The 137,805-nt window shown below is 42.1% G+C and overlaps 1 protein-coding gene, 1 long non-coding RNA gene and 2 pseudogenes across 3 annotated transcripts; all 4 read right to left on the reverse strand.

Moving 5' to 3' along the window:
* Positions 1-5,498: 5,498 nt before the first annotated feature.
* LOC145546372 (uncharacterized) lies at positions 5,499-13,114 on the reverse strand. Its single transcript, XR_014082801.1, has 2 exons — positions 13,029-13,114; positions 5,499-11,381 (listed from the first exon to the last, which is right to left on the reverse strand). It is a non-coding gene; the product is annotated as an uncharacterized LOC145546372 (long non-coding RNA).
* Positions 13,115-23,910: 10,796 nt separating this feature from the next.
* On the reverse strand, positions 23,911-96,024 carry EVA1A (eva-1 homolog A, regulator of programmed cell death; the record flags this gene model as incomplete). Its single annotated transcript, XM_081590472.1, has 4 exons — positions 23,911-25,190; positions 28,232-28,362; positions 48,844-49,015; positions 95,964-96,024. Coding segments are annotated over 4 exons (735 nt in total), but the record flags the coding sequence as incomplete, so codon positions are not given.
* A 6,268-nt stretch (positions 96,025-102,292) lies between these two features.
* Positions 102,293-103,584, reverse strand: LOC145546371 (glyceraldehyde-3-phosphate dehydrogenase pseudogene; annotated as a pseudogene). The gene has a single exon (XR_014082800.1). The product of XR_014082800.1 is annotated as a glyceraldehyde-3-phosphate dehydrogenase pseudogene (transcript).
* A 30,394-nt stretch (positions 103,585-133,978) lies between these two features.
* LOC145545614 (large ribosomal subunit protein uL29 pseudogene) lies at positions 133,979-134,383 on the reverse strand (annotated as a pseudogene).
* Positions 134,384-137,805: the final 3,422 nt, after the last annotated feature.

Genomic DNA, 137,805 nt, shown 5'->3' on the forward strand with positions numbered 1-137,805 from the left:
CTTAACGAAACAGTAAGTTTGTGGAGCAAAAAGACGGAGGAAAAGATTTAAGCTTCTAGGGGTGGTGGGTTGTGAGACAGGGATCAGGAAATACCTGGGAACCCATCGGGGTGAAGGGTGATTTAGGAGTCTCATTTGTACAGCTTGTTTCGGTGTGGACTCCTGGTTGCTGGTGATAAGGATATTTCTTCCTAGTATAAGGAGGTTGTCCTTCTCATGGGAAGTTTTGTGACTGTTTTTATCTCAAAAGGGGTCAGAGAGACTTTCCCACACTTGCTGTTTCTCAAGTGCCTTCAGTTCCAAAAAGTCATTATGTCAAAGTGGTGTTAGTGGGGCATCAGGTCTTTACCCTTCAGTACATTCACCAGAAGACAGGTACAAGACGGCATAGTAATAACCAATTAGGAACAATCTGGGTGCCCCTTGACAGTGGAGTAGGGACTTCCCTGGTGGTCCAGTGGTTAAGACTTCACCTTCCAATGCGGCGGGTGGGGCGAGGTGGGTGGGTGGGTTCAATCCCTGGTTGAGGAGCTAAGATCCCACTTGCCTCCCGGCTACAAAATCAAAAGGCATAAATCAGAAGCAATGTTGTAACAAATTCAATAAAGACTTTAAAAGTGGTCTCCACCAGAAAAAAATCTTTAAAAGAGGGGGACAAAGTCAAGGACTGTGACAATTTTGAAAGATGAAGCACAGAAACTCTGGGATTCATAGAGGCTGACCTGGATAGTCGCAGCCAGGGCAGCTGAGTGACCGCACGGACCCCAATGTCCTCCGTCATGGCCTCAGGGAGGCTGGAACAGCCGTGGTCTGCTTCACTAGGGAGGCATCATCGTTCGCTTTGCTATCACAGGTTCACGAGCTCTTACTCTTCCACACTCTTTCCATCCACTTCAGCCCAGTGTGTCCCAGACCTACCTGTTCTGTGTCTCAGGATCTCTGAGATGCTGGCCAAAAACAAGCTCCCAAGGCTGTCTCCTGGAGACGGTGACTGGTTGGTCTGGAGGGTCCAGGATTCTAGGCTCATCTTTGAATCAGACGAGTTTTGGAAACAGTTCTGGTACAAAGAACATTCTTTGGAAAAGAATGAACACATTACTGTGAATAGTGAGATGATGTTTTGAAAGTAGTCCAAAGTACTGTAATAACTTTACAGTTTCCTGTAGGGGAGAAGGGGGATTCTGACAACATGTCCAGCAGTCAGGTTGTTGCATAAAGTACAGGCTGCCCAGTTAAAGCTGGGTTTCAGATAAGCAGTGAACAATATTTTAGTATGGTGTGCCTGAGATGCTCTTAGACTGTCTGCTTTGTACTGTTACTTGGCAGATCTGACTGCCCTCCAGGGGAGGTTGAGGACCCCAAAGGGGTTTCCTGGGGTCGACAGAGGGAACAGGTGGGTCGGTGGGGTCAGTGGCTCATGTGATGACAGGAAATTGATGGACTGTTATAAGGGTCACACTGTTGCAAGCCCTTCATGTAATGTAGTGGATTGCCCCTTCCCCTGACCTGGGATGTCCGGTTTATCCCCCTTCACAGATCGGAAACTGGCAGATGGCTGTAACTTGTCCCCAGTCTCAGCAGTGAGGACCCAGAAAAGCAGGGTTGCTCCTAGGCAGAGTGGTCCCTGCCCTTTGCCCGCCTGGCCACAACCACTCACCGCGGAGAGGCCAGCATTCTGGGAAAGGGGCTCTTCACTGTGGTGGTCCCTGCCCCCAGCCCTTTCTTGTATTGCACTAGCACTGACTATGTGCCTGCTGTGTGCTGGCCCAGGACATGTGGAGTGGGTGGCCCAGGGCCTGCTTTGTGGCACTTATAAGTGGTGGGGAGAAGAGACTGTTTCTAGAGCCTCATCAGAGATTGGAGATGAGCCCTAAATTCTCCTCGGCCTGGATCTTTCTCAGACCTTTGGCGGCCTTTCCCAGGGCCGGCCGCCTTCTGCAGAGCTCCCACTGTATTGTGTTGATTTCTGTCTCACCACTTGTGCTCAGAGCAGTACTTGGTCCAGGAAGAAAGAATCATCGGCCAGCCCCACCACCCCCTGTCCTCCTCCCCAGGCAGTCTGAGGACTGAGAAGGGTCCCTGGAACCCACTGAAGACCTCACAGTGGGCATCAGTTCAGGACTGAGACTGGAGGGGGAACTGGGTCTCTCTGGGCAGACCTGGTGCCCAGTAGGAGACTGCCCACCCTGGGTAGATTTCCCACCTTTTCTGGCAACACAAGCATCATCCTGGTGGTGGTCTTCCCAGCTCCATCCATAGGACGCCGGAGTGTCAGACCACGGTGGGCAGCCTGCAGTGGGCCTCTCTGCCTTTATAGGAACTGGTCTTCTTTACCCTCCCCTGGCCCCCACCCAGGCAGCAAATGGAGGCTGCTGTGCTTATTGTCTACACAACAATTAAAACATTACTCTTACCAGGATCGTGATGGAGGAAACACAAGTCACAGCTGTGAGATGATTTTTCATGTGTCAGCTCAACAGACACCTCAGAGGATGCTGACCTGCTGTTGGTGGAAGTGTGGGAGACAGGGTTTCTCATATGCTCTTGGGAGAGTAATGTGGGACACATTTCTGGAGGGCATTTTGGTAAGATTTATGAAAATTAAACTATGTACAGCCAGGCTGTAGAGAGAAGGGAACCCTCTTGTGCTCTTGGTGGGAATGTAAATTGGCACAGCTACTGTGGAGAACTGTGGAGTCCCTTGGACAGCAAGGAGATCCAACCAGTCCATCCTAGAGGAAATCAGTCCTGAACATTCATTAGAAGACTGATGCTGAAGCTGAAACTCCAAAATTTGGCTACCTGATGCTAAGAACTGATTCATTTGAAAAGACCCTGATACTGGGAATGATTGAAGGTGGGAGGAGAAAGGGATGACAGAGTATGAGATGGTTGGATGGCATCACCGACTCAGTGGACATGAGTCTGAGTAAGCTCCGGAAGTTGGTGATGGACAGGGAGGCCTGGTGTGCAGCAGTCCGTGGGGTTGCAAAAAGTCAGACACGACTGAGCAACTGAAGTGAGTGAGTGGCTGTGGAGAACAGGATGGAGCTTCCTTAAAAAGCTAAAAACAGAGCTACCATATGAGCCAACAATCCCACTCCTGGGTATGTGTCTGGAGAAACACATGGTTTGAAAGGATCTATGCACCCCAGTGTTCACTGCAGCCAGGACATGGAAGCAACCTAAACAGCCATCACAAAGGAATGAATAAAGAAGGTGTGGTATATATATATATATATTGTGTACACACACACACACACACGATGGAAAATGACTCATGAAAAGAACCCAAGTGCGTGTGACAAGTCCAGAGAGCTGACTCCCGGAAGGGAGGTGAGGAGCCCACACTGTGTAAACTTGTCCATGTGAGGATGGACAGGAGCCAGGGACAGGCTGACGAGGTGAGCACAGAGCGGGTGACGCCAACACGTCAGGGTGTTACAGCAGCCGTGGAACCGCCTCACCTTTGACTTGTTGTTAGAGGACAGAGAACATTTCTTTCTGTTTAAACTGGGATTTCCTGTTTCTCTCAGCCCAGAGCATCCTAACCTGACACAGCTAATTACTACCAGGCAGTGGTTCTCAGTTACAGCAGCTGAAAGTTACACCCACTTGGTAGCTGTGAAGAAAACAGAAGAAAACAAAATCCCACGATTTCTGAGTCCCACATCCAGAGATCCTGATTTCGTTGGTCTGGAGGGAATTTGAGAGTGGGGATGGGGTTGAGAGATTGTGCTAACGTCGGGAAACTGATATGAATGGGGATCCAGAGCCGCCTCACAGCCTTTCAAGCCAAAAGCTGAGCAAAGATGGGGAAAACAGAAGGTGGACTGTGCCTCTTGTCCTGGGCTACTGTCAGGGCTGAGCAAAGCCCGTTTATGTCCCTGTGGGGGCAGTCCACAGAGTGCTGCCACAGAGCGGCCTGGGGCAGCTGTGGACCCAGAATCTGGATAAGATGACCTCATTTCCTCATCAGAAGAGCTGGTATGTGTGTTCCACGTGTGCACGTGTGTGTGTGATACACATGTGCATGTGTGTGTGTATTGTGCATGTGTGCATGGGGGGATGGGGAGATGGTGTTTGTACTTCATTGGGAACTGGAGAAGCACAGACTTTCAGGAAGAAAAACCAGAGGGGACTGAAGGCCTGACCGTGGTGTGAGCTTCACCAAGCCTGACCCCGTGTGGCTGGTGTGGGTTGTGTGTACATGGGGGGAGCACTGGGCTCTCCCCTCTTGGGAGAGGGGTGGGCTTGTCTCCTAGACCTGAGACCCCCTGAAGACTGAAATGGGTATGTGATGCCTGCACACACAGGGGGAGAGCGACACATAAAGGAATCCCAGAGACAGGAAAAACCAGCATCCCAGAAACAGCTCTGGTCGAGGGACCCATGCCTCGACCAGAGGTGGGGGTACTGGTCGCCGTCAGGCTGAGGATGGTCATTACCATCCTCGGGGTGTTGACCTGCAGGTCAGGGGCTGGTCCTCGTCGGAAGAGCCTGGGCCATCTCGTTCCCTCGGCTGACTCTCCTCTAAGGATGGTGACAAGGACAGACCAGCTTCTCCTCTGTTTTCCTAGTTCAGTAAGAAGGAAACAGCTCTTTCTCTTTAAATATCCCTGTAAGTGTGGCCCAGGGAATGGCCTTGGGGAGGACCAAGCCTGACTGCTGGAAGGAGGAGATTAAGTCATTCAATTGATTAAGTCATTCAATTGATTAAGTCATTCAATTGTTTGTTGTAAAGGTCCTAAGTGGGAGTCTGGAAGGTGCTGGACAGGACGCTGCCATGGAGTGATGTAGTCCCCACCCTCCGGAGATAGAGGACTGACCATGGGGAGATTGCAGGAGTGGTTACAGGTCAAGATGTGTGACCCTCAGAATAGAGCCCTGAGCTGGGGGAGCTGGGCGGGAGGGCATCTTGCTGAGGAGGCAGGACGGGGGGTGGGTGACAGGTGCAGGGCCTGGGCTGGGAGAGGGGTGGCGGGAGGGCAGTGGGCAGACAGCCTGCATGGCCACAGGCAGCACTGGGGTTGGGGGTGGCCCAGAACCAGGCCCACAGGGAGGGTCAGACTGTGACTCAGGAGCCGGTGGCCCAGGCGGCCCCTCCCTCGGCTTTGTCATGACTGGGAGTGGCCCAGCCTGACCTGACAAGTCAACATCACTCCCCGGCCTGCTCACCTCTCTGTCCTTGAGCCCTCCAGTCAGTGACCATTCTCCAAAAATGCTGGCAGATTAAGCAATAAATGCACGGCTTCTGGGGCAGAACTTGGGGCTGGGGTCCCCCTGAGGTGGCCAGGCCACCCCCAGGGCCCTCTGGCTCCTGTCCACTTCTTGATCCCTGGAGGACCTGCCGGGGGCCACATTGACCGTTTCCCTCTGAGAGGAGACCACCTCATGTTCTTCTCCGTGACTCTTAGGGAACAAGTACAAGGCCCATGGGGGCTGAATTCAGTAACCCTTTCACGTCCCCCAAGTTTATAGAGACAAAACTATACATACTTGAAATATTATTTTATTTTGGGGGAATCAGTAACTATACATTCGAACAAAATTGTAAAGTTAAAATTCTGTGAAGAAAGGGAAAAGCGAGTTTTCCTCTGTCTTTGGCCTTTCTTTCTATCTGATTACCTCAGGCAACCACTGCCAGGCTTCTTGGGAATCCTGTGAGAAACAGTCTATGTTTACAGGCTTCTGTGAACATATGTTTTCACACAGGTGGCACTGTGCTGCGTTCAAGGCTATTGTCACCTGCCAGACGTCCGGCAACCTTTTATGTACCAGTGTACCAGCCCTGCCGCTTTCTTGTTAACATCTGAGTATTATTCCACATGCAGAGGGCGTGTGATTTATTCCACCAGGTAACCACTGATATGCCCAGCAGTAAAGAATCTGCAGTGCAGGAGACACAATAGATGTGGGTTTGATCTCTGGGTCGGGAAGATCCCCTGGAGGAGGAAATGGCAACCCACTCCAGTATTCTTGCCTGGGAAACCCCATAGACAGAGGAGCCTGGCGGGCTACAGTCCACGGGGTCACAGAGTTGGACACGACTGAGCGACAGAGGACGAACAATCTCCCGAATCAATGATCAGCCTGTAAGGGCACATGATGTTACAATGAACAGGTTTTTAACGCCAAGTATGGTACTTGCACCAGTAAAACTCTAGGATAATCACTGATGAGAACTCCTGGGTCTTAGGATGTGTGTATTTCAAACTTTGGCAGTTATTGCTGAATTGCCATTGTAGAGGTCACACCAACTTACGTGCAGTCTGTGTCCCACACCCTCAGAAACCGGGCATGATTTTTAATCTCACCAAGCCCTCATTCTGTGCATAGTGCTCTGCTCAGGCTGTGAGTGGGGGCTGCTGAAAGCCCATGGGCAGCTGTGACGGGCTGGCCAGTGGCAGGAGGACAGCCCCCAAGAAGGAGATCAGCCACCACGTGATGAGTCTCGCAGGCTTGTTGGGCTGGGGCCTGGGTGCTGGGTTCTGGGGTGTTTGGAACGGCCATCTGTTCGTGGGAAGGGTCACATCAGGGTCACAAAACAGGGGGAAGGGTTTCCGGGGTCAGGAAGGGCCAGTGCTGCAGGAAGGAGGGAGAAGAGGGGAGGAGCATGGGGACGCTGGAGAGCAGGTCAAGTTTTGGAGGAAAAGCCTAAACTATGAGGGATGATTTTGCGTTTTAAAATTTCTGAAAAAATATCACAGAAGAGTAATTTTTCAGAGGGGTTCATGGTTAATTTTGAGAGTTTTGGCACTTCCTTATCTCCCAGCCTCTGGTCTTCACATCTCAGTACTTTGTGTAGACAGTTTCACCAGTTGTGCTCAGTCCCGTGGTAACTGGGTGTCTGTGTCGGGGCCTGTGTGGTGTTAGGGGGTCAGCCTGTGAGAAGGGTTTGGGGGCCTGGACTTTCACTACAGCAAGTACAGGCCCTGCCCCTCTGACCCCGGATGATTGCGGGGAGGAGGCTGACGGCTCTGCTTCACTGCTAATCTTGAGCCTGTTGGTGTGAACAGGAAAGGGCTTGTATGTGAAATCCGCCCTGTAAGTCACATTGCTCATAGGCGCCCCGTGTTTGACAGCAGACAGCCTTTAACCACAGCCTCTGCTCCTCCAGGTACATGCAGCCTGGGTGCAGCTCAGCCCCGACCCTAATGAGGCTCAGCGCATGCAATGAAGTCACCTGTTTGCAGTGGTGTGGACTCTAGAATGCTGATTTTATTGGGGTTTCAATCCAGAATTATCATTGTTTATTTTGCTGTGCACATTGCCCCGGCAAGGATTCCTTCAGGTCAATGAGTCCAGCTGACTTCTGAGTGCTTCTTACCTTTTGGCCCCAGAAGCTGTTTAGGGTCTTCTGGTCACTCCTTCCCCTTGTTCCTGGAATCTGTCCCTTCTCCAAGGCGCTCTGGTTCCATTTCTTGGAGAATGGTGCCTGTGTCACTAATATTTCTTTTCAGATTCCTTTCAGTTCAGTTCAGTCACTCAGTCATGTCCGACTCTTTGCGACCCCATGAATCGCAGCATGCAAGTCCTCCCTGTCCATCACCAACTCCCGGAGTTTACCCAAACCCATGTCCATCGAGTCAGTGATGCCATCCAACCATCTCATCCTCTGTCGTCCCCTTCTCCTCCTGCCCCCAATCCTTCCCAGCATTAGGGTCTTTTCCAGTGAGTCAACTCTTCGCATCAGGTGGCCAAAGGACTGGAGTTTCAGCTTCAACATCAGTCCTTCCAATGAACACCCAGGACTGATCTCCTTTAGGATGGACTGGTTGGATCTCCTTGCAGTCCAAGGGACTCTCAAGAGTCTTCTCCAACACCACACTTCAAAAGCATCAATTCTGCGGCGCTCAGCTTTCTTCACCGTCCAAATCTCACATCCATACATGACCACTGGAAAAACCGTAGCCTTGACTAGATGGACCTTTGTTGGCAAAGTAATGTCTCTGCTTTTAAATATGCTATCTAGGTTGGTCATAACCTTCCTTCCAAGGAGTAAGCGTCTTTTAATTTCATGGCTGCAATCACCATCAGCAGTGATTTTGGAGCCCAAAAAAATAAAGTCTGACACTGTTTCCACTGTTTCCCCATCTATTTCCCATGAAGTGATGGGACCAGATGCCATGATCTTAGTTTTCTGAACGTTGAGCTTTAAGCCAACTTTTTCACTCTCCTCTTTCACTTTCATCAATAGACTCTTTAGTTCTTCTTCACTTTCTGCCATAAGGGTGGTGTCATCTGCATATTGGAGGTTATTGATATTTAAGGTGTTGACTAAAAAGCATAGTCACAGCCTGGAAGTAGAGAGTTATTTTATTTGGTGGGAATGTTTAGAGGACTCTGAGCCAGGAGACAGTATCTCAGTAACTCTGAGAAAACTTCTCCAAGGAGGTGGGAGGGGGAGTCAGGTTATATACAGGTTTGCAACAAAGGGAGCATGTAGTCTGAACATCAAAGTTGTTGTTCAGTCGCTCAGTGTGTCTGACTCTTTGCGACCCCATGGACTGCAGAACACCAGGTTTCCCTGTCCTTCACCAACTTCCAGAGCTTGCTCAAACTCAAGTCCATTGAGTTGGTGATGCCATCCAACCATCTCATCCTCTGTCGTCCCCTTCTCCTCCTGCCTTCAATCTTTCCCAGCATCAGGGAAAGATTTTCCAATGATTTTCCAATGAATCAGCTCTTCACATCAGGTGGCCAAAGTATGGGAACTTCAGCTTCAGCATCATTCTTTCTAATGAATATTCAGGATTGATTTCCTTTAGGATTGAGTGGTTTGATTTCCTTGCAGTCCAAGGGACTTTCAAGAATCTTCTCCAACACCACAGTTCAAAAGCATGAATTCTCCGACACTCAGCCTCCTTTATGGTCCAACTCTCACCTCCATACAGGACTACTGGAAAAACCATAGCTTTGACTGGATGGATCTTTGTTGGCAAAGTAATGTCTCTGCTTTTTAACATGCTGTCTAGGTTGGTCATTGCTTTTCTCCCAAGGAGGAAGCGTCTTTTAATTTCATGGCTGCAGTCACCATCTGCAGTGATTTTGGAGCCCAGGAAAATAAAATATGTCACTGTTTCCATTGTTTCCTCATCTATTTGCCATGAAGTGATGGGACTGGATATTATGATCTTAGTTTTCTGAATGTTGAGTTTTAAGCCAGCTTTTTCACTCTCCTCTTTCACTTTCATCAAGAGACGTTTTAGTTCTCCTTCGCTTTCTGCCATAAGGGTGGTGTCATCTGCATGTCTGAGGTTATTTCTCCCTGAAATCTTGATACTAGCTTGTGCTTCATCCAGCCCGGCATTTCCCATGATGTACTCTGCATATAAGTTAAACAAGCAGGGTGACAATTTACAGCCTTGACATACTCCTTTCTCAATTTGGAACCAGTCTGTTGCTCCATGTCTAGTTCTAACTGTTGCTTCTTGACCCGCATACAGATTTCTCAAGAGGCAGGTCAGGTGGTCTGTTAGTCCCATCTCTTTCAGAATTTTCCACAGTTTGTTGTGATCCACACAGTCAAAGGCTTTGGTGTAGTCAATGAAGCAGAAGTTTTTCTGGAATTCTCTTGCTTTTTCTATGATCCAGTGGATGTTTGCAATTTAATCTCTGGTTCCTCTGCCTTTTCTAAATCCAGCTTGAACATCTGGAAGTTCTCGGTTCACAAACTGTTGAAGCCTAGCTTGAGAATTTTGAGCATGACTTTGCTAGTGTGTGAAATGAGTACAGTTGTGCAGTAGTTCTTTGGCATTGCCTTTCTTTGGGACTGGAATGAAAACTGACCTTTTCCAGTCCTGTGGCCACTGATGAGTTTTCCAAATTTGCTGGCATATACAGTGCAGCACTGTCACAGCATCATCATTTTGGATTTGAAATAGCTCAGCTGGAATTCCATCACCTCCACTAGCTTTGTTCGTAGTGATGCTTCCTAAGGCCCACTTGACTTCACACTCCAGAAGGCATCAAATTAAGGGATTTAGCATTCTACGTATGGCAAGATGCAAGTCTCTGGGCTCACTGAATTCATTCTTTTCATGTGCTCCTCAGTTATCTGGGGCCAATCCTGTATCCTTGCTCACCTTGCTACTTGCATTCCCCCCAGTTCCTCAGCAATCAGCATGGGGGTGGCAGCATCTGTATGATGACAGTTTCGGGAGCCCTCACTCACATTTGGAAGCCAGAAATCACTGATGGCTGTGATGTTTCTTGTTGATTAATATGGCAGTAGATATTTTTATTTCACATAGGATGAAACAGCAGTAGAACCTGAACTGAAGCTGTTCATCTTGCAGTGCTAGCGCTGGGGTCAGCAGGCATGAGGGAGGGGCAAAGTCAGCAGAAAATCACACGTGGAGAGAGTTTTAACAGCTGCAGTGTGTTTCAGTACCCACTTCTCCATACAGGAACAGAATCTAGCCACTCTGGACTGCACACCATCGCCTCTTCCCTCTCATGCCCTGGGTTGGGTAAGCTCTAATATTCCTCCCTTCTGAAAGCCCTCTCCCCTCCCCCATCTCTGCTGTGTTTGTAAAAGAACGTTCTTGGACTCACAGGGAAATTTGATCCATATGGGCTGGACAGTCTACACGTCTCTCATAAAACTGCTCTTTTGTAAGAGTTCTTCTACAGCCAAGTATCTCTGAACAACACAAAAATGTTTTTCCAGGAAAAAGCGATAGCCAAACTCCCAAAATTAGTATCGGCACCCCCTCTCCCTTACCTATCATTTCATTCATTGTAACCAGAATTTATAAAATTTCCTGGTCTGTGGCAGGTACATATTGGGGTGCAGAGATAAAGGCGATCTGGTCCCCAGCCTCCAGTAGTTAATCTAATGAGGAATGTGCTTATGATGGAAGTCTTCTGGGCCTGAGGAGTTTCTGGCACAGGTGACAGAACCTCGGAGTCAGTTGAGGCTGGTGACAGCTCAGGGTCCTACAGTGAGTGGGCCCCTCCGAGGCCCAGCCCCCTCCTGTCGATCTGCTGCTCTCCATCTGTAGAGTACATGGTGACCACGCCTTGGGACACCCCCTGGCTGGGGGGACTTTGCAAACCCCACCTGGCTCTCCTCCTTTCTCATACCTTCCTTCTTCCTGCACACGCAGCAACCTCAGGCTCCGAACAGTGCTTTCGTGACAGTTCCTCCCCAGCCCAGCCTTGGCTTCCATTTCTGCCTAACTGCACTGCTTGGGTGGAGCAGGTTCCTCCCCATGACAGGCCGCATCTGGTTCTGCAGGTTTCACCATGTTCTGAGCAGTCAGCCCTGTCTTGCCGTGAGGCAGGTTCTTTACAAACAACTGGCTGAGGCCTGGGGTCTGTCCCAGAAGAACTGCAGTGTTTACAGCAGCTCTGCCAGCAGCTCAGCAAATGTGCTGGAAGAAAAACAGACCTACTTACCAGCCACAGTCGATGACTGGGAGAAACTTCCCTTATATAATATCTAACAATGGTGGTTTCTGCCTAAACCTGGGAACTGGGGAGAGCCACTCCGGGGCGTGTCCTGTGATCTACTGAGGGCAGAGGGCTCAGCTGAGGTGCTCCCTCCGGGGTCGGTTTCCAGGTCTGCTCAGAGCTGGGCCAAAGCAGGAGGGCTCTGTTGATCTCGCACTTGGCAAGGGCCTCGGGCAGTGGCCAGTTCAGGTCTGGAGCAGGCCTTGTGCAGCACTCTGCAAGTGCTGCCAGCCCCAGAGGTGGGACCCAGAGCTTCTTCAGCAATCTCGATCTTGGGTCCAGGCTCCAGCTCCTCCCGTTCCTTCCCCTGCCACTGAGGGGTAGGGAGAGGATGGAGGTGGGAACCACAGCAGCCAGCCAGAAAGCCTGTACATTGAAACTAAGCCTTTGTGAGGGCCCTGGGGAATGCAGCCTTGCTTCTGAAACTGAGTCCCCCTAAAACCGATCTTCCTCACTACATCTATGATTAACCTCTCTGTCCATAACTTTATTCCCTTTCTTGTCCCCTCTGACCTCCATCCTGTGCCCACTGAACGCTAATCAACCAGGGTCAGGTGACTAAGATTGCTGTTATTGTTAAGATTGTACATAACAGTCACACTAATGAAAACCGCTACCAGTGTTAAGGTCACACACGCAGGTCATTTCTCCAGTGCAAGGTGAGCTCACAGACCCCTGAGCCATGAGCTGCCAGAGACATCCTGACTCCTGAAGCCGTGGTGAAGAAATGTCACAGGATTATGATTAATCTCAGTCCCTTTGTTCCTCTCCCTTAAAACACTCCCAACTCAAAGACCAAGCTGGAGGGGATCTGAGGCTCGTCTCCCCTCCCATGCTCCATGCCAGCAAGTAAATCCTCACTGCAGACTCCTGGCATCCCAGGAGCCCTTGACTACTTAGAAATCCATCACAGCCTCAAGCATCCTGGAGAGTTCCTGATCAGTGTTCAGTTTCTGCCTCTCACCACCCAGGGAGAGTGGCCACAGAAAGAAGATAGCACAATGGCAGAGTACTGCTGCCTCTCCGCGAGCATTCAGAACAGCAAACTTATAGGGATGGGGAGAGATTCTGGGTGCCTAGGGCTGGTGTTCCAGTGAAGGGGTGTGCAATGTCTTCCTGGGCAATAAAAATGTCCTAAAATTGATGGTGGGGGGTGTGGATGCACAGCTCTGGGCAGTGAACTGCACACTTTAGAAGGGAGAGTGTTATGACTTGTGAAACACATCTCAGCAGGAAAACAAACATGACAGAAGAACTAAGAGAGATACAATAGAAGCCTAGGGACGGGGGAGCCTGGTGGGCCACCGTCTATGGGGTTGCACAGAGTCGGACATGACTGAAGCGACTTAGCAGCAGTAGCAGCAGAGCCTCATGCCGCTCTTTTCATGGGAAATCCCTGAGTTTGGCGCTCGTTTTTGGCTCAGCTGGAGGCTATTGGCCACGTGGGAGAAAAACCTACAACTGTGGAGGGGGTCCCCCATCTATACTGGCTCTTTGCCTCTTCTTCTTCCCTAAGTCAGAACTTGGTTTCCTCGGGAGCTGCAGAGGGGCTGCCTGAATTAACTCACCCTCAAAGCTGTAGCACAGGGGTTCTGCGTGTAGTTCAGGAGACTTGTTGTCTTGGGGCCTCTGTGCGCCACACCCTGCTCTAGGCCTGGGGATGCACCCACCGTCGTCAAAGAGGACAGAAACACAGTGAACAATGAAAAAGTAAATCATGTGATGTATTAGAAAGTGTCAGTGCAAGAAAAGAAAAAAGCAGAGCAGGGCAGGCGGTTGGGAGCACAGAGTCGGGATGCAAGTTTAAACTATTGGGTGAGCAGGGAAGACCCCACTGAGAAGGTGTCATCTGAGCAAAGACCACAAGAAGTCAGGAGAGAGCCCCGCAGGGATCGGGGAAGGAGTGGTCCTGCCCAGGCGCGCGGTGGGGCCACCACTCAACGGAGGCGCCAGGGTATGAAGCGTGTTTTCTTACCATGTCAGCTAATCCCCAGGGGCAGCAAATAGGCAAATCACCCAATCCACAGCTCACCCCAGTCCTTTCTCCAGAGGCTCTCACAGTCCAGGCCCCTGCTCCCCTGGCCTGCTCACCCTGGGGCCAGGAACCAGAAAGCCAGGGACAGTTTATTTTGTTATTCAACCCCTGGTGCCTACACTGTGGAAACCACAGTAAAGGCTCTTGGCAGCATTTCCCCACGGAGTGAACACCCGGACTGGCCCTTGGGCTCCCCTACGTGGCCAAGTGTGTGTGCTTCCTGTCTCTCAGTTCAGTCGCTCATTCGTGCCCGACTCTTTGTGACCACATGGACTGCAGCACGCCAGGCCTCCCTGTCCATCACCAACTCCCGGAGTTTACACAAACTCATGTCCATCGAGTCGGTGATGCCATCCGGCCATCTCATCCTCTGTCGTCCCCTTCTCCTCCTGCCCCCAATCCTTCCCAGCATCAGGGTCTTTTCCAATGAGTCAACTCTTTGCATGAGGTGGCCAAAGTATTGGAGTTTCAGCTTCAACATCAGTCCTTCCAATGAACACCCAGGACTGATCTCCTTTAGGATGGAGGGATGTGTCAATATAGACTCTCCCTTCGTGACAGCCATTCCCATGTCTCCGAGTCTTACCATGCCTGATTAAAATGAATCCTGGATCCCCCAAAAAGATGGGGTCTTTGGCCACCCTCCTGAGAGTGATGCCCGCTCCCCTCGCCCGGGTGGTCCAGAGCAGAGGAGGATGTGACAGCCACGCTGGTTGCTTAGCTGAGAAGGGATCCAAGGCTGCATGGTCCTGCTGAGTTCAGTGGTACTGGGACCAGGGCGAGGCTGTAGAGGTGGTGAGAAATACAGTCAAGATCTTGCCAATCAGATGTAAGATGTGGAAGGAAAAGAAGTCCAGGCAACTCCAAGTTTTGCCCTGAGCAAACAAAGGGCAGTGATGGCCTTGCCTGAGATGAAGCCAGTTTCTGGAGGAGGGCTTGGTAGGAGTTCAGCTCTGGGGTGCCACCTTGGGGCTGTCTGTCAGCTTTCCAAGCAGAGAGGTCAGGTAAGCTGCTAGATACACAAGTTTGGAGCTGGGAGGAAAAACTGAGCTGGACGCACTTGGGAGTGGCCAACAGGTGGGTGGTATTTCAGGCCAGGAGATCTGAGGAGACTGGCAGGGGTGGGCGCAGGAAGACCCTGGAGGCCACTGGAGGGAGGTGCATCACAAAGCCGGGTGTGACCACCCGTGTCACCTGTTTCTGAGAGGTGAGCTGACCATGAAATTTGGAAATAGGCAGGCTATTGTTTCTGGTACGTCTCTGGAAGAGAGGACTGGTAGGAAATGAGAGGACCGGGTGTGGGAGGACTCACCCTCATGTGCACTGAAAACCAGAGCAGGTGTGGCCTCCGAGAGACACGTAACCTGGGGAGACAGCGAACCTCTCTGGGACCGGGTGATATCGGCAGAGTCTGAACCTTGGAGATTGAAGTGGGGGACCAGGGAGGAGGGGTGATGGTCTGGAGTGAAGAGCCAACCAGAAAAATCCAACCAGAAAAACCCACTTGATGTCACTGCCGCGGCTGCTGCGGGGAGTTGGTGGGGCTGTGACTCAGCGGCTGGTTCCGGGAACAGACAGAGGAGTGGTTCTGCCCCCAGGCTCACTTCTTCCAGAAGAAAATGAATGGCTGTAGCGGGTTGAGGCCAAGGAGGGAAAATCTGACAGTTTCATCAAAGACATTCCTTCCTGATGTGTGATTGTTCTGGATAGAAAGTGGGATAATCGATAAGTCACACTCAGTCAATTCCAGGAACGTAGAAGCAGATAAAGAAACCAAGGACAGCCTCTGTCCTTGGGGTGCCTGGCCCATTGCTGGTGAGCATGAGGCCCAGGAGCAGAGAGAGAGAATTTCCCCCAGCCTGGCTGCGGCCTCACTCTCCTGGTGGCCCTTCTGCAGGCTCAGCTCTTCCCAGGTATTTGAAACCAAAAGACAGCAAAGCACTTTGTGGAGAACAGGGAGGATCATCCCATCCCATGTGAAGTCCTTGCCGGGAGGAGCTCTGGCAGCCTGAGAGCCGCCCTCCCCTCCCACATCAGTGTGGTCCTTCTTTCCACCCTGCTTCTGTCCCCTTCTCCTGCTCTTGGCTCCTGTGTTTCCCTTCCTCCTTGACCCTCCGTCTAGCGTGCTCACCACCAAGAAACATGTACTTTCTGAGTGAGTGTTCGGATCATAATTCAAAACCCCAAATTGTTATTTTCCTTCAAAAAGTTCACAGTGGTTTTCAGGCTAATATCAGGACTGTCTACAAGAGGCAGAAAGGAATGCAGATAAAGCATCCATCCAACCTGAGATTTCAGTAAGGAATTACAATTGGATTGAGGAACAATGGGGAAGGGATGACTGTAGGTGGAGGGAGGAGATCCAACATTTCATGAGCATCTCAGGAGCTTCTGAGACCAAGTCCTATGTACAGCACACTTACTCAAACTGCTTAGATTCCTTGAATCTCCTCATGAAGGAAGGACTGGGAAGGTGATTACGGTCACTTCACGAATGAAGAATTGTAATCCAAACCCAGGGGTCTTACCCTCAGACTCTGTCTGTCAGTGGCAGAGACAGGACGACCCAGGAGACCCCCGCCCTCCAGATCCTTCCTCTCAGTCTAAATACCGCTCTCCCTCCCACCCCTAGATAAAGACGGCCTCCCCTCTCCTTCCTTCTGAAGGAGCAGCATGAAGATTCATTTATTATAGCACCAAATGGCTTTATGACCCTTGCATGAAGATGCTACTGAAAGAAAAGATAAAGCAGAGTCAGAGAACTGCCCTGGTGGTTCAGTGGTTAAGAATCCGCCTTCCAATGCAGAGGACTCAGATTCGATTCCTGATCTGGGAACTAAGATTCCACATGCCATGGGGCAACTGTGCCCATGAGCTGCAACTACTAAAGTCCAAGCGCTCAAGAGCCAATGGTCTGCAACAAGAGAAGCATGCACATTGCCACTAGAGAAAGCCCATGTGCTGCAGCAAAGACCTAGTTCAACCAAAATAATCATTTGAAAAGAAAAAGAGTGAGAAGTATTATTTAGTGTCCTTAGCAGGCACTTCGCTGCATACAGGTGACCCTACAGCTACTGCTAGTGTCTGTGGAAGCCTCTGAATTGAGTGACAATAAGAAAGTCATGGAACTCATTATTATTATAGAGTTCATAACACAAAATATTAACTGGTGAAGTTCTACAAATTAACTGGTGAAGGTCTACAGAATTCCTCATATCTTTTTCATTGATACATAATGGACATGTGCCACTGTGTTAGTTTCAAGTATATAGCATAATGACTCACTATTTGTACATATTGCAAAATGGTCATCACAGTAAGCCCTGCCTGCATGGGGTCTGTTTTCTCTCTGTCACTCAGATTGGATAAATTCTTCTGAAATGTCAACCTTGAAGTGTTACTGTAAATTCTTCTGCAAGTCAGCTTCTGTGACCCTATCCTCTCATCAACCCTGTGCTACTGAGTTCATCCAGTGAATTTTAGAATTTCACCTATTACGTTTTTTTTTCAATTCTATAATTTCCATTTGGTTCTGTTTTAAAAATTTACTTATTTGGCTGTGCCAGGTCTTGGTTGCAGCATGTGGGATCTTCGATCTTTGTTGTGGCATGTGGGATCTAGTTTCCTGACCAGGGATTGAATCCAGGCCCCCTGCATTGGGAGCATAGAGTCTTAGCCACTGGACCACCAGGGAAGTTCCCTCCATTTGGTTCTTTTAAAAAATATGTACTTCTATTTCTTTGTAGAGATTTTCTGTTTGTTTTTTTTTTCATCTAGAGTGTGTGTTCTCAGTCATGTCCGACTCTGCAACCGCATGGACGGTAGCCAGGTTCCTCTGTCCATGGGATTTCCCAGGCAAGAATATTGGAGTGAGTTGCCATTTCCTACTCCAAGGGATCTTCCTAACCCAGGGATCCAATCTGCATCTCCTGCATTAGCAGGTGGAACCATGGTATCACCTGGGAAGAAGCCCCACAGGGCTTATGAATGTTAAGAGCACATCAGCACCGGTTTTTAAATTGTTGTTATAAGCAGCAACCACAAGGTGTCAGCATTATTTCATGCCCATCTAGTTCCCAAGGTAAGCAGTTCAGTTCAGTTCAGTTCAGTCGTTCAGTCATGTCCGACTCGTTGCAACCCCATGGACTGCAGCACACCAGGCCTCCTTGTCCATCACCAACTCTCGGAGCCTACCCAAACTCATGTCCATTGAGTCAGTGATGTCATCAAACCTTCTCATCCTCTGCCATCCCCTTTTCCTCTCGCCTTCAATCTTTCCCAGCATTAGGGTCTTTTCAAATGAGTCAGCTCTTCGCATCAGGTGGCCAAAGTATTGGAGTTTCAGCTTCAATCTCAGTCCTTCCAATGAACACTCAGGACTGATCTCCTTTAGGACGGACTGGTTGAATCTCCTTGCAGTCCAAGGAACTCTCAACAGTCTTCTGCAACACCACAGTTCAAAAGCATCAATTCTTTGGCTCTCAGCTTTCTTTATAGTCCAACACTCACATCCATACATGACTACTGGAAAAATCAAGGCCTTGACTAGATGGACCTTTGTTGGCAAAGTAATGTCTCTGCTTTTTAATATGCTGCCTAGGTTAGTAATAGCTTTCCTTCCAAGGAGTGAACGTCTTTAAATTTCATGGCTGCAATCATCATCTGCAGTGATTTTGGAGCTGAAAAAAATAAAGTCAGCCACTGTTTCCACTGTTTGCCCATCTATTTGACATGAAGTGATGAGACCAGATGCCATGATCTTAGTTTTCTGAACGTTCAGCTTTAAGCCAACTTTTTCACTCTTCTCTTTCACTTTCATCAAGAGGCTCTTTAGTTCTTCTTCACTTTCTGCCATAAGGGTGGTGTCATCCGCATATCTGAGGTTATTGATATTTCTCCTGGCAATCTTGATTCCAACTTGTGCTTCATCCAGCCAGTGTCTCTCATGATGTACTCTGCATATAAGTTAAATAAGCATGGTGACAATATAGAGCCTTGACATACTCCTTTTCCTATTTGGAACCAGTCTGTTGTTCCATGTCCAGTTCTAACTGTTGCTTCCTGACCCGCATGCATATTTCTCAAGAGGCAGGCCATCTGGTCTGGTATTCCCATCTCTTGAAGAATTTTCCACAGTTTATTGTGATCCACACAGTCAAAGGCTTTGGCATAGTCAATAAAGTAGAAATAGATGTTTTTCTAGAACTCTCTTGCTTTTTCGATGATCCAGCAGATGTTGGCAATTTGATCTCTGGTTCCTCTGCCTTTTCTAAAACCAGCTTGAACATCTGGAAGTTCACGGTTCACGTATTGTTGAAGCCTGGCTTGGAGAATTTTGAGCATTACTTTACTAGTGTGTGAGATGAGTGCAATTGTGCGGTAGTTTGAGCGTTCTTTGGCATTGCCTTTCTTTGGGATTGGAATGAAAACTGACCTTTTCCAGTCCTGTGGCCACTGCTGAGTTTCCCAAATTTGCTGGCATATCGAGTGCAGCACTTTCACAGCATCACCTTTGAGGATTTGAAATAACTCAACTGGAATTCCATCACCTCCACTAGCTTTGTTCGTAGTGATGCTTTCTAACACCCACTTGACTTCACATTCCAGGATGTCTGGCTCTAGGTGAGTGATCACACCATCGTGATTATCTGGGTCATGAAGATCTTTTTTGTACAGTTCTTCTGTGTATTCTTGCCACCTCTTCTTAATATCTTCTGCTTCTGTTAGGTCCATACAATTTCTGTCCTTTATCGAGCCTATCTTTGCATGAAATGTTCCCTTGGTATCTCTAGTTTTCTTGAAGAGATCTCTAGTCTTTCCCATTCTGTTGTTTTCTTCTCTTTCTTTGCGTTGATCACTGAGGAAGCCTTTCTTATCTCTCCTTGCTATTCTTTGGAACTTTGCATTCAGATGGGAATATCTTTCCTTTTCTCCTTTGCTTTTTACTTCTCTTCTTTTCGCAGCCATTTGTAAGGCCTCCTCAGACAGCCATTTTGCTTTTTTACATTTCTTTTCCACGGGGATGGTCTTGATCCCTGTCTCCTGTACAATGTCATGAACCTCTGTCCATAGATCATCAGGCACTCTATCAGATCTAGTCCCTTAAATCTATTTCTCACTTCCACTGTATAATCATAAGGGATTTGATTTAGGTCATACCTGAATGGTCTAGCAACTATATGCCAATAAAATGGACAACCTAGAAGAAATGGAAGGATTTTTAGAAAAATATAGCCTACAGATACTGATCTAGGAAGAAATAGAAAATATGAACAGACCAATAACAAGTAGTGAAATTGAAACTCTTACTAAAAAACTCTTCCAACAAACAAAAGCCCAGGGCCAAATGGCTTCATATGTGAAATTCTTTCCAACATTTAGAGAACACCTAATACCTGTCCTTCTCAAATGCTTCAAAAAAATTGCACAGAAGGGAATATTCCAAAGCTCATTATACAAGGCCACCATCACCCTGACACCCAAACCAGACAAAGATATCACAAAATAAGAAAATTATAGACCAATATTACTGATGAACATAGACACAGAAATAATCAACAAAATACTAGCCTACAGAATTCTACAACACATTAAAAGGATCATACACAATGACCAAATAGGCTTTATCCCAGAAATGCAAGGATTCTTCAATATATACAGATCAATCAATGTGATATATCATATTTAAAAATTGAAGAATAAAAACCATAAGATCATCTCAGTAGAGGCAGAGAAATCTTTTGACAAAGTTCAACACCCATATATAAAAACTCTCCAGAAAGTAAGCGTAGAGGAAACCTACTTCAACGTAATAAAGGCCATATATGACAAACCTACAGCTAATATCACAGGTGAAAAGCTGAAAAACAATCCCTTTAAAATCAGAAACAGGACAAGGGATGTTCACTCTTGCCATTTTTATTCAACATAGCTTTAAAGTCCTAGAATGGCAATCAGATAAGAAAAAATGAAAGGAATTCAAATTGGAAACAAAGAACTAAAATTGTCACTATTTGCAGATGACATACTATACATGTTGTTGTTTAGTCGCTAAGTCATGTCCATCTCTTTTGTGACCTCTTGGACTGTCCAGGCTCCCCTGTCCATGGGAATTCCCAGGCAAGAATACAGGAGTAGTTTGCTGTTTCCTTTGCCAGGAGATCTCCCTGACCAAGGAGTCAAGTCTGTGACTTCTGCTTGGCAGTGAGTTTCTTTCTTTGCCTTTTAAGTTATATTTAATTTAATTTAATTTTTAAATTAATTTATTTTAATTGGAGAATAATTACTTTATAATATTTTGATGATTTTTCCATAAATCAACATGAATCAGCCTTGGTACACATGTGTCCCCCATCATGAACCAGCCTCCCACATCCCTTCCCACCCCATCCCTTTGGCTTGTCCCATATCACCAGCTTTGAATGCCCTGCTCATGCATCAGACTTACTCTGGTCATCTGTTTTACATATGGTAATATACATGTTTCAATGCTAATCTCTCAAATCATCCCACCCTCACCTTCTCCCACAGAATCCAAATTCTTTACCGCTGATCCACCAGGGAAGCCCAGTGCTATACATAGAAAATCCTTAAGATGCTATCAGAAAACTACTAGGGCTCCTCAATAAATTTGATAAAGTTGTAGGCTATAAAATTAACATATAGAAGTCTCTTGCACTCCTATACACTAACAATGAAAGATCAGAAAGAGAGATTAAGGAAACAATCTTATTTACCATTGCAACAAAAAGAATAAAAAACCTAAGAATAAACCTACCTTAGGAGGCAAAAGACCCGTGATCAGAAAACTATAGGATACTAATGAAAGAAATCAAAGAAGACACAAACAGATGGAGAGAGGTACCATATTCTTGAAGTGGAAGAATCAATATTGTCAAAATGACTATACTACCCAAAGTAATCTACAGATTCAATGTAGTTTTTATCAAATTACCAATGGCAATATTCACAGAATTAGAACAAAAATTTTTACAAATAGTATGGAAACACGAAAGATTCTGAATAGTCAAAGCAATCTTGAGAAAGATAAATGGAGTTTGAAGAATCAGGCTTCCTGAATTTAGGCTATGTGACAAAGCTACAGTCCATCAAAACAGTATGGTACTGTACAAAAATAGAAATATAACTCAATGGAACAAGATTGAAAGGCCAGAAAGGAACCTATGCACCTATGATCCATTAATGTATAACACAGGAGTCAAGACTATACAGTAGAGGAAAGACAGTCTCGTCAATAAATGATGCTGGGAAAACTGGGCAGCTACATGTTAAAAAATGAAATTAGAACACTCTTTAACACCACACACAAAAATAAACTCAAAACAAATTGAAGACCTAAATGTTAGACCAGATACTACAAAGCTCTTAGAGGAATACAGACAGAACTCTCTCTAACGTTAAGTGATAATGGGATCTTTTCTGATCCACCACCTACAGTAATGAAAATAAAATAAAAACAAAAATAAGCAAATGGGACCTAATTAAACTTAAAAGCTTTTGCACAGCAAAGAAAATCATAAACAAGATGATAACCCTCAGAATGGGAGAAAATATTTGCAAATGATACTGCCATCTAGGGATTAATCTCTAAAACATACAAACAGCTCATTCAGCTCAATATCAAACAACAAACCACTCAATCAAAAAGTGGTCACAGGACCTACATGGACAAGACCAAAATATTTCTCCAAAGAAAAAAATACAGATGGCCAACAAACACATGAAAACAGACTCAACACCACTAAATAACTGGATAATGCAAATCAAAACTGCAATGAGGTATCACCTCACACCAGCTAGAATGGCCATCATCAAAAATTCTACAAACAATAAATGCTGGAAAGGGTATGGAGGAAAGGGAACCATCCCACAACTGTTGATGGAAATGTAAATTGACACAGCCACTGTGAGAACAGTATGGAGGTTTCTTAAAAAATAAAACATAGAGCTACCACATGATCTAGCAATCCCATTTCTAGGCATATATCCAAAGAAAACCATAATTCAAAAGGATGCACATGCATCCTGATGTTCATTGCAGAATGACTTACAATAACCAGGACATGGAAGCAACCTCAATGTCCACTGAAAGAGGAATGGAGAAAGAAGACATGGTACAAATATACAATGGAATATTATTCATAAAAAGGAAAAAAAATAATACCATTTGTGGAGATGTGGATCAACCTAGAGACTGTCATACAGAGTGAAATCAGAAAGAGACAAACAAATATTGTATAGTATCATTTACGTATGAAATCTAGAAAATGGTAGAGATGAACTTATTTGCAAAGTAGAAATAGAGTCACAAATGTAGAGAACAAACTTATGGTTACCAAGAGGGGAAGGGATGGGGTGGGATAAATTGGGAGATTGGGACTGAAATATACACATTACTAATTAGAACCTACTGTATAGCACAGGGAACTCTTAATCAATGTTCTGTGGTGACCTAAATGGGAAGGAAATTGAAAAAGAGTAGATATATGTGTGACTGATTCATGTTTCTGTACAGCCAGATACTAACACAACATTGTAAAGCAACTCTACCCCAATAAAAATTAATTTATAAAATAAATTTAAAAATTAAAAAAGAGGCAGAGACCAATATAGATGATATTAATATAATGCTCAGGGGAAATGATATGATTCCTGTACTTGTTGGCAAGGGACTGAAACCAGATTCACAGATGCTTGATTTAACAAGATTTGGGGCAGTTGCCAATGAAGTCACTCAAAAAGGTATAATCAAGCCAGCCACTAAGGGTTTTAAGCAAACATTTGCTCCCTTGGGAAACATGTATTTGTAACTTCTCAGTTCTTAAGGCAGACTTCCAAGCCCCTATCACAGAGAGTGTGTTGCCAAAGTATTACTAATAAAGAGTCCAGCAGAGAAAGTCTCCCAACCAGCCTCTCAGGTATGATGACAAAGCCAATGAACAGGAGAAATCTAGTAGGAAGGGTCTGGAGTATCCAGACAGACTAAAGAACTACTGCATGGCAAGAAAAGGGATCTGACAGTCACACAGAACTAACATTATTCCTGTGTATCAGGTTGGAGGATGCTGCATCCTCCTCTGTAACCCATTTCTAAATGTGGTTCAGCCTTGCCTCCCTTCCTTACCAACTTCCTCTCTCCATATGAGGCTACCCTATTATTTCTAGCTTTTGGTAAGTCTTCTACTCCTATATCAACTTGCCACTTAACTATACCGTAATCATAATAGAAACATACATAAAATAACAAGCCCTTGGGTGTCATTTCTCCATTCTCTGGTTTTTCTGTTTCTCACAATTCTCCTTATTTGAAGGATCTGGCAAAAGACCACATCCACCTATAAAAGGGCTGCTGTTTAAAGTAAGTGTAACCACAGAAATAAAACATGAAACAAAAAAGATTTTATGTAACTTTTATTTTTTATCCCAACCTAATTTTGGCTTTATTCCTCACCTCCATTCCCATTCTCTTACTATAAATCCAAACATGGCTTTTATTTTTTTAACAAAATGTTTAAAGTCAAGATTATCTAGAGTCATAAAATTTTCTTTTCTCCAAAAGGGGGGAGACACAGCTTTTGTTCTGCTGCTGCATTTTCAAATGCATACAGCATTAAATGCACATTAATATATTCCTTAGAAGCTATTTAAAATAAAACCCTTCATCCTTTGAGGTTATTGACATTTTTCTAGTTCATTGACACATCTCCTATAATACATTATTCATTTTCATGAGTGAAGTGGTAACTGTAATAAAAAACAGGATTTTAATCCCTGAGGTGCCAGTTAAAATGGAAGAGGTTGCAATTACAATACAAGATTTGAAAATAGGCCTTAAATAATAAGCATGGATCATGCTACCTGGATCAAAATCACCTCCATGGCAAGCAGTCATTTAAGTTGCATTAAGAGCATTTACGGCTCTTCCTAGCCCTCTTGCTATAATAATATTTCCTTTTCTATAGAAATAAAACATAGCAATGAAGTCTGCAGAAACTTCTGAGATCCTCAGAAATCAAGAGAAACCACAAGTCCCATTCCTCTAGTCTCCATCCACATTGCTGGAGAGGGTTTTCAGCACTATTTCAAGATCTAGAAAGGTTGATGAAATGACTTGGTTTTTCTACTTCTCCATATAGCCAAAAGGGACAAATCTGTCATACTGTTTCAAAAATGACAGCGTCCTGCTTATCTCTGCCACCATAACATTAGCAGAACTGTATTCAACTCTTAGTGCCCACTGTCTCTGTGGGGTCCTTTCTCTCCCAGGCAGCTAAACAGTGGAGTATGTGTTCCTGCTCCTGCCCCTAGTAGTAGCGGTTCAGGCTCCTGGTGCCGGGAACCTCAGGCTGGCCATTCATCCAAATCTCCCTGATGATACGTTCCCGCTCCTCCAGCCGCTGGGCTCGCTCCAGCTCCTCCACTGAGGTGAAGACATTCTTGTTCAAAGTCCTCTCAAAGCGCCGATGTCTCCTGACTGAGATTTCAGATGCTGCATCCAAGCTGCCATCCTCACTGTCGCTGCTGTTGCTGCTGCTTTCTTGGTCCTTCAGAAACTTCTGGGAATGCTGACAGCAGTCTGTGTGGCAAGAGATCCTCATCACCAAGGCAGCTAGGGTGAGGACCAGTCCAATACACACACCAGAGACAAAGTACAGAGCTGCTCCCTCAGGATTTTCTGTTGGAGAAGGAGGAAGAAGAGAACATTTGAAAGATGACAACTATATACTCAGAGAACAAATATGACTTCAGCACAGGATGGACCCCTCTCACCAGGCCCCAAAGCTTTGATGGCTACAAATAATGCCTTCTCATGTGACAAATTGCATAATGTATTCAAATATAATTTTCAACAAGTAGTGTGGATAAAGACTGCATGGGATTCTTTCACTATTCTTGCAACTTTAACTTTGAAAATTATTTCAAAATGAAAAGTTAAAAAATGAAAAAAATATTGTTTAGCATCTACTATAAGCAAGTAACTGTGCTTAGATGCCATTTGCTTATATTACACAAATCTTTGCTTCTGACTTTTCTGCTGAAACTCCCTGAATTATCTTTTAACCGTAGTTGTAGGCAACTTCAGAGATGATCCTTACCTCTTGGTAGTCATACTCTTACATAAGACCTTCCCCCCAAGGGCTGGACCTAGTGACTTACTTCTAACAAAAGTGATGGATGACTTGAGATTAGGTAACCTAAGACTGATTTCCAACTTACTCACGCTCTTCTCTTTCTCACCCATTTGCTCTGAAGCAGTCAGTTCCCATGCTGTGAGCTGTACTACAGAGGCCCCCATAGTGAGGAACTAAGGGTGGCCTCTGACTAACCACCTTCAAAGAACTGGACTGCACCAACAGTCATGTAAGTGAGCTTGGATGTGTATGAATATGTGTATATGTCTTCTAAATTTTCTTTTGCTTAGCTGTAATTTTTAAGTATTCTATACTTATTGATATCACATTTGTAATAAGTAATGTTATTTTACTGGAACATAAAATTTTAAAGTGAATCATCTGGTGGATCCTTGAGGTGGTCACAACCCTGGTCTTGCAGCAATCTTGTGGAACCCCTTGAATAGAGAACCCAGCTACGCAAAGCCCAGATTCCTGTCTTACAGAAACTGAGAGAAATAAATACTTGTTGTTTTGAGATACAGTTCAGTCGCTCAGTCGTGTCCGACTCTTTGCAACCCCATGAATTGCAGCACACCAGGCCTCTCTGTCCATCACCAACTCCCAGAGTCTATCCAAACCCATGTCCATCAAGTTGGTGATGCCATCCAACCATCTCATCCTCTGTCGTCCCTTTCTCCTCCCGCCCCCAATCCTACCCAGCATTAGGGTCTTTTCCAATGAGTCAACCCTTCGCATGAGGTGGCCAAAGTATTGGAGTTTCAGCTTCAACATCAGACCTTCCAATGAACACCCAGGATTGATCTCTTTTAGGATGGATTGATTGGATCTCCTTGCAGTCCAAGGGACTCTCAAGAGTCTTCTCCAACACCACAGTTCAAAAGCATCAATTCTGCGGCACTCAGCTTTCTTCATCGTCCAACTCTCACATCCATACATGACCACTGGAAAAACCATAGCCTTGACTAGACGGACTTTTGTTGGCAAAGTAATGTCTCTGCTTTTAAATATGCCATCTAGGTTGGCCATAACCTTCCTTCCAAGAAGTAAGCGTCTTTTAATTTCATGGCTGCAGTCACCATCAGCAGTGATTCTGGAGCCCAAAAAAATAAAGTCTGACACTGTTTACACTGTTTCCGCATCTATTTCCCATGGAGTGATGGGACCAGATGCCATGATCTTAGTTTTCTGAATGTTGAGCTTTAAGCCAACCTTTTCATTCTCCTCCTTCACCTTCATCAAGAGGCTCTTTAGTTCTTCTTCACTTTCTGCCATAAGGGTGGTGTCATCCGCATATCTGAGGTTATTGATATTTCTCCCGGCAATCTTGATTCCAACTTGTGTTTCTTCCAGCCCAGCGTTTCTCATGATGTACTCTGCATACAAGTTAAATAAGTAGGGTGACAATATACAGCCTTGACGGACTCCTTTTCCTATTTGGAACCAGTCTGTTGTTCCATGTCCAGTTCTAACTGTTGCTTCCTGACCTGCATACAGGTTTCTCAAGAGACAGGTCAGATGGTCTGGTATTCCCATCTCTTGAAGAATTTTCCACAGTTTATTGTGATCCACACAGTCAAAGGCTTTGGCATAGTCAATAAAGCAGAAATAGATGTTTTTCTGGAACTCTCTTGCTTTTTTGATGATCCAGCGGATATTGGCAATTTGATCTCTGGTTCCTCTGCCTTTTCTAAAACCAGCTTGAACATCTGGAAGTTCACGGTTCACGTATTGTTGAAGCCTGGCTTGGAGAATTTTGAGCATTACTTTACTAGCATGTGAGATGAGTGCAATTGTGTGGTAGTTTGAGCATTCTTTGGCATTGCCTTTCTTTGGGACTGGAACGAAAACTGACCTTTTCCAGTCCTGTGGCCACTGCTGAGTTTCCCAAATTTGCTGGCATATCGAGTGCAGCACTTTCACAGCATCACCTTTGAGGATTTGAAATAGCTCAACTGGAATTCCATCACCTCCACTAGCTTTGTTCGTAGTGATGCTTTCTAACACGCACTTGACTTCACATTCCAGGATGTCTGGCTCTAGGTGAGTGATCACACCATCGTGATTATCTGGGTCGTGATGATCTTTTTTGTACAGTTCTTCTGTGTATTCTTGCCACCTCTTCTTAATATCTTCTGCTTCTGTTAGGTCCATACAATTTCTGTCCTTTATCGAGCCTATCTTTGCATGAAATGTTCGTTTGGTATCTCTAATTTTCTTGAAGAGATCTCTAGTCTTTCCCAATCTGTTGTTTTCCTCTATTTCTTCGCACTGATCGCTGAGGAAGCCTTTCTTATCTCTCCTTGCTATTCTTTGGAACTCTGCATTCAGATGAGAATATCTTTCCTTTTCTCCTTTGCTTTTCGCTTCTCTTCTCTTCCCAGCTATCTGTAAGGCCTCCTCAGACAGCCATTTTGCTTTTTTGCATTTCTTTTCCATGGGGATTTTCTTGATCCCTGTCTCCTGTACAATGTCACAAACCTCTGTCCATAGTTCATCAGGCACTCTGTCTATCAGGTCTAGTCCCTTAAATCTATTTGTCACTTCCACTGTATACTCATAAGGGATTTGATCTAGGTCATACCTGAATGGACTAGTGGTTTTCCTACTTTCTTCAATTTAAGTCTGAATTTGGCAATAAGCAGTTCATGATCTGAGCCACAGTCTGCTCCTGGTCTTGTTTTTGCTGACTGTATAGAGCTTCTCCATCTTTGGCTGCAAAGAATATAATCAATTTGATTTCGGTGTTGACCATTTGGTTGAGATACAGAGTGTCCCTGAATTACAATGGCTGGACTTATAATTTTTTAACTTCACAATGGAGTGAAAGCAATATGCATTTAAGTGGCAACTGTACTTCTAATTTTGAATTTTAATCTTTCCTTCTGCAAGCAATGTACAGTATAATACTCTCTCCTAATGCAGGGGAGTAGCAGCAAGCTGTGCTCACAGTCAGCCACGTGATCAGTTACAGCCATTCTGAAGCTAGACAACCATTTGGTATTCTGCTTTCAATACAGTAGTCAATAAATTACATGAGATTCTAATTATAAAATAGGCTTTGTGTTAGATGATTTTGCCCAACTACAGATTAATGTAAGTGTTATAAACATATTTGAGGTAGGCTAGGCTATACTATGATGTTCCAAGGGCTAGGTGTATTAAATGCCTTTTTTTTTTCAATATAAAAGAAAACAACAAATGAGCAGAAGACCTAAACAGACATTTTTCCAAAGAAAACATACAGATGGCCAAAAGGCACATGAAAAGATGCTCAACACCACTAATTATTAGAGAAATGCAAGTCAAAACTGCAATGAGATATCACCTCACACCAGTCAGAATGTTGTTGTTGTTCAGTTGCCAAGTTGTGTCCAATTCTTTATGACCCCATGGACTACAGCATGCCAGGCTCCTCTGTCCTTCACTATCTCCTAAAGTTTGCTCAAACTCATGTTCACTGAATCAATGATGCTATCTAACCATCTCATTCTCTGCCACCTCCCTCTCCTTTTGCCTTCAATCTTTCCCAACATCAGGGTCTTTTACAATCAGTTGGCTCCTCCCATTAGGCGGCCGAAGCTCTGGAGCTTCAGCTTCAGCACCAATCCTTCCAATGAATATTCAGGGTTGATTTCCTTTAGGATTGATTGGTTTTATCTCCTTGCAGTCCAAGAGACTCTCAAGAGTCTTCTCTAGCACCACAATTGGAAAGCATCAATTCTGATGGCAAGAGTGAACATCGACATTTTAGGAATGAGTGAACTAAAATGGACGAATGGGAGAATTTAATTCAGATGACCATTATATTTACTACTGTAGGAAAGAATCCCTTAGAAGAAGTGGAGTAGCCCTCATAGTCAACAAGAGTCCGAAATGCAGTACTTGGGTGAAATCTCAAAAACGACAGAAGGATCTCAGTTCGTTTCCAAGGCAAACCATTCAGCATCATAGTAATTCAAGTTATGCCCCAACCACTGATGCTGAAGAAGCTGAAGTTGAATGGTTCTATGAAGACCTACAAGACTTTCTAGAACTAACACCAAAATAAGATGTGCTTTTTATCATAGGGGATTGGAATGCAAAAGTAGGAAGTCAAGAGATATCTGGAGTTGTTACTTCAAGACAAATTTGGCCTTGGTATACAAAATCAAGCAGGGCAAAGATTAACAGAATTTTGCCAAGAGAATGTACTGGTCACAGCAGACACCCTCTTCCAATAACACAACAGATGACTCTGGACATGAACATCACTAGATGGTCAATACCAAATTCACATTGATTATATTCTTTACAGCAGAAGATGGAGAAGCTCTATACAGTCAGCAAAAACACGATCAGGAGCTGACTGTGGCTCAGATCATGAACTCCTTATTGCTAAATTCAGGCTTAAATTGAAGACAGCAGGGAAAACGAATAGGCCATCCAAGTATACCTAAATCAAACCCCCTATGATTATACAGTGGAAGTGATAAATAGATTAAAGGAATTGGATCTGATAGACAGAGGGCCTGAAGAACTATGGACGGAGGTTCACAACATTGTACAGGAGGCAGTGACCAAAACCATCCCAAAGAAAAAGAAATGCAAGAAGGCAAAGTGTTTGTCTGAGAAAAGAAGAGAAGTGAAAAGCAAAGAAAGGGAACGATATACCCATCTGAGCGAAGTTCCAAGTAATAGCAAGGAGAGATGAGAGCCTTCTTAAGTAAACAATGCACAAAAAATAGAGGAAAACAATAGAATGGGAAAGACTAGAGATCTCTTCAAGAAGATTAGAGATACCAAGAGAACATTTCATGCAAAGATGGGACAGAAATAGTAATGACCTAGCAGAAGAAATTAAGAAGTGGCAAGAATATATAGAAGAACTATACAAGAAAGATCTTAATAACATAGATAACCGTGATGGTGTGGTCACTCACCTAGGGCCAGACATCCTGGAATGTGAAGTCAAGTGGACCTTAGGAAGCATTACTACAAACAAAGCTAGTGGAGGTGATGGAATTCCAGCTGAGGTTTTTCAAATCCAGAAAGATGATGCTGTGAAAGTGCTGCACTCAATAAGCCAGCAAATTTGGAAAACTCAGCAGTGACTATAGGACTGGAAAAGGTGAGTTTTCATCCCAATCCCAAAAAAGGGCACAACTGTGCTCATTTCACATGCTAGCAAGGTAATCCTCAAAATCCTTCCTGCTAGGCTTCAACAGTACTTGAACTGAGAACTTCCAGATGTACAAGCTGGATTTAGAAAAGGCAGAGAAACCAGAGATCAAATTGCCAACATCCATTGCATCATAAAAAAGGCAAGAGAATTCCAGAAAACACCTACCTTTGCTTCATTGACTATGCTTAAAGCCTTTGGCTGTGTGGATCACAATAAACTGTGGAAAATTCTGAAAGAGATGGGAATACCAGACCACCTTACCTGCCTCCTGAGAAATATGTATGCAGGTCAAGAAGCAACAGTTAGAACTGGATATGGAACAATGGACTGGTTCCAAATTGGGAAAGGAGTATGTCAAGGCTGTATATCACCCTACTTATTTAACTTATGTGCAGAGTACATCATGTGACAAGCTGGGCTTGATAAATCACAGGCTTGGAATTGACATTGCCAGGAGCAATATCAATAACCTCAGATATGCAGATGACACCACACTAATGGCAGAAAGGGAAGAACTAAATAGCCTCTTAATGAAGGTGAACAAGGAGAGTGAAAAAGCTGGCTTAAAACTCAACATTCAGAAAATGAAGATCATGGCATCCGGTCCCATCACTTCATGGCAAATAGATGGGGAAACAATAGAAACAGTGAGAGACTTTTATTTTCTTGGGCTCCAAAATCACTGTGGATGGTGACTGCATCCATGAAATTAAGACACTTGCTCCTTGGAAGAAAAGCTCTGACAAATCTAGACAGCATATTAAAAAGTAGACATCACTTTGCCGACAAAGGTCCGAATAGTCAAAGCTATGGTTTTCCAGTAGTCATGTACAGATGTGATATGTACAGTAGTCATGTACGTCATAAAGATGACTGAGTGCTGAAGAATTGATGGTTTTGAATTGCAGTGTTGGAGAAGACTTTTGAGAGTCCCTTGGACAGCAAGGTGATCAAACCAGTCAATCCTAAAGGATATCAACCCGGAATATTCATTGGAAGGACTGATGCCAAAGCTGAAGCTGAAGCTCCCATACTTTGGCCACCTGATATGAAGCACTGTCTCACTGGAAATGACCCTGATCCTGGGAAAGATTGAGGGTAAGAGAAGGAGGTGACAGAGGATGACATGGTTGGATGGCATCATTGACATTATGATTGCATCATAATGGACCCATTATGACTCAATGGACGTAAGTCTGAGCAAGTTCCAGGAGATGGTGAAGGACAGGGAAGCCTAGTGTCGTGCTGCAGTCCATGGGTTTGTAAACAGTCAGACATGACTGAGCGACTGAACAACAACAGCCTTCTTTATGGTCCAACTCTCACATCCGTACATGACTACTGGAAAAATCCTAGCTTTGACTACTGGCCATCATAAAGTCTATAAACAATAATTGGTGGAGAGGGTGTGGAAAAAAGGGAAACCTCTCACACTGTTGGTGGTACTGTAAATTGGTACCGCTACTATAGAGAACAGTATGGATGTTCTTTTAAAAACCAAAACAGAGCTACCATACGAACTAGCTATCCCACTCCTGAGCATATATCTGGAGAAAATCATGGCTTGAAAGGATATATGCAACCCAATGTTCATTGCAGCACTGTTTACAATAGCCAAAACATAGAAGCAACTTAATCTCCATTGACAGATGAATGGATATACATACACACACACACACACACACACTGGAATATTATTCAATCATTAAAAAGAATGAAATGTCATTTGCAACAACATGGATGCACCTGGAGATGATCATACTAAGTGAAGTAAGTCATACAGAGACAGGCAAGTATCATATGATATTGTTTATATACAGAACCACAAAAAAAATTATACAAATGAGCCTATTTGTATTAGCAGATACAGGGAGAATTGAAGAGGACCCTCCCCTGTGGGGCCTCAGTTCTTCTTAAGGACACTAAGAAGAATCTGAGGTCTTATAAGAACACCTCAAGGGAGAGGTGGGCCAAGCCAAGAGAGGCACTGGTGCCAGAATGAGGAGGTACAGGGATTTTCAAGAGAGGGCTTTTACATACTCATTTAGGCACGCATGGACTGACAGTTTTTATTCGAGATTTCTCTTGTTTCTTGAGGTAAAATTGTATTGCTATAAACTTCCCCTTTAGAACTGCTTTCTGCTGAATTCCATAAGTTTTGGACCATTGTGTTTTCATTTGTCTCTAAGTAGTTTTTTATTTCCTCTTTGATGTCTTCAGTGAGTCAATGGTTATTGAGTAGTATATTATTTAGCTGCCACGTGTTTGAGTTTTTTAGAGGTTTTGTCTTATAGTTTATCTCTAATCACATAATGTTGTAATCAGAAAAGATGCTTGATATAATTTCGATTTTCTTAAATTTACCATGGCTTGTCTTGCAGCACAGCATGTAGTCAATCCTGGACAATGTTCTGTGTACACTTGAGTAGCCTGCTGCTTTAGGGTTGAATGCTCTATAAATATCAATAAAGTCCAACTTGTCTAAAGTATCATTTAAGGTCTGTGTTTCCTTATTAATTTTTTGTTCAGATGATCTGTCCATTGATGAAAATAGGGTACTAAAGTCCCACACTATTATTGTGTTACTGTTAATTTCTCCCTTTATGTTTATTAGTATTTGCCTTACATATTGAGGTACTTCTATGTTGGGTGCATATATAATTGTTATATCTTCTTCTTGGATTAAACCCTTGATCATTATGTAGTGTCCTTCTTTGTCTTTTATGATAGTCTTTGTTTTAAAGTCTATTTTGTGTGATATGAGTATTGCTACTTCAGCTTTCTTATGAATTCCATTTGCATGGAATACCTTCTCCCACCCCCTTACTTTCAGTCTGTAGATGTCCCTAGGTCTGAGGTGGGCTCTTCTGGATGACATATATATGGGTCTTGTTTCTGGATCCACCTCAGCAAGTCTGTGTCTTTTGGTTGGTGCATTTAATCCATTTACATTTAAGGTAATTATTAATATGTATGATCCTATTCCTATTTTCTTAATTGCTTTGGATTTATTTTCTGTAGGTAGGTCTTTTCCTTCTCTTGTGTTTCCTGCCTAGAGAAGTTCTTTTAACATTTGTTGTAAAACTGGTTTAGTGGTTCTGAATTCTCTTATCTCTTGCTTGTCTGTAAAGCAACTGGGGTGGGGTTTAGATATCAGCTTGAATCTTTTTCAGCTAGGCCACCCCTCAGTTGCTCATGCCTAACTTCCTACCTAAAAATTTACCAAACAGAAACTGACTCACAGACTTAGAAAAAACTTATGGTTATCAAAGGGGAAAGGTAGAGGAGAGGGATAAACTGGGACTGTGGGACTGAGATACACAAAATACTGTATTTTAAATAGATAACCAACAAGGACCTACTGTATAGCATAGGGAAATCTGGTCAATATTCTGTAATAACCTAAATGGGAAAAGAATTTCAAAAAGAACAGATATATGTATATTTTCAGCTGAATCACTTTGCTGTACACCTGGAAATAACACAAAATTGTAAATATAGTACAATATAAAATAATTTTTTAAAAAAGTAAATGCATCTTGACTTATGATATTTTCAACTTACAATGGGTAAGTTAAGGAAGATCTGTGATTTACTGTGCAGCAATAGATAACTTATACAATCATAGATTGAAAGCCAGTGGGGGCGTTTTTGAATGACATCATCAGGTTAATTTGTGGGGAAGTAATTTAAGCCCTTCCTTGGTGAGAGAAAAAAATAAACATTCTGCTGATGAGCAATATACTTAGTGGGCCCAGTGATGATCCCTGTATGATGTGCTCAAAACCCTGTATTTGTGTGCTTTTAAAGAATATAAGTGGGATTATATATTATTTATATTTGCTTTTTAAACTTAAAAATATTTATTAGAGAGGTTTCAACATATGCCAATAGTATTCTTTTTTACTGTTGCATATTTTTCTGTAGTATAGACATCCAAGTTTATTTAACCTTTTCCTTGTTGATAGCATATAAACTGTTTCTAGTTTTTCATTGTTACGATCAATGCTATACTCATATCTTTGTGTCCTTGTACACATCTCTTTATGTACATGTAGAATTATTTCTACAGGTTAATTAATCTAGAAACAGAACTTTGCATCAAAGGGCTTAGGCATTCTGAGGTTTTATACATTTCAAATTCTACCTTAAAAAGGTTTTATCAGTTTGAACATAGCATATTGAACCCACGTGTTTATGATCCCTCCTTCTCTCTGAAATCCCCATTGAAATGACAGTGACATGTATAAAATAGATACAAATTATAGGTATTTTTACGAAGAAAAGAATAGAGAAGAAAACAGAAAACATGAAGAGTCAATATAAGAGTAGCCAACAAGCAGTGTAATATAATGAAAAAGGAGTGACATCAACATCATGGTGGTGTAAGTCTACTTTTTGTTCCTTCTTTTCAAACAAACACAAACAAGAGTGCCTCTGTGGGCACAATGTGATCTATCAACATAAATCAAGGGACCAGGGAGAAGTCTTGCCTTCCTGTTCATCTGGTAATAGATAAATCCTTGGTTTGGTTTGCAGAATCAGCAGAGTGAGCAAACCTGCCCCAACAACTCCCAGCCATAACTAGGGAAAACCTGGAGATTTCGGACTTGGGCAAATACCCACAGATGAGGGAGAATTTGTAAAATTCCAACCCTATGGAGGTGATCAGAGCACGCCACTGGAGGGAACACACACACACACACACACACATGCATGCGCGCACACACACACACACATACGAGTCTGAATGTAGCAGAGAGGGAAAGAGGAACTTGATCAGCTCTGCCCCTCCCCACAAGCTGATACAATAAGAGACTGAACTATCTCATGATGACTTCTCCACAGGTGAAAAGGAGATGTAGTGAGTGCACAGCTACCCCAGCTGTACTAGATGCTGCACACAAGAAATCCACTTTTCTCCAGCAACAGTAAGAGTACTGGAAGCAGGAACCTCCATTACTGGGGGGGAGAGATCAGGAAAGGCTAAATAAGAACATCAAAAGGCACTAAAGGGTCATGGGTCCTGCTGTCTGTGCTCAGAGTTTCAGCAGGAAGTCCACTTAAGAGCCCCAGCCAAGGATCTCAGCCAATGAGGCTCAGCCAAGGATCTCCCCACCAGCAGGTGGTCACCCTCAATGTCCCAAGAACTAAAAGCATACCTCCCCTCACTCTAGGGTGGCTTCTGTGAGCAGAGACTGGTAGCAGGAGTGAGTATAGTAAAAGGAGTGCTATGACAAAAACAGACCAGGATCTGTTGGCAAAAGAGAAAACACAAACTTGAGCTATAGCTCTACTTTCTGGAAAACAGGAGAGGTTTCTAGCAGCCAGCCATGTGAGTTGTAAGAACCACAGAAGACATAAAAGCTTATGAATTCTGCCACATGAGGGAGCAAGAAGTGCAAAGCAGGCGTATAAATACAAGGTCAGAGAGAACCCCAGATAGAACAGGATTAACAAACGGTATACCCTATCTGAAGGCACCTAGCGAAGATTTGAGGAAGTGTCTGATACAAGAAAGGAAGAATCAAGAAAACACATCACCGAAAGATAATAATCCATCAATAACTGAGCTCAAAAGCAGAAAAAAAATTATAATTGAGCCAATAAGGAATTAAAAATAGCTGTTTTGAGGAAACTATAGACTACAAGAAACACAGGAGACAATTCAATGAAACCAGGGGGAAAATGTATGCACAAAATGAGAAATTCAGCAAAAAGTTAAATAAAAAAGACCCCAACAGAAAATCCAGAACTGAAGAATTTGATGATTAAAATAAAAATGCAATAGAGGGAATCTGCAGCAGGACAGATCAAAGACTAGCAACCAGGAAGACAGTGATTTTGAAATAACCCAATCAGAAGTGAACAGAGAAAAAAGAATGAAAAAGTGGGAAGAAAGTGTGCATAATCTATGGGATTCAATCAGACGTACAAATATCTAGCATAATTGGAGTTCCAAAAGGAGAAATGAGGGGCAGAAAGTTTATTTAAAGAAACACTAGCTAAGTACTTCACAAACCTAAGGAGAGACATAGATAATCCAAGTTTACGAAACTAATAAGTCATCCTACTATCTCAGTGAAAAAGACTACCAAGAACCCATTATAATGAAAGTGTCAAAAATCAAAGAAAAAGAGAGAATCCTTAAAAAGCTAGAGGAAAAAAGATAGTAAACTTGCAAACGAACCCTCATTAGGCTATCAGAAGACTCATTAGCAGAAATGCTATATAGGTCAGGAAAGCATAGAATGATATATTCAAATTGTTGAAAGAAAGAAAGCCAGCCAAGAATATTTTATCTGGCTAAGTTATCCTTCAGATATCAAGGAGAAAATATGCTAATTGGTGATGAGCTGTGCTGTGCTTTGTCACTCAGTTGTGTCTGACTCTTTTGTGACCCCATGGACTGCACCCCGCCAGGCTTCTCTGTCCATGGGGATTCTCCAGGCAACAATACTGGAGTGGGCTGCCATGCCCTCCTCCAGGGGATCTTCCCAACCCAGGCATCAAACCCAGATCTCCCACACGGCAGGTGGATTCTTTACCATCTGAGCCACGAGGGAAGCCATTGGTGACATGAAAATATATTAAAGTATAAAACACACCGGTAAAGGTAAATATACTGTAAATACAGTTTCAGATTTTGAAAACTCTAATTCTGTAATAGCATGGTGTGTTAACCACTTAACTGCAGTTTAAAGGTTAAAGGAAAAGAGTATTAATAACTTTAACACTATAATCTGTTAAAAAGTACGCAATATTAAAAAGAGGTAAACTGTGACATCAAAATGTAAAGAGGGGAGTAAAATGGTGGAGGTTTCATATGTGAACAAAAAGCTCTCGGTCTTTCACCAATTAGTATGTTAGCTTTGGGCCTGTCATATACTGGCTTTATTATACTGAGATGCATGCATGCTAAGTCGCTTCAGTCATGTCTGACTTTTTGTGAACCTATGGACTGTAGCCTGCCAGGTTCCTCTGTCCATGGGATTCTTCAGGCAAGAATACTGGAAAGAGTTGCCGTGACCTCCTCCAGGTGATCTTCCTGACCCAGGGATCAAACCCTTGTCTCAGGCATCGCCTGCACTGGCAGCCAGGTTCTTTTATACTAGAGCCACCTGGGAAGCCCATCCTGAGATATATTCCTTTTATACTCAATTTATTTATGGTTTATCATTAAGGAAAGTTGTGTTTTGTAAAATGCTTTTTCTGCATCTATTGAGATAATCAAGGAAACAGAAGGAGATGAAATCATCATCTTACAGAGATACCTGCATGCCCATGTTTATGGCAGCATTATTCACAATAACCAACGTATGGCAACAACCTATCAACAGACCAATAGATAAAAAAAATGTGATATATATTACAATATTATTCAGCCATTAAAAAAAAGGAGATTCTGCCATTTATAACATGGATGGACTTCAAAGGCATTATGCTAAATTAAATAAATCAGACAGAGAAAGACAAATAATGTATGATATCAGTAACATGTGGAATCTTAAAAAGTTGAACTCATAAAAGCATAGTAGAATGCTGGTTACCAGGGGCTGAGGGGTGGGAGAACTGTGGATATGTTGTTTAAATGTACCCATTAGCAACTAGTAGATAAATTAGTCCTGGAGACCTAATGTACAGCATAGTCATTATACACAATAATATTTATTATAGACTTCAAAATTTCTAAGAGACACGATCTTAATTGTTCTCATCACAAAAAGAAAGACAGTAATTATATGACGTGAAATAGGTGTTAGCTAATGCTGCAAGAGTGATCATGCAGCAATACAGAAATGTATAACTTTATACACTTATAAACCTTAAATCTATACAATGTTATATGTCAAATTATACCTCAATTAAAGAAATAAAGGAAGGAAGGAACTAAAGGAGGGTAGAAGGAAGGGAAGGATGGAAGGGAGGGAGGGAGGAAGAAAAGAAAGAAAGGAAAGAAGAGAGAAGGAGGCTGAAATATTAACAGAGTATTGTTCAGTTGCTAAGTCGCTAAGACTCTTTGCAACCCCATGGACTGCAACCGCATGGAGGCACCTCTGTCCTCCACTATCTCCCAGAGTTTGCTCAAATCATGTCCACTGAGTCAGTGATAATCTCTAACCATGTCATCCTCTGCCACCCACTTTTCCTTTTGCCCTCAATTTTTCCCAGCATCAGAGTCTTTTCCAATGAGACAGCTCTTCACATCAGGTGGCCTAAGAATTGCAGCTTCAGTTTCAGCATCAGTCTTTCCAATGAATATTCAGGGTTAATTTCCTTTAGAATTGAGTAGTTTGATCTCCTTGCAGTCCAAGGGACTCTCAAGAGTCTTCTCCACCACAGTTCAGCACTCAGTCTTCTTTATGGTCCAACTCTCATATCCGTACATGACTAGTGGAAAAACCATAGCTTTGACTATATGGACTTTGTCGGCAAAATGATGTCTCTGTTTTTTTAATACACTGTCTAGGTTTGTCATAGTTTTCTTCCAAGGAGCAAGTGTCTTAATTTCATGGCTGCAGCACCATCCACAGTGATTTCGGAGCCCAGGAAAATAAAATTGTCACTGCTTCCACTTTTCTCCTTCTATTTGCCATGAAGTGATGGCAGCAGAAAAAAATCTATCAAATCATCATAATCTCACAACCTGAATATAACTACACACTATGAAGTACAGTGAAGTGAATTTTCTCCCTTCTTTCTCCTATATATATTTACTTGGTTATTGTCAGTTTATATACAATTTATATATTTTTCTCTGGATATACTTTTTGGTTGCTTTTACAACGACTTTTTTTAGAGTAGTTTTACATTCACAGGAAAATTAAGAGGAAGGTACAGAGATATCCCATATACCTCCCAACCTTACACATGCCATCGCTTCTCTCATTATCAACATGTCCCAGCAGAGTGGTACATTTGTTACATTTGGTACAATTACTACATTTATTACATGAAATTACATAGACACATAATAACCCAAAGGCCAGTGGTTATACCAGGGCTTGCTCTTGGTGGTGTACTTTCTATCAGTTTCAAAAAACATATAATGACACGTATCCATTGAACAGAGCATTTTTACTATCTTAAAAATCCTGTGCTCCACCTATTCACCCTTCTCTCCAAGGAGATACAGTTCATATAATGTAAATGTCTTTCTGTATTGCTCCATAGTCTTCCAGTCAATCATACCTAATAATGGCTACATAGTATTCTACCCAGTGAATTCACCACACATGACAAAAACAGTTTCCTACCTTTGAATACTTAGGTTGTTGCCAATTTCTTCTTATGTTAAAAATGATGGAAGGAGCATTTTTGTGCTTAACACTCCTTTTTTGCTTGTTTCACTTACAAGCTTTTATAATGGATTCTCAGAATAGAAATCTTCATGTCAAAAGGGTATATAATTTTATACCTCTTAAAATACATTGCAAAGTGAATGTTCAAAAATGGTACATTAATTTGTCTTGCCAACAGTTATGTATGAAATTACCACTTTCATCAAACTATCCAAGAAGATTTATTCCAATTGTTGAAAAAATTTTTAAACTTTTTGTCAGTAAACGGTTACTTTATTTCACAAAAATTTATTGTGAGTCTACAATGCCTTTGACCTAGAGACATAAAGGTTCTTAGCCCTCACCAGATTTCCATATAAAGGGGAATATTAGAAAACAGAAATTACAATACTTTCTTAAATCCCCAAATTTATGACTATCAATTGAGCAATGGTGGGCTACACTCCCTCATCACTGAGATCATCTCCCTAAGGCCAATCTCATAGGAACAGTGATTCAAATTCTGGTTAAATATTACATGGCCTGTACAGCTATACTGGCAGTTAAACATCCAAAGAATACTGGTTAAATAGAAAAATAATTCCCCAAACTTATTCATTGAAAAAATTACCATAAGCAAAGTTAAATGACAAATACTAAACTGGGAAAAATATTTGAAATATGTAACAGAGATGAAGAGCTAATATATAAAGAGTACCTAGAAAAAGCATTAAGAAAAAGACAATCAATAAAGGAAATGAACAAAAAATATTAAGAGCTCACAGAAAAGTAAATACAAATGGTTCTTTGAAACATATGAAAAGATGCTCACTGAAAGCAGGGGGTTGGCACACTATGGTTCACAAGCCAAATCTGGCTAGCTAGCTGTTTTGTTACTTGCACATAGCTATGCCCATTCATTTACGTTTTGCCTATGTCTGCTTGCATGCTACAACAGACTTTAGAGTTAGAATAGAGAGTGCATATGGCCTACAAACCTAAAAATATTTACTATCTGGTTTTTTAAAGAAAAAATTTACTGACCTGTGACCTGGAGAAAAAAAATTAAATGACATTTAGGTACTATTTTTTATCTATCAGACTGTCAAAAATCCAACAGCTTGCAAACAGGGTCTTCTCACACATCTTATGAGCAGTAAATTTGTGAAACCCTGTAAATGGCAATTTGGTAATACTTATCTTAAGCAATAATTTATTTAGACTTGATCAAGCCATTTTACTTTTGAGAATTTATTCTATAAATTGCACTTGAACATGTATGTATGTCATGGTTATTTACTGTAGGTTTGTTTTCCTATTCAAAAAGATTTGAATCAGTCCCACTGGGGGACTGGTTAAACAGACTCATCTATATAATGGAACAGTATGTGGCTGTCTGAAAGAATGAGGAAGCTCTCCATATATTGATATTAAATACTTTTATAATATATGTTCAGTGAAAAAAAGTTAAGTACAATACAGTACACAGGATATGCTACCTGTCTATAAAAGTGGGGAGGATGAGACTGTTGGGCTCAGAGTTTCTTACATCTGCACAGCGAGCACTGGAAAGGTGCAGAGAAGACTGGTAATACATCAAACTTTGGGCCTGGAAGGAGGGGGCAGCTCTGGAGTAAGACCTCTTACTATATGTCCTTTTATATTATTTGATCATTGAACAATATTCATTCACTAACTTGTTGAATACCTAATAGGTGCCAGGCCCTATTCTTGTGCTAAAGATACAGCAGTCAATAAAAGAAACACAAATCTCTGTGCTCCTGGGAGCTTACATTCTAGTAAGCTAGTAAGGAGACAGATAATAAACAAGATAAATAAAACAGGTGGTATGTTAGATGGTGATAAGGAGAAAAGAGAAAAAATAGGAAAGAAGATACGATGTATTGAATGTATGCTGGAGGCAAGGAGGTTAGCAGAGTGACCAGAATCTCACTAAGAAGGTGATTTTTAAGGGAAAAAATCTAAAAATGGAAGAGTGAGGCTGGAGAATGTACTATCAATTAAAAACATTGAATTAAAAAAGAGCAACCATTCAGTTTAATTTTTCAAACAATTCACTTAGAAGTTATTAATATTACTTATTAATAAGGTTATTATTGATGAGATTATATCCTTATTTTAATTTACTGTATTATGATCTCAAGGGGTTGCTTTCAAGTCATTAAAACAAGAAGTGTTTACTGCTCCAATTCAAGTGCTGAGATATAGGAAACTAAATGTGTAGGGAGAACACATGGATGATTCTTAGGTGGACAGGCACCTAGGTCAGAATGGGGAGTGAGGGGAGAAGATGGCTGAGTGAGTTCTAAAGACTAGGAAGGAGTTAGCCAATCCAAGACTGAGTGAAAGAATTCTTGGAAACGACTGTGCAAAAGCAAAGAGATGAGCAAAGGCCAGGCAGGTGGTTCAGAATAACCAAAGTGAGGTCTTGGTCAGGGAGGACTATAACTAAATAAGAGTATGGAGATGTCAAGGTAAGCATTAAAAGCCCTGGTAAGGCATATAAAAAACTGCAGATTGGAGTACCTCAAACTATCCATAAATCCCTTCTCCCTTGCTTGTCTCTCTTCTAGCATGTTTTCTAAATCTCACCATGACTGACATCTTGGAATGGTTAACTCTTTGTCATTGGGGCTGTATTATGCATTGCAGTATGTTTCTCTACCCACTAGATGCCAGTGACAGTCCCCCTTACCTGTTATTACAACCAAAAATATCTCCAGACATTGTCAGAAATCCCCTTATAGGGCAAAATCACCCCTGATTATGAACCACTGGTCTGGAAGTTGAAAAAGCTAGAATTCTCACTTTCCAGCCTCCCTTGCAGATAGAAATCACTACGTGACACAGGTCTAGCCAATGAAACATGAGAGGCTGTCTACTTGAACTTCCTTTTTCATCCTTTCAATCCTTACTTGAAAGGCAAAAGCAACAGCAGCACTTTTGCAGCCATGAGATGATAAGCATAAAAGAAAGACCATGAGAATCAGAGAAGCTGGCCCCTACATTTGTGAGCTAATGCTAGCAATCACCTACCTCCAGACTTCTCTCATAGGAGTGGGTTTGATAACTCCTATGCATTTAGGCCACCAAATTGAAGGTTTCTATTATTTGCAGCTGAAAACAATCCTGTTAAAGCATACAAAAGTGTTTGGATTTTATCCTAGATTCTAAAAAGTAAAAAGAATTACATCATCATATCTACACTTTAGAAAGATCATTTCACTACAAAACACAGGCAATAGAGATTGGTAGACCATGGAAAATACCATTATGGCAAATCAGGCAAAAACATGAATGAGCTTAAGTCAACTCAGTGATAGTGGGAATAAAGTAGAAAGGATGCATTTCAGGGGCATTGAAAGGTGAAAAGGATCTTATAAATGAAATTGCAAGTAATTGGATACAGGCAGTGAAGAAGATACATCAAAGGCTAAAAATCATACTTCTGGTTGTAGGTGATGTCCTAGATGGAACACAAAATATAAGGAGCATATTTAATTTGTAAATGATGCTACTAACAAGAGATTAATTTCCAAAATATACAAACAGCTCACAAAGCTTAATATTAAAAAAAATCAAAAAATGGGCAGAAGACCTAAATAAACATTTTTCCAAAGAAGACCTACAGATGGCCAACAAATACATGAAAAGTGCTCCACACTATTAATTATTAGAGAAAGGCAAATCAAAACTCTAATCAAAACCAGTCAGAATGGCCATCATTAAAAAGCCTGCAAATAATTAATGCTGGAGAGGGTGTGGAGAAAAAGGAACCATCTTAACACTGCTGATGAGAATGTTACCTGGTGCAGCCACTATGGGAACAGTATAGAGGTTCTTTAAAAAACTAAAAATAGAGTTACCATATGATCCTGCAATCCCACTCTTGGGTATATATCTGGAGAAAACCCTAATTTGAAAAGACACACGAACCCCAATGTTCCAAGCAGCACTATTTACAACAGCCAAGACATGAAAGCAACCTAAATGTCCATCAACAGGTGAATGGATAAAAATATGGTGTGTATACACACACACACCACAATGGACTGTTACTTAGCCATAAAAAAAAAACGAAATGATGCTATTTACAGCAACATAGATAGATCTAGAGATTATCACACTAAGTGAGGCAAATTAGAGAAAGATAAATATCTTATTACATCACTTATATGTGCAATCTAAAAAATGATACAAATGAACTTAATTACAAAACAGAAATAGACTCACAGACACAGAAAACAAACTTAGAGGGACCTCTCTGGTGTTCCAGTGGCTAAGACTCCATGTTCTCAATGCCGGGGGCCCAGGTTTGATCCCTGGTCAGGGGATTAGATTCCACATGCCACAACTAAAGATCTCACATGGCACAATAAAAATCAAAGAGCCCACATGCCACAACTAAGGCCTGGCACGACCAAATAAATAAATAAAAATGGATATTTTAAAAAACGAACATGGTTACCAAAAAGGAGAGGCAAGAGAAGGATAAAATAGAAGTTTTGAATTAACATATACATACTAATACTACTATATATAAAATAGATAAACAACAAGGTCCCACTGTATAGCACAGGAAACTATACTCAATATCTGGTGATAATCTATAATGGAAAAGGATCCGAAGAAGATTATATATATATTACATATACATATTTAAAGAGGATAATATTCCATTCCAGGCCAAGTTGAATTTGAAATGCTTATGGCACATCTAAGTGGTAATGTTCATGATATTTAGATACTTAGCTAGAGAAGTCAGAAAAAGAGTAAAGCAGTGGCGCATATATATATATATATATATATGTCAAATTTTAAAATTCCAATAAAATAACATTACTTACTACAAAAGTAATATAAATGAAGCATAGAATACTTAATAACACAGCTAAACAAAATAAAATTAAAAATACAGACATATTCATACAATCCCAGCATCCAGATACAGTTTGTAGTAAAAAAAATACATATGTATACAATTCATATACATACGAATATATGCACTTAACAGGATTATACTGCATATGCTGTGTGGTGACAGGCTTTGTTTACTTAATAGCACATCATAAACATCTTTCTATTTAAATTAATATTCACCTACTTTTATGAATTTTTTTTTACTATTATAAATAGTTCTGAGACAAACTGTCTTCACAGTAAAATTTTGACCCATAACCTTAATTATTTCACTAGGATAAATTCCTACTTGTGGAATTGCTGGCTAAATGTTGTTTTAAGGCTTTTGACAGGTGTTCCCAAATCATTTTCTGGAGAGGCTGTGGCAATTCATAACCTCATCAGCATATGTGCAAATACTCATCTCCCTACACTTTCTCTAAAACTGAAATTATAAACATAATCACTCAAATATTTGACAATTTTATTAACATAAAAATGTTAACATGTTGTTTTCATTTTGCATTTAATTTCTAAAACCTGAGCTGCTTATGTTTATCAGCAACTTGTATTTTTTTCTTTGGCAAACTGCTGATTCTTATCCTTTGCCCCTTTTCTTTTAAAATGTTTATTGATTTGTAAGAGCTCTTTACATATTAACTTTAACCTTTCTTCATTAATGCTACATTTTATTCTTAGTTGCATTTGCCAACTAAGGGTACATTTTGATAAACAGATATTTTAAATTACTGGAATGGTCAAGGTTTGAAATAGTGAAGAATGGGAAGAATGTGAAGAATGGGAACAAGATGTATCCAAAAGCAAATAGAAAGAATGATGCAATATTAGGCTCAGCAAAGGCTGGATTCCATGAATTTCTAATTGTTTCAATCTTCAAAGTTTTAACAGTGTTTGGTTTCTTGAGTGCAGAGAAAGAAAGGGGAGAAAGAAGGATTCACTCAAGAGTTGGAATTTTGCCTGTTGGTTTAGTCAGAAACGAGACACAGGAATAAGGGAATTATGTGTATTAGCAAGGGTGTTGCTGAAATGATGGATCACATGGATGAGGTAATTGATAAGCTGGGAGAAACTAGAAGAGGTTAGGGGATATTATATTCACCTTTGAGAAATGAAATATTTCCTGTCATAAAGCACTAAATTCTTTAACTTGGAGTATCTAGTTTTCTTTAATTAACAATCATCTTCTGATGTTAAGACTACCTGCCCCTTGTTGCAAAACTTCTATATAACTTGGCTCCTCCCTCGACTCCTGGGAGCAGTTCTCTCAGGGTCACTTGAAATGCCGTCTTCCATGCTTGAAATCCCCCAAATTTCCACTGAATAAAATATTACTCTCAATTTTTATTAATAGGTTGTGAATATTTTTTAAGTCAACACTTTAATATTTTAAATGTTTTAATTCATTTCCTTTATAGTCAGGCAGTGTTCTAAATCACACTTGGAATGAGTCTTTAGCCTTACTAGTTCTAATGCATTTTATTTTAGCTACTCTACTTTCCATTTCCTTGCATTCTCTTTTTATCTCAGCCCATACTTAAAAGAAAAATTATTTTCCTGTATCCTAAGCAATATTTAATTCCAGAATATGGCGTGGGAAGGAAAAAGTTTGAAGAAGGAAGAAAAACAGGGCCACGTACCCTTTCACCTTAAGATCATAAGACAAATGGTAAACACCAGGGCATTCAATGAGTTACCACATTCAGTGATCACAACTCAGGGTTATGCTGGCCAAAATGGAAATCTGCCAGGTACTTCCTGTGCTGAGAACAGTTTCAAAGTCCAATAGCCTGTTTGTCCTCACCAGAGATATTTTCTTACAACAGCTTATTTGCAAATGTCACCTGAGACCTTGGAAACTTCAGACCCTTCCTGCCATACCCTACTTCATTTTGAGGTGTCTTCACTATAAAGTTGAGGAGATTATCATTCAATTGCTTGTGAAAATATGATACCATAGTTTCAAACATCTCTTTTCCAGCTCCAGTGTCCTTTCTCCCCAGAATAGGCTAGAAGAAAGAGCAGAACTGAGATTCCTTTGATGTGTGGGTACCTGGGTAAGGAGGCTCCTGGCACTAGAACTTCCTTTTGATACTGAGCAGGGTCCTGTGGGTCTCCTGGGCACAAAGCCTTTCTATGTCCCCCATTTCTTTGATTACAGAAAATAGCCTTCATTCACCCTCCATGACCATTGCTAAGTTCCAGTGGGTAGATTCTAGCAGTTGTTAATTAGGGAAGGGAGAGAATGCAAGACTGGGGAGAAACAGTCAAGAGAAACAAGTTATTGAGCCTTGGAGCACGGTCCTGGTTCCCCATCAACAGATATACAATATCTTTGAGCTGTTCTTCAGATACTGAAACCCCCCTCCAAGTGGGAGAAATTAACAGTTAATGATGGTATGCTGACCACAAGTATGTAGGCCCAGATCAGTTGGAACCTGAAAGTTTATGATGCTGACTCCTACTTACCATTAACCTATCAGAAGAATGCCCATGAGCTGATCACACCCTCTTTGAACAATTACTATAAACTTTCTATCTTCTCCAAGTGCGGACACATAGTTTTTTGAGGCAGGAATCCACTGTGTCCCCCTTAGCCTGGCAAAGTAATAAAGCTATCCATTTCTACTTCACCTAAAACTGTCTCTGAGATTCGATTTGGCACCAGTTTATAGAGAAGCTGAGCTTTTGGCATCACTTTGGGAGGTGAGGAGCTGACTGATAACCTGAGCCTTTGCTGATCTGAGAAGGGAGAACCCTGGACTCGATACATGTGAAGATGACATGCTGCATCTTGCCAACCACTAAGGAGCCAGCCAAGGTCCTGAGAAGTCTTCCATTCTAAAATCAGGTTGCATGTCATCCAAGATGCTCTCTCAGCAAGAAGCCATGAACTTCCTTTATCCTCAATCCTGGCTCAGATTTGACATTGTAAATAGAAAAGTCAGGTTTTGTATCTGAACTCTGAGGTCATCACATGTCAACCCTGATTAGAGAACTAGAAAGTAAAACCAGGCTCTCAAAGGAAATCTATTCAGAACCTCAGTCCCTTCCTTTTTTATACAATAGAGACATAAGATAAAGCTTAAAAACTACCAAAGCTTAAAAACACACTCAAGCAGCAGAAAATCAGTTTGGTCACTCAAACCATTGAGCATTTTCATGTATTTTTAAAAATTTTCAGCTTTATTGAGGTATGTTTTCATGTATTTTTAAATGACTCTTTTTATATTTACAGCATCTGTTCTCAAGAAATGATCTTGAGAAAGTCAGCCATCTTCCTAAAAGAAAACAACCTGGAATCAAGGAAGAGGCAAATATTAGACTCTCCCAGACTCACATACTTTTTGTTTCCATGTCTCCCAGAGAGTTATCAAACTTCTCCACATAGCCCCCCAAACACAGACCACACACACACACACACACACACACACACACACCCTAAATAGGGTTGAGAACCACTGCTTAGAAAAAAATCAGGCTGAGGATACTCCATTCTGTCCTTTCATATCAGAGTTAAATGCTTAATGACAGAAGCCAACAGCAGCCCCAGGCTATTTCATTCACTCACTTGAGCCCAAAAGGAAACCAAACATTATATAAAGCTCTTAGAACTCCTCCCATTTGCCAAATTAGAGAAAACTTAACTTTCAAACCAGAAGATTTTCCATTCAAAACTCAGTAACACAGAGCCCCTCTGTTAAGTCTGCATACCATTTTTCTCCTGAGTAAAAGGCCAGAGATGGCCACTCAGGAAATGACTCTGCCCAGCCCAAGGCCTCAGACCTGGCCCAGCTGAGACTGGACAACTACCTGAGACAAAGGAATAGGCCGCTAGGATATTGCTGAGCAAAGCCATGTCCATGCGCTTGGGGATCACCAGTTCCGTGTTGTGGCAGAAGGGCAGCCTCGATGTGACATCCAGAGAAGGCCTCCTGGAGATGCTTTAGCTGGATCAAGGTGGCCACCCTCCCTCTCTTCTCTTCTGTTTGGGAACACAAAGTGAGTGATGAGAACACGTTCTTATTTCCTGAAGCTGTGTTCCAGGTAGCCTGGGCTCAAGAACAAAAGTCAATCCAATTTCCCAGCCAGGGCGCTGCAAAGACCTGAGGTCTTATTCCCTTTGCTATAACAACTTCTTGGCTTTCAAAGAAGCAGTAATTAACTCCTTAAGTCGTTTTTATCCTGGCCTTTCTCCTTTCTCTTCCCTGCATGCATGCGTGCTAAATCGCTTCAGTCATGTCCGACTCTGCAACCCTATGGACTATAGCCTACCAGGCTCCTCTATTCATGGGATCCTCCAGGCAAGAGTACTGGAGTGGATTGCCATGCCCTCCTCCAGGGGATCTTCCCGACCCAGGGATCGAACCCATGTCTCCTGCATTGGCAGGTGGGTTCTTTTCTGCTAGCACCACCTGAGAAGCCCTTCTCTTCCCCATCTCTTTCCAATTTCCCATTTTAACATTTCTCCCTCATCTTTCTGTGATATGTTTCATTTCATTCTCGCTGGTTTGTCTATGAGGTGCAGTCCATCGTCATTTTAGTCACTGCATTTTAACCCCAAGCCACAGCCTGCTCTTCACTTGGCTCTGCTTTCCCCTTTACTGATGGCACTTGGGTACTTTGATCAGTTTGCTTCATCCCACATATCACCAGAGGTGGATTCTTGGAAATGGGTGAGAGCTGGCTATTTTAGAACTGCTAAAGTGGTTCCAGTTCTAAAATGCCCCCAAGAAGTCGGGAGCTCAAGCATGCTCCCTGCACCTAGCTCCATGACTCCACTGTGATGGTGGGCCAACCAAACACATATGCAGTGCTATGAACTACCCATCAAAGGAACTGTATCACTGGGGTTCCAAACAGAAACTTGGGATCTCAGTATTCAATGGCTCAGCCTCTGGCTGGGGGAACACATTCTTTCCCCAGCTGCTGCCATTGCTCAGGCCCAGCATTATCATTACCCAGTTGATTCAATGAAGCCCTGGCAGACAGCTGAGGATTTCAAGTGGCAAAGATTTTAATGATTCCTATTCAATGCCAGTCTCCAGCTGAAAACAGGAAACTGAGTCACAGGGTATGGAGAGATGTCAGGTTGGGGAAAGTAGTGAAATGAAGTGAAAGTCACTCAGTTGTGTCTGACTCTTTAAGACTCCATAGACTATACAGTCCACGGAATTCTCCAGGCCAGAATACTGGAGTGGGTAACTTTTCCCTTCTCCAGGGGATCTTCCCAACCCAGGGATTGAACACAGGTCTCCTGCATTGCAGGAAAATTCTTTACCACCTGAGCCACAAGGGAAGCCCTGGGGAAAGTAAGAGAAGCAGAAAGCTCCAGTCCTCGCAGAAGAAACAGGTTCTCAGATGGGTCATAGACATTGGTAACATGGATCACATTTAGAGGGCTTGGGGAACCACAGTTTCATAGGTGGGTGGAATGAGTCACAACAGATAAGGCAACTCTCACTTTGATGAATTCTAATGGGCTTATGGAAGACTAAGGCAAGGAAAGAGACCAACCCACAGGTAAGATAGAAACCAACGTAAGGTCCTTGGAGCATCCAGAGGCCTAGAGAGAAGCAGGATGACAAGTGGGAGCTAGGGGGCTCTGAGAGGGGGCTAGATACTGCTTAGAGACCCCTGTATCTCTGAGCCCTCAATGCCATTTGAGTTCCTAAATGGTGACAACTAGATGATACAGGTGAAGATGTGGAACCACCATACTGAGTTCAGAGACTGAACTCTGAACTGAAGGTCTGAGGATTTCAGGACCTAGGAAGAAAGTGAAGTCAATGAAAAATGGAGTATGTAGTGGGACAAAGCTGTTTCAGGTCCATTCCCTCATTTCTATCCCCATCAAGATTTACTATAGTGCAAATCTCATTTCATTTCTGTGAGTTTTCTAATAGTCTCCTAACTGATGCTTCTGCCAATAACTCTTCCTGTTCAACCTAGCACCCACTCTCACCAACAAGATTATCTTTATACAGTACAAATATGATCACTTCACTCCATAGTCCAACCCTTCAACTAATCCTCATTAAACTTAACAACATATATCTACTTTCACAATATATGACCTCTATTTTAGCTCCTAATTCACCTCCTAATCAAGTCTACACTTTTACACATATACATAGAGATAGAAATATGTTTAATACTTCAAAAATACCAAATTACTTTCAGTTCCCCAAATATACTAAGCTCTTTTATCCTTTCATGCTTTTTGTTATACCCTTCCTTTTGCCTAAAAGCCCCTCCTCCTTTTATCTGTCTATCTAATGTTTCCTTTAAGAAATAATTCAAAAGTTTTATGATAGTCTCAAAATCTCAAAGACTTCCATTTTTAAGAAATAGAAAAATCCATACGAAAACTCATATGGAATATCAAGCAATCCAAATAACCAAAGCAGTCTTAAACAAACAAACAAACAAAAGCTGGAAGTCTCACCCTTCCTGATTTTAAAACATATTACAAAGCTACAGTAACCCAAACAATATAGTACTTGCATGAAAACAGACATATAGATAAATGGAATAAAATAGAGAGCCAAGAAATAAAACGTTATATATATGGTTAGATTATTTTCAACAAAGGAGCCAAGACCATACGACTTGGAAAGAATAGTCTTGTTGAGAAAACTGGATATCCACCTGTGAAAGAATGAAATTGAACCTTTACCTTACACCATACTAAAAGAATTTAACTAAAAATGGATAAAAGACCTAAATGGAAGAGCTAAAATTATAAAGCTCCTAGAAGAAAACATAGAGGAAAAGTTCCATGACACAGGATTCAGCAATGATTTCTTGAACTTTATATCAAAAGCACAGGCAACAAAATAAAAGATAAGCTGGACTACAACAAAACTTAAAACTTCTGTGCATCAAAGGATACAATCAACAGAGTGAAAGGCAATCCATGGAATGGGAGAAAATATTGCAAATCATATATCTGATGAGGGGTTAATATCTAGATAATATACAGAACTCCTACAACTCAACAACAACAAAAAACAATCTGATTTTAAAACGTGCTAAGAACTTGAATACCCCTTTCTCTAAAGAAGATTTATGAATGACCAATAAGCACATGAAAAGATGCTCAGCATTACTAAGAAAATGCAAATCAAAACACAGTGAGATACATCCCCACATCCATTAGGATGGCTACTATTAAAAAAAAAAAAGAACAGAAAGGATCAAGTATTTGAGAGGATTTGAGAGGAACACTTATACTCTTGATGGGAAGGTAAAATTGTGGAGGCACTATGGAAAATGGACTCAGATATTTATCAATTATGAAGTACTATTGCAGCAGCCTAAAGATAAATCAATCAAAGTATCTATCCTCAGACAAATGGATAAGCAAAATGTGGTATATGCATACAAAGAAATATTACTCACAGTCTTCAAAAGGAATGAAATTCTGATACATGCAACAACATGGATGAATCTTGAGGACGTTGTGTTAAATGAAATAATCCAGTCACAAAAGAACAAATATGGTATGATTCCACTTATATGAAGTATATAGAGTAGTCGAATTCATAGAGACAGAAGGAAGAATGGTGACTGTTGGGGTGGGGAGAAGGCAGGAATGGGAAATTACTGTTTAATGGGTACAAAGATTCAGTTTTGCAAGATGAAAAGTGTTCTGGACGTGGATAGTGATAATGGTTGCACAACAAAGTAAATGTACTTGATGCCATTGAGTTGTGCATTTAAAAATGACTAAAATAGGAAATTTTCACAACTTTTAAATTAATAATAATATAAGCTGTTGATAAGGTATACAATAAATTTTAAAGGTTAAAATTTAAAGATTCTTTAGAGAATCCTGTAATCAAATATTGATTTTCAGTTAACAGGAATGGTAATAGAATTATAGTGATATTAAAATTGAAGTCAAAATACTACATGACATAACTTATATGTGGAATCTAAAAAAATACAACAAACTAGTGAGTATAACAAAAAAGAAGCAGGCTCACAGATATAGAGAACTAGTGTTTACCAGTGAGGAGAGGAAAGGGGGAAGGAGCAATATAGAGTAGGGGATTCAGAAGTACAAAGTATTATGTATAAAATAAGCTGCAAAGATAAACTATACAACACAGAGAATACAGCCAATATTTTATAATAACTAAAAATGCAGTATAATGTTTAAAAATTGTGAATCACTATATTGTACACTTGTAATTTATAGAATATTACATATAAACTACACTTTGATATAAAAAGTTGAAGTCAATACAATTCTAATCTGTACTGAATTATGAATATGGCTTAACTTCAAGTAAAAGCTTTTATTATCTCACTTATAAAAAATTTAATGTAAATTACTGTATTCTATCACATTTATAGATTAAGAGGAAAAACATGTCACTGAATGTAAAAATGTGTTTGTGTAAAAATTAATAAAATTCATGATTCTTTTTAAAAAAGAAAAGTCTAATGAAGCAAAGCTTCAAATGCTCCACTCTTTTCTTCTCTATCAAAGTATTCAAATATTTTTCTAATATTGCTCCTATGCTATTGTAATTGGAATTATTGGTTTACTGAAGAGGCATCTTACAAATCCTTATTATCCTGGTACCTAGCATGCTACCTGATGAAAGAAGGTTCTCAATAAATTCTAGCTGGTTGAAAAACAAAAAGAGCAATTAGGCATGAGCTTTGTATGCATAAGGGCTTCCCTGGTGGCTCAGACAGTAAAGAATCTACCTGCAATGCAGAAGACTTGGGTTTGCTATTGGGTTGGGAAGATCCCCTGGAGAAGGGAATGATTAGCCAATCCAGTATTCTTGCCTGGAAAATTCCATGGACAGAAGAGTATGGTGGGCTACAGTCCATGGGGTCGCAAAGAGTTGGAAACAACTGAGTGACTAACAACATTCTGCATGCATGAGTAAGTCTGAGAGAGTATTTCTGAACAGATTTTAGAGTGAGCCACTTTGGAGACTAAAAGGACACCAGGGCTGACTGGTTCTGAGTCGGGTGGCAAGCAGCGTACTTCCTCAGGACTATGAGAGGACCACATACAAGATGGAAGCTTGAGACAAGAGGTCCAACAGGGACAGGAGAAAAGTCTTGCAGTCTTCCAAGGTAGTAGAGCCTATAAGCAGGTACATGAACACGGATACCTCCTTCCCTGAGGTACAGGCCCTTTTTTTATGCATTTCATATCCCAGTCTGCCTCAGAAACAAAATTCAGAAAACAACTGCTGGTCTTCAGACACTGATGAATGATTTGTTCCAATTGGCTTATTTGGTTTTCAATAATAGGGATATGGCCAGAAAGTCTTAACATACCCAGAGAAATATGTTAAATATGGTGCAACCTTTTCAGTCTTAACCCAAAGTATTGGAAACCTAAGCAACCATAAAGAGTATGTAATGGGGGTGTCAGGGAAAAGGAAGCGGCACACTTTCCTAGAAACCTCTTTTGTGCAAAATCAAGGGCCAGCTGTTTTTACATTCCTTTCTGTTTGTGCCTGATTGTCCCGTCCCTTTAATGGGAAGAGATTTATTAACCAAGTTAGGGGCTTCTCTGTTTCTTGAGGGGCTAGGTAACCACCCTCATCACTAAGTGGTTCTAACAGAAAGTAGAAAGTAACAGATAAAAGTTGAAACTAAAACAGAAGACTTAGTGGACCCTATAACGTGGAATATCAAGGTTCTGGGATTGGCTGAAGATATCCAGCCAATGATTATTAAGTAAAAAGGGTTTAAGAGTGTCTAAATGTAAGGTACAAATTCCTTAGGCCTAAGGAAGATCCTCGAAAGTGTTTGTAAATAGACTACCAAAATGGGAGGCCACTACACTAATCATGGACTTCCCTAGTGGCTCAGATGGTAAAGAGTCTGCCTGAAATGCAGGAGACTGAGGTTCAATTCCTGACTGGGGAAGATCCCCTGGAGAAGGAAATGGCAACCCATTCCAGTATTCTTGCCTGGAGAATTCCATGAACAGAGGAGCCGGGTGGGCTACAGTCCATGGGGTCACAAAGAGTCAGACATGACTGAGTGACTAACACTTTCACTTTCACACTAACCATAGCTAACATTTGGAGGCTGATAGGAATTTCAGGCGAAGGCCTTCTCCCTTAAGCTAAATGAGTAAAACTAAAACATTCAGCACAGGTAAATGGGTTGTTAGTCCTTCCATATCACTGGGGTAGCCACCCAAACTTTGAAAAACAAAAGAGAGGGAGAGACAAATAAAAACAAAACCATCCTTGTTTTACAAATTTAGTCTTTACAGGACCAGAAGTGTGGTTCCAAAAGTTATCCGAAGCCCACCAATCCTTTTTACCACTACCCAAACCTTATTTTTCTCAAAAGGCTTGTAAGTATTAAACAGAGGGGAAACAAAGTCATCCTAGGAGAAATCTGCCTATATCTTCGAAATGCAAATGTTCTTATCTGGTATTCAGGGGAACCTCTTATCTCTGCCATCTTTTTAAAATGTAAATTCTGACAACAAGGGTAAAGATATTGAGAACTACAGTTGTCAAGGATAAGTTAAAATCCTAAGTGTCATTTCCGTAAATATTGGCCCTCTAGCCAAGTGAGCCTGATTTGTTTCATCTGCTAGAAGTTTCAAAGAATAGCAAGGAGAGAGAAGAAAGCCTTCCTCAGTGATCAGTGCAAAGAAATAGAGGAAAAGAATAGAATGGGAGAGACTGGAGATCTCTTCAAGAAAACTAGAGATATCAAGGGAACATTTCATGCAAAGATGGGCTCAATAACGGACAGAAATGGTATGGACCTAACAGAAGCAGAAGCTATTAAGAAGAGGTGTCAAGAATACACAGAAGAACTATACAAAACAGATCTTCACGATCCAGACAATCACAATGGTGTGATTACTCACCTAGAGCCAGACATCCTGGAATGTGAAGTCAAGTGGGCCTTAAGAAGCATCACTATGGACAAAGCTAGTGGAAGTGATGGAATTCCAGTTGAGCTATTTCAAATCCTAAAAGATGATGCTGTGAAAGTGTTGCACTCAATATGCCAGCAAATTTGGAAAACTCAGCAGTGGCCACAGGACTGGAAAAGGTCAATTTTCATTCCAATCCCAAAGAAAGGCAATGCCAAAAAATGCTCAAACTACTGCACAATTGCACTCATCTCACATGCTAGCAACATAATGCTCAAAATTCTTCAATCCAGGCATCAACAGTATATGAACTATGAACTTCCAGAAATTCAAGCTGGATTTAGAAAAGGCAGAGGAACCAGAGATCAAGTTGCCAACATCCACTGGATCACCGAAAAAGTGAGAGAGTTCCAGAAAAACATCTACTTTTGCTTTATTGACTATGCTAAAGCCTTTGACTGTGTGGATCACCACAAACTGTGGAAAATTCTTCAAGAGATGGGAATACCAAACCACCTGGCCTGCCTCTTGAGAAATCTGTATGCAGGTCAGGAAGTAACAGTTAGAACCAGACATGGAACAACATACTGATTCCAAATTGGGAAAGGAGTACGTCAAGGCTGTATATTGTCACCCTGCTTATTTAACTTATATGCTGAATACATCATGAGAAATGCTGGGCTGGATGAAGCACAAGCTGGAATCAAAATTGCTGGGAGAAATATCAATAACCTCAAATATGCAGATAATACCACCCTTATGGCAGAAAGTGAAGAACTAAAGAGCCTCTTGATGAAAGTGAAAGAGGAGAGTGAAAAAGTTAGCTTAAAACTCAACATTCAGAAAACTAAGATCATGCCATCTGGTCTCATCACTTCATGGCAAATAGATGGGGAAACAGTGGAAACAGTGACAGATTTTATTTTGGGGGGCTCCAAAATCACTGCAGATGGTGACTGTAGCCATGAAATCAAAACACACTTGCTCCACAGTTCAAAAGCATCAATTCTTTGGGGCTCAGCTTTCTTTAGAGTCCAACTCTCACATCCATACATGACTACTGGAAAAACCATACCCTTGACTAAACGGATCCTTGTTGGTAAAGTAATGTGTCTGCTTTTCAATGTGCTGTCTAGGTTGGTCGTAACTTTCCTTCCAAGGAGTAATGCAGTCACCATCTGCAGTGATTTTGGAGCCCCCAAAAATCAAGTCTGCCACTGTTTCCACTGTTTCCCCATCTATTTGCCATGAAGTGATGGGACTGGGTGCCATGATCTTAGTTTTCTGAATGTTGATCTTTTAGGACCTATTTCAAATCCTAAAAGATGATGCATGATCAACCTAGACAGCATGTTAAAAAGCAGAGATATTACTTTGCTAACAAAGGTCTGTATAGTGAAAGCTATGGTTTTTCCAGTAGTCATGTATGGATGTGAGAGTTGGACTATAAAGAAAGCTGAGCGCCGAAAAACTGATGCTTTTGAACTGCGGTGTCGGAGAAGACTCTTTAGAGTCCCTTGGACTGCAAGGAGATCCAACCAGTCCATCCTAAAGGAAATCAGTCCTGAATATTCATTGGAAGGACTGATGCTGAAGCTTAAACTCCAATACTTTGGCTACCTGATGCAAAGAACTGACTCACTGGAAAAGACCCTGATGCTGGGAAAGATTGAAGGTGGTAGGAGAAGGGGACAACAGAGGATGAGATTGTTGGATGGCATCACTGACTCAATGGACATGAGTTTGAGTAAACTCCTGGAGTTGGTGATGGACAGGGAAGCCTGGTGTGCTGCAGTCCATGGGGTCACAAAGAGTCATATACAACTAAGCGACTGTACTGAACTGATCTGTCCTTAGCTACAGATTAGATACAAAGTAGAAATAAGAAACAGAACTGTCTCTATTTGCAGATGAGATGACAGTCTACATAGACCATACCAAGGAATCTAAAAACACAAAACAAAAAAGCCAACACCAACCACAACAAACCCTTAAAACTAACAAGTGAGTTCAGCAATATCACAGGGAAGATAAACAGATAAAACATACAAAAATCAAGTTAATTTCTAAATGCTAGTAATGAGCATGTGGACACTGAAATTAAAAACACAATACCAGTTACAATTGCTCAAAAAATGAAACACTTAGATATAAGTGTAACATAACATGTACAGAACTCTGATGTTGAAAACTACACAATGCTGTGGAGAGAAATCAAAAATCTAAAAAATGAAAGGAAATCACAGTTGTGGACTGAAAGATTCAATATAGTAAAGATACTAATTCTCCCCAAAGTGATATACAAGTATTTTGTTGTTGTTGTTGTTATTGTTGTTATTCAGTCGCCCTGTCAGTTCAGTTCAGTCACTCAGTTGTGTCTGATTTTTTGTGACCCCATGGACTGCAGCATGCCAGGCCTCTCTGTCCTTCACCATCTCCCGAAGTCTGCCCAAGTTCATGTTCATTGTATCGGTGATGCTGTCCAGCCCTCTCATTGTCTGACACCCTCTTCTCCTTCTGCCCTCAATCTTTCCCAGCATCAGGGGCTTGTCCAATGTCATCTCTCAAAGAGCTTTCCACAGTTTGTCATGATCCATGCAGTCAAAGATGTTTTTCTGAAATTCCCTTGCTTTCTCTATAATCCAGTGAATATTGGCAATTTGATCTCTAGTTCCTCTTCCTCTTCTAAACCCAGCTTGGACATATGGAATATCTTGGTTCGCATAATGCTGAAGCCTAGCATGCAAGATTTTAAGCATGACCTTACTAGCATGGGAGATGAGTGCAACTGTCCAATGGTTAGCACATTCTTTGGTACTACCCTCCTTGGAACTGGCATGAGGATCGACCTTTTCCAGTCTTGTGGCCACTGCTGGGTCTTCCAGATCTGGTGACATAATGAATGCAAAACCTTGATGGCATCATCCTTTAGGGATTTGAATAGTTCTGCTGGAATTTCATCGCATCCACTAGCTTTATTAACAGCAGTGCTTCTTAAGGCCCACTTGACTTTGCACTCCAGAATGTCTGGCTCTGGGTGACTAACTACACCATCGTAGTAATCCAGTTCATTAAGATCTTTTCTATACAGTTCTTCTGTGTATACAGTCCCCTTCAAGGATCACTGCCTTGTCATGGTGAAGGGGCTTGTGTAACTCAATGAAGATATGAGCCATGCCGTGCAGGGCCACCCAAGACAGACAGGTCATAGCAGAGAGTTCTGACAAAACGTGATCCACTGGAGGAGGGAATGGCAAACCACCCCAGTATACTTGCTGTGAGAGCTGTATAAAAGGCCAAAAAGATATAAATATAATGAATTCTTATTAAAACCCCAGACAACAAACAAACAAACAAGAAAACCAGCAAGACTTTTGAGAGATATAAATAAGATTTTGTTGAAATTTATATAAAAATGCAATGGAACTAGAACGGTTAAAACAAGTTTGAAAAAGAATTAAGTGAGAGGAATAAGTCTACCTATATCAAAACTTACTAGTATACAGCTACCTTAGTCAAGACTGTGTGTTACTTCTGAAAGCCAGAAACATAGAGCAATGGAGCAGAATAAATAACCCAGAAATAGACCCACGTAAATATGCCCAACTGATTTTTGACAAAGGTGTTTTGCAGTTCAATGGAGGAAAGAGCTTTTACAACAAATGGTGCTGGAGAAACTGGACAGCCCAAGGCAAAAAAGTGAACCTTGACCTAAGCCTCGTATATTACATAAAAGTTTACTCAGAGTGAATCACAGACCAAATACAAACCATAAAACTCCAACACTTTTAGAAAAAAAATAGAAAATCTTTGGGATCTAGCATCAGGTAAAGAATTCTCAGACTTGACACCAAAATCACGATGCATAACAGGGAAAATTGATAATCTGGATTTCATCAAAATTAAAAACACTCTCTGTTAAGAGGATGAAGAGACAGCTAGAGAGTAGGGGTAAGTGTGCAAGTCATATATCTGTCAAAGGGACTACTGTCTAGAATATATAAAGAACCTTCAAAACTCAACAATAAAAAACAGCAAGCAATCCATTTAGAACAGGGATAAAGTCATGAAGAGACATTTCACCAAAGAAGATACTGAAATAGCAAATAAGCACATGAAAAGATATGCAACATCATTAATCACTGCTGCTGCTGCTAAGTCGCGTCAGTCGTATCTGACTCTGTGCAACCCCACTGCCTTTTCTGCATTAGTCACTAGGAAGATGAAATTAAAGCAATGAGATACCACTATGTATCTATCAAAACAGAAAAACTAAAAAATAGAGACACCACCAATTGCTGACAAAGATATGGAGAAATTAGATCAGTGATACATTGATAGTGAGGATGTAAAATTAGACAGCCACTCTAGAAAACAGTTCCATAGTTTCTCAAAAATCTATCACATAACCCAGCAATTGCACTATTCCTGGGCATTTATTCCAAATAAGGGAAGACTTACATTCACACAAAAAAACCATACAGATATTTAAAGCAGTTTTATTTGTAATATCCAAAAACGGAAAACAACCCAAATATTCTTCAAGGGGTGAATGTTCTGTGGTCTATTCATGCCATGGAATACTACTCAGCAAGAAAAAAGGAACAGACTTTTAATAAATGCAACAACTCGGATAAATCTCCAAAAAATTATGTTGAGTTAAAACTCAACCCAAGAAGTTTTTAGGACTTCCCTAGTGGTCCAGAGGTTAAGAATCCACTTGCCAATGCAGAGGACACAAGTTCAATCCCTGGTCCAAAAAGATTCCACATGCTGTGGGGCAACTAAGCCTGTGCACCACAACGACTGAGCCCACGGGCTGCAACTACTGAAGCACACACACCCTAGAGCCTGTGTTTCTCCACAAGAAGCCAATGCAATGAGAAGCCCACACACCACATCAAAGAATAGCTCTCACTTGCCACAACTAGAGAAAACTGCACACAGCAACGAAGACCCACAGCAGCCAAAAATGAATAATAAATATTTTTTAAAAGGGAATCTAAAAAGTGTTCAAAAAGGTTGCATGTTGTATGAATTTATGTAATAGTCTTTTTTTTTTAATGCCAAAATTATAGAAATGGTGAGTAAATTAGTGGTTTTAGGGATTAAGGAGGGGTTAGGGTCAGAAGGGAAGTGAGTATGGCAATAAAAGGGCCACAGAGGGGTTCTTGGGAAATTCAAAATTCTTTTTCATAAGGAACAGTTGAAGAGATATAGAACATTTCGTCTGGGGAAATCTTGGAGAAGGAGGGTATGAAAGTTTTCTTTGTCCAGAAGATGAAGGGATTTATACAGAAAAAAATTAGATTCTATTTGTGTGGCAGCAGTAAGCAGAACACAGATGTATGTAGGGAAAAGGGCACAAACTTCAGGACTGATCAAGCATGAGTTCAAACCAGAGTTCTATTTCCTATATTTAAGACTGAGCAAATCCGTTAACCTCTGTGATCCTCTGTTTCCTCATCCTTAAAATGAGGCTAATGATTCCGGCTTCAATCCATCAATCCTCTTCTAACCAGAGAAACTGCTTCAAGTATTTACAACAAAAAAAATTTATTTCAGAGAACTGGTTGCATTTGATAAAGATATAAATACAGGTTGAAGGTGACAGAGAAGCTGAGATTTGAAGACTGCTATAATAGATGACAAAGTCAAGAATATAAAAATCTTTTCAGATTGATTTGAACTTTAAAAAGAGGAAAATAGTTGGAATAAGACTGTACAAGACGGGCCAGAGATAAACCAGAGATTAGCAACAATAAGCAGGAGCCAGTTGAAGGGACACAGGGAGAAGGCTGTGTTTTCCAGGAGCCAGGGTCACCAGGAAGAATCTGGAACCATGGAGCACTGAAATAGTGGAAGTTGGAACCATGGAGATGCAGCCACTACTGGAGGAGATATCTGAGGAAAAGAGGGAGGAAAGAAATGCTCCAGCTTCCTCCTTACCTCACCCTCCAACCATCCACTGGTGACTCTACTGACCAAACCTAGCAGGAAATCAGAGCACCCTTAAGCCTGAGAAAGGCAGCCTCCAGTTTAGTCCCTCCTATGCAGGGCAGAGTATGGATCAGAAAGCCAAAAGGCCCAAGTTTGGCACATTTATACTCACAGGGTGTTTTTGAGGATGCAGAGCATGGTAAGATGCCTGGCACATAATAGATACTCAATAAATGGTAATCCTAACTTATATACACCAATGCTATATGATGGGTATTTAGAATTGCATTTTCTCCATCACTTTATATCTGAGTATATAGAAACACAAGCTAGGATATTTGGCTCATGCCACATGGATTCTGCCAAGAATGCTTTTTTTTTTCCCCCCAAATGAGCTACATATCTAAGAAATGTGGGGGGAAAAAAAGTCCTGCCCTAAAGTTTCATTGTACAAAGTAAATGTTGAATTTCCACTCTTTCTGGTTTCAGCCTATCCAGAGGAAGAGTTTCAGTGAAATATTAATTTCAGACAAAGCCACACTAGGGTAAAATTGCATAGTAACTCAAGCAGCATGTGCAAAATCTATTTGGTGTTGGCCAGGAATGGTTTTAATTATGTGAAGTCTTCACTATGAGAAGAAAGTGATCGAAGATGTTTGACTAAGTCAATCGCAAAGGCTCTGGATACTCCCAGATTCCTCCCCAGTTTCAGTTTATTTCTGAAGTCCCCAAACCATAAACATAAAGGAAGTATCCATGGAATTGAATGATGACACTGTCAGAACCAAGGCGCAACCAGCAGCAAAAACAACCAATATGGGAAATACCAAGCACCAGCAATCCAAATACCTCCAGTATGGCATGAAGGTCAGGTGTCCAGTTGTGTGGGAGGTCAACCAGAGTACAACAGAGGGAGGAGTGAGAATCTAAAGGAATGTTCAAAACTTGGGCGGCAGGATGAAAGATGCTTTCATAAGAGGTCCCAGATAGGTACAAGATGCAGAGTGTGCCATGCACATGTTGGACACCTCACATTTCCTGGAAGTCACTGGTGAGCTGTGGTACTGGGTTTGAAGTAGCACCTGGAAGTGGGAAGAGAACCAGGGCCCATCCCTAAGGATGATACAGGCACTGAGGATTTGATCTTGTAGATAGAAGAGTGGAGTCATCTCTAGTGCCAGAGCTAAGTCACTTTCAGTCTTGTCCAACTCTTTAAGGCCCCATGGACTGTAGGCCACCAGACTCCTCTGTCCATGGGATTCTCCAGGGAAGATATTAGAGTGGGTTGCCATGCCCTCCTCCAGGGGATCTTCCTGACCCAGGGATAAAACCTGTGTCTCTTATGTCTCCTGCATTGGCAGGCACGTTCTTTACCACTAGCGCAACCTGGGAAACCCGAGTCAACTCTAAGGGGCTTAAAAATGGTCAGAATCCAGGAAGCTATCTTTAAAGACTAGCTTTCAGCCTCTGGATTCTGTCCATGTGTATTAGGACCCTAGCTCTAGTCTGGGAGCAGGGGTTTCTGTCCCAGGAGGGCGTACAGGAGTAAGAACACAAGAAAAGGGACAAGAATTTGAAAGGGAAACAAACAAAAACCAGCCCTATGAAGTAGACCACATGGGTTAGAGGTGGTCTAACCTGCAAGGTTCTTAGGATCAGCCCTAGGCTGGCCTGTTAGGTTCGTGCTAAGTCCCTTCAGTTGTGTCTGACTCTTTGACTGCTGCCCAAATATATGTACCCAGGAGGTCAGGGGATCCTCTTAAATATTTACTGCCCCAAGTAAGACAGGCCTGGGCATACAAGTTGGGGTTGATTCTAGCTTGGAGAGCCGGGCAGGGAGCCAGACCACCTTAAGCTGAAAGGGGAGTCTAAAGGGCTGAGGATGGATGAGGCCAGATGGGAGTCTCTACCTGGATTTCTCAGAGATCTCCCCAGCCCAGTGTCCTAAGTTCACTCTCCCACTAAACTACTTCCTATTTTCTCCACAGTTTTCACAATATCCTCACCCTCCCAATCACTCATACTCACACTTGGAAGTCATCTTGGGCCCTTCCTCTCCCTTGCCCTGAAAATTCTACCTCATATCCCCTCTTTGATTCCCATTGCCACTCACCTAACTTTCTTCTTCTCCTACCCCAAGATCATATACTGGTGTCAGACTGGGCATTCAGAAACAATGTTCTAATAATCCCACTCCTCTGTTCTAAAATTGCCACCTACAGAGTAAAATTCAAGTGTGAGCCTGTAAATCAAGGCCATTCATAGGTTCTTCCCAACCTAGCTTTCCAACACAGCCAAAGTCCCAGCAAATGGAATCATGTTCTTCTTCATATACTTCCCACTCAGTTCTACCTCTGGGCTTTGCTCTGCTGAATGCTCTTCTCTATATTAATGCATTTCTGAGTTCTATCCACCCTTCAAGATCCAAGTCACATCATCTCCTGTAAGAACGTTCTCTGATTCTCCTCATCATACATAATGGCTCCCTCTCTTGCAGCCCTGTAACCCTCTGTGACAATATTTTGCATGTGGTAAAAGTATGTGTTTCCTATATTTTTGCATTAGGCTATATAAGTTCTTTGAAATTAGGGGCCTTACACCAGATTCTCCTTCATGAAGGAAATGTAGGGAGACCCAAGAACATTGAATTTGGTCAGCTTGTAAGACATGTAAAAAGGCTTGGAGGGATAATGCTGCTGCTGCTGCTAAGTCGCTTCAGTCGTGTCCGACTCTGTGCGAACCCATAGACGGCAGCCCACCAGGCTCCCCCGTCCCTGGGATTCTCCAGGAAAGAATACTGGAGTGGGTTGCCATTTCCTTCTCCAGTGCATGAAAGGGAAAAGTGAAAGTGAAGTCGCTCAGTCATGTCCGACTCCCAGCGACCCCATGGACTGTAGCCTACCAGGCTCCTCCATCCATGGGATTTTCCAGGCAAGAGTACTGGAGTGGGGTGCCATTGCCTTCTCCTGGAGGGATAATAACGTAAAGGAATTCTGGAGTTATACTGTGATCCTGGAGTGATAATTAAAAGCATTTGAGAGTCATCAGCTGAAGTATAAAAACAGATGAGGTAACCCTGACGAAGAATACCAAAGGTAAAGGAAAGAGCTCATGGCTGAACCCTAGTGAAAACTAGCCTGCCAAGTGTCAGATGGAGAAAGAAGAAACTTCATGGAGATGGCAGGAAGTAGTCAAACAGAATCACAACATTTGTACCACACTGGGCATGAAAAGAATTTCAGTCCTGATGGTCAGCCGACCAACATGTGCGTGAATAATTCTGACTAAATCCTGTGTGATTTTCTCTCTGTGGTTGCAAGCAAGGCAGAACATGATGACAGACTTGTGGATCTTTAATCCAGGCCATTAAAAAAGGCAACCCACTTGCCATTTTATTCTTAACCTGTATTTCTCAAGCAAAGGCTTCATCTGCCACCAGTAGGGCTTCCCAAGTTCTGTATACCTGGGGCATCTGTAAATGTAGAGAACTCACAAAAATAATGCCCCACCAAGGAACACACAAATGGGAACAAGAAGCATTACCGGTCATGATTCTTTTCCATTTTGGCTTCCCAAGTCCCAAGCTGACTTCTAAGTCCATGATAATTATTAAAACCAGAGTTGCTCAGTCATGTCCAACTCTTTGCAACCCCATGGACTATACAGTCCATGGAATTCTCCATGCCAGAATACAGGGGTGGGTAGCTTTCCCCTTCTCCAGGGGATCTTCCAAACCCAGGGACTGAATCTAGGTCTCCCACATTGCAGGCAGATTCTTTACCAGCTGAGCCACAAGGGAAGCCCAAAGAAGACAAGAAGTCAGAAGAGTCGATCAAAAACGAGGTGAAATGTGGAAACCCATGGCAGTCCCCCAGGGAGCTGGAGAAAAGGGAAATTCTAGGTAGGGGTATGCCAGCCTTCCTTGGCAGGAGCTGTGTGGATTCTTGAGAAGGTAGACAGCTTCCACCTGAGACCTTCCAGGGGGAACTAGTCCACAGATACACAGGACCTGCTCTGGGCCAATCAATTCAACGCAATGCAGACAAACTGCTGAACACCCAGAAGGTAAAAAGCCATGGGCCGACATTTATCTGATGGCAACAAGTCAGTTCTACAGCTTCCTTGAAGCCACCATTGTCTTACATCATACTCCAATACACTGGAGTTCAACTTATTTGCTTCAGGGTTCTACAAATGTTTGACTCAAATTATGTTTTTTGAAATATTTTTTTAAACCATAAACATATATATTCAGTGTGTGATATGCTAAATGTGAACAAGTACAGAATAAAGGAAAATCATGAATATGTTTGAACATATTAAGGGTAACTTGTGCTCAGTCATGTCCGACTCTTTGCAACCCCAAAGACTGTAGCCTGCCGGACTGCTCTGTCCATGGGATTTTTTTACAGGCAAGAATACTGGAGTGGGTTGCCATGCCCTCCTCCAGGGGATCTTTCTGACCCAGGGATCAAACCCGTGTCTCCTGCATCTCCTGCTTGGGAGGTAGATTCTTTACTGCTGAGCCATCAGGGAATGTATTAAAAACGTCATTAATTAGAAAAGCTGTAGTTCTGAAAATGTCTTTAGTGATTCAGATCCATGCAAGTCTTCTCTGTAAAACTGGACAAGTAAGCCCACCACCACCACTTTGGCTCAAGTATGCCATGGCTCGGTTAAATGCCAGACAAGACTCTGGGATATCCATTGAGTGCATGCTCACATAAAGAGGTAACAGTAAACTGCATAGTAATAAGTGACCACGTTACCTGTTGCACTGTGGTGTTATTGGTACCTTTAATGTTTGTTTTATTCTTATAGTGCTTGGAAGGCTTTTATAAATCCAAATAAGACCGACTCAGCAATGCAGGCCAAAATGTCAGTGATGAAAATGACAACTGAAGTTTGGACTCAACATGCCAGATTAAATATTTTTTGCTGTGCTTAAGGCTTTGTACTGTGTTGTGCTTAGTCACTCAGTTGTGTCCGATTCTTTACAACCCCATGGACTGCAGTCCACCAGTCTCCTCTGTCCATGGGGATTCTCCACGCAAGAATACTGGAGTGGGTTGCCATGCCCTCCTCCAGGGGATCTTTGCAACCCAGGAATGGAACCCAGGTCTCCCGCATTGCAGGTGGATTCTTGACCACCTGAGCCATCAGAGAAGCCCATTAAGGGCTTGAAGTGATTAATAAATAGAAACAGGCACTGAAGCCACAATACTCTTAATGACATAATTAACATCTCATAATGGCACAATATGTTTTGAGGAAGTAGTTTCTGTCAAAGGAAGATAAAAATTGCTTGAAGAACCTGTTTATCTATTACTTTCAATTAGATCCCTTATAATTAGAGAATGCAAACAGTTGTCACATAGTATTAATTAGTCAACATTAAAACCACATTTTCCTATATTCTTCTTTCAATTTTCTGGATCATTTTAATCAAAATAACCTGAGTCTGCAAGGTATCTGTTTAAAAGTGCCATCACTTTGAACGTCTGGCTGCCATAATTTTCTTAAGGCTGTACAGCCAATACAAAACACGGAGAAGTATTAACAGTGAGGAGACTACAAGGCTGCAATTGTCATCACAAAATTTCAATTTATATTTTTATATTCATCATAACAGTCTCATTGTTTTCAAATATACAACAAAATTTTTGTTTCTTCTCTTTAACTCATTGATATTCCATTTAAGATTTCATTTGAAGAGTATTAACGCTAAAAAAAATTTTTAAATCACTGTGTTATTCAATACATAGGAGAAACCCAATATATTAAACAGGAAGAAGTTAAAGAAGCAGGCCTTTTTTATTAGAAAGGTAGAAACTAGGTAAGAGTTAATGTGCTTCAAACATAGCCCCACCTATAAACGTGGGACTCGAAAAAATACTTGTTGAAATAATCAATGTAGCAGAAATGGTATGTCCCTTTCTTCGAGAATTGCAAGAGAGGGAAACTTTAGAAATGGAGAAACAAAGATGCCCATGGAAGAAGTTTTGCTTTTCCTATGAGAGCCAACTTTCTGTGGGCAAGTAAGTTGAACATTGTTCGTAGCTTCATGAACAAAGCTAGTGGAGGTGACAGAATTCCAGTTGAGCTATTTCAAATCCTAAAAGATGATGCTGTGAAAGTGCTGCACTCAATATACCAGCAAATTTGGAAAACTCAGCAGTGGCCACAGGACTGGAAAAGGTCAGTTTTCATTCCAATTCCAAAGAATGCTCAAACTACTGCACAATTGCACTCATCTCACATGCTAGTAAAGTAATGCTCAAAATTCTCCAATCCAGGCTTCAACAGTACGTGAGCCACAAACTTCCTAATGTTCAAACTGGTTTTAAAAAAGGCAGAGGAAACAGAGATCAAATTGCCAACATCTGTTGGAACATCGAAAAAGAAAGAGAGTTCCAGAAAAACATCTATTTCTGCTTTATTGACTATGCCAAAGCCTTTGACTGTGTGGATCACTACAAACTGTGGAAAATTCGAAAGAGATGGGAATACCAGACCACCTGACCTGCCTCTTGAGGAAACTGTATGCAGGTGAGGAAGCAACAGTTAGAACTGGACATGGAACAACAGACTGGTTCCAAATAGGGAAAAGAGTACGTCAAGGCTGTATATTGTCATCCTGCTTATTTAACTTATATGCAGAGTACATCATGAGAAACGCTGGACTGGAGGAAGCACAAGCTGGACTCAAGATTGCCGGGAGAAATATCAATAACCTCAGATATGCAGATGACACTACCTTTATGGCAGAAAGTGAAGAAGAACTAAAGAGCCTCTTGATGAAAGTGAAAGAGGAGAGTGAAAAAGTTGGCTTAAAGCTCAACATTTGGAAAACTAAGATCATGGCATCTGGTCCCATTACTTCATGGCCAATAGATGGGGAAACAGTGACAGACTTTATTTTGGGGGCCTCCAAAATCACTGCAGATGGTGACTGCAGCCATGAAATTAAAAGACGCTTACTCCTTGGAAGAAAAGTTATGACCAACCTAGACAGCATATTAAAAAGCAGAGACGTTACTTTGCCAACAAAGGCCCGTCTAGTCAAGGCTATGGTTTTTTCAGTAGTCATGTATGGATGTGAGAGTTTGACTATAAAGAAAGCTGAGCGCCAAGAATTGATGCTTTTGAACTGTGGTGTTGGAGACGACTCTTGAGAGTCCTTTGGACTTCAAGGCGATCCAACCAGTCCATCCTAAAGGAAATCAGTCCTGAATATTCACTGGAAGGACTGAAGCTGAAACTCCAATACTTTGGCCACTTGATGCGAAGAACTGACTCATTAGAAAAGACCCTGATGCTGAGAAAGATTGAAGGCAGGAGGAGAAGGGGACGACAGAGGATGAGATGGTTGGATGGCATCACCAACTCAATGGACATGAGTTTAAGTAAACTCGGGGAGCTGGGGATAGACAGGGAGGCCTAGCATGCTGCAGTCCATGGGGTTGCAAAGAGTTGGACACGACTGAGCGGTTGAACTGAACTGAACTGAAGTTGGACTTTGCTTTGTGTAAAGCAGGACAGAGAGATGGTGGTCAATGGGTAGCCAAATGTATCCACGGATGATTAGGACCAGCATAACTGAGGTATCAGCATAATGGAAAGAATGCCATGTGCTACTTGCTCTGGGCATGTAGGAAAAAACTGGTGACTAGACATGATTTTGAGGGAAGGAGGCCAAGAGAAGAATGCAGCCTGGAAAGCAGAAGTGCAGCATAGTCTAGGAATCATTCATTTATTCATTCACTCACTTACTGATAAAGTACCTATTAACACAGGCATGATACTAGTACTTGAGTTATGAAGACAAATTTTGGTCAGTGTCTCTTTGGGGGAAAGGAGTACTGTTTCCAAAGGAAGCGAAGAGAGCATGGTAGAGGGGCGCTTAGCATAGTACCTGAAATGCAACAGGAACTCAATGCTTACTGTTACATGAACACTTCTGTTAAATGAATGAGCAAAGTTTAAAGTAAGGAGAGGCTGGAAGGACAAAGGCAGTGAGTGTGGCCTAAAGAACACAGGTGAAGGTACCTTAGGGTAGAGCTACTCGATCACCTTGGTATGAGGAAGGAGTCCTGAGCTCTCCTTGAGAGACGGTTGTGTTATAGGTTGAATTGTGTCCCTCAAAAAAGATATGGTGAAGTCTCAAAATGTAACCTTATTTGGAAACAGGATCTTTACAGATTTAACCAAGTTAAAATGAGGTCTTCAGAGTGGGTCCTTCCATATGACTAGTGTCCTTATATAAAGGGAAAGTTTGGATGCAGACATACACAGAAGGAAGACAATGTGAAGAGACACAGGGAGGAAACAAAAATGCCTAAGGCTACCAGAAGCCAGGGTAGAAACCTGGCACAGACACTTCCCTAGGACCTTCAGAGGGAGCATGGCCCTGCTAATATTTTTTCTGGCCTCCCCAACTGTGAGACAATAAATTTCTGTTGTTATAGGCCATCTAGTTTGTAGTACTTTGTTATGGCAGCCCTATGAAACTAATACAGGCTGGAAGTCAAAACATATCAAAACCTGTGGCAGGCACTGGTGTTTACCTCCAATATGCAGTCCTCCTTACCCCTTACTAGGAGATCTCTACTTTGTTTGTCCATCCTCCTTGGCCCAAGGTATGGGACATGGAATTGATTCACTTCAATCACAGAGATCTCTTTGTCATTCCATGTACCATGTGACCCAACTCTGTCCAAGAGGTCTCACTAAAAGGACTGCTGTATCCCAGGTGGTGCTAGTGGTGAAGAACCCACTTGCCAATGCAGGAGACTTATGAGACGCAGGATTAATACCTGGGTTGGGAAGATCCCCTGGAGAAGGAAATGGCAACCCACTCCAGTATTCTTGCCTGGAGAATCCCATGGACAGAGCAGCCTGGCAGGCTACAGTCCATGGGGTCGCAAAGAGTCAGACACAACTGAAGCGACTTAGCACAGCACAGCATCCATGAGATAATTCAGCTGGTTTTGGATATTTCTCTGTCTCTGAAGGCCTGTTTGAAATATTCAGTGCAGAGACTGTCTCTTACTGAACCTGGACAAGGCACTAAAGTAATAATCAGAGGGGTTACTAGATAACCTGAGGGAGAATGGTAGCTGAGTTGATTTCCTTGACCATAATGGTCGTTTTTCCTTTCAGAAGTTAATCTGGACCTCCAGGGTGTAAGTTAACAAGTTTTCTCTTATCAGATATTATTACCTGAATTTAACAAACATCCCCTGGGTGATTAGGCAGTGGATAAGACAATGTTCTAATCTAGACACTTAAATTCAGGAATTCCATAATCCACAACCTAATACCACACTTTCTCCAAATTGTAACATGCAAAAATCATCAGGTTAGTACCTCAAGTTGGGGTCTGAGTTTTGTTGCATATCCTTTGTCAAACACAGAAGAATAATCTCAAACATGTTTTGGAAGTAATGCTCAAAATTCTCCAAGCCAGGCTTCAGCAATATGTGAACCATGAACTTCCAGATGTTCAAGCTGGTTTTAGAAAAGGCAGAGGAACCAGAAATCAAATTGTCAACATCCGCTGGATCATCGAAAAAGCAAGAGAGTTCCAGGAAAACATCTATTTCTGCTTTATTGACTATGCCAAAGCCTTTGACTGTGTGGATCACAATAAACTGTGGAAAATTCTTCAAGAGATGGGAATACTAGACCATCTGACCTGTCTCTTGAGAAACTTGTATGCAGGTCAGGAAGCAACAGTTAGAACTGGACATAGAACAACAGACTGGTTCCAAATAGGAAAAGGAGTACGTCAAGGCTGTATATTGTCACCCTGCTTATTTAACTTATATGCAGAGTACATCATGAGAAACGCTGGGCTGGAAGAAACACAAGCTGGAATCAAGATTGCCGGGAGAAATATCAATAACCTCAGATATGCAGATGACACCACTCTTATGGCAGAAAGCGAAGAAGAACTAAAGAGCCTCTTGATGCAAGTGAAAGAGGAGAGTGAAAAAGTTGGCTTAAAGCTCAACATTCAGAAAACTAAGATCATGGCATCTGGTCCCATCACTTCATGGCAAATAGATGGGGAAACAGTGGAAACAGTGTCAGACTTTATTTTTGGGGGCTCCAAAATCACTGCTGATGGTGATTGCAGCCATGAAATTAGAAGACGCTTACTCCTTGGAAGGAAGGTTATGACCAACCTAGATAGCATATTGAAAAGCAGAGACGTTACTTTGCCAACAAAGATACGTCTAGTCAAGGCTACGGTTTTTCCAGTGGTCAGGTATGGATGTGAGAGTTGGACAGTGAAGAAAGCTGAGTGCCGAAGAATTGATGCTTTCGAACTGTGGTGTTGGAGAAGACTCTTGAGAGTCCCTTGGACTGCAAGGAGATCCAACCAGTCCATCCTAAAGGAGATCAGTCCTGGGTGTTCATTGGAAGGACTGATGTTGAAGCTGAAACTCCAGTCCTTTGGCCACCTGATGCGAAGAGTTGACTCACTGGAAAAGACCCTAATGCTGGGAAGGATTGGGGGCAGGAGGAGAAGGGGACGACAGAGGATGAGATGGTTGGATGGCATCACCGACTCGATGGACATGGGTTTGGGTAAACTCTGGGAGTTGGTGATGGACAGAGAGGCCTGGTGTGCTGCGATTCATGGGGTCACAAAGAGTCGGACACGACTGAGCGACTGAACTGAACTGTTTTTTGCAGCTAAACAGAGTCCTTGCTATGCCAGAGACTAACTGAGAACCCTGAAGGGCTAGGTGGGTCTTAGCAGGGACAGAGAGGAGAGAGTTGCATAGGCTTATGGAATGGGGCTTCATGCCACACTATGAGAGGTGGGGAGAAGACTCTACATTTTAAGAATGTCACAGGCTTTGATACCAGATCTGGTCCAATCTCAGCTCCACCATTTACCAGCTACTTGACTTTGGGCAAATGGCTTAGCATTTCCAAACCTCAGTTTGAAAAACAGGAAATAAAACAATATTTTTAAGAATTCTGCATAATAATCTGTATAATACACCCAGCATAGTGTCTTGTGATCAAGAGGTGACTTCCCCAGGATGTACACATGATTCTGAGTCACAAATACAGAATGTCTACAGTTTTGTTTTTTCTTTACTGGAAGAATCAGTCCACTGAACATTAAAGAAACAGCTAGACATTTTTTCCATCAAATTGGTTATGTAGTCCTGTCATTTTGACTTTTGAGCATGTTACAAGCCATTTCTCTTCAAAGTCCCTTCTTCTTAGTTCCCCTGAATTAAAGCAGTGGAGCCTAAGTGGCCTTACTGACTCCATTCTCTCCCCATGGTCCAATCCAATCTTGAGTGAGCCCCTAGAATTGTCATTGTAGAATAGCCATTGGTAAGTTCACAGGTAAGTCAAGCCCACTGGCTGTTTGTATCAATAAAGTTTTACTGGAACAGAGTCATGCTCATTTGCTTATGTATCATCTATTACAACTTTCACACTATAGTGGCAGAGCTGAGTAGCTGCAACAGAAACAGTATGGCTTGCAAAGCTTAAAATATTTACTATCTGGTTCTTTAAGAAAGCTTGCAGTACCCTTGGTAATTTGTTCTAGAACACTCCCCCTTGGTAACTCATCATTCCCTTCAGTGACTTGACTATAAATTAAAGTCTAAGCTGTGTTAGTTGGCCCTAACCAGTCTATCCTGGCTCATCTATCACCATTCCCCTACTTGCAGCCTAAACTCCTTGCAGAATAAGGCTCCCCAAAACACACCAGAATCTTTTCACCTAGAACAACAGTACACCCTTTCCACATAAAAAGCAATAACAAAAAAAACCAACTTCTATTTGTACTTCAATATACTTCTTGAATATCCTTTCCTTTATGAAGCCTTCTAGAATTGCTGCTTCAGCCCTATCCAAGGGGCAGGCACTCCTTCCTTGGAAATAATATCCCACCAATAACTGACATGTCATATTCAGTACATACTGCTTCATGGATCACAGCCTTGTCATGGAGAAGGTGCTTGCATAACTCAATGAAGCTATGAGCCATGCCATGCAGGGCCACCCAAGACGGACTGGTCATAGTGGAGAGTTCTGACAAAATGCAGTTCCCTGGAGGAAGAAATGGCAAACGACTTCAGTATATTGCAGCGAGAAACCATGAACAGTATGAAAAGACAAAAAGTTATGACACCAGAAGATGAGCCCCCCAGGTTGGAAGGTGTCCAGTATGCTACTGGGGATGACTAGAGGGCAATTATTAATAGTTCCAGAAAGAATGAAGTGACTGGGCCAAAGTGGAAACGATGCTCAGTTGTGGATGTGTCTGGTGGTGAAAGTAAAGTATGACGCTGTAAAGAACAATATTGCATAGGAAGCTGGAATGTTAGGTCCATGAATCAAGATAAACTGGATGTGGTCACTCAGGAGATGGTAAGAGTGAACATCAACATCTTAAGAATCAGTCAACTATAATGGATGGGAATGGGCAAATTTAATTCAGATGACAATTATTATCTACTACTGTGGGCAAGAATCCCTCAGAAGAAATAGAGTAGCCTTCATAGTCAACAAAAGAGTCTGAAATGCAGTATTTGGGTGCAATCTCAAAAACAACAGAATGATTCTGTTCATTTCCAAGGCAAACCATTCAATATCACGGTAATCCAAGTCTATGCCCCAACCATTAACGCTGAAGAAGTTGAAGTTGAATAGTTCTATGAAAACCTACAAGACCTACTAGAACTAACACCAAAAAGAGATATCCTTTTCATCATAGGGGACTGGAATGCAAAAGTAAGGAAGTCAAGAAATACCTGGAATAACAGGCAATTTTGGCCTTGGAATACAAAATGAAGCAGGGCAAAGGCTAACAGAGTTTTGTCAAGAGAACACACTGGTCACAGTAAACACCCTTTTCAAACAGCACAAGAGATGACTCTATATATGGACATTACCAAATGGTCAATACTGAAAACAGAGTGATTATATTCTTTGCAGCTGAAGATGAAGAAGCACTATACAGTCAGCAAAAACAAGACCTGGAGTTGACTGTGGCTCAGATCATCAGCTCCTTATTGCTAAATTCAGGCTTAAATTGAAGAAAGTAGGGAAAACCACTAGGCCATTCAGGTCTGATTTAGAGCATAAATACCTTATGATTATACAGTGGAGGTGGCAAATAGATTCAAGGGATTAGATTTGGTAGACAGAGTGCTTGAAGAACTATGGACAGAGGTTCATAACACTGTACAGGAGGCAGTGATCAAAACTATCCCAAAGAAAAAGAAATGCAGGAAGGTAAAGCGGTTGTCTGAGGAGGCTTTACAAATAGCTGAGGAAAGAAGAGAAGTGAAAAGCAAGGGAGAAAGGGAAAGATACACTCAACTGAACGCAGAGTTCCAGAGAATAGTAAGGAAAGACAAGAAGGCCTTCTTCAAAGAACAATGCAAAGAAGTAGAGGAAAACAATAGAATGGGAAAGACTAGAGATCTCTTAAAGAAAACGGAGCTATCAAGGGAAAATTTCATGCACAATGGACATGATAAAGGATAGACACAGTAAGGACCTAACAGAAGCAGAAGAGATTAAGAAGAGATGGCAAGAATACACAGAAGAACTATACAAAAAAAGTCTTAATGACCCAGATAACCACGATGGTATGGTCATTCACCTAGAGCCAAACATCCTGGAGTGTGAAGTCAAGTGGGCCTAGGAAGTGTTACTACAAACAAAGCTAGTGGAGGTGATGGAATTCCAGCTGAGCTATTTCAAATTTTAAAAGATGATGCTGTTAAAGTCCTGTACTCAACATGTCAGCAAACTTGGAAAATTTAGCAGTGGACACAGGACTTTTTATTCCAATCTCAAAGAAGAGCAATGCCAAAAAATGTTCAAACTACTGTATGAGTGTTCTCATTTTACATGCTAGTAAGGTTATGCTGAATATCCTTCAAGCTAGGCTTCACCAGTATGTGAATCAAGAACTTCCAGATAGATAAGCTGGCTTTAGAAAAGGCAGAGGAACCAGAGATGAAATTGTCAGTCTTTTTTTGATCATAGAGAAAGCAAGAGGTTCCAGAAAAACATCTATTTGTGCTCATTGACTTTGCCAAATCCTTTGACTGTGTGGATCACAACAAACTGGAAAATTCTTAAAGAGATGGAAATATCATCTCCTGAGAAACCTGTATGCGGGTCAAGAAGCAACAGTTAGAACTGGACCTGAAACAATGGACTGGTTCAAAATTGGGAAAGGAATAAGACAAGGCTGTATATTGTCACCCTGCTTATTTAACTTATATGCAGAGTACATCATGCAAAATGTCAGGCTGCATGTATCACAAGCTGGAATGAAGACTGCCGGGAGAAATATCAACAATCTCAGATATGCAGATGATACCACTTTAATGGCAGAATTTGAAGAGGAACTAAAGAGCCTTTTGATGAGGGTGAAAGAGGAGACTGAAAAGCTGGCTTGAAACTCAACATGAAAAAAACTAAGATCATCCACATCTGGTCTCATCACTTCATGGCAAATAGAAGGGGAAAAAGTAGAAGGAGTGATAGATTTTATTTTCTTGGGCTCCAAAATCACTGCAGATGGTGACTGCAGCCATGAAATTAAAAGACGCTTGCTCCTTGGAGGAAAACCTATGACAAACTTAGCATATTAAAAAGCAGAGTTATCACTTTGCCTACAAAGGTCTGTATAGTCAAAGCTACAGTTTTTTTTCAGTAGTCATGTACAGATCTGAGAGTTGTACCAATAAGAAGGCTGAGTGCCGAAGAATTGATGTTTTCAAACTGTTTTGCTGGAGAAGACTCTTGAGAGTCCCTTGGACTGCATGGAGACCAAACTAGTCAGTTCTAAAGGAAATCAACCCTGAATATTCATGGAAGGACAAAAGTGAAGCTCCAATACTTTGGCCACCTGATGTGAAGAGCCAACTCATTGGAAAAGACCTTGATGCTGGGAAAGACTGAAGGCAAACAGAGAAGAGGGGGGCAGAGGACAAAATAGTTAGATAGCATCATTGATGCAACGAACATGAATTTGAGCAAACTCTGGGAGATAGTGAAGGACAGGTGGTCCTGGCGTGCTGCAGTCCATGGGGTCACAGACAGACCCACCTTAGTGACAGAGCACCAATCAAATACAGTAGGTATGAGTCTATATAGCTATCTTCCTCACTAGACATCCCCAAGCTAAACTGTCTTTTCTCTTTCCCTCCTGGAACACCCTGTTCTTTTCCAACATACAACTTACTATAATTTATAATCATGTATTTCTTTGTGTATTTATTTCTTTAATGTCTGTCCTCTAATCACAATGAGCTCCAAGAAGACAGGAACTAAGACTGTTTGATTCACTATCATATTAACATCACATATCCTGTAGCCAGCCAAATAATAGTTGTACAATTTGTTGAATGAATGAATGATTGAATGAATGATAAAAGAAAACAGAGATTTTGCTAACGAAACAAATACCAGTGAAATAATCTAAAGAATCAAAACTGTTACTTTCTGAGTACACCAGATACTGCCCCTCAGATTCTTCTGGCATTCAGATGGTCCAAAAGTTTGGATAGGCGTAAGTACCACTTTGATCGGGATGTTTGGAATATGTATACAGTTCTATTCACTTGTTTTTGGAATCTGTGTGGAACGTTTACATAGCCCTTTTGATGAATTCAAATTCAGACCTCACGACACTGTAATAAAACTATAGTTTTATGTCACTGAGTCCACATTTTCACTGAACCATAAGAGTATCCCAACCATGACCTCCTGGGAAAAAACATCCTCTACTCCTTTTCTACTAAGGAAAGGTGGGCAAGACTACTGCAACTTCTTCTGTCTGTCCCTAAGGAGGGTGTCCTATCCGTGCATCACACCCACATCCAGCTAAAGGCACCACACACCATGCCCACATATAGATCAGAGGCCTGGGTAGGAAGGGTTGGGGGAGACTGCCAGGCTGGAATAATCCTTCCTTGATTCCAACAGAGGAAATCTTTAAGCTCAGACTGTGACTCTTGAAAGCTGTATTGTTCATTCTTCCTAAGACCTGAAGCTCAAGATCAAGCAAATAATTCAGCTTAGTTGCTGCTTAGTCTAGGGGGAAAAAAAATATCCCAAGGCCATTTCCTGTGTGGCCTTTTTGATTTCGGACAGTGTCTCTTTGAGAGACAGCCCCATCCACAAAGGCTTTCTGTGGAGGTGTGTGCATTTCACTGAGATGTTTCCAAGAAGAGCAAAGACACCTTTTCAACCAAGGCAAATTAATGAAGTTGGCAGTCAAACTCTATTTCTAGCCTGCAGCCTCAGGGATGTCAGTTCCATGAATGAAGGCAAAACTGAATTTCTTGTTTAAATCCAGCTTTCAGCCCTCTGTGGCATCTACCTCTGGTCAAGCAATGAAAGAACTCTATGTATTAAAGCATGGAGATTGTCTTTGGATCTAGATAAACACTTCTTAGAGTTTGCTGGAACTGTCCTTTAAGCCTGGTTACAGAGCATTCATAAGGAAATGTCAGTCTTTCCCATTATTAAGAAGCTAAATGGGAGTAGCTTTCAAGATAGCTAAGGAGTAAGACTCGGAAATCACCTTTCTCCCCATAAATCCACCAAAAATACATCTGCATGTGGAACAACTCCTACAAAACACCTAAACGCTGGTAGAAGATCCCAGACTTCCAAAAACGCAAGCTGATCTCCACAGAATCGGGTAGGGTAAAAGATATAAGGGGAAAAAGAATAAAAGGATTTAGGACAGAGACCTGCATCTCAAGGAGGGAGCTGTGAAGGAGGAAAAGTTTCAACACACTCGGAAACCCCTTCACAGGCAGGGACAGGGCGGGGAGCTTCAGAACCTCAAAGCTGGATGCAGCAATAGGTGCTCGGAAGGCAAAACGGAGAGAATTCACTACGGAGATCATTGCCAACCAGCACTTGTAGGCTGAGAGGCTGTTTGCACACTTGCTGTGGCAAACGGGGGCTGGGTGCTAAGGGGCTGGGTGCTAAGGTTCAGGCTTTGGGGGTCGGACGCCAGGTAAAGGACTTGGGTTGACTGCTGTGAAGATACTCTGAGGGAGCTAGTATGACAAAGCTGAGGGAGTCCAGGGAAAAGCCTGGGCCTGCCAGAGACACAAAAGATCACTGCTGTGGGAACCCTCTAACTCCACACACTCACAGACCACAGGACTCTGCCTTCACTAGTGCCATAGGTGGGACAAGATGCAGCTGTGGACTGTGACCCCAGAGGTAGATACGCTGGCCAGCACCACCAAAGCTGGCACGAGTGCCAGAAGCAGGACTAGAAGGGACTGTAGTTTTCAATCCCAAAGGTGGAAACAGGCCAAATGGCCACCACCAAAGCTTGCACGAGTGCCAAAGGCCAGGGACAAAACACCACTGCTGTCCTGACCCCAGAGGTAGCAGCTGCCACCAAGCTGTGAACAGGCACAGGTCACTACCCACACCTTTCTGGGGAGCCTATGCAGCTTGGCTCTGCCGAGGGACACACAATCCAGGGCCAAGTCCTTTAGGAGAGCACACGAACCACCTCAGACTACAGCAACTTCCCTCAGGCCTCAGCTGCAGCAGGCACGCCTCACACACCCCAACTGTATCTGCTATACCCCTCCCTCTCCTTAGCCCGACTGAGCAAGTGAGCTCTAATAAGCCAATACTTTTGCCCCCTCCTGTCTGGGTGGAACAGACACCAGAGGGAGACCTACAAGCAGAGGCAGGGCCAAAACCAAAGCTGAGCACTAGGGGCTGTGTGACCTGAGAAGAGGAAGGAAATGTGTTACTGCAGCTGCAGGTGCAACATGTTGTTGTTGTTCAGTCGCTCAGTTGTGTTCAACTCTTTGTGACCCCATGGACTGCTGCATGCCAGGCTTCCCTGTCTTTCACCATTTCCTGGAGCTTGCTCAAACTCATGTTCATTGAGTTTGTTACGCCATCCAATCATCTCGTCCTCTGTTGTCCCCTTCTCTTCCTGCCTTCAATCTTTCCCAGCATCAGGTTCTTTTCTAAGAGGAACACTTTGCATCAGATAGCCGAAGTACTAGAGCTTCAGGTTCAGCCTCAGTCCTTCCAATGAATATTCAGAACTGATTTCCTTTAGGAGGGACTGGTTGGATCTCCTTGCAGTCCAAGGAACTCTCAAGAGTCATCTCCAACACCACAGCTCAAAAGCATCAATTCTTCAGCCTTCTTTATGGTCCAACTCTCACATCCATACATGACTACTGGAAAAACCTTAGCTTTGACTATATGGACCTTTGTCAGTAAACCAATGTCTCTGCTTTTAATATGCCGTCTAGATTTGTCATAGCTTTTCTTCCAAGGAGCAAGCGTCTTTTAATTTCATGGCTGCAGACACCAGGTTAAATCCCCACAATAGGTTTGAGACTGCTTTGGGGGCAACTGTGGACTTTGGAAGCAAGTACAAGCTGGAGAAGGACAGATCTGGGTCTGAGCTGACCCCAGAATGCCCACAGAAGGTCCAGACACCTTCCTAGAAATATTGGAGGACTTCCTGAGGAGGCAGATTGGCTGGTACTCACTGTGTGTTGAGGACAACATAGTAAACAGGAGGATATTCTTACTCCTCCTCCTCTCTCTCTCTCGCTATATATATATATATCTTTTTTCTTGTTCATTTTTCCTATTTTTACAGTACTCTGTAGATATATAGGATTTTTTCCTATGTTTTCGATTTTGTATTTTTGCTACTTTTTATATTTGCTTTAATTATGAGTTTTTTAATTGGCTTCACTGCTCTCTTCCCTTTTGGTTCTTGTTTTTCTTTTTTTGTTCTTTTCTTTTATCTCTTCCCTTTATGAGCGTGTGTGCTTCTTCGGGTGTTCTTGTCTGTTGAGTATTGCTATTACCATTTGTCTTCAGATTTTATCTGTCCATCCATTTTTTGTTTGTATGTTTGTTTGACTTGCTGGGCCTCAACTTCTGAAGTAGGAGACCTGAGTCCAGGACTCTGGACCAGAGAACTCCCGAGCCCATGGACCATCAACTGGTGAGAGTTCTCCAAAAGCCCTCCATCTCAACACTAAGACCAGGCACCACCTAAAGGCCAGCAAGCTCCAGTGTGGAAGACTCAGGCCAAAACATCAGCAAAACAAGAACACCAACACTGCCCACTAGCAGGCAGGCTGGTATGGCTATACTAAGCCCACAGACACCCCTAAACACATCACTGGATAATACAGAACTGCCATTCAGAGAGACAAGATCCAGTTCCGTCCACCAGAACAAAAGCACCAGTCCTCCCAACCAGGAAACCATCATGAGGCACTGGTCCAGCCCCACCCATGGCAGGCAGACTCCATAAATGAGAGGAACTATAACCTAGCATCCTGTAGAAAGGAAATCCCAAGCACAGTAAATTAAACACAATGGAAAGGCACAAAAAATGCGCAGCAGATGAAGGAACATGGTAAAAACCTACAAGACCAAACAAATGAAGAGGAAATAAGCAGTCTACCTGAAAAAGAATTCAAAGAAATGATAGTAAAGATAATCTAAAATCATGGAAATAAAAATGGAGGCACAGATTAATAGAATGGAGGCATGGATTGAAAAGATACAAGAAATGTGTAACAAGGCCCTAGAAGAATTAGAGAACAGGCAACCAGTAATGAACAGTAAGACAAAAAATACACTAGAGGGAACCAATAACAGAATAACTGGGGCAAAAGAATGAATAAGCACGCTGGAGGATAGAATGGTGGAAATAACTGAAACAGTAGAATAAAGAAACAAGAATAAGAAAAGATGAAAACAGTTTCAGAGACATCTGGGGAAACATAAGGCACACAAACATTCAAATTATAGGTGTCGCTAAAGAAGAAGAGAAAAATAAAGGGTATGATAAAATATTTGAGAAGATTATAGTCAAAAACTTCCCTAACATGGGGAAGGAAGTAGCCACCCAAGTCCAGGAATCCCAGAGAGTCCCACACAGGATAAAGCCAAGGAGAAACATGTCAAGACACTTATTATACAAACTAGCAAAAGTAAACAAAAAGAAATAATATTAAAAGCAACAAGGGAAAAGAAAAAACATACAATGGAATCCCAATAAGGCTATCAGTTGATCTTTCAACAAAAACTCCGCAGGCCAGAAGAGAGTGGCAAGATATACTTAAAGTGATGAAAGAGAAAAACCTACAACCAAAATTGCTCTACTCAGCAAAGACTTTGCTTTGTCAGATTCGATGGAGAAATCAAAAACTTTACAGATAAGTAAAAGTTCAAAGAATTCAGCACCAATAAGCCAACTTTACAACAAATGCCAAAGGAATTTCTCTAGACAGGAAACACAAGAAAAAAAAAAAAGACCTATAAAAACACACTCACCAATAAAGTAAATGGTAAAAGGATCATACATATCAGTAATTACCTTAAATGGAAATGGATTAAATGCTCCAACCAAAAGACATAGAGAACCAAATGGATAAAAAAAACAAGACCCCAATGTTGTTATCTACAAGAGATCCACTTAAGACCTAGGGACACATACAGACTGAAAGTGAGGGGCTGGAAAAAATTATTCCATGCAAATAGAAATTAAAAGAAAGTGAGAGTAGTAATACTCATCATAAAAAGTGAAAGTAAAATAAAGACCATTTCAAGAGACAAGGAAGGACACTACGTAATGATCAAGGGATCAATCTGTGAAGAAGACATTACAATTTTAAATATATATGCACACAACATAGGATTGCCTCAAGACATAGGGCAAATGTTAACAACTATTAAACGGGAAATCAACAGCAGCATAATAATAGTGGGGACTTTAACACCCAACTAACACGAATGGACAGATCTTCCAGACAGAAAATTAATAAGGAAGCACAAGCTTTAAATGACATATTGGATCAGATGTATCTAATTGATATCTATAGGACATTTATCCAAAAAGACTAGATTTCACTATTTTGTCAAGTGCACATGGACAATTCATCACAATAGGTCACATCATTGGTCACAAATCAAGCCTTCATAAATTTTTAAAACTTGAAATTGTATCAAACATTTTTTCTGACCACAATGCTACAGGATTAGGTATCAAAACAGGGAGAATAAATGTAAAAAAAAAACATGGAAGATGGTAAATACACTTCTGAATAACAAAAAGGTCATTGAAGAAATCAAAAAGGAACTAAAAAATACCTAGAAATAAATGACAATGAAAACATGACAACTCAAAACCTAAGAGATGCAGTAAAACCAGTGCTAGGATGGAAGGTTACAGCAATACAAGCCTACATCAAGAAACAAGAGAAACATCAAATAAGCAACCTAACTCTACACCTAAAGCAACTAGAAAAAGAAGAACAAAAAAATTCCAAAAGTTAGTAGAAAAAATAAAAAAAGATCAGAACAGAAATAAATGAAAAAGAAATGAAGGAAGACAATAGCAAAGATAAATAAAACTAAAATCTAAATAAAACCAAAACTAAGATAAACAAAATTGACAAACCATTAGCCAGACTTACCAAGAAAAAAAGAGAAAAGACTCAAATCAATAAAATTAAATATGAAAAAGAAGTTACAACAGACAACACACAAATATAATGGATTATAATAAATATTGTGAGCAACTATACGCCAATAAAATGGACAACTGCAAAGAAATAGACAAATTCTTAGAAAAGCATAACCTTCCAAAGCTGAACTAAAAGCTAAAAAATATGAATAAAACAATCACAAGCACAGAAATCAAAACTTCAATAAAAAATCTATCAACCAACAAAAGCCAAGGGCCAGATGGCTTTACAGGTGAATTCTACCAAAAATTTAGAGAAGAACTAACACCTATACTGCTCAAATGCTTACAGAAAATTGCAGAGAAAGGAAAGCTCCTGAACTCATTCTATCAGGCCACCAACACCCTAATACCAAAACCAGACAAAAATATCACACACAAAAAAGAAAATTACAGGCCAAAATCATGGATGAATACAGATGCATTAAAAAATCTTCAACAAAATTCAGCAAACAGAATCCAACAACACATTAAGAGGATCATACACCATGATCAAGTGGGGTTTTTCCCAGGGATGCAAGGTTTCTTCAATATATACAAATCAATCACTACGACACATCATATTAACAAATTGAAGATAAAAACTATATGATCAACTCAATAGATGCAGAGAAAGTTTTTGACAATATTCAACACCCATTTATGATTAAAAAAAAAACCAAAAACCTCTCCAGAAAGTAGTTACAGAATGAACCTACCTCAACATAATAAAGGCTATATACAACAAATCCACAGAAAACATTATTCTCAACAGTGAAAAACTGAAAGCATTTCTGCTAAGATGAGGAACAAGACAAGGGTGCCCATACTCACCACTATTAGTCAACATAGTTTTGGAAGCCCTAGCCACAGCAATCAGAGAAGAAAAAGAAATAAAAGGATTCTAGATTAGAAAGGAAGACGTAAAACTCTCACTTTTTGCAGATGACATGAGACTATACATAGAAACCACAAGGTGCCACCAGAAATTATTAGAGCTAATCAGTGAATATAGTAAAGTTGCAGGATATAAAGTTAATACACAGAAATCCTTTGCATTTCTATATACTAGCAATGAAAAATCAGAAAGAGAAATTAAGCAAACAATTGCATTCACCATTGCAACGAAAAGAATGAAATGCTTAGGAATAAACCTACCTAAAGGCAAGTCAGGAAGCAACAGTTAGAACTGGACATGGAACAACAGACTGGTTCCAAATAGGAAAAGGAGTACGTCAAGGCTATATATTGTCACCCTGCTTATTTAACTTATATGCAGAGTACATCATGAGAAATGCTGGGCTGGAAGAAACACAAGCTGGAATCAAGATTGCCAGGAAAAATATCAATAACCTCAGATATGCGGATGACACCACCCTTATGGCAGAAAGTGAAGAAGAACTAAAGAGCCTCTTGATGAAGGTGAAAGAGGAGAGTGAAAAAGTTGGCTTAAAGCTCAACGTTCAGAAAACTAAGATCATGGCATCTGGTCCCATCACTTCATGGGAAATAGATGGGGAAACAGTGGAAACAGTGTCAGACTTTATTTTTTTGGGCTCCAAAATCACTGCTGATGGTGATTGCAGCCATGAAATTAAAAGACGCTTACTCCTTGGAAGGAAGGTTATGGCCAACCTAGATAGCATATTTAAAAGCAGAGACATTACTTTGCCAACAAAAGTCCGTCTAGTCAAGGTTATGGTTTTTCCAGTGGTCATGTATGGATGTGAGAGTTGGACGGTGAAGAAAGCTGAGCGCCGAAGAATTGATGCTTTTGAACTGTGGTGTTGGAGAAGACTCTTGAGAGTCCCTTGGACTGCAAGGAGATCCAATCAATCCATCCTAAAAGAGATCAATCCTGGGTGTTCGTTGGAAGTTCTGATGTTGAGGCTGAAACTCCAGTACTTTGGCCACCTCATGCCAAGGGTTGACTCATTGGAAAAGACCCTAACGCTGGGTAGGATTGGGGGCAAGAGGAGAAGGGGATGACAGAGGATGAGATGGTTGGATGGCATCACCGACTTGGTGGACATGGGTTTGGGTAGACTCCGGGAGTTGGTGATGGACAGAGAGGCCTGGCGTGCTGCAATTCATGGGGTCGCAAAGAGTCGGACATGACTGAGCGACTGAACTGAACTGAACTGAAAGAGACAAAAGACCTGTATGCAGAAAACTATAAGACACTGAAGAAAGAAATCAAAGACAACACAAACAGATGAGGAGATATACCATGTTCTTGGATTAGAAGAATCAATATTGTGAAAATGACTACACTACCCAAAGTAACCTACAGATTCAATGTGATCCCTCTCAAACTACCAGTGGTATTCTTCACAGACCTAGAACAAAAAAATTTCACAATCTGTATGGAAACACAAAAGACTATAGCTAAATAGCTGAATAGCTAAAGTAATCTTGAGAAAGAAAAATGGAGATGGAGGAATCAACCTTCCAGACTTCAGACTATACTACAAAGCTACAGTCACCAAGACAGCATAGTACTGGCACAAAAACAGAAATGTAGACAAAAGGACCAAGAGAGAAAGCCCAGATATAAACCCACACACCTTATCTTTGACAAAGGTGGCAAAAATATACAATGGAGAAAAGAAAGCCTCTTCAATAAGTGGTGTTGGGAAAACTGGACATGTAAAAGAATGAAACTAGAACACCTCCTAACACCATACACAAAAATTAATTCAAGATAGATTAAAGACTTGAATAAAAAGCCAGAAACAATAAAGCTCTTAGAGGAAAACATAAGCAGCACACTCCTTGAATAAATCACAGCAAGATCATCCATGACTTACCTTCAAGAATAGAAATAAAAATAAACAAGTGGGACCTAATTAAGCTTAAAAGCTTTTGCATAGCAAAAGAAAACTGTAAACAAGGTGAAAAGACAGCCCTCAGATTGGGAGAAAATAATAGCAAAGGAAATAATGACAAAGGATTAATTCCCCCCAAATACAAGAAGCTGATGCTGCTCAATATCAGAAAAACAAACAACTCAATCAAAAAGTGAGCAGAAGACTGATACAGACATTCCACCAAAGAAGACATACAGATGGCTAATAAACACATGAAAAGATGCTCAACATCACACATGATCAGAGAATTACAAATCAAAAAAACAGTAAGGTATAATCTCACATCAGTCAGAATGCCCATCATCAAAAAATTTACAAACAATAAACACTTGAAAGGGTGTGGATAAAATGAAATTCTCTTGCATTGTTGGTGGGAATGTAAATTGATACAGCAATTATGGAGAACAGTATGGAGATTCCTTTAAAAACTAGGAACAAAACTACCATATGATCCAAAAATCCCATTAGTGGGGTTAATACCATGAGGAAGCCATAATGAAAAAGACATATATACCCCAATGTTCATTGCAGCATTATTTACAATAGTGAAGACATGGAAGCAACCTAGATGTCCATGGATATGAATGGACATTCATTAAGATGAATGGATAAAGAAGTTGTGGTACATATAGACAATGGAATATTACTCAACAATAAAAAGGAATGCATTTCAGTCAGTTCTAATCAGGTGGATGAACGTACAGCCTATTATATAGAGTTAAGTCAGGAAGAGAAAAATAAATATTGCACATTAATGCATATATATGTAATTCAGAAAGATGGTACTGATGAACTTATTTGTAGGGCAGCAATAGAGATGCAGACATAAAGAACAGACTTGTGGACACAGTAGGGGAAGGAGAGGGTGGAACAAATCGAGAGTAGCGTTGAAGTATAAACATTAACACATGTAAAATAGATGGTTGTTGTTCAGTCTTTAAGTCATGTGCTACACTTTGCAACCCTATGAACTGCAGCACGCCAGGCTTCCCTGTTCATCACCAACTCCCAGACCTTGCTCAAACTCATGTCCATCGAGTCAGTGATGCCATCCAACAATCTCATCCTCTGTCCCACCCTTCTCCTTCTGCCCTCAATCTTTCCCCATATCAGGGTACCCTGCAATGAGTCAGATCTTTGCATCAGGTGGTCAAGCATCATGCATCATCCCTATTCAGCATCATCCCTTCCAATGAATATTCAGGGTTGATTTCCATTGGTTTGATCTGGTTTGATCTCTTTGCTGTCCAAGGGACTCTCAAGAGTTCTCTCCAGCACCACAGTTCAAAAGCATCAATTCTTAGACACTCAGCCTACTTTATAGTCCAACTCTCACATCTGTACATGACTATGGGGAAAACCATAGCTTTAACTATATGGACCTCTGTTTACTGTGATGTCTCTGCTTTTTAATACGTTGTCTATGTTTGTCATAGCTTTTCTTCCAAGAAGCGAGCGTCTTTTAATTTCGTGGCTGCAGTCACTGTTTACAGTGATTTTGGAGCCCAAGAAAATAAAATAGGTCACTGTTTCCACTTGTTTCCCATCTATTTGCCAGGAAGTGATGGGGCCATATGTCATGATCTTGGTTTTTTGAATGTTGAGTTTTAAGCCACCTTTTTCACTCTCCTCTTTCACCCTCATCAAGAGGCTCTTTAGTTCCCCTTGGGTTTCTGACATTAGAGTGGTATCATCTTCATATCTGAGGCTGTTTGTATTTCTCCTGGCAATCTTGATGACAGCTTGTGATTCATTCAGACCAGCATTTCGCATGGTGTACTCTGTACATAAGTTAAATAAACAGAGTGACAATCTACAGCCTTGACATACTCCTTTCCCAATTTAGAACCACTCCATTGTTACATGTCCGGTTCTAACAGTTGCTTCTTGACCTGCATACAAGGTTCTCAGGAAACAGCTAAGGTGGTCTGGCATTCCCATCTCTTTAAGAATTTTCCAGAGTTTGTTGTGATCCACATAGTCAAAAGCATTCTCGTAGTCAATGAAGGAGAAGTAGATTTTTTTTGGAATTCCTTGCTTTTTCTATGATCCAGCAGATGTTAGCAATTTGATCTCTGGTTCCTCTGCTTTTCTAAATCCAGCTTGTGCATTTGGAGATCTTGATTCAGGCACTGCTGAAGCCTAGTTTGAAAGATTTTGAATATAATTTTGCTAGCAGGTGAAATGAGAGCAATTGTAAGGTAGTTACATTACAACATTCTTTCGCACTGCTTTTCTTTGGTATTGGAATGAAAACTGACTTTTCCAGTATTGTGGCCATTGCTGAGTTTTCCAAATTTTCTGGCATATTGAGTGCAGCACTTTCACAGCATCATCTTTTAGAATTTGAAATAGCTCAGCTGGGATTTCATCACCTCCACTAGCTTTGTTCTGGGAATTTCCTGCATGACTCAAGGAACTCAAACTTGGTGCTCTATGACAATGCAGAGAGATGGAGTGAGGTGGGAGGGAGGTTCAGGAGGGAGGGGATACATGTACACCTATGGCTGATTCATGTTGATACATGGGAGAAACCAGCAAAATATTGTAAAGCAGTTTTCTTCCAATTAAAAAGAAACTTTTTTAAAAAGAGAAAAAATAAGAAACAAGGAAACCATCAAATAATCAACCTAACCTTACATCTATAGCAACCAGAAAAAAATGAAACAAAAAACTCCAGGGTTAGCACAAGGAAATACTCATAAAATCAGAGCAGAAATAAATGAAAAAGAAATGAAAGGACAATAGCAACAATCAATAAAACTAAAAGCTGGTTCTTTGAGAAGATAAACAAAATTGACAAACCATTAGCCAGATTCATCAAGAAAAAAAGAATTTTTTTTTTATTTCAAAAAAATTAGAAATTAAGCCTTCCTGTTCAAGCTGGTGGAATAGAAGGATGTGTACTCATCTCCTCCTGTGAGAGCAACAAAACTGCAACTACCTGTCGAAAAACCATCAACAGGAGGAGGCTGGAACCCACTAAAAAAATGTACCCCACATCCAAAGAGAAAGAAGAAGCTGCAGCATGACAATAGGAGGGGCACAATCATGATAAAATCAAATCCAAAACCTGCCTGGTGGGTGGCCCACAAACTGGAGAACAATAATACCAAAGAAATTTTCCCACTGTTGTGAAGGTTCTAAACCCCATGTTAGGCTTCCCAGCCTGGGGATCCAACAAAGGGACTAGGAATCCCGAGGAAATCTGACCTTGAAGACTAGCATGCTAGTTGATGCATGAGACAAATGCTCAGGGCTGGGGCAATGGGATGATCCCTCATGGGATGGGGAGGGAGGTGGGAGGGGGGTTCAGGATGGGGAACACATGTAAACCCATGGCTGATTCATGTCAATGTATGGCAAAAACCACTACAATATTGTAAAGTAATTAGCCCCCAACTAAAATAAATACATTTATTAAAAAAAAAAGAAAAAAGAATCCACCTGCAATGCAGGAGACTCTGGTTCAATTCCTGAGTCAGGAAGATCCCCTGGAGAAGGGAAAGGCTACCCACTCCAGTATTCTGGCCTGGAGAATTCCATGGACTGTATAGCCCATGGGGTTGCAAAGAGTTGGACACAACTGAGTGACTTTCACTTTTACTTGTCACGGGACTAGGGGAAACAGAGACTCCAGTCTTGGAGGGTACAAACAAAATCTTGCACACATCAAGACCGAGAGGAAAAGAGCAGTGACCTCCACAGACTGCTGAACCAAAGCTAGTGTTGGAGGGCCTCTTGTGGAGGTGTGGGTTGGCAGGGGCTCACCACCAGAACAGGGGCATGGCAACAGCAAGCCTTGAAGGTCCCCTTTGACATAAACCCTTTTGGAGGTCATCATTAACCCTATCATAGACCCCAGGGCTAGGTTGCCTCAGGCCAAAAAACTACCAGGGAGAGAGTACACCCTACCCATAATCGGACTAAAACTTTACTGAACAAGGCCCTGCCCACCAGAGCAAGACTCAGTTTTTCCCATTGCCAGTTCCTCCCATCAGGAAGCTTACACAAGCCTCTTAGCCTCCTCCATCAGAGAGCAGACAGAAGAAGCAAGAAGAAACACAGTCTCACAGTAGCTAAAACAAAAACCATATTACAGAAAGTTAATCAAATGAAAAAGGAGAAAGTTATGTCCCAGATAAAGGGACAAGATAAAATCCCAGAAAAACAACTAAATGAATTGGAAACAGGCAACATTCCAGGAAAAGAATTCAGAATAATGATAGTGATATTGATCCAGGATCTTGGAAAAAAGAATGGAGGCAAGGATTGAGAAGATGCAAGAAATATTTACCAAACACCTAGGAAAACTAAAGAACAAACAGAGATGAACAATACACTATAAGGAATCAATAGTAGAATAACTGATGCAGAAGAACAGATAAGTGACCTGGAGGATAGAATGGTGCAAATCACTGCCACAGAACAGAATATAGAAAAAAAGAATGAAAAGAAATGAAGACAGCCTAAGAGACCTCTGGGACAAAATTAAGTGCACCAATATTTGCACTATAGGGGTCCCTGAAAGAGAAGAGAGAGAGAAAGGACCTGCGAAAACATTTGAAGATATAATAGTTGAAAAATTCCCTACCATGGGAAAGGAAATAGTCAACAAAGTCCAGGATGCACAGAGTCCCAGGCAGAATAAACCATAGGAGGAACATACTGAGACTCACATTAATCAAACGGACAAAAATTAAAGACAAAGATAAAATATTGAAAGCAACAAGGGAAAAATGACAAATGACATACTAGGGACTCCCATCAGATTTATCAGCTGATTTCTCAACAGAAACTCCACAAGCCAGAAGAGAATGGCATGATATATTTAAAGTAATGAAAGGTAAGAACCTACAACCAAGAATACTCTACCCAAGACTCTCATTCAGATTTGATGGAGAAATCAAAAGCTTTTCAGACAAGCAAAAGTTAAGCAAATTCAGCACCACCAAACCAGCTTTACAACAAATGCTGAAGAAACTTCTCTAGGCAGGAAACACGAGAGAAGGAAAAGACCTACAGAAAATAAACCCAAAACAATTAAGAAAATGGTAATAGGATCACATATTGATAACTATCTTAAATGTAAATGGATTAAATGCACCAATCAAAAGACAAAGACTGGATGGGCAGATGAAAACATATGCATGTATGTACATCCACTTCCCACATCATTCTGCTTGACCCCTCAAATTGTATGTAATTATTTAATATTGTTAAGTTAATCATGTTTCCATTGCGGTTTGCAATTATAATTATCTTTTGTCTGGCTACTGATTGTGAATATACACATATACAGAATCTAGAAAAATAGTACTGAAGAACATATTTACAGACAAGTAATGGAGACACAATCACAGAAAGCTAACCAATCTAATCACATGGACCACAGCCTTGTCTAACTCAATGAAACTAAGCCATGCCATGTAGGGACACCCAAGATGGACAGGTCTTGGTGGAGAGTTCTGACAAAATGTGGTCCACTGGAGAAGGGAATGGAGAGCCACTTCAGTATTCTTGCCTTAAGAAACCCATGAATAGTATGAAAAGGCAAAAAGATAGGACACTGAAAGATGAACTCCCCAGGTTGGTAGGTGCCCAATACGCTACTGGAGATCAGTGGAGAAATAACTCCAGAAAGAAAGAAGAGACAGAACCAAAGCAAAAAAAACACCCAGTTGTGGATGTGACTGGTGATAGAAGTAAGGTGCGATGCTGTAAAGAGCAATGTTGCATAGGAACCTGGAATGTTAGGTCCATGAATCAAGGCAAATTGGAAGTGGTCAAACAGGAGATGGCAAGAGTGAACGTCAATATTTTAGGAATCCGCAAACTAAAATGGATTGGAATGGGTGAATTTAACTCAGATGACCATTATATCTACTATTGTGGGCAAGAATCCCTTAGAAGAAATGGAGTAGCCATCACAGTCAACAAAAGAGTCCAAAATGCAGTACTTGGATGCAATTTCAAAAACGACAGAATGAGCTCTGTTCATTTCCAAGGCAACCCATTCAATATCACGGTAATCCAAGTCTATGCCCCAACCAGTAACGCTGAAGAAGCTGAAATTGAACAGTTCTATGAAGACCTACAAGATCTTCTAGAACTAACACCCAAAAAAGATGTTCTTTTCATTATGGGCGACAGGAATGCAAAAGTAGGAAGTCAAAAAACACCTGGAGTAACAGGCAAATTTGGCCTTGGAGTACAGAATGAAGCAGGGCAAAGGCTAATAATGTTATGCCAAGAGAATGCACTGGTCATAGCAAACACCCTCTCCCAACAACACAAGAAAAGACTCTACACACAGACATCACTAGATGGCCAACACCAAAATCAGATCGATTATATTCGGCACCTCCCACCCCCAGCAAGTGTGCTGATTCCATGGGCTCGTCCTCAAAGAGTGAATGCTGTTCTGACCCTGACCTGGTTCACAAAAGGCTCCATTTAGCATCAAGTTCATTGGTGCTGACCTAGAACTGTGACAGGAGACTGACCCCAATGTCTTGTCCCTCTGAGACTGGGTTAGGGGCAAGATGGAGAGGAAAGGAACAGGAACTGTAAAAAGAAAGGCACAGTCTTAGATCACAAGGTGGTGCAGTTGAAAAACCCAATAGACTTTGGCTCTTATCAATGTACACAACAAATCCAGCTCATGTTTATATAGCACTTACTATATGTGGTTTGAGCCCTTTACCAGAATCTGTTTTACAGTCCAGATGTCTGGTGAATCCTGGCCTACATTAGCTGTATGACTTTGGGCAAACTGCTTAGCTTCCCAGGACACCATTTGTTTGCCTGGAAAATAGGGTAATACTAGTACTAACTCAATAGGGTCCTCATAAAAATTAAATTAGTAAAAATATAAAATGCTAAAATTGAACCTTGTCCTGGCACTCAGTGCTAATATGAACAATTATTATCTCACTAGTTAATAACACTTGTCTGCAGAGAAGGCAGACTATTTCTTCTTATTTTATTAATAAGGTTTTGAGAGACTGAGTCAATGTCTCAAGGTCACAAAGTGGCAGAACTAGAATTTGAATGCAGGCAGCCTGATTCCAAAGCTTGCAAGTTTAACCACCAGCATGAGGACAGCACTGTGCTAGGTTCCAGGTAGAGACCAGTCAGGGGATGAACAAGAGATCCCTATAAAGCACAGTAAACACTATAAGAGAGATATATTAAAAGAAAAAAATAGGAGAGGATGGCTTGGGATGGGGTAGCAGGGAGGGATAAAACCAAACCACCTGTAGGGGCTGAATTATGCTTCACCCAGCATGAGACTTGAGATCTGGTCTCAAAGAATAATGAGGAATTTGCCAGCCATGGAGAAAGATGGGCGTTCCAAAAAGTCAAGACCTAGAATACCAAAAGAATAGGAAGTTGGGTGGAATAGAAAGTGCATACAGGAAGCGTCATGAGATGAATTTGGGAAGGTAAACAAGCCAACGTGAACAGGCATGTAGGCCAATGACTGAGGTTAGATTTTATTCTATGGGACAGTGATTCTCAAATTTTAATATGCACAGGATCTACCTCGGTGCTCGTAAAACACATGCAGATTCTCATCTCTTCTGTCATCTGAGGGTGGGAGGACACTAACACTTCCATGTTAAGAGCCAAAAATGTTTCCAGACATTGCCAGATACCATTTGGGAGGCAAAACCAAAACTCTAGTTGACAGCCTCTGCTTCAAATCCTCCCATCCCTACTTTAGACACAGAAAACTACAGAAAGGCCTCATGTAGGATTTAAACGCTAGTGGTCCCACTCTAAGGTTTAGGTTAGCCAACAAGTCCAACAGTCTTTTGGGGAGAGAGACTCAAGCCATCCTTCTGGGGAAGAATTACATATTTGATGACATACTGGAGGACGGGCAGAAGATACAAGAGTGAGGTTTCAAGCTGAAACTTCAGTGCTTTCCACTGAATTGTGAAGATAGTAGGTACTAAATAAATCATTTGGATTTGAATAGAATCAAGATGTATTTGCTCAAAAAGTATAAAGTCTGGTCCCATGTAGTATGACCCAGGGATAGGTGTTGGTGTTCTGCCCAAACTAGATAGAGGAACTCTTTGTAGGGCAAGATGTGGGGATGCTTGGTACAAACCAGCTGATTTCCAAATCCTGGCTGGATCCCTTCCCATCTGCACAGGCTTGGCAGCATTACTCACCCTCTGTGCATCTCACTTTGCCCCTTTGTAAAATAGGGATAGGAGTCCCTAATCAGAGGCTTGATGTGAGAACTCAGGTAGTTAATAAGAGCAAAATGGCAAGCTAACACAAAATGGTTTCCTCCCCTCTCCTTCCAAATCAGCCTCCTTACCTCCACCCTCCACCCTCGAATCCCATATTAAAGTGCTCATCCCCACCCCCACACCCTAATCCTTGGGAAACCCGGTCAGAACTGCAAGAAGCTGACTACACTCTTCTCCAAGAGCAGAGCATTCCCCCTAAGGATTTAGGGACCACCAACTACCTTTTCATCCCCTATCCGCTTTGATTTCAGGGGCCCTGGGGGCCACCAAAAGCATGCAGCAGGCTGAATTCCTGGAAAGGAGTCTGGTAAATGTCAGATATGCAGATGACATCACTCTTATGGCAGAAAGCGAAGAGGAACTAAGGAGCCTCTTGATGAGGGTGACAGAGGAGAGTGAAAAAGCTGGCTTAAAACATTCATAAAACACATGTAAACCCATGGCTGATTCATGTCAATGTATGGCAAAAACTATTACAATATTGTAAAGTAATTAGCCCCCAACTAAAATAAAAAATAAAAAAAACATTCATAAAACAAAGCTATGGTTTTTCCAGTAGTCATGTATGAATGTGAGAGTTAGACCATAAAGAACGCTGAGCACGGAAGAAATGATGCTTTTGAACTGTGGTGTTGGAGAAGACTCTTGAGAGTCTTTCGGACTGCAAGGAGATCAAGCCAGCAAATCCTAAAGGAAATCAACCCAGAATATTCATTGGAAGAACTGAGGCTGAAGCTCCAATACTTTGGCCACCTAACGGGAAGAGCCAACTCATTGGAAAAGACCCTGATGCTGGGAAAGATAGAAGGCAGGAAGAGAAGGGGACAACAGAGGATGAGATGGTTGGATGGCATCACTGACTCAGTGGACATGAGTTTGAGCAAGCTCTGGGAGATGGTGAAGGTCAGGGACAGGGAAGCCTGGCGTGCTGCAGTCTGCGGGGTCGCAAAGAGTCGGACACGACTGAGCCACTGAACAACAAAATAAGATCAACTAGAGCCAAGGAAATTTCGGACAGGGCTGCACCTGGCAGGTCCGAGGTCAAAGCCAGTCACTGTCGCCGGCTGGGAACTAAGCCACTGGTCCCGGAGGCGGAGGAGGAGAGAGGCGCAGAGATTAGGGAAGGACTCGCTCTCCGAAGCCAGGCTGCATAGGCAAGGAACAGAGTTCTTGGATCCAGAAAAAGAAGTAGGGATGCGGGGTAGGAAGCAACAGGAAAGTGAGAAAAGAGAGAAAACAAGCGCCGGTAAGCAAAGTTCCTTGGGGGTACCCAGGCTACAACACCTGGGCAGGGGGTCAGGAATAAAGCAGCCTCCTCAGGTCAGAAGCGCTCTACGTGTTTCCGAAGCAGAGGTGCTCAGGGCAGGCCACAGCCCGCTGGGGATGCCAGGCGCCCCTACACCCTGAGCGAGGTCAACCGCAACGCTTACCTTCGTCGGAGCCGCCAACGCGCACTTCCGGGGTCCTGGCTCCGGGTGCTGGGGGCGGAGCCGGGGGACCAGGAGCCGATCACTAAGAGAAGGACGCAACAAAGCCGTGGCCAAGGTTTGGGCTGGCACTGGCGATTCGGAAAGAAACCCCAGCGGAGACCTGTGGGCACGGGGTCCCGGCCTGGGCGCTCACGAGCGGCGGTGGTAACCCCAGCAGACGCGGGAGGAACACGATTCGGTGGGAGGAAAAGGTTGTCTCATTTCCTTCAGTCTGCCCCCTCCACTCCACCCACTTTGCTCTGGACCTGCCCTCCCTTCCCCACCCCTTCCCCACCCCTTCCCCAAACCAGCTACCCGTAAGGGCGCTGGAAAGACCTGAAACCTGAATGGCTGCGGCTCGCGGCGCCTCCCTCCGCAGCAAGTTAGTTCAAGCGCCGAAACTCCTGCCTACTCCGCGCACTTCTAACAGTCCCCAGGGCCCTGAAAGGGTCTCGGTGGGCTGTGCCTACCCTGCCCTAGAGCTCTTCCCTTTTCCCCTGCTGGAAGGAAAGAAAAAGAAAGTGAAGGTTGCTCAGTCGTGTCCGACTCTTTGCGACCCCATGAACAGTCCATGGAACTCTCCAGGCCAGAATCCTGGAGTGGGTAACCTATCCCTTCCCCAGGGGATGCCCCTGACCTAGGAATCCAACCAGTGACTCCTGCATTGCAGGTGGATTCTTTACCAACTGAGCTATGAGGGGCGCCCTTGCTGGGACCAGCCGATTCAAAAGCTGACCTCCAAGCTGCTTCCAGCATCCCATCCTCTCCTTCCTGTCCTCTTGCTTGCTTTGAGCTCTTTTTTTGTGGGGGGAGTGTTTTGTTTTGTTTTGTTTTTCCTTTTTCTGATCTTAGTTCCCTATCTGGGGTCTTATATCCAGATATCCAGATATAAGGACCAGATATCCAACCTGTGCCCCCTGCCGTGGAAGCCCAGAATCTGAATCACTGAACCACCAGGGACATACCTGAGCCCCTATTAAGCTGCTTTTTTTTTCCCCGATGGGGGTGTTTAAAACCTAATGCGTACTCTCGAAAGAATGTTCATTTTGATGAGGAGAGTAGTTGATGTCTTTGTTTGGTTTTGCTCATTCAAATTTGGGATTTTCTTTCTTAAATTCAAGGACTGTTTTACTTGAGAGTCTGATAAGTGCTGAGCTGGGCTCTAGGAACTTAGAAAAGAACCATTAGGGCATGTTGTTCCTGGACAATTGTAACATGTGTCTAGTGCAGATAGAGGCCCAGGATTCTGTGGTCTCTTACAAGATAGGTCAAATACTGGAAGAGCTTTCTACAGAGTAAAAAAGGCATGCACAGAGCTAAGAAGGAATGGAAAACCCCCATCAGGAGGTGGTCTATCAGAGAACACAGCCAGGATGGGGAGTGACAGTAGATGAATGTGGAAGAGAATGGTGACCAATCTACCAAGAAAGAATTAAGAACTTGTCAACTACAGATTGGCACTTGCCATGGGTGGTTGGGCTTCCCAGGTAGCACTAGTGCTAAAGAATCCACCTACCAATGCAAAAGATTCAAGAGATGCAGGTTTAATTCCTGGGTCGAGAAGATCCCCTAGAGAAGGAAATGGCAACCCACTCCAGTATTCTTGCCTGGATAATCCCATGGACAGAGGAGCCTGGCAGACTACAGTCTTTGGGGGTCACAAAGAGTTGGACATGACTGACTAAGCACACACACACAAACACACATACATGGGTGCTTGCCATTTACCTCTACAAGGATTAAATCATTTGTTGCTGCTGACTTTCAACATCCCCTGAAGGAGTTCAGGGTGAGGAGCAGAAATGAGGCGATCTGTGCCCCAGGAAAACTGACAGGACAGGTCTTCAGATAGTTAGATATTCTCAGGAGCTGATTTTTATGAGCCCAATTCTTGCATCTCTTCATATCTAGAACACTAAAATCCTTCATGGTGACACTGTTCCTCAGGACTAGAAAAGGCTTCACGAGACTAATAGAAACCTTCTGGAAAAATAATGTGTTTGATTGCATGTATTCCCTGTTCACAAAAAATTGCATATACTGACCTTTCCACCCCCCTACCTCTTTGGAGCAGTTTCTCGGAGCTATCTGAGGTGCTGTCTCCTGGCTGAAGTCCTCATTTTACTGCAGATAAAACTTGCAACTCTCATGTTGTGCATTTACATTGACAAACTACAGAGAACAGTGGGCTGGCATTTGCAAGAACTAGTGACCAAGAGCTGATAGGGTAGAGATGAGTGGGTGAAGTAAAGAGGCAATTTCCAGACCTCTGGCTGGACAAACTAGTGACCAGTGGATGACCAGAATCCAGAGCACCTTCTAGGGATGTGATTTCAAGTGTGATCTGGGGACTGGCATTATGTTGTTGCAAATGGGAACTTTTCAGCCCCATTTGACCTCTTGAATCAGAATCTGAATTTTAACAAGATCCCAGATAATTCAAATGTGCATTAGAATTTCAGAAGCACTCATCTCTAGACCACTGACTGTGTATAAGAATGACTGGGTATTAGACTGTGGAGCTTTTTAATTAGAAACACCTGGAGAGCTTTAAAAAATAATATGAGGCCCCTAGACCCCTGCTCCCACAAATGCTTATTTAGTTGATCTGTGGTGTAGCTCCAAAATCAGTGTTTTAAAAATGCTTTTCAGATGATCTAATACAGTCAGAGTTAAAAACCACTGTTCTAGACTTATTCGAATTCTATTTCATTTAACCTTGAAGGGCACCTCTTCAGAAAGAAAAGAACACCTATGTGTAAATGACAATGTAAAGACCAATTATCTCATCCTTGTACAGAGGCAACTGGTCTGCTGGAAAGGGCTCTTGCTTCCTAATCAGGGAATCAGATTCTAGCCTCGGATGGCCACTGAAGTACTGTTCCAAACTTGGGGCCTCAGGCCTCTCAGGCCTCAGTTTCTTATCTGTAAAATACACACATGGCTAACTCTAAATTTTACACCTTGGCTTGAAAGGTGCCATGATCAGAGCTCTTTCTAACTTGCTAGCTTTATCAGCAGGCAAATGGAAAAGTGATGTTCAGAGGTGGGTTTTCCTGATAAAACACTCTGTGTGCAACTGCCATTCATAAGCACCAGAGATCAAAGAATTATGTGCTGAACAAGGGCAACACACATAAGTGATGCTCAGTAAATGTGTACTAAATGTATAAACAAATATATGAATGAATAAATATCATTCATAATGGTGGCATAGACTTTCCATGAATTGGCCCTAACCCAGAGCATATTCGCTTGCTTCCTAATCTAGAGGAAGGACTCTGGAATTTTGAAGCACTTTGACCCATTAACCTAGCTTAGGATTTAAAACTATTCCCTGGTGGCTCAGCAGTAAAGAATCCACCGGCCAATGCAGGAGATGCGGATTCAATCCCTGGGTGGGGAAGATCCCCTGGAGAAAGAAGAGGCAACCCACTCCAGTATTCTTGCCTGGGAAGTCTCATGGAAAGAGGAGCCTTGTGGACTACAGTCCATGAGGTCACAAAGAGACACAACTTAGCAACTAAAAAACAACAAAAATAAAATGTTTGTTGAATGCTTAGTACACACCAGGCATTGAGCTAAATGCTCTGCTTAGGATAACTTCATTTCATTATAATGAAGAAGATACTGTTGAACTTCTACAGTCCAATTAGTTTCAGGAATCATAGATATAAAGAGATGAGGGCAGCCCCTAGGGCAGCATCTAGGGCAGCCCCTGCCTCTGGTTGTACAACTGGGCATATGTGGCCAGAGAGCCCTCTTGGGGGTCTTAGGGGTCACTCTTCAAAGAGAATGCTTCCATAGAGACCAACCTGAGGGAAGGGCTTTGGAATGACTGCTCCAGGGTCCTATAGGAACCGATGCTCCCAGAAGCTATCTCAGGAGATCTCTGGACTATATGGTTAAGCCTCGGAAAGGGACTCTTCAAAGCTACCCACTTCATGGTTGCACCTGTTTGCATTTACTGCCTTACTTATAAAAGCCAAACCCTGCCACAGTTCTTTTCACATATATTTTTCCTAATCCTCACAGCATCCTGACATGTTAAGTACTCTTGTTTTCATGTTTTATAAATGAGAAAACTGAGATGTCATTAAATGAAGATTTGTTTGTCCCTGCAGTCCAAGTTTCTCGGGTGGTACACTTGACCACCACCATTGTTCACATTGATGACCACCCTTTTGCCCCCACACCACCATTTTGATAGAAACAAGAGTTCTTATTTCGGATCCCATTCACTTGTCACAGTTATAGTTCATCAAAACTCTCTGTCCCCCTTTTTCCCATATGTAAAATAAATTGTCCTTGATTGCCCGTTTACTAAGACACTACGCATGGCTTGGGGCTTCCTCTGTGGCTCAACAGTTAAGAATCCACATACAATGCAAGAGATGTAAGAGGCGCAGTTTCAATCCCTGGATCAGGAAGATCTCCTGGAGGAGGACATGCAACCCACTCCAGTATTCTTGCCTGGAGAATCCCATGGACAGAGGAGCCTGGTAGGTTACAGTCCATAGGGTCGCAAAGAGTTGGACATGACTGAAGCGACTTACAAGCAAGCAAGCAATGCATGGCTTGATCCTCCATAACCTGAGATGAGGAGAGAGAAACTATAGACTGTGATGAGAAACCAAACATATTGGGGAGATTTATCCTAAGATGAGAGGGTTCAGTACTTCATTAATAGCACAACTATCATAAAAGAGGGAGTCCTCTATTTTCCATGTCTGTGCATGCGTGCTTAGTTGCTTCAGATGTGTCCAACTCTTTGTGACCCCATGGACTGTAGCTGATCAGGCTCCTCTGTCCATGGGATTCTCCAGGCAAGAATACTGGAGTGGGTTGTCACGCCCTCCTCCAGCAGATCTTCCCAATCCAGGAATCAAACCTGTGTCTCTTATGTCTCCTGCACTGGCAGGTGGGTTCTTTACCACTAGTGCCATCTGGCATCATGTATAATTTAAGACTTTAGACTGAATGTGAGGAGGGGCTATTAAGTCCCTATCCTAGACCATGGCAGATACTCAGTGGCTATCTTATGAAGCTACTCCCCTGGTTATGGGACTGCTGGACTGGCCTTAAGGCTGAGTTAAATAGGAACACAATCTGGGGTTGAGAGCCATAGGATGAGCCAGGTAGGAGCAGAAGCAGGAGGGAGTCCACACTCACAGACATGGCCTGTGGCTCCAGTTATAGGCAGGGGTGGGGAATTAGAAGAGGAAAAGTGTTCATCCTGGGAAACCAGAATCTGAAGTAACTACTTGATGCATGGGTCCAGACCCAGAGCTGTGAACTAAGCTCCCGTTGTAAGCACTCTTGCTGATGTGAGTATCAACAAGCTTGGGCTTCCCTGCAGAGAATGCTAGGCTCCCAAGGTGCTGGTGGTAAGAGCAGGGCTCCACCATCATGCACACTGGTGTCCTGGTTAGCGGCAGGACATCTTGACTCATGCAATAGGTCCAGTCCCATGGGCTTCCCGGTGGCGCTAGTGGTAAAGAACATGCCTGCCAATGCAGGAGACATAAGAAATGAGGGTTTGATACCTGGGTTGGGAAGATCCTCAGGAGAAAGAAATGGCAACCCACTCCAGTATTCTTGCCTAGAGAGGAGCCTGGCAGGCTATAGTCCATTGGGTTGCAAAGAGTCGGATACGACTGAAGTGACTTAACACAGTCCTCAGAGCCCCTTTTTTTAACACAAAGGAGAAGTGGTAGTTTTAACCCTCAGTCAGTGGAGGCTGTAGCATTTCTTCTGCAACACTAATATCATGATGCTAGGATTTAGTAGGAGATTCCAAGTCCACATCATTGTGGAACCCTGACAATCAACTTAAACAAGGACCCCAGACACATTTTTGGTGCTTCCACTTCCCAAACTCTCATCTGTGTTTGCATGACCGCAATTTGATGATTTTACACAAAGCTCATTGTGGTGAACCTTTACTGATACTGGTTTTTACCTCAAAAATATGACCTCAAACTTTGGTTTTTTCCATTTTACTGATGAGGAAATTAAGGCACAGCACCCAAAGGGGGACAATGAAACTAAGGTGAGAACTTCAGGCCCCTATGATTTTACTTCTAAATGATGTAGGTAAGATACTGCACTATGCTTGCAATGAAATAGGTCCAGACATGTCCTCGCTCAAAATCATCTGGCCTCTGTAGCCTATTTACCAATGTGGTTCAATTTATCTGCCATTTCCTGGAGACTACCTGCCTTCACAAAGAATTTTCCTTGACACCAGAGGCATGTTACACTCACTCCTAACCTGGAGAATATTTTATTTTATTATTTATTTTGGGGGAGTATAGGGTACTTTTATTGATGATACACAACAAGGCAGGGCTGCCTAAGCCCCTCCCCTTCCTCAGGGCCTTGGGGATGGAAACCGAGTAGAGGTCAGGAGATTCTTAGTGTGGTGGAGGATCGAGGTGGGGCAAGGACTCCCCAGCCAGCTGAGGAACTCTCTCTTCCTCTCGTGCTCCTGCTGGGACTGGAGGTCCAGGGACCTTACTCCTTGGAGACCATGTGGACCATGAGGTCCACCACCCTGTTGCTGTAGCCGAATTCATTGTCGTACCAGGAAATGAGCTTGACAAAGTGGTCGTTGAGGGCAATGCCAGCCCCAGCATCGAAGGTAGAAGAGTGAGTGTCACTGTTGAAGTCGCAAGAGACAACCTGGTCCTCGGTGTAGCCTAGAATGCCCTTGAGAGGGCCCTCTGATGCCTGCTTCACCACCTTATTGATCTCATCATACTTGGCAGGTTTTTCCAGGTGGCAAGTCAGATCCACAACAGACACATAAAAGGTGGGGACATGGAAGGCCATGCCAGTGAGCTTCCCATTGAGCTCAGGGATGACCTTGCGCATGGCCTTGGCAGCACCAGTAGAAGCAGGGATGATGTTTTGGGCAGCCCTTTGGCCATCAGGCCACAGCTTCCCCAGGGGGCCATCCACAGTCTTCTGGGTGGCAGTGATGGTGTGGACGGTGGTCATGAGTCCCTCCACAATGCCGAAGTGGTCATGGATGACCTTGGCCGGGGGACCAAGCAGTTGGTGGTGCAGAAGGCGTTGCTGACAATCTTGAGGGTGTTGTTATACTTCTCCTACTTCACGCCCCTCACAAACATGAGGGCATCGGCAGAAGGCACAGAGATGATGACCCTCTTGGCGCCACCCTTCAAGTGAGCCCCAGCCTTCTCCATGGTGGTGAAGACCCCAGTGGACTCCACCACGTACTCAGCACCAGCATCACCCTACTTGATGTTGGCAGGACCTCACTCCTGGGAGATGGTGATGGCCTTTCCATTGATGATGAACTTCCCGTTCTCCGCCTTGACTGTGCCGTGAAACTTGCCATGGATGGAATCATACTGGAACATGTAGACCATGTAGTGAAGGTCAATGAAGGGGTCATTGATGATGACGATGTCCACTCTGCCAGAATTAAAAGCAGCCCTGGTGACCAGATGCCTGATGCGGCCGATTTCGTTCACTCCAACCTTCACCATCTTGTCTCAGGGATGCAGCTGGCACAGCACAGAAGTTGTGGCTATCTGTCGAATGGGCAGGAGCAGAGAGCTGGAGAATATTTTAAAATTGCAAGCTGGACTCCAAACCAATTGAATCAGAATCTCTAGGGATGAAGCCCATTTTTTTAACCTCTGCAGGTAATTAAAATGTACAGTCAGGATTAAGAAGCACTTCTGTAGGGAAGGCAGAGACAAAGCTTAGGTCCTAATAGATGAGGCAAACAGTAAGGTGTTCTGTTTAGTAATGGATGATCACCAGAAGTCATTAAGAAAGGAAAAATGTCAAAATCTCTCTCTTGACTGAAGCATGTTAAGATAACACCAAACTAACAAAAATCCCTGGACTTATCTCAGTCTTGAGCAGGTGAGGTCATCAACACATGCTGAAGAGTAAGAAATCTTATTCTGTCCTAAGAAAGTACAAATGATTGAAGCCAGAATTCTTGTCCTTTCTCTTATGACACTGCTATTTACAAGAGGCATTCATACATCAAGCACTTATAATTTCAGAAGTAGTAAATGATCTCTAAGAGTCAGAGCAAGACAGTAATGTAAACATGTAAAGGAAAGACAAAAGAAATTGCCTCATAACTTTTGTTGTTCAGTCACTCAGTCCTGTCCAACTCTTTGCAACCCCGTGGACTGCTGCACTCCAGGCTTCCCTGTTCTTCACCATCTCCCGGAGCTTGCTCAAACTCATGTCCATTGCATCAGTGATGCCATCCAACCATCTCGTCCCCTGTCGTCCTCATGACCTTGTGAGAGGCTAATGGATGTGCAGACAGACATCAATGTGTCACCATTAATGATGTCACATTAGGAAAATCAGGAAGCTGAGAATTTTTTTAAATGTTCTACCCTATAGTCTTTTCATATTTATTAATCTTAACAAAAGTAAGATTATTGTTTAAATAATCTTAATATTGAATATTGTTTAAAATATTATTTAAAATAATACAGGATGCAAGACAATTTCTTTCTCTTTGTTTCTTGCTTCCTTTTTTTCTTCTTTTTTTAAAAATCCACCTTTTCACTCTTACCTTTACATTCCCTGGAAAACTAATAAAATTTCTGTTAAGGCTCATGGATAGTCATTAACCAGGTGACATTTAAATTCACCTCATAACTTCCCACTGAAACGATGCTAGTCATATGATAGATATTTAGGTTGGTACAAAAATAATTGTGGATTTGCATTGTTGAAATTTGCTGTTTGATATTGGGTTACATTCTTAAATAAATGTGGTTATATTATACATCATTTTAATGTGCATTTCTCATTTTATGTATTTTTGCTAGTGACTTATTACTTGCTTACTACTTATTACTTGCTGTTTATTTTACATTTATTTTAGATTAGGGAAATGATGTTAGACAAAAAAGCAAATTTGAGAGATTTTCTTACTTGAGTTCAAAATGGATCTTAAAGAAGAAGAGACAACTCACAATATCAATAATACATTTGGCCCAGGAACTGCTAACAAACATATACTGCAGTGATGGTTCAAGAAGTTTTCAAAGGAGACAAGAGCCTTGAAGATATGGAGCATAGTGGCTGGCCATTGGAAGTTGACAATGACCAATTGAGAAGATTATTGAAGCTGATCCTCTTACGAGAAGTTGCCAAAGAACTCAATGTCTTCACTTCTGTGGTTGTTCAGCATTTGAACCAAATTGGAAAGGTGAAAAAGCTCGTTAAGTGGGTACCTTATGAGCTGGCTGAAAATCAAAAAAATCGTTGTTTTGAAGTGTCATCTTTTCTTATTCTATGCAATGAGAACAAACCATTTCTCCATCAGATTATGACGTGCGATGAAAAGGGGATTTTATATGACAACTGGTGACAACCAGCTCAGTGGTTGGACTGAAAAGAAGCTTCAGAGCACTTCCCACAGCCAAACTTGCACCCAAAAAAGGCCATGGTCACTGTTTGGTGGTCTGCTGCCCGTTTGATCCACTACAGCTTTCTGAATCCCAGCAAAACCATTACATCTGAGAAGTACGCTCAGCAAATTGATGAGATGCACTGAAAACTGCAATGCCTGCAGCCATCATGGGTCAACAGAATGGCCCCAATTCTTCTCATGACAACACCCGACCACATGTCACACAACCAGCACTTCAAAAGTTGAATGCATTGGGCTACAACGTTTTACCTCATCCGGTATATTCACCTGACCTCTCACCAACCAACTACCAGTTCTTCAACATCTTGATATCTTTTAGCAAGGAAGACACATCCACAACCAACAGCATGCAGAAAATGCTTTCCAAGAGTTCATCAAATCCTGAGGTATGGATTTTTATGCTACAGGAATAAACAGACTTATTTCTTATTGGCAAAAATGTGGTGATTGTAATGGTTCCTGTTTTGTTTAATAAAGATGTGTTTGAGCCTAGTTATAATGATTTAAAATTCATGGTCTGAAACCGAAATTACTTTATCACCAACCTTAATAGTGTTAGTTGCTAATACCTCTTAGACACCAAAGGTTGAAGAATTCAGCACCAAACACAGCCAGACCTTTCATCAACTTTTTCACCTTTGATCAACAAGTAAGTCAATATTGACAGTTATGCCCTCCCTAGTTTCCAGAGACAGATAACCAGATTAATGGTCCCTGGTCTTTTCTTCATTTTCAGAAAGTGAAGCTTTACCTGTACAGAGAAATATAAGGGGATGCTGGATGCACTAGTCAAAAAAATTTCATAAAACTGAAAAGCATAGAGAACTTAAGCCACACAGCTAAGGGCCAACCCCCCCAACTGGCCTCCCAATGTTCTAATTATTTCCTCCATCTTTCTTAAAATGTTATGCACTTAAAATAGACGAACTAATGGGGAACAAGCATCCACTAAGGATGTCTTTTTTCTATTGCAAAGTGGAAGCTTACCTCTCATTGAATTATTTCCCCATGGGTCCAGTCTGAAGAGCAGAAATCTATGTCCTCTGGGCTCAAGCACCGTATCTTGCTTGAGGTAACAGAGTAGAAATCAAAATATTCCTCTAGCCAGTTTCTGCTGCCCAATACAATATTACTTCTGATTACTGATGGGTTTTAAATCAAAACATATTCACCAGTGAAACTATAAATATAGCTGAGTATAAATTTTGCTTCTCTTTTATTCCCTCTATTTTCCATGGGGAAATTCTCATCCTTTGGCTGAGACCTTTACTTTTTTATCAAAGCTAGCAGGCTAAATAAGCATGAACAGAATTTTAATAAAGGTTTCATACAAAACACTCTCTTTCTAATGAACAGGAAGTCACTGTACAACTGCGAGGTTTTAATTATCAGAAATGAGACAATGGAAACAGGAAGCATGCCTAGTAAAATTTCTAGTAGTTGTGCTTTAAGAAAGTGCAAGTTATACCTCTATCCACAACATATATGACCCTAAATGTTGTCTATAACATAAATGTCTTTCTTATATTGACATGTCATTGACATTTCAATTTTGAGACATTCTGCTACACTTAATTTTATTCCCACAATCTGTTTAAAAAAAAATGCACTTCATATGTAGCAAACTACTAAAAGTCATTTTTAGAGGAATAAAAAACAGTAGAGTTAAAATAAAGTATAAAATTTTAATTACAGTAGCTCAACATAATAACATAACTGAACTAAACTCTGAGCTCTATTTCAGTACTCCTTTACAAGACAGTCTGCAACTCTTCCAAATTCCTCAAAGACTTGTATCCTGTAACTCTGTGAAAGGTGTGAGATTGATAAATTGAGTGATTTGGTCTGAAAGATAAACAGGCAAACACAGAACATATGACAGAACATACCAAATTATTCATTTCTTTGAAGAGTGTGCACTAACCAGAACAGATGGTTGAGGTGACCCTAAACTTCTCAAAACCCTCAAAACCCTACAGTGCATTCATTAATCAGTTCTCTGATTCATTAATTTCATAGTAGCAAGTTCTGGAACATGGTGTCCTTATGCACAGGTGTGCCAAATCTAATCAAACCAAATGGATGGCACTCTGTTCATTGCCCCAGTGCCCAAACTGGAGTGATTTCCATTTCTAAATTGATGTCTGCATCTAGCAAACAGCCTCCTATGTGTGGACACAGCTAATGGAGTTGGGGATCTACTTTAGGTTGCAAAAAGAGTCTAAGATTATGGCCCAAACAAAAGAGATAATAAATGAAAAACAGATTCATTTGCTTCAACAAAAGGTCCATACTTGGAACCCTATAAATTAGTGTGTAATCTCTATGCCCTTGGGCATATGGGAAGTTTGGTTGGTCAGTGGAATCTTCTTCATGTTTTAAGCCCATGCTTTCCAGACCTTTCTTTCTAATACTTTCTTCCCTCTCTTATCTTTGATCCTCTCAATGCCTCCTTCCTAAATCTTGAACATGCCTGAGTCCTCATCAATTGAAACACATAAATAAATTACCCACATATGTATATTTTTCCATATCTTTATTTCTCCTCCAAATTTCTCAAACAAATGGGTGTATTTACTATCACTTTCTCAAACTCCATTCAGTCATCAGCTCACTGTTGCCTGTTTTCTGGCCTCAACATACCATTGGAATTGCCCTCATTAAAGTCAATAATAGCCTCCAAATTTCAAAATACATTGGTTGTCCCTGAGCTCCTGTTGGTATGTCTCTGCGGTATTGTCCACCGTTGGCCATTTTCTTCTTCACAAACTATCCTCCCTTCACTTCTGCACTTTCCCATCTCCTAGATTCCTTCCTACCTTTGTGGTCATACCTCCTTTGTGACCTTCCTTAACTGGCTTTGATTCATGATAAATGCATCTGTTCATGTTACTAAAATCCTCTGGGGGTTTTCCACCTCCTACAGAATAAAGTCTAGACTTCTTAGCATGGAATTCAAAGCTTTTCAGGGTCAGCCCCCACGCAGCCTATAACAACCTGCAATGCTTCAGCTATATGAACCTCTTTGTGCTGCACACGGGCTCAGTTGCTTCAGTTGTGTCTGACTCTTTGTGACCTCATGGATTGTAGCCCACCAGGCTCCTCTGTCCATGGGGATTCTCCAGGCAAGAATACTGGAGTGGGTTGCCATGCCCTCCTCCAGGGAATCTTCCTGACCCAGGGGTAGCACCCATGCCCCCTGAGTCTCCGACACTGGCAGGCAGGTTCTTTACCACTAGTACCACCTGGGAAACCCAGGTGAACCTCTTTACCATCTCCCAAATATCATGCTATTTCACACTTCTATACCTTTGTAAAAAATGTCCTTTGCTCCACCGCCATCCTCCACTGAGGAATTCCAGCTCATCTTTTGAGACTCAGGAAAAAGGTGGGGAATTCTGGAAAGGCTTCCCTGCCCTCAAATAGAGGCAGCACTCCCTCCTGGATCCCTGGCATCTGTGACGTCTTCACTGTGAACTCTGCAATTTGTTTCCTCACCTGTGAAGGCAGTAAGTGCTGTTCATCTCTTTGTATCCAGAGTTTGCACAGTGCCTAGCACCTAGTAGGTGCTACCACATGAGTAAGATGCAAGAGCCATCACACTTCTTTTATTTCTCTAAAGTGAATTTAATTCGCTTTGAGCTCTTTACTCCCTCCATAGGGAAATTTAAACTCAGTCATTATTAGGCTCTTCCCAAGGTCAGGGGTAGGTCCCTGATGATTTGTACCATACAGAGCATGTAAGGAGGGCCCTCCTGTCTACATTCATTACTATATCCAAGCTTATTTTCTAAGTCTACATGTAACTTCTGAGGCCTGTGATTCTCAAGGCCACAGCCTGTAATATTTGTTTGTTTTTACTCTCTCTCTTTCCCCTCCTGCCTTTCAGCAGTCCTTGCGATGGGTGCTGTAGGAGAGCAGGATCCAAGCATTTACATTTCATGAACACACTCAGAAATCTCGTTCTCTCTTTCCTTTTTGGGGAATTCCTTGACCTCCAGTCTGGATGTGTATGCTCAGAAACCCAAAATTGCTCTCTAAGTGGAAAGATATTTCCACTTAGCAGCCCTCCTCACTTAGCCTAAACCTCCTTATTCCTTCCCTGGGGATGAAGCCCTAAAATCTCTGGGATCTTCTCATCTGTGGCACAGGGACACCACCCCCATGGTTGAGTTAATTAAAGCTGCTGACTTGGATTGCTGACATGGGCATTTGCAGCAGCTGCGTTAACCCGCTTTCTCTCATGGTTGATTTTAATCTCTTTAAATTTTGCACAGCCAGTGAGAAAACTGAAAGCATTAATTGAGAGGGTGTGGGAGATAGAAGTTGCAGGTCACAAGCTGAGTGGTATCTCAATCCTCTGGGACGAAGCAAATTCATACATAATCCTTTCAGGAAAACAACTATTACTGGAGAGGAGAAAGCTGTCAATGTAACTGTGTTCCAAGAATAAACAGCACGTTTTCCCTCAGTGTTTGCTTTTCTCTCTTTGATCCCCTTGAAGCCCTCTGGAAATGCCTACCCAGCAATTTTTCTCCCCTCTGAGGCTGGAGAGAAGGAGCCACAAGCACTCTCTTGAGATTCTTCAAATGGAGACATAAATAGGGGCTCCCCAGCAATGCTGGAGTCATGAGGCTTGAGGAAGACTAGGAGTCAAACATATTAGTGAAGTTTAATCACTACAGATGTGCTCCAGTGTTTCCAAACATATTAGTGAAGTTTAATCACTACAGATGTGCTCCAGTGTTTCCAAAAGTGCTGTCCCGAGGCCCAGAAGCTGTTTAAAAGGAGTAATAATGGAAAGGGTCTAGGACCAAGTCCACTGACAGTCATGGGAGTTTGAAAACAAAAAGAAAAAGCAGATCTCAAGTGGGTTAATGTTTAGCTTTAGTCCTGAGCACTAGTAAATGTCTGCATGCAGACAAGCTGACTAGAGTACGCCCTCACCGTAAGTTCATGGTTCAAATACTCTAGAAACCTCAGTCCCTAGTTACGTAGTTTTCCCCTATTTTTCCATACACCTTCATTTCAAGGAAGTTGTAGGCAGGATGATACCAATGAAAGATAAAGACCTTGGCCTCAAACAGATTTACATTCAGTTCTGGTTTTTCCACTTACCAGTTGTGAAATAAAACGAATTAAGTACTGATTTCCTTGTCTGTTAGAGGGGAATAAAAATACTCATTTTATAGAATGGCCATCAAGAATATATGAAATGATACGTATAAACAAAGCATTGTGCTTGGCTCTGTGTTTAACAAATATCAAGTCCCTTCCCACAATGTGTGTGAGTCACTCTGCCATGTCCAACTCTTTGTGACCTCATGGTCTGTAGCCCGCCAGGCTCCTCTGTCCATGGAACTCTCCAGGCAAGAATACTGGAGTGGGGTGCCATGCTGTTCTGCAGGGGATCTTCCCAACCCAGGGATTGAACCCAGGTTTCTTGCATTGGCAGGTGGATTCTTTACCATCTGAGCCACCAGAGAAGGTCCCACAATACAGCACTCAAGTTAGAAAATACTTACTAAGCACTGATCAATGCTGAAAGCCATGACATATAAATCCCATTCAGTGAGAAGTAAGTGAAAGTTGCTCAATCATGTCTGACTCTTTGCGACCCCATGGAATATACAGTCCATGGAATTCTCCAGGCCAGAATACTGGAATGGGTAGCCATTCCCTCTCCAAAGGATCTTCCCAACCCAGGGGTCGAACCCAGATCTCCCACATTGCAGGTGGATTCTTTACCAGCTGAGCCACAAGGAAAGCCCATTCAATGAGACACTACATATAAAATGAGTATTCAGATCTGGAAAGTATCAAGTAACAGGTAAGTGTACACTCAGCATTCCCTATCCACAGGTTCTATGTCTGTGGATTCAACCAACTGCAGATTGAAAATACTATAAAAAAAAAAATTCAGAAATTTCAAAAAAACAAAACTTGAATTTGCTGCACATTCCAGCAAACATTTACTTAGCATTTTTATTGTATTAGGTATTATAAGCAATCTAGAGATAAAGTACACAGGAGACTATGCAATGATCATATGCAAATACTATACCTTTTTATATAAGGGACATATATCTGAATATTTTGATATCTGTGAGGTGTTCTGAAACCAATCACTGGCAAATACCAATGGATGACTGTATTGTCATGAAACTTCACAGGAGACACTGATCAATGGCCAATTCTGACTGTCTAGAATCCCCCAGAGGGTAGAGGTATCTGAGAGCAAAATTTACGAAGAGGGATAGGTTTGCTTTAGACAGAGAGGTGAGAAAGAACCAGACATATTTTGGAAATGCTAATAGACTTACTTTGCTTCATAGGATCTTCTTGAGTGATTTGGGAGATATATGAAATGGAAATTGGGGAATATGATGGCTTAAATGAAAGTGAAAGTGAAGTCTTTCAGTCGTGTCCGGCTCTTTGCGACCCCGTGGGCTGTAGCCTACCAGGCTCCTCGGTCCATGGGATTCTCCAGACAAGAATACTGGAGTAGGTTGCCATTTCCTTCTCCAGGGGATCTTCCCAACCCAGGGATCGAACTGAGGTCTCCCGCCTTGCAGGCAGACGCTTTACCCTCTGAGCCACCAGGGAAGCCTTAAAGGTGATGGCAAGTTCGTTGTCAATTACCCTATCTAGAGGTAGATTTTGCTACTCCTAATTTTGAGTCTGGACTGGTACTATGACTGATTAACAAATAGAATGTAGCAGAATAATGCCATGCCAGTTCTGGGCCTAACAAATAGAATGTAGCAGAAATAATGCCATGCCAGTTCTGGGCCTAACTTTTATGAGAATAAGTAACTTTCACTTTCTGCTTCATGGATCACAGCATTGTCATGGCAAAGGAGCTTGTGTAACTCGATGAAGCTATGAGCCATGCCATGCAAGGCCACCCAAAACAACGGGTCATAGTGGAGAGTTCTGACAAAATGTGGTCTACTGAAGGAGGGAATGGCAACCACTCCTGTATTCTTGCCCTGAGAATCCCATGAACAGTATGAAAAGGCAAAAAGATATGACACCAGAAGATGAGCCCCTCAGGATGGAAGGTGTCCAGTATGCCACTGGGGAAGACTGGAGGGCAGTTACCAACAGCTCCACAAAGAATGAAGTGACTGGGCCAAAGTGGAAATGACACACAGTTGTGAATGTGTCAGCTGACAAAAGTGAAGTCCAATGCTAAAGAACAGTATTGCACAGAAATCTGAAACCTTAGGTCCATGAAGCAGGGTAAATTGGACCTGGTCAAGCAGGAGATGATAAGAGTGAACCTCAACATCTTAGGAATCAGTAAACTAAAATGGACGGGAATGGGAGAATTTAATTCAGGTGACCATTATATTTACTACGGCAAGAATCCCTTAGAAGAAATGGTGTAGCTCTCACAGTCAACAAGAGAGTCTGAAATGCAGTACTTGGGTGCAATCTCAAAGAAACGACTGAATAATATCGGTTCGTTTCCAAGGCAAACCATTCAATACCACAGTAATCCAAGTCTCTGCCTCAACCACTGATGCTGAAGAAACCGAAGTTGAACAGTTCTATGAAGACCTATAAGCCCCTCCAGAACTAACAACAAAAAAAGATATCCTTTTCATCATAGGGGATTGGAATGCCAAAGTAGGAAGTTAAGAGATACCTGGAGTAACAAGCAAGTTTGGCCTTGAGTACAAAATGAAACAGGGCAAAGGCTAACAGAGTTTTGTCAAGAGAAGACATTGGTGATAGCAAACACCCTTTTCCAGCAACACAAGAGATGACTCTATACACGATCATCATCATATGGTAATACAGAAACCAGACTGATTATATTCTTTGCAGACAAAGATGGAGAAGCTCTCTACAGTCAGCAAAAGTGAGACCTGGAGCTGACTATTGCTCATATCATCAGCTCCTTATTGCCAAATTCAGGCTTAAATTGAAGAAAGTAGGGAAGACCACTAGGCCATGCAGGTCTGCCCTAAATCAAATCCCTTATGATTATACAGTAGAAGTGACAAACAGATTCAAGGAATTAGATCTGGTATATAGAGTGCCTGAAGAACTATAGGCAGAGGTTCTAACATTGCACAGGAGGCAGAGACTAAAACCATCCCAAAGAAAAAGAAATCCAAGAAGATAAAGTGGTTGTCTGAGGAAGATTTACAAATAGCTGAGGAAAGAAGAGAAGTAAAAAGCGAGGGAGAAAGTGAAAGATATATCCAACTGAATGCAGAGATCCAGAGAATAGCAAGGAGAAATAAGGCCTTCTTCAATGAACAATGCAAAGTAGAGGAAAACAATAGAATGGTAAAGACAGAGATCTCGCTTCAGGAAAATTGGAGCTATCAGGGTAACATTTCATGCAAGGATGGACACTATAAAGGATAGAAATTGTAAGGCTCTAACAGAAGCAGAAGAGATTAAGAAGAGGTTGCAAGAATACACAGATGAACTATACAAAAAAAGTCTTAGTGACCCAGATAACCATGATGGTGTGGTCACTCATTTAGTGAATGGAGTGTGAAATCAAGTAGGCATTAAGAAGCATAACTAAAACAAAGCTAGTGCATGTGATGGAATTCCAGCTGAGCTATTTCAACTCCTAAAAGATGATGCTGTTAAAGTGCTGTACTCAATATGCCAGCAAATTTGAAAAACTCAGCAGTGGCCATAGCATTGGAAACGGTCAGTTTTCACTTCAATCCCAAATAAGGGCAGTGCCAAAGAATTTTCAAACTACTGTACAATTGTGTTCATTTCTCATCCTAGTTAGGTTATGCTCAAAATTCTTCAAGCCAGACCTCAATAGTATGTGAATCCAGAATTTCCAGATATACAAGATGGATTTTGAAAAGGTAGAGGAACCAGAGATCAAATTGCCAACATCTTTGGCTCATAGAGAAAGCAAGGGGGTTCAAGAAAAATGTCTGTGTCTGCTTCATTGACTACGTGAAAGCCTTTAACTCTAAGAATCACAACAAAGTGTGGAAAATTCTTAAAGAGATGAGAATACCAGACCACCTTACCTGTCTCCTGAGAAACCTGTATGTGGGTCAAAGAACAACAGTTAGAACCATATATAGAACAACTGACAGGTTCAAAATTGGGGAAGGAGTACGTCAAGACTGTATATTGTCACCCTGCTATTTAACTTATATGTAGAGTACATCATGCAAAATCCTGGGCTGGATGAAGCTGGAATAAAGACTGCAGGGAGAAATATCAACAGTCTCAGATATGCAGATGATACCATTCTAATGGTATAAAGTGAAGAACTAAAGAGCCTCTTGATGAGGGTGAAAGAAGAGAATGAAAAGGCTGGCTTAAAACATTCATAAAACTAAGACCATGGCATCTGGTGCCATCACTTCATGACAAATAGAAGGCGAAAAAGCAGAAGCAGTGACAATTTTATATCTTGGGCTCCAAAATCACTGCAGATGGTGACTGCAGCCATGCAATTAAAAGAAGTCTGCTCCTTGAAAGGAAGTGAAGTGAAGTGAAAGTCGCTCAGTTGTGTGACTCTTTGAGACCCCGTGGACTATACAGTCCATGGAATTCTCCAGACCAGAACGCTGGAGTGGGTAGCCTTTTCGTTCTCCAGAGGATCTTCCCAACCCAGGGATCGAACCCAGATCTTCCTCATTGCAGGTGGATACTTTACCAGCTGAGCCACAAGGGAAGTCCCCTTGGAAGGAAAGCAATAACAAACATAGAAAGCATATTATAAGCAGAGACATCACTTTGCTGACAAAGATCTGTATAGTCAAACTACAGTTTTTCCAGTAGTCATATATGGATGTTAAAGTTGGACCATAAAGAAAGCTGAGCACTAAATAATTGATGCTTTTGAACGCTGGTATTGGAGAAGACTCTTGAGAGTCCCTTGGACTGCAAGGAGATCAAACCAGTCAATCCTAAAGGAAATCAGTCCTAAATATTCATTGGAAGGACTGATGCTGACCACCTGATGCAAAGAGCTGACTCATTGGAAAAGATCCCAAAGCTGGGAAATTTGAAGGCAAAAGGAGAAGAGGGTGGTAGAAGATGCGATGGTTAGATAGCATTAGCAACTCAGTGGACATGAATTTGAGCAAACTCTGGGTGATAATGGAGGACAGAGGTGCCTGGCATGCCATGGGGTCACGAATAATTGGACATAACTTAGTGAATGAACAACAACAAATCTTAATTGGTGGTTCCCAAAGCTGACTGATCATCAGAATCACTTGGGGAAGCTTTAAAAAATAGAAATGTCACAAATTTAAGGATTATGATTCAATATATGACTGGGATGAGCCTCAATAATCTCTATACTTAAGCCCCAGACCCCAGGGATTCTTATGATCCTTAGGTTTGGTGACTTTTACTGAAGACCTGCAGTCATTCAGCAGTCCTCATACAGGGTAATAAACCAGTTTTTCCAGCTTCACAGACCACTGAGACTGGTGAGTGGGCTGCATGACCCAAAGGGAGACCCCAAGCATTAGTGCACTAGAGTGAAATAAACACCGGTTGAGGGTCAGAACACCTTATTCGGATTATCTATTGCTGCACAGCAAACAAACCATTCCAAAACTCGGTGCCTTAAAATAGCACTTAATTTGCTTATAAATCGGCATTTGGGCAGGGCTATGCAGAAATGGCTGTTCTTGCTCCATGAGTTTTCAGCAGGAGACACTTGACTCGAGCTAGAGGCTACATTTCCAAATTAGCTACAAAATGCTCACCGTCATCAAGGACTGTTGACTTCAGGGACCTCATTTCCTCTTTATATGTTTCTCTATGGGGCTATTTAGGCTTCCTCACAGCATGGCATTTGTATTCGAAGAATCCATGTTCACAGAGCAAGAAGTGGAAGCTGCTAGTCTCTTAAGGCCTGGGTCCAGAAACTGGCACAATGTCACTTAGGCAGCTTTCTATCAGCTAAGCAGTCATAGAGACTGTCTAGATTCATGGGGAGGGATGTAGTTCTCACTCACAGTAGAACAAGTGTCAAAGAATTTGTAGCCATCTTAAATCTGCCATGGGGCTTCTTCCCAGATGGCGCCAGTGGTAAAGAACTTACCTCCATAGTCCTTGCTCTGCATTTTGAGCCTCAGGCTTCTCACCTGTGAAATCAAAGAGTCAAATTGGATTATCTTTGGGGGCCCTGTCAATCCCCAGAGGCTATGAATCACTGGTTCTAATGCATAATTCACTAATTGACAAAAGGAGCTCAGACTGTGAGTCCATGCCCTTTGTAGGCCTGTACAGCTGAACTCAGCCCAAAAGACATGTAGACCTTACAAGGCAGTTATGACTCTTGGCACCTAGGCTCCTTTGCATTTCTTGTTAAATTCACCACTATTTTTCTCCCCAAAGCCAAAGTTGTATTCTAATTCCTAGAACTTGACAGGAGCCTCCTGAAGGCTTCCTAACTGTCCACATCATTCTTGTCACATCTCTTGGGCTAAACTTGCTATGAGTATACAAGAAATTTCAACAAGAGATTGACCAAGCTCATGTGTACAATGAAGGGCTTCAAGAAGGGGACTATATTTCCAGAGAGTCTGGGTTCAGACATGCCTAACACCACATTCTAGGTGTGAGAACTTGAATAAAGTAACTTCATCATTTTAAATTTCATTTTTGTTTTCAAATGATGATATAATTTCCTGTACTTGGTTTCTTTGAATGATCACCAAGAAAGCAACCAACTCAGCCAGCTTTATTTGTGAAACAACAAAATAAAAGCTTACTTCTCTTAAACAAACAAAAAAGCACCCATTCCACTACTCCATAGAGTATTGCAAGTGCTACTTGAGATAATACATATAAAGCACATAGTTCAGAGCCTGATCTACAGCAGGCACTCAGTAAATATTAGTCATTATTTTTATTGTCAAAATGCAATAGTTTTCAGAGTCAGAGAAAATGAATCTTGCTGGAGCAAGGAAGATTTGCTGCCAACCTGCAGTAAGCTTGAGCACTGACAACTGGCCTCCCCAGAAAGGAAAAGAAAAGATGAGTGCTGCAAGCATCTCACTCCTGCTCACTCAGTATGGAGGTGGGAGTTCCACTTTAGCTGAACACTGCTGGGCAGTCATTTACTGATCCCAGTGTTGACAATCATCTCACATCCTGGGCCGCCCAGAGCCTGGAGGTATTTCTTGAGTATCTCGAGTATCTCCCATGAGCCTACCAGGTGCTTGCTATAGCAGTGAACAAATCAGTCAAGGACTCTGCCCTAACAGAAAGCACATAACTACCACATTTGAAAGGAACACTTTCCGAATGCCCTTGGCTGAGTTATTCTGGTCCTCTCTGACCTTCAGTCCTACTTTCTAGAATCTGTAACTTTCTCTGATAACTGAAAACTGGTTTTGCAGCCTCTTAGGAATAGAGGCTTGTGATTGAAAGGGAAAGACTAGGTACCCCCTGACATCCCTTTTAAGGCCATATGGAAATATTTAGGTGATACAGTAAAGTGTAACTTCTCAGTTTTATTATAAAACGTTCATCTTATTTCTGAAGGAATGCAAAATGCAAACAAGATGCCCTTGTTTATTTTACCAATGCTGTACTATGGTGCTGAGTTTAGCAAGGCAGCTGCCCTGACAACATCACCACTGACACTTTTGGAAGGTGGCTGCAGGGATAAGAGGAGAAGGCAATGGTACCCCACTCCAGTACTTTTGCCTGGAGAATCCCATGGATGGAGGAGACTGGTGGGCTGCAGTCCATGGGGTCACAAAGGGTCGGACACGACTGAGTGACTTCACTTTCACTTTTCACTTTCATGCATTTGAGAAGGAAATGGCAACTCACTCCAGTGCTCTTGCCTGGAGAATCCCAGGGACAGGGGAGCCTGGTAGGCTGCCGTCTATGGGGTCGCACAGAATCGGACACGACTGATGCAACTTAGCAGCAGCAGCAGGGATAAGAGAGAAAAGCTATGTCAAGCAGAAGGAAGAGCCAGGCTACAGGAAACAGTCTAGTGCTCCGGTGGGTGACAATTAGCAAAGGATGGACACATGCCTGCCCTGTCACAGCCATATCCACAGGAGTCCCTGAAGATGTCCATCCTGTGGCCCCTCTCATTCATTTCTTGCATGGGATCCTCTGACCCTTGCAGCTCCATAACCTTCCCCAGGGTTCCTTTTCCCAGACCACTTACGTATTTGCTGTGATCCCTCCTGCTGTCACTTTGCTTGTGTGTGTGCTTAGTTGCGACCGTATGGACTGTAGCCCACCAGGCTCCTCTGTCCATGTAATTCTCCAGGCAAGAATACTGGAATGGGTTGCTATGCCCTCCTCCAGGGGATCTTCCCGACCCAGGGATCGAACCCAGGTCTCCCCCATTGTGGGCAGATTCTTTACCATCTGAACCACCAGATTCTAATTAAAGAAATGCAACCTAGGCCTCTGCCCTAAACCCTCTATCTAGAGGCCTCCTGGACACTGCCACCAAAAGTCCCACCATCCTTTAAACTCAGCGTAATGGGTTGAATTTCATCTCCCCCAAATATGTGTTGAAATCCTAACTTCCCACATATCTCTGTGACCTTATTTGGAAATAGGGTCTTTGCAGGTATAATCAGGTTAATACGAGGTTGGTAGGGTAGGTCCTAATCAATATGGCCAGTCTTTATAATAAAAGAAAAATGCTGTATGGAGATAGAGACACACAGGGAGAAGTTCATGGATGGCAGAGGCAGAGACTGGAGCTGAAAGCCCAGTAACAGTGAAGAGTGAGAGAAACCACCAGGAAGCTAGGAAGAGGCAAGAAAAGAGGAATTCTCCACTACAGCCTTCAGAGGGAGCATGGCCCTGCTGACATCTTGATTTTGGCCTTCCAGCCTCCAGAACTGTAAGAGAATAAATTCCTATTGATTTGAGCCATGCAGTTTTTAGAACTTAAGCCCTAGGAAATGAATACCTTCCATGCGGGCCAGACTGAATTTGTTTTCTACCTTTCTTACATTTGCGTCTACTCTGATGTTTCTCATTGTAATATTTCTAAAGTTGCCAAATCAGAAATTTGAGGCATCATTTGGACTTTTGGCCACTTCAGCCCATCAAGCACTTGACCTCCTTAGTACTTCACCAATCCTTCCTATTTGAAGCCTAGTCTCTGCTATGGTTCAGCCCAGATTCTCTAGTAGAAGGTTGTAGTGGGCTTCTCTCATAGCTCAGTTGGTAAAGAACCTGCCTGCAATGCAGGAGGCCCCGGTTCAATTCCTGGGTCAGGAAGATCCCCTGGAGAACGGATAGGCTACCCACTCCAGTATTCCTGGGCTTCCCTTGTGGTTCAGCTGGTAAAGAATCTGCCTGCAATGTGGGAGGCCTAGGTTTGATCCCTGGGTTGGGAAGATCCCCTGGGGAAGGGAACGGTTACCCACTCCAGTATTCTGGCCTGGAGAATTTCATGGACTGGAATAGTCCATGGAGTCACAAAGAGTTGGACACGACTGAGCGACTTTCACTTTCAGAAGGTTGTATTAACCTCCTTTCTGTTGCACTCCTGGCCAGTTTCCCTTTATCTGATAATCATTTCCTGCCCCAAACGTCAAATCTTATCAGTATAATCTAAAACTTCTCACATCATACCCCTTCTTAAAGTCTTCCTCGGTATTTCCCCATGTAATCTCTAGTCATGGTCATGGCCAAGTAGGGACCTTCATTAATGATATGGTTCCAATAAAACTGCCAACATTTATGACCTTTCATATACTTCTTTTCCCAATCTTGAACTTTCCACTCAAGCAATGCTAAACCTATTGAGGTTTTTTTGAATATGTTGTGCTCTTTCATGCCCTTGCTGGAGCTTGTCCTTGTGCCAGAAACATCACACCATCCTCTTATTTTCCTAGTAAATGTCTATTTATACTTTAGATCTCTAATTTAATGTTTCCTCACTGGTGAAATCTTCCAGACTTTCTCTGGGCAGTTTTAGGTAGTTTATGGTCCTTCTGTCCTATAACAATAATCATTCTTTTCTATCATAACTGTGCTGTTTACATGCCTGTCTCTCCACCATGCAATTTTGAGGGCACAGACTGTGTTTTCTTCTTTGTATCTCTAATGCTTGACATTCATTCATTAATTTTGCTCTGCTTTCTTTTATTCATTCAGCAAACTTTTATTGTATTTATTACCTACAATGAGCTGGACAAGGCACTGAGGGCACCATGAATAAAGCTATTTCTCCCTTTATGGTACCTACCATCCAGTGGGGATAAAACTAAACCAACAGGCAATTACAGCAATCCCATTAGGGACATAGGTACAAGGAGCTGTAGGAATAATTAGGTTGGTACTTGAGCCAGTCTCAGGGATTCCCATGGGAAGTGAGATCCAGGTATGCAGAGAGGCATACTGCTAAGAAGGCTCCTGGTCCTGCACAGTTGGGGAACAGAGGAGAAACAGCAGAATAAAGGGGGGAAAGGCTGTTACTATATGCAGACATCAGATCCCACGGGTCTTGTGAGTCCATTAAAGGACTTAACCTGAGAGCCCAGTGAGTCACAGAAATGTTTTAAGCACTTTGTCTTTTTTTTCCCCTTGAAAATTGCCTTTAACCAATTGCTTTTAATTTAAAAAAGCAACAACATGATTCTTCTAAAAAGCAAAACAACTCAAGGTATAGAAGTGATAAGTTAAAAATCACTCCATTATTCTTATTACCTGAGGCAATTTATGCTGTTAAGCCATGCTTCTCCAAGATGTTATAAATATAAACACAGAATAGGCATGAGTATTGTGTTTTATTTGCTTATTCAACTTTTCTACAAAAATGCAATTATGGTATGTACATTTGAAAACAACTTGCTTTTGCACTTAATACATTTCTCCATGTGAATATGTTGATAAATCTAATTTACTTATTCTTTGTGATAGTCACATAACATCCTACAGCATGGAGGCACGGTGTTTATTTGGCTATTTTATCATTGACAGATTCTGGTGCATTGTCCAGTATTTTGCCACAGCAAACAGTGCTTCCATAAGTACCCTTGTCATACATTCTTAGGTATAAGTACTTTTATATCTCACTGGAAGAACAGCTTAAAATGGGGTTGCTGAAACCATGTGACCCACAGGGGATTAACCTCCAAAATATAAACAGCTCATATGGCTCAATATAAAAAAGACCAACAACCCAACCAAAAAATGGGCAGATCTAAATAGACTTTCTTCAAAGAAGCCATACAGATAAACAGCAGGTTATGAAAAGATGCTCAACATTGCTAATTACTAGAGAAGTCCAAATCAAAACTACAATAAGTTATCACCCCACACAGGTCAGAAAGGCTATCATCAAAAAGTCTACAATAATTAGTGCTAGAGAGGGTGTGGAGAAAAAGAAATCCTCTTACACTGTTGGTAGGAATGTAGATTGGTTCAGTTACTATGAAGAACAGTATGGAGGTTCCTTAGAAAACTAAAAACAGACTACCATGTGATCCTGCAATCCCACTCCTTGGCATGTATCCAGAGGAAACCATAATAATTTGAAATTGCACCCCAATGTTCATTGAAGCACTATTTATAATGACCAAGACATGGAAGCAACCTATAAGTCCATTGACAGATGGGTGGATAAAGAAGATATCATACACACACACACAATGGAATATTACTCAGCCATAAAAATGAAATAATGCGATTTGTAGCAACATGGATCAACCTAGAGATTATCATACTAAGGGAAGTAAGTCCAAAAGAGAAAGACAAATGTATGATATTACTTGTATGTGGAATCTTAAAAAATGATGCAAATAAGTTTATATAACAAAACAGAAATATATCCACAGACGTAGGAAACAAACTTATGGTTACCAAAGGGGAAAGTGGGGGAGGGATAAATTAGAAGTTTGGAATTAACATATACACGCTCCTATGTGTGTGTGTTTAGTTGCTCAGTCATGTCAAACTCTTTGTAACCCCATGGACTGTAGCCTACCAGGCTCCTCTGTCCATGGGGATTCTCCAGGCAAGAATACTGGAGTGGGTTGTCATTCCCCCCTCCAGAGGATCTTCCCAACCTAGGGATAGATCCCAGGTCACCCACATTGCAGGTGGATTCTTTACTGTCTGAGCCACCAGGGAAGCCCCTTCTTTTCCATGAGTGTTAGTCACTCCATTTTGTTCAATGCTTTTTGACCCCAAGGTCTGTAGCCCACCAGACTCCTCTATCCAAGGGATTTCCCAGGCAAGAATACTAGAATGGGTTGCTATTTCCTTCTCCAACATACTACTATATATAAAATAAATAACCAACAAGGGCCCACTGTATAGCAGAGAGAATTGTGTTCAATATTTTGCAAAAACCTATAAGGGAAAACAATCTGAAAAATTATACAAAACTGAATCACTTTCCTGTACACTTGAAACTAATACAGCACAGTAAATCAACTATACTTCAATAAACAAATAAAAGTTACATAATGGATTTAAAGGTATTAAATGATTAAAGCAAAAAAATAGGGTTGCTGAGTCTGTGGACTTTAATGCTGCTGCTCCTGCTAAGTCGCTTCAGTCGTGTCCGACTCTTCGCAACCCCATGGACTGCAGCGTACCAGGCTCCTCCATCCATGGGATTTTCCAGGCAAGAGTACTGGAGTGGGTTACCATTGCCTTCTCCACTACAGCAACAGTGGACTTGAATAAACATTACCAAATTAGTTTCCCCTGGAGATTTCAACAGTTCACAGCCCTACCAGCAATATATAAAAAGTGCTCATTTCCCTGCATTCTCTCTAGCACAAGATGTCACTGGTCTTTTTAATTTTTGCCAGTGTGATGAATGAATGATTAATTTTTTTGTTTTGGCCTCATTGTGTGGCTTGTGGAACCTCAGTTCCGCAACCAGGGAACAAACCTGGGCCACAGTTGTGAAAGATCCAAACCCTAACCATTAGACCACCAAGACTCTCCAAATAATTAAATTTGACTGTCTCTGGTTAATCCTTCTCAGTTCAGTTCAGTTCACTTCAGTCGCTCAGTCGTGTCCGACTCTTTGCCATCCCATGGACTACGGCACGTCAGGCCTCCCTGTGCACAACCAACTCCTGGAGTTTACTCCAACTCATGTTCAATGAGTCGGTGATGCCATCCAACCATCTCATCCTCTGTTGTCCCCTTCTCCTCTTGCCTTCAATCTTTCCCAGCATCAGGGTCTTTTCAAATGAGTCAGCTCTTTGCATCATGTGGCCACGGTATTGGAGTTTCAGCTTCAACATCAGTCCTTCCAATAAATATTCAGGGTTGATTTCCTTTAGGATGGACTGGTTGGGTCTCCTTGCAGTCCAAGGTACTCTAAAGAATCTTCTCCAACACCACAGTTCAAAAGCATCAATTCTTCAGCGTTCAGCTTTCTTTATAGTCCAACTCTCACATCCATACATGACTACTGGAAAAACCATAGCCTTGACTAGATGGACCTTTGTTGGCAAAGTAATGTCTCTGCTTTTTAATATGCTGTCTAGATTGGCCATAACTTTTCTTCCAAGGAGTAAGCGTCTTTTAATTTCATGGCTGGGGTCACCATCTGCAGTGATTTTGGAACCCCCAAAAATAAAGTCTGTCACTGTTTCCACTGTTTCTCCATTTATTCACCATGAAGTGATGGGACCGGATGCTATGATCTTAGTTTTCTGAACGTTGAGCTTTAAGCCAACTTTTTCACTCTCCTCTTTCACTTTCATCAAGAGGCTCTTTAGTTCTTCTTCACTTTCTGCCATAAGGGTGGTGTCATCTGCATATCTGAGGTTATTGATATTTCTCCTAGCAATCTTGATTCCAGCTTGTGCTTCTTCCAGGCCAGCATTTCTCATGATGTACTCTGCATATAAATTAAATAAGCAGGGTGACAATATACAGCCTTGATGTACTCCTTTTCCTATTTGGAACCAGTCTGTTGTTCCATGTCCAGTTCTAACTGTTGCTTCCTGACCTGCATAGAGATTTCTCAAGAGGCAGGTCAAATGCTCTGGTATTCCCATCTCTTGAAGGATTTTCCACAGATTATTGTGATTCACACAGTCAAAAGCTTGGGCATAGTCAATAAAGCAGAAATAGATGTTTTTCTGGAATTCTCTTGCCTTTCGATAATCCAGCAGATGTTGGCAATTGATCTCTGGTTCCTCTGCCTTTTCTAAATCCAGCTGGAACATCTGAAAGTTCACGGTTCATGTATTGCTGAAGTCTGGCTTGGAGAATTTTGAGCATTACTTTGCTAGCATGTGAGATGAGTGCAATTGGGTGGTAGTTTGAGCATTCTTTGGCATTGCCTTTCTGAGGGATTGAAATGAAAACTGACCTTTTCCAGTCCTGTGGCCACTGCTGAGTTTTCCAAATTTGCTGGCAGGTTGAGTGCAGCACTTTCACAGCATCATCTTTGAGGATTTGAAATAGCTCAACTGGAATTCCATCACCTCCACTAGCTTTGTTCGTAGTGATGCTTTCTAACACCCACTTGACTTCACATTCCAGGATGTCTGGCTCTAGGTGAGTGATCACACCATCGTGATTATCTGGGTCGTGAAGATATTTTTTGTACAGTTCTTCTGTGTATTCTTGCCACGTCTTCTTAATATCTTCTGCTTCTGTTAGGCCCATAGCATTTCTGTCCTTTATTGAGCCCATCTTTGCATGAAATGTTCCCTTGGTATCTCTAATTTTCTTGACGAGATCTCCAGTCTTTATTCTATTGTTTTCCTCTGTTTCTTTGCATTGGTCACTGAGGAAGGCTGTCTTATCCCTCCTTGCTATTCTTTGGAAATCTGCATTCAAATGGGTGTATCTTTCCTTTTCTCCTTTACTCTTGGCTTCTCTTCTTTTCACAGCTATTTGTAAGGCCTCCTCAGACAGCCATTTTGCTTTTTTGCATTTCTTTTCCATGGGGATGGTCTTGATCCCTGTCTCCTGAAGAATGTCACGAACCTCCGTCCATATTTCCTCAGGCACTCTGTCTATCAGATCTAGTCCCTTAAATCTATTTCTAATTTCCACTGTATAATCATAAGGGATTGGATTTAGGTCATACCTGAATGGCCTAGTGGTTTTCCTTACTTCCTTCAATTTAAGTCTGAATTTGGCAATAAGGAGTTCATGATTTGAGCCACAGTCTGCTCCCAGTCTTGTTTTTGCTGACTGTATAGAGCTTCTCTGTCTTTGGCTGCAAAGAATATAATCAATCTGATTACGGTGTTGGCCATCTGGTGATATCCATGTGTAGAGTCTTCTCTTGTGTTGTTGGAAGAGGGCGTTTGCTATGATCAGTGCATTCTCTTGGCAGAACTCTATTAGCCTTTGCCCTGCTTCATTCTGTACTCCAAGGCCAAATTTGCCTGTTACTCCAGTTGTTTCTTGACTTCCTACTTTTGCATTCCAGTCCCCTGTAATGAATGAAAAGGACATCTTTTTTGGTGTTAGTTCTAGCAAGTCTTGTAGGTCTTCATAGAACTGTTCAACTTCAGCTTCTTCAGCATTACTGGTAGGGTCATAGACTTGGATTACCATGATATTGAATGGTTTGCCTTGGAAACAAACTGAGATCATTCTGTCGCTTTTGAGATTGCATCCAAGTACTGCATTTTGGACTCTTTTGTTGACTATGATGGCCACTCTACTTCTTCTAAGGGATTCTTGCCCACAGTAGTAGATATAATGGTCATCTGAGTTAAATTCACCCATTCCAGTCCACTTTCGTTGTCTGATTCCTAAAATGTTGACATTCACTCTTGCCATCTCCTGTTTGACCACTTCTAATTTGCCTTGATTCATGGACCTAACATTCCAGGTTTCTATGCAATATTGCTTTTTACAGCATTGGAACTTGCTTTCATCACTGATCACATCCACAACTGGGTGTTGTTTTTGCTTTGGCTCTGTCTCTTCATTCTTTCTGAAGTTATTTCTCCACTGATCTCCAGTAGCGTATTGGGCATCTTCTCTGCTCCATTTAAAACTTTATGTCCTTTTCTATGAGCTTCCTGTTCATATTTTTCCCTTATTCCTATTGTCTTTTTGCCATTTTATTACCAATTTATATGGGTTTTGGATAAATTAGGGGTCATAACCTTTCATAAGTGCTGCAAATATTCATCTGAGCCTACAGTTTTCCTTTGACTTTATGGTGGCTTTTTCCTTAAAATTTGAAAAAATAAAAAAGTAAGACCATGTATCCTTTTCTTTCTCCCTTTGTATTTTTTAGGTTTCCAAATTATTCTTTAAAATCCCTTTATTATTAAAAATTATTTTTTAAATACTACTAAAGTTATACAAATTTTGAAATTTAGAAAATGAATTTTCCACTAAATTTTCTTCAAATATTTAATATATGTGTTTATCTGTTTATTTACAGTTAGCTCTTGAAGCCAAACCCATCTGGATTTATTGCTGGATACAGTTATGAGATGGTATCTACCTCACTTTTTCCCCTCAGATGGAGAACCAATTAGGTCAACATCATTTCTTGAATGAATCATAATCTTCCCTCTGAACTATAATATCACCTGTATCAAATTTTAAGTATGTCAACATACTGTGTCCATTCCTGAAGCCTAGTCTATTCCATTGAGAAATTCATTCATATGCCAAAACATATTATTTTGATGACAATTTTATCTTAAATTTTAGTATTTGGTAAGGCAAATGCCTCCTTTTTTTCTTTTTCCAAATTACCTGTCAAACTCTGCAAGTACTCTGTTACAATGCTGCACTATTATTACACTTTTTAATTAAAGGCGTCTGTTTCAAAGAGGTGATTAAGAGAATCTCAGCAAATCCTGAATGGTTGCATGTATGAACACCAAGTCATTCACAGAACTCTTGGCCTTGATCCCTATTCTCCCCTTTCCCTTAGGTCCCAGGGATTGCCTCATCTGACTCTTAGGAGCAGCCTGCACCCAGCTCTCCTCTGGTAACTCTATCCCAGGCTAAAGGGCTGCATGCTTGGGTTTTCCTTCCCGACAGGTTCCGGCTATTTCTGAGCACAAACGCATAGAGGACCAAATCCCAGGCACCCACTAACTGCGGTTCCTTGCTTCTGCAGCTGTCCATGAGACTTCTACAAGCCATACTGCTCTCCAGCACAAATCACTCTGGCCTCCTTTTCACAGGCACTGCTGATGGCAAGAAGAGGATTAAGTCAGAAACAAGATGTTATGAGTAGAACTGTGTCTCCCTAAAATTGATGTACTTAGGTCTAACCCCCAGTACCTTAGAATGTGACCTTATTTGGAAATAGGGTCACTGTAGATATAATTAGTTAAGTCATTAAAGTCCATTCAATATGACTGCTACCCTTATTAAAAAGGAAAATTTAGACCCAGACACACACACACACACACACAGGGAGAATGCCATGTGAAAATGAAGACGTCATGTCTGACTCTTTGTTATCCCACACACTGCAGCCTGCCAGGATCCTCTGTCCATGGAATTCTCCAGGCAAGAATACTGGAGCGGGTTGCCATGCCCTTCTCCAGGGGATTTTCTTGACCCAGGGATTGAACCTGCGTCTCTTGCATTGCAGGCAGATTCTTTACCATCTGAGCCACCAGGGAAGCCTGTCTAAAAGCCAAGAGTGGCCGAAGATTATCAGCAAACCACCAGAAACCAAATGAAAAAGGGACAGATTTCATATGAATCTGGAACAGATTCTCTCTCACTATTCTCAGAAGGAATTAATCCTACTAACAGTTTCATCTTGGATTTATAGCCTCCAGAACTGTGAGACAATAAATTTCTGTTGTTTAAGCCACCCAGGTTGTGGTGCTCTGTTACAGCAGCCCTAGCAAACGAATGTGCTCAGTTGCTCAGTTGTGTTGAGCTCTTTACAACGCCATGGATTATAGCCTGCCAGGCTCCTCTGTCCATGGGATTTTTCCAGGCAAGGATACTTAAGTGGGTTGCCATTTCCTCCTCCAGGGGATCTTCCTGACCCAGGGATCAAACCTTAGTCTCCTGCGTTTCCTGCATTGGCAGGCGAATTCTTTACCACTGAGCCACCGGGAAGCCCAGCAAATCAATACATACACGCAACCCCACACAGATGAAGGCAGACTGCCTCCCGACCTGAGCTCATCTCTCTGATCTCATCTGGGATGGAAGCACTTCAGACTCCCTATTGCTATCCACTGCCTAGACCCCATGTAGAAGCAGGTTGAAAGCTGTGACTTCATAGGAGGGAGCAGAGGTTGAGGAGGCAGAGTGTTGTGCACAAGCTTTAGAGATTCAGCAGGAGACAAAGAGTTAACAACCACTCTGTGACATGCTGAGGTTTCTGTGAATGATTCTCTATCGCCTCCCCACTGTCTTTTGGCCTCTACCACACAAGAATCCTTACTGTGAAATGTGCAAAGATGACCTGTGGTTATTCATTAGTGCTGTGTCTAGTCATTCCTCCTGCCACCCTAGTACCTAGTCCAGTGTCTGCCTCACAGTAAGTGGTCATCCTTCACTTATTGGATGGATAGATGGATGGATAGCTAGAAGATCAATGGATGGAAGATCAAAGGATGGTGGGCAAACACATAAGGAGATTGTGGGGAGAGAGCAAATTAGCTAAGATAGTGTGTTCAGGCTCTCTTGCCCTATGTTTTGAAAATAATGACCATCTAGCAGCTGAGATCATTTATAGCACTGTGCACGCACATCATGAGGTTTATGCAACAACTGAGATCACTTATAGTACTGCACATGTATGTTATGAAGTTCTTGCTTGGTCACCGGTTGTGTGCTGTATGTACATGTGAGATTCACCTAAAAAGTATCAGCATTACTGCTGCATCAGGGCTGTGTCTGTGTGGTCAGCCATGAGAGGAGAGAATAAAGTGTGAACACTGCTACGGCTGCTGTGTCAGCCAGAAGAGAATAAACGTGTCTGCGGTTTGGCTCCTCAAGTCTCCTTCCAGCCTCTTAGCTCGCACCTTGCCTACCATGGGTTCAGCAAACAGTGTGGACGGTGTGAATAGCAAGACAACTGACGTCACAAACAGGATCCACAATACAGAGATCCTATGGGTTAAACTTTCTGTGGTTCACGATTCCGTAAAGCAGCTGGAACGTCATTACCACAAGGAGCTACTGGGAACAGAGTCAGCCGTTGAGTCACTGTAGATTCCTGTTCTTACCACACAGACCCTACACTCATTCTCTCCAGGCTGAACATTTCCCAGGTGCCAATCACCAAGCGAGGCTTCTAAGTTCCCTTTCATTAGTGTTCCCTCCTGGCAGCTCTTTATAACAGCTACACCCAAAGGAGGTTGAAACATCCTCTGGCAAATCTCTCTGGGATTCCTAACCAACCCCCACCCCAAAATCTACAAAAAGTTTCAGACAAATCCCAGAGAAGAAACTATGTTTAAAAGCAAATCTCTCTCCCTGACACTTCAACACAGATTCCTTTTTAAAAAGAATAAGCTCATCTTGAAACAACTGTCCAAGGGAAGATAGGTGAATAAACAAAACAAAACCTGAGGCCTATATGTAATTGTACTGCAGAAATTTCCACAGGTTGGAACTGTACTGAGGAAGGCAATTTCCAGAGTTGAGGAGAGACTGAAAGAGACACTGGGGAATTGAAAGCTGGAAATAACAAGAAAAGTGTCCGAGTTTGGCCCACTTGGGCAGTTAAAGAGAACCCCACCACTCATTAACCAGCCCTAAAACCTGCTAAGTGAAAAATAAATGAATTCATTAAATGCAGAAATCGGGAAGACCTGGAGGCTTAACCAAAGAAATCCCAACTTCCAGAAAAACAAAGGGGGTGTTGGGCACAATTAGATTTATGACCAGGAGTAAGGGCTGCCTCCCAAATGAGGCAGCTGAGTTATACTAAACTGTCATTTTGGTTCGGCTATTTCCAGCTGTGCAGGCAGGCACCTAGAGAAGGAAGTGTTTCTCAGAGTGTGGCTGGCCAGGATGATTGGTGTGGCTTATCAATTCAAGTGGTCCAGATCTTTGGTCAAACCTGTGGGAAGTCATTTGGGAGACACAGGGGGAAGTTTCAAGAATATGATGAGTTCTTGGGAGAATTATGACTCCAGTTTCACTTTAGCAACGGATAGCTGGGAAGAGAAGAGAAGTGAAAAGCAAAGGAGAAAAGGAAAGATATTCTCATCTGAATGCAGAGTTCCAAAGAATAGCAAGGAGAGATAAGAAAGCCTTCCTCAGCGATCAGTGCAAACAAATAGAGGAAAACAACAGATTGGGAAAGACTAGAGACCTCTTCAAGAAAATTAGAGATACCAAGGGAACATTTCATGCAAAGATAGGCTCGATAAAGGACAGAAATGGTATGGACCTAACAGAAGCAGAAGATATTAAGAAGAGGTGGCAAGAATACACAGAAGAACGGTACAAAAAAGATCTTCACGACACAGATAATCACGATGGTGTGATCACTCACCTAGAGCCAGACATCCTGGAATGTGAAGTCAAGTGGGTGTTAGAAAGCATCACTACGAACAAAGCTAGTGGAGGTGATGGAATTCCAGTTGAGCTATTTCAAATCCTCAAAGGTGATGCTGTGAAAGTGCTGCACTCGATATGCCAGCAAATTTGGAAAACTCAGCAGTGGCCACAGGACTGAAAGAGGTCAGTCTTCATTCCAATCCCTCAGAAAGGCAATGCCAAAGAATGCTCAAACTACCACACAATTGCACTCATCTCACATGCTAGTAAAGTAATGCTCAAAATTCTCCAAGCCAGGCTTCAGCAATACATGAACCGTGAACTTCCAGATGTTCAAGCTGGTTTTAGAAAAGGCAGAGGAACCAGAGATCAAATTGCCAATATCCGCTGGATCATCAAAAAAGCAAGAGAGTTCCAGAAAAACATCTATTTCTGCTTTATTGACTATGCCAAAGCCTTTGACTGTGTGGATCACAATAAACTGTGGAAAATTCTGAAAGAGATGGGAATACCAGATCATCTGACCTGTCTCTTGAGAAACCTGTATGCAGGTCAGGAAGCAACAGTTAGAACTGGACATGGAACAACAGACTGGTTCCAAATAGGAAAAGGAGTACGTCAAGGCTGTATATTGTCACCCTGCTTATTTAACTTATATGCAGAGTACATCATGAGAAATGCTGTGCTGGAAGAAACACAAGCTGGAATCAAGATTGCTGGGAGAAATATCAATAACCTCAGATATGCGGATGACACCACCCTTATTGCAGAAAGTGAAGAAGAACTAAAGAGCCTCTTGATGAAGGTGAAGGAGGAGAGTGAAAAAGTTGGCTTAAAGCTCAACGTTCAGAAAACTAAGATCATGGCATCTGGTCCCATCACTCCATGGGAAATAGATGGGGAAACAGTGGAAACAGTGTCAGACTTTACTTTCTTGGGCTCCAGAATCACTGCTGATGGTGACTGCAGCCATGAAATTAAAAGACGCTTACTACTTGGAAGGAATGTTATGGCCAACCTAGATAGCATGTTTAAAAGCAGAGACATTACTTTGCCAACAAAAGTCCGTCTAGTCAAGACTATGGTTTTTCCAGTGGTCATGTATGGATGTGAGAGTTGGACGGTGAAGAAAGCTGAGTGCCGCAGAATTGATGCTTTTGAACTGTGGTGTTGGAGAAGACTCTTGAGAGTTTCTTGGACTGCAAGGAGATCCAATCAATCCATCCTAAAAGAGATCAATCCTGGGTGTTCATTGGAAGGTCTGATGTTGAAGCTGAAGCTCCAGTACTCTGGCCACCTCATGCGAAGGGTTGACTCATTGGAAAAGACCCTAATGCTGGGTAGGATTGGGGGTGGGAGGAGAAGGGGACGACAGAGGATGAGATGGTTGGATGGCATCACCGACTCGATGAACATGGGTTTGGGTAGACTCCGGGAGTTGGTGATGGACAGAGAGGCCTGGCGTGCTGCAATTCATGGGGTCGCAGAGAGTCGGATACGACTGAGCGACTGAACTGATGACAAATACAGCCTCAGGTTTGACTTAAGAAAGGCTGTTCATCATACTTATCAGTTCCTCTCCAATTTATCACCTGCTTACTGAGGACCACCCATCTACAGGCAGGGCCCTCACTAGATACTGCACCTTCCAGCTTGACTTGCTAGTGCTTGCTTCTCTAATCCTCTCCAGGTTCCAGGTTCCTGGCTCCACCTTCATCCGCTAACATAACTGCCTTTGGGCCATGTAGACTCCCTTCAGATCTCCCTGTTCTTGAATGGTTGGAGCTCTGAACATTCCTGGCATCTGCTACTGTCTTGTGTAAAAAATAACTCCCCTGCCATTGCATTTAGCCCCAGGCCTAAACAATGATTGTGCTTTGAATAATGCATGCTGTTCTAGGGCCTGCACAAGAACAATGGGGACACAGATGAGAGAGTGCCTAACTCCACCTGCATATTAGAGGACCCATCAGGAAAGAAGGCCTTCTTGCACAGAGGAGATGGTCAGACTTTCTCCAAGGGGAGCAGAGTTGGGGCTGAAGGTAACTCCAGGGAGAGAAGCAGCAGAGGCAACACTACAGAGACATGAAAGAATATGTCAGATTAACAAGAAGCCCACCCACTACCAAGGAAGTGAAGTGGTCACATTACTCTGTGCCCTTGGTTTCCACCACTCTTTCTGTAAGGGACTGTGCTGCTGCTGCTGCTAAGTCGCTTCAGTCGTGTCCGATTCTGTGCGACCCCATAGACGGCAGCCCACCAGGCTCCCCCGTCCCTGGGATTCTCCAGGCAAGAATACTGGAGTGGGTTGCCATTTCCTTCTCCAATGCATGAAAGTGAAGTCTCTCAGTCATGTCCGACTCTTCGCCACCCCATGGACTGCAGCCTACCAGGCTCCTCCGTCCATGGGATTTTCCAGACAAGAGTACTAGAGTGGGGTGCCATTGCCTTCTCCGGTAAGGGTCTGTAGTTGAGAATAATTTTCATTGTTGCCTTATTGGTAAGCCTATCATTTTTCAAAACTTTAAATCTCACAAGGAACCCTGCAAGATCCATCGCCAGCTGCCTTCTCCTTGTCATCCATCTTCCAAGATGGATACTATTCTTGAGAGGCCACATAGGACAATGGGAAGAGAATGAGTTGTAGAGTCCTGAAAAGTAGGTTTAAATCCCAACTCCACTAATAGTTGTGTGACACTGGACTGCTCACTTCTCTGAGATATTTCCCTCATCTGTAAAATGGGGGTGATAAACATCTACCAAATAGAGTGATCATGAAAATAAGAAATAACATGTGCAAAGTAAGCCCCAAAACGTTTGGCATATAGCCCGTGTTCGAAGATGTTAACAGTTGTTATCCCAGATTGTAGGATGTACTGTCTCATTCTCACCCTGTGAGCCCTCTGGTCCCCTCAGTGCCTGGCTCCTACCAAGTAAAGGTGAGAAGTGGTTTAGTCACTGATGCAACATCCAGCAATCCATGATCTACATCCCTGCCACAAAAACACTGGGTTCCCCATTCTGCATATCCATGACGACTAACCTTTATTCCACGAAGCTTTAAAAACTAATTGCCACGCACGAACAAGCCTTTCGAATCTAAAACCAATTTCTTAAGTCAGAGAGGTCAGACTGTGGCACTGTGTTCTTTTTCTTTTTGCCAGTTTGCTGTTTCATTGTCCCCTGGATGCTCAGATGCGTACTTCCGGAGTAGGTACAGCCACTCCTTCCTCTCTGTTTCTTGGTCTTTCAGGTTCTCTTCATGCTTGTTGAGTCAGCGGCGCCCGGGACATGTTTTCTTGGGCCGCAGATCCAGGGGCTTGTACTTCTTGCCCTTATAGAATTTCTATTTCTGAGTCTGGTTAATGATGGCGATGGATTTATGAACAACTCGGATCTTGGAGAGTTTGGAAGCCATTCCACCTGTCACTTCAGCCACACACAGCCAAGACAGCTCCACCTTCAGGTCCTCCAGCTGTTTCAGCAGCTCCTCCTTCTTGCCGCAAAGGTCTTGAGCCTTAATCTTGGCCATGGCTGGAGAGTCTTGTTGCACTGTTTTCAAACGCACTCCCAGAGGTCTGCTCTGAAGATCAGGGCCACAGACAGTTCCAGATCTTAAAGCATGTGAGTAAAAGCATGCTTTTTACTTTCAGACAGAGTGACTTTGAGGCATCTCTTACTTTGAGAGATGTCTAAGGAAAATCTAAAAATTACATTTGCATTCCCTTTCGTAAGTGAGAAAAGTGCCAACTTCTTATTGGTCTGTAGATTCTGACAGAAAACCAATTTGAACTCCACGAGCTGCTAACTTGAAGTGGAGGGAAGGGGAAGGGAAGAGGTAGGCATGCTGAAATTCCCTAGTGAGTTACTGAGATTACTTTTTTCCAGAATTCTAGATGATTGGCAAGTAGCTTGGTTGTCCAGGAAGAGGAGATGGTAGCAGGACAGAGATGGTAACTGTGTTTTGAGTTGAAAACAAACACTTGGGATTCCTGGTAGCCTGTGCTGCCCTGGGGATCCTGGGACCAACTGGCTCCCAAACAGGGGCTGTGAAAGAGAACTGGCAGCAGAACTCAGCTAAGCTGCAACCTTGTGAGCTCCAGTGGGAGGGTCACCCCTGGCTGAGGTTACTGCTGAGGCTATGGGTTCATCCTCCTTCAGAGAACCTGAGTGGCTCTGTGGGGACACAGACAGAAGCCCCTTTGTGGAATGCTGCAGGACCTTCAACAGCTGCCACCATGTGGTAGCATTGGGAGGACAGTGGATCCCACAGCTCTCTCCCTTGTACATCCTGGACCTTCTCAGATCATCTCAGATGAGGAGTGTAACCTCAAGGAAAGGCAGAGTGATTGGAGGTTACTTGCTATGCCAGTGGAAAAATGAGAGAGAGTTGCTCACATTTGCACCCCAAGTTTGTGGAGCCATCTTGACCGCTTCCATAAGCTGCTGAATTTAGTCCCAGTCAATTGTTGTTGTTTAGTCATTCAGTCATGTCCGAGTCTTTTGTGACCCCATGGACTATAGCCCACCAGGCTTCTCTGTCCAGTGCTCTTGCCTGGAAAATCCCATGGATGGAGGAGCCTGGTAGGCTGCAGCCCATGGGGTCACTAAGAGTCGGACACGACTGAGTGACTTCATTTTCACTTTTCCCTTTCATGCACTGGAGAAGGAAATGGCAACCCACTCCAGTATTCTTGCCTGGAGAATCCCAGGGACGGCGGAGCCTGGTGGGCTGCCGTCTATGGGGTCGCACAGAGTCGGACATGACTGAAGCGACTTAGCAGCAGCAGTAGCAGCAGCAGCAGCAGCAGCAGCAGCTAGGTTGGTCATAACTTTCCTTCCAAGGAGTAAGCGTCTGTTAATTTCATGGCTGCAATCACCATCTGCAGTGATTCTGGAGCTCCTCAAAATAAAGTCAGCCACTGTTTCCAAGGTTTCCCCATCTATTTGCCATGAAGTGATGGGACCAGATGCCATGATCTTAGTTTTCTGAATGTTGAGTTTTAACCCAGGTTTTTCACTCTCCTTTTTCACTTTCATCAAGAGGCTCTTTAGTTCCTCTTCTGTTTCTGCCATAAGGGTGGTGTCATCCGCATATCTGAGGATATTGATATTTCTCCCGGCAATCTTGATTCCAGCTTGTCCTTCTTCCAGCCCGGCGTTTCTCATGATGTACTCTGCATAAAAGTTAAATAAGCAGGGTGACATTATACAGCCTTGATGTACTCCTTTTCCTATTTGGAACCAGTCTGTTGTTCCATGTCCAGTTCTAACTGTTGCTTCCTGACCTGCATGTATATTTCTCAAGAGGCAGGTCAGATGATCTGGTATTCCCATCTCTTGAAGAATTTTCCACAATTTATTGTGATCCACACAGTCAAAGGTTTTGGCATAGTCAATAAAGCAGAAATAGATGTTTTTCTGGAACTCTCTTGCTTTTTTGATGATCCATCGGATGTTTTCAATATGGTCTCTGGTTCCTCTGCCTTTTCTAAAACCAGCTTGAACATCTGGAAGTTCACAGTTCACGTATTGTTGAAGCCTGGCTTGGAGAATTTTGAGCATTACTTTACTAGCGTGTGAGATGAGTGCAATTGTGTGGTAGTTTGAGCATTCTTTGGCATTGTCTTTGTTTGGGATTGGAATGAAAACTGACCTTTTCCAGTCCTGTGGCCACTGTTGAGTTTCCCAAATTTGCTGACATATTGAGTGCAGCACTTTCATGGCATCATCTTACAGAGCACCAAATAGAATCCCCTGTACTATACAGTAAGTTACTAGTTGTCTTTTATGTAGAGTAGTGTGTATATGTAAATCCCTATATTCCAACTTGTCCCTTCACACACCCCCCCCTTTACCCCTTTGGTAATCATAAGTTTGTTTTCTACATCTGTGATTCAATTTCTGTTTTGTAAACAGATTCATTTGTATCATTTTTAAGATTCCACATATAAGTGATATCATATTCATATATTTGTCTTTGTCTGACTTACTTCACTCAGTATGGCAGTCTCTATGTCCATCCATGTTGCTGAAAATGGCATTATTTTGTTCTTTTTTTTATGGCTGAGTATATTCCATGGTATACATGTACCACATCTTCTTTATCCATTCCTCCATTGATGGACATCATCTTTGATTTCTTTCATTGGTATCTTATAATTTTCTGAGTACAAGTTTTTGCCTCCTGAGGTAGGTTTATTCCTAGGTAATTTATTGTGACCCATGGACAATAGCCAACCAGGCTCTTCTTTCCATAGGATTTCCCAGGCAAGAATACTGGAGGAGGTTGCCATTTCCTTCTCCAGGGGAGCTTCCTGACTCAGGGATCAAACCTGCATCTTCTGCATTGGTAGGCAGATTCTTTGCCACTAAGCCACCAGGGAAACCACTATATATATATATGCAAGTTTAAATTGCTGGCCTCTCAATATCCCATTTCCTGCATTTGTGCTTTCCTCTTCTTATTGTTGCTAGTTTTGATGTAATATTTGTGTATGGATGATTTCCTGCTTTTACTTTAGGTTTTGTTTTACCAGTGAGGTTTCTCATTTGTGATTTTCTTGTTTCTGGTTGTGATCTATTTTTCTTCCTCTGCCTAGAGAACTTCCTATAGCATTTGTTGTAAATCTGGTTTGATGGTGCTGAATTCTAGCTTTTGCTTTTCTGTAAAGCTTTTGATTTCTTTGTCAAATCTTTGCTGATAGAGTATTCTTGATTGTAATTTTATCCCTTTCATCAAGTTAAACATGTCACTCCCTTCTGACCCACAGACTTCCTGCTGAAAACTCAGCTGATAACCTTATGGGGAGTCCCTTGTATGTTGTTTGGTGCTTTTCCCTTTTGGCTTTTAAAATTTTTCTTTGTATTCAGTTTTAACAGTTTGATTAATATGTGCCTGGGCATGATCCTCCTTAGGTTCATCCTGTACAGGACTCTCCACACTTTCTAGAT

Source organism: Giraffa tippelskirchi, chromosome 4, assembly GCF_054371585.1.
Source record: "Giraffa tippelskirchi isolate mGirTip1 chromosome 4, T2T-mGirTip1v1.2.pri, whole genome shotgun sequence".
Taxonomy (NCBI): domain Eukaryota; kingdom Metazoa; phylum Chordata; class Mammalia; order Artiodactyla; family Giraffidae; genus Giraffa; species Giraffa tippelskirchi.